Source organism: Capra hircus, chromosome 26, assembly GCF_001704415.2.
Source record: "Capra hircus breed San Clemente chromosome 26, ASM170441v1, whole genome shotgun sequence".
In the NCBI taxonomy this organism is placed as follows: domain Eukaryota; kingdom Metazoa; phylum Chordata; class Mammalia; order Artiodactyla; family Bovidae; genus Capra; species Capra hircus.
In genome coordinates, this window is record NC_030833.1 from 33039164 (window position 1) to 33161264 (window position 122101).

At 42.5% G+C, this 122101-nt stretch overlaps 2 protein-coding genes and 1 pseudogene across 2 annotated transcripts; 1 reads left to right on the forward strand and 2 right to left on the reverse strand.

Annotated features, from left to right (window-relative positions):
• FRAT1 (frequently rearranged in advanced T-cell lymphomas 1) lies at positions 7854-10441 on the reverse strand. The gene has a single exon (XM_018041730.1). The coding sequence runs from the start codon at positions 10259-10261 to the stop codon at positions 9431-9433; it is 831 nt and encodes a 276-aa protein (XP_017897219.1). The 5' UTR covers positions 10262-10441; the 3' UTR covers positions 7854-9430.
• ARHGAP19 (Rho GTPase activating protein 19) lies at positions 26496-93268 on the forward strand. The gene is made up of 12 exons (XM_005698282.3): positions 26496-26563; positions 53413-53678; positions 54593-54673; positions 56565-56774; positions 59841-60067; positions 62050-62136; positions 77800-77865; positions 79171-79362; positions 81858-81956; positions 83932-84042; positions 84571-84649; positions 89452-93268. The coding sequence occupies exons 1-12, from the start codon at positions 26508-26510 to the stop codon at positions 89454-89456; spliced, it is 1479 nt and encodes a 492-aa protein (XP_005698339.1). The 5' UTR covers positions 26496-26507; the 3' UTR covers positions 89457-93268.
• Positions 60802-61225, reverse strand: LOC102170110 (annotated as a pseudogene).

Here is a 122101-nt window from a genome sequence, read left to right on the forward strand (position 1 = left end):
GATGTCCGGACACTTTAGGGCTGAAAAAATAACTGTGGATTCTTACCATCACCACTGCGCCCTCTTTCAGCAGGCCCCTATTTGTCTCGTCAGTGTGCTCCACATGTCCTAACACTTCAGACACCCCTTGATCTCCACCGTGATCACAGTCATTGCCACCTCTTTTGCGTCCGTATTCTATAAGTCCCTTTTCCTGAACGCCTTCCAGAAGGCCACCTCCACACACCTTCCAAATGATCTGTCTCTGCTGTTATCATTACGGGGTTGGCACTTGACACGCGTGCCAGGTACTGTTCATTCCATCATGGCTTTATCATTCGTTATGATGTAGGCACTATTTTCCCCATTTAATAAATGAAGACTCTGAGGTCCAGGAGATTTAAGTGATTCGCTGCTGAAGTCACCACCTTTTAATAAGGAGCTGGGGTTTGAACTTAGGCCCTCTGGCTCTAGGTTCTCCTGCTGTTCTTAATCAGAGCATCCAGGCATGCTGTGTATTACCTCCACAAGGTGTTTTTGACAGCATTTTCTCCCATGTTGGATTTATTAAATTCTTAAGAGCCTTGAGAATTTAAGCCTTAAAAACCTTGACCCAATAAATACCTCAACCCTGTAGCGTCACCATTCTCACAAAGTTTTCTTGCAGGCCAGCCGCATACATGCAAGGCGCTGGGGATCTGGGATGAGACAAGGTTTCAGACATCCTGGAAGAGCCTGCAAACAGGTTTGGGGCTGAGACCTTCACATAAGTTAATAGGAATTGTGTTAAGAGAGGCACAGATAACCGATGGTAAATGGCTGCTCCTTTTAGAACCTTGTGCCTTCTGTAAGATGAGGGCATATGGCCAAGATGGTGAGGTCTCACCCAATGCAAACGTCTTCTACATCTGCAGCATGGCCTGGAATGAAGTTAGAATGGTGACTGGACCAAAGGACCTGAAGATCTACAGGCCTTGACAAAGCAAGGTAGAGAAGGAAACAGCCCCATTCATGCAGAACTCTGCCAGGGACTTTTAACAAGATGGCCCTTCACTGTTGACGCTGGGGAGAGGTAGGAACTGGGCGTGGCAGAACAGAAACTGAGCTCATGGCTTTTGAGGCAAATCTCTTAACCTCCTTTTTGAGCCTACCCACACTTTTCCTCTTGAACCTCAGCCCCAGCTACTGATCAACCATTTGCAAAGGCTGTAGAGAGCCGAGTCCTGGCCCTGGGCCTGGGAAAGGGTCTCTGTGCAAAGGAGTCAATGGCCGTTTCACGTGCTGCAGCTTGGGCTAGCCCATTCCTAGCACTTGACCCAGGGGTGATTGTGGCTGGCATATTCCCAGTCCCTAGGAATAGGTAGAACTAAGGACATGGACACGGGCAGAGCTGAGACAATTCTATCTGCTCAAGGAGCCGAGGCCTAGGTTTCCCTGGTAACATTCTGCAAGTCTTCAGTCCAGAAGGACAAGGGCAATAGGGAAGTTGTAAGAAGCTGGTTGTGTGGTGGTGGGGGGTTGGGGTTGATCAGGCATCTCATGTGGAAAGTTACAGCAACAGCGGCCTGCTGCCTCATCTACAATTAGGAGTTGGAAGAGCGATCGGGGCTGAAGATAAAGACTAGGTGCTTAGTGCTAGGATGGGTGGATGGAGCCTGGGAGACACTGATGGTTCGGAAGGAAGAACACCAACCAGTATACATAGCACTTACCAAGTGCCAGACTCTGTTCTAAGCACTTTACAAAGACGAAGAGTAGAACCCAGAGGCCAAGGGAGGCTAAAGGGTGAACTGTAAGGGATGGTTGGGTGTGTGTTATCTACATACATGCACAGGTGCACACATACAAGCTCATGCAGAGCTATAGGTACGTGATCTCTATATAACCTCCGTGGTCAGGTCCAGGGTATATGGAATCAGATCTTGCTCAGTGACCTTCACTATCTTTCTTTAATCCTGAAGTTATTCCACTTCTCTTTATCAGCACCATTAAGCAGTGTGTTTTGAACATCTACACTGTGAATCCTTGCCCTGCTTAACCCTGCTGAAGAGAAGTCCTATTTATGGTGAATTTGGAGAAAGGTGGTGGTGTCTCTGGTGTCCAGGGAAGATTTTCAGGAAAACCTAGGAAACCGAATCTAATTCAGACAGTAAAACAGAAATGGGCAAAAGGTAGGGCAAAGGTAACAAGGTGATAACCAGCTTGTGATTCTTTTTTAACCCATCCAAATCAATAAGTCAAACAAACTCCCTGAACAGCCTATCAATGGGGGGTGGTGAATTTTACCTCTTGTGAATCAATTGAGGAGGGGGAGTAGTTAATAAGCTCCTTGATTTCAGATTTAGATTTCATTATGCTGTGGAGTATGGTACAGAGAAGAAAGACTCGTTCACACAAAAACATATCCAGCCATCTCAGGCATGAAGGGTTATACAAAGTTGTTTCAACAGCCAACTGGTCCCCAGTCTCTCTGTGGTAGGACAGTGTGTGACTTAGAGTGCTATCACAGGGGACATCCACCTCTAAGGTCCCCCTAGGCACCCATCCCTTCCTATCTCCTTTAGGAGCCTCATCCTTTATAGCATCTTCCCTCTAGTTCCTTCCTTTCCATGTCTTCTATCCACATTTGGATGAGTGCAGGTCTCTCCCGCTTGAGCAAACCTTCCCTTGATTCTCATTTCCCTTTTTGGTTGCTGTCTCTCTTACTTCATCCTCTCCAAACTCCAGACACCACAATTCATCGTCTGTGCCCCAAGTACTCTCTCAGCCTCCACAAGTCTGTTGAAACTGCCCATTTGTTTGCTTTGCAAATATTTACTAAATGCCAATACCCAGGTGTTGTTACTAAATGCAACCTATGTTTCAGGCGGTGGCCTAAACATTTTTACTATCATTAACTCAATGAATCCTCCCAACCCGATGAGGCAGGGACTTTATTATTATCAGACTTGGAGGTGAGAGAGGTGAAGTAATCTGCCCACATTCACAAGAAGAAGCTTTAAAAAAAAAAACAAACAAACTAGGATTGTGACCCAGGCAGAGACATCATTTTAACAACTACCTGCTACTGTGCTGAAGGCTGTGCGTTTTCTTTCCGAAATGTGTCCCTTCTTGTCCTTTCCTTTCTCTCTGAGCCCAGACCCTTATCTCTTGTTGCCTGGATGCTATATAGGCATCCAACCGACTGTAAAGGCTCCCTCTCCACCACAGTCCATCCCCTACACTGTGTCGCCTGATAATCTGCCTGAAACTTGTCACTCCTGCTGTCAAAGAATAAAATAATCTCTTTGGAAAAAGAAGACATTCACATATGAGCCCCTGAGATAACCCTATAATGACAGTAAATAAAATGAAGAGTGAGAACAAGATGAACTTGAAGATCACCTCCTGTGAAGACATTGCAGTTTTCTCAGTACAAATTATAGATGGGGGTGGACAGGGCAGGCATGAAGACCTTCAGCTGAGTGCTGAATTTGAATTAGAAGGGTTTCTGATAGGAATGGTTGGGAAGGGAAGGTTGAGAAGGGAAGGGCTATCCACTCCAGTAGTCTTGCCTGGAAAGTCCCATGGACAGAGGAGCCTGGCAGGCTACAGTCCATGGGGTGGCAGAGATTTGGACATGGCTGAGCAACTAACACTTTCACTAATGGGAATGGAGGATTTAAGAGCTGTGTCCTCCAGTTGCTCTGCCCACAAACCCTTGCTTTTGTTAACATTCCCTACTGCCCCTACTGTACAAGTCTCAGTCCTGAGCTGTTTTCAAGTTTCCATTTGAAGAAGACCTCAACCCTCTTCCTATTAAATCTCTTCTAGGCAATGGCAACCCACTCCAGTACTCTCGCCTGGAAAATCCCATGGATGGAGGAGCCTGGTAGGCTGCAGTCCATGGGGTCGCTAAGAGTCAGACATGACTGAGCAACTGCACTTTCATTTTTCCTTTCATGCATTGGAGAAGGAAATGGCAACCCACTCTAGTGTTCTTGCCTGGAGAATCCCAGGGATGGGGGAGCCTGGTGGGCTGCCATCTATGGGCTCGCACAGTGTCGGACACGACTGAAGTGACTTAGCAGCAGCAGCAAAGTATTCCCTTCCTCTACCCTGCCCCGGTTTCAATCCTTGGATTGGGAAGATCCCTGGAGAAGGAAATGGCAACCCACTCCAGTCTTCTTGCTTGGGAAATCCCATGGACAGAGGAGCTTGGCAAGCTGCTGTCTGCAGGGACGCAGAGTCAGACACAACTGAGTGACTAAACCTACCCACCTACCTACCTACCTATACTTCCCTTAGCACTTTATACAACAGGAGTGCATGTTTAAGAAACGTCTTATCCTTGGAGCAAACAGGTTAATGCCTTTGAAGAAACAGATTGAAGAGGTCACTAAGAGGCAAGATTTTTCCACAAAAGACTTAAAGTAGTAATCTTAATGGAGTAGCTTCTAGGAATGATGTTTTGTTTTGCTATTAGAGTGAAATTAGAGATCTAATTTCACCTTCACTCAGTTTTTCAAGGCAGGGGCTATTTTTTTTTTTTTTAACTTTTTTATTTATTTGGCTGCACTGGGTCTTAGTTGCAGCACCACACAGGATCTTTTAATTGCAGCACGTGGGATCTAGTTCCCTGACCAGGGATCGAACCCAGGCTCCTTGCATTGGGAGTTGCGGACCATCAGGGACATCCCAGGGTAGGTGCTCTTCTTACCCCATTTTGCAGATGAGTTAATGGAGATGATTGAGGTTAAGGATCCTGCCTGCAATCACACACTACCAATGCAGAGCTGCCTGCACAGCCCACGTTCTTATCCATTACACCTCCTGGGAAACACTGTTATGGGCAGGTCATTTGTTCTGTCTTCAGTTATGGTTGGAAAACCAGGAGGAAGCGCTGCATGGGAGAGTTTTGCTGCTTTGCCTGCACCAGCGTCCTCGGTGTTGAAATGGAGTGCACCTCTGAGTGGAAACCTCTCTCTGCTTCCATCTCTAAATGAGGCTTTAGCACTAGCCCACTGAAGGCTGAGCTCTCCCGGGGCTGACATTCTGTGATTACTGAGCATTGTGGAAGGGTGTGTTGGGGGGAGCTAATTGAGTGAGTTAGTAATTTGGTTGCCAGGGTAACTCTTTCCTGATTGGAAGGAAGGGATCACAGGGTTTGACACAGACTTTGCTGGATAGGAAAGTGGTGTCTGATGTACTCTCCATGTTTCTGCTTCTGAGCTGGAAAAGGAAAGAGCAAAAAAATGGTAACATTGAATTCAAATATTGTAGCATTTATGCCTAATTTAGAATGAAATCTTGGGGTGGCAGACTTTGGAGTTATTTGTGAAGTATGGCTTTCTTTTCTCCAAATCACTTGTCAATTTCTGTGTTTTTGTTTATTTAGTTTTTTTTTTTTTCATTGAGTTTATAGCTTTGGTCTTTTATCTTACCCAGACCGTTTTCTGTGGACAGCTGTCTTCATAGGATGCTGAAGGTGAGAAAATGGTTACAGCATACCTAGCTTTCCCTAGCTCAGCCTAGGTATCTGGGGCATGGTTTTCCGTGGTTCCAATGGCAGGATCATCCCTTTGGACAGCTGCAGGGGTGTCAGTCACATTATAGTATATGTAAGTAGTTGTGCAGTGAGCAGTATCGGACTGTGTGTGATGGCATCAGGCTACTGGAAAGAGGACTGAACTGGGAACCCAAAGACCTGGTTTGACTTTGTAAATGACTTTCTAGGCCATTCTGCCTTGCCCCCTTCCAACTATTTTTCCACCTATGCCACTCAGTCATGTCTGACTCTTTGTGACCCCATGGACTGTAACCTGTCAGGCTCCTCTGGCCATGGGATTTCCTAGGCAAGAATACTGGAGTGAGTTGCCAATTTCCTTCTCTAGCGGATCTTCCTGACCCAGAGATTGAACCCCAGTCTCTTGTGTCTCCTGTATTGGCAGGCGGATTCTTTACCACTGTGCCACCTGGGAAGCCCTTTTCTACGTATAAAATGGTCTAATTTAAAAAAATTATGTAAACCCTGACTTATCCCAAAAAAGGTCTTGGGGGTGACTAGTAAGACCTTGCAGCATTTTTCAAAATGGACAGTGACAATTATAAGGTTGTAGTGCAGTTAAGGCTTCCCCAGTAGCTCAGCTGGTAAAGAATCCGCCTACAAAGTAAGAGACCCCAGTTCAATTCCTGGGTTGGGAAGATCCCCTGGAGAAGGGATAGGGCTACCCACTCCTGTATCCTTGGGCTTCTCTGGTGGCTCAGACAGTAAAGAATCTATCTGCAATGCAGGAGACCTGGGTTCAATCCCTGGGTTGGGAATATCCCCTGGAGGAGGGCATGGCAACCCACTCCAGTATTCTTGCCTAGAGAATCCCTATGGACCGAGGAGGCAGGCAGGCTACAGCCCATGGGGTCACAAAGAGACAGACAGGCTGAGCCACTAAGCACAGTGCAGTTAAAGTACCTCATGGTAAGCATTGTGTTCTCCAGTATTCCTTTTTGAAGAAGGGGGTTGTATTACGTGAACCCTATAGTTGAATCTAGCCTTAACCATCTTTACAAGAAGCCAGCATGGTTTGGACAGTAGCATTGAATCACAGCCAACTTGATCCTGGATTGCTCCTAACTCCTTGACCTCCAGGAATACCACCCAGGTTAAGAAGCAAGGACCTTAGGGGTAGAAGCAATACCAGGGGAATTTGACACCTGATCAGGTTCCTCTTGCTCAGTGCCTGGAGGTGATAGCCCACTGCATTATTGGAGCCCGCCCCCCCATCCCTCTTCAGTTTGTATTAGAGCCTCCAGAGTCACGATTCCCTTGCTAGGTAGCACGTGACTGACTCCCCCACAACCCTTTCTGGGGAGGTTGAGGGAGATGGCTGCCTTGGTGTACTCTGCAGTTACCATTAGGGTCTGTGTGTGCATTTGGAGGGAGAGAATGAGGAGGTATAAACAAAAGGCATTGAGTCCAAAAGGGAGTTAGGAAATCAGGGTTCTAAATCAAATAGCATTCTATCTGGAAAGCACTCTTCGGGTCATGGTGTGCCTTTGTTTCACGACAAACCAAGGATCCAGTCGATTGGCTACCAAGGGACAGTCCTGGGAAGGAAGGGGTAGGGACTAGACTATTTTATCTCCAGGATGTGCCAGGCACAAGGAACTTGTTTCCTTATCATCTCATTTCTCATCTTTTATACAAATGGGGCAATTGAAGCCCATAGAGGTTAAGCAACTTGTCCAAGGTTCCCATTTAATAAGGGGACTTGAACTCTGGATGTCCTGTTGTCCAGCATGGCTTCTTCCTGGAGGAAACAGACTGAAGTAACTGAGAACCAGAGGGATAGAGATGGGCTGTTGGGAAGAAACAGGGAGTAAATGTGCCAAGGGCAAAGAGAGGAGTCCCTTCATACCCGCCACCCCACCCCCAAGCAGCTTTCCCACTGCACATTTGCACCCTGAGTACCCCCTAACCAAGAGCTGACCCCAGCTCTTAAAGGGCCACCTTGTGGAACAAGTCCACTTAATAACCACAGTAGAAAGAAAAAAGCCATAAGCTTCCCAATCTGCAGTGACTGACTGATCTGATGTCCTTTGCTAATACAGTCAGGGGCAGCTTCTCCAGCACTGACTAGTAATCCAGAAGCTCTAAGGTTTTAGTGAATGGGACTGGTCCAAATCCTGACCTCACTTTCATTTAATTTCATGCCAGCACCAATACACACCCAGCCGGCGCAGACCCTAACTAGGGAGCTGCTCAGACACAAAGGCGCTCTAATTACCATCCACAAGCCAGGCCTGACAAGGATTTCAAGTGTTTTCATGTTTATGGAGATCAGAGAAATGTGTTCTGTGCATCTTTCCCACCGCCGACAAGTATAAAACAAAACCAAACAAAAAAACCAACACATTTATTAAAAACAGATATTTCAGTTAAGTTAACATCCTATAATCAGGATAGCCACAATTCCAGACACTCCGGTGCGAAGTGTAGGTATGTCAATAGCCACATCTGGATGACGAACATGCCATTGAATCTTATAAAAACTAAAACATCAACAATACCGTCTTAGAGCCTTTAGACTGCGTTAACATTGTTACGAGCACTTCACCAGGTTCACAATGGCAAATTCTGCAGCTTCTCCATTCGGAGGGTCACATTTTTTTACTCGGTTTCCTTCACTTACAAAGGCAAGCTGGCACGGCTGGGGGGAGGGGCAGAAGGAGGAAATCAACTCCATCTATCCAGGGAATTGCAGCTGTTATTGCAAATGGCCCCGGAGAGCCCATTATAAGCTGCTGCGCTAGGCTGTGTGTCCCTGGAGTGCCCCATCACGTGGTGTCTCCCAGCCCCCAGCCTGGGCCCCCAGGAGCGGCAGCGCCACCAGCTAGAGTTGGACAGCAGAGCGGAGGGGAAGAGGAGGGACTCGAGGCCAGTTCTCCGGGCAGTTTCCGTCAAAGTCCAGGGCGCGGCCGCCCGCAGGAGGCACCGGCGCCTAGCACGTCGCCACCTCCCTCAACCCGCGGTGGCAGCGGTGCCCTTGTCCTCAGAAGACTCCAGCACTTGCAAAACACCGCGTACTACTCCGAGTACAGGCAGAACCGGGTGACTCTGCCCTGCTAGAGCCCCGCAATCTCGTTTGCGCCCAGGAAATGGTGACCTTGAACCCGAGGAGGGGCGGACAGACTGTGAAAATACACATTTAAGAGGACCGCGGGTTCGCTCCGCGCCGCGCCCTCACCTTTCCCCAGGACCTCTCACCCCCACGTCCAATTAGCATCCCAGGTGCTCCGCCTTCCCCCGCCGCTCTGAGAAACGCGGACAGTCGCAAAGCGGGTGGGGTGGGGGTGTGCAGAGAAAAGGTTACTTCTATTCAGTTCTCCAAAATGTCCTTTCACGGTGCCGCGTGTTTTATACCAAGAACAAGCACCTCAAAATACACGAGATAGGTGTTTTGTTTTTTTTTAAAGTGTCGTAAAATTTCAAGTCTGGCAGTTTGAGGTACTCCCTTAAATGATCTACAAATGTTCCCCTCTCCTAAAGTGAATCAGGAACCAGCCTTGGAAAGGTAAAGCAAGTAACTGGGGTCATCCTTGTCCTTTGGGCGCTCCGCGATCCTGTGAAGCATGGACTCCGGCCACGTGGTTGCCAGGTTAGAGTACCCCAGAGGCTGCGTGGAACCGCACGCTGCGCCACCAGGGCTGGTCACACCAGTGAGGAGTCCTACTGACTGCGAGCTTGGGGTGCACTCTGTAATCTGCCTTCAGTGGCACCAACGAAGTCAACCACGTCGGGGCCCTAGACCTCAGTTCCCGCGAACACATTCTCAATTTTTCGATTCCTCATCTTCATATAAGGTATTTTCCCGCTTCCGGAAGTGCGACTTCACCAGTTTGAGTAGAGATATAGCCCTCAGGGGAACCCCTTGCTCTTCAGGCAGAGGCTCGCGCAGTGGCCACTCTCGAGGTGTTAGCTGCCAGGGACTAGAACGCTGTCGCCTGTTCTGAGCTGCGCCCTCCTCCCGGACGGGCCGGGGTCGCTGCAGGCCGCGCGAGGGCTGCGGGGCGAAGGGGGCTCATGCACTGGGGCCGACAGAGGGCCCAGGAGCTGGCGCTGGGGGAGCTTTGCGTGCAATTGCAGCCGTCGCGAATGAAGCCTCCGCACCGCCTCCTTGATGAGGTTTCCCGAGAGCACGAGCTGCTGCAGGAGCCGGTGCGGGTCGTCGTCGCCGTTGCGGGCTGTAGGCTGTAGCCCGCGTCGGTGCTGGAGGCGGCGGGAGGCAGCGGCGTCCCGCAGCCAACCTCGCCGGCAAGGGCCCGACAGGGGCTGCGGGGAACCCCGTTTGTCTGCTCCCAAAGGCCCATCAAGGCTGGGCTGAGGGGGCAATGGGGACAGCGCGCTGGGGCCTGCGGCGAGCTCCGCCACAAAGTAGGGCGCAGCCCGGCCCCGCAAGCGGCCGCGGTCCCCGAGGGCGCAGCGCAAGGCCCCCGGGGGCGCCGGGCCCCCAGCCTCGACCGACGCGGGCGGTAGAAGCAGCGGCTGCGCTGGCGCCCGGGCCTTGTCCGCTCTCACCGCCGCCGGGGGCCGCGGGGGCTGCAGTGGCGGCCCCGGGGGCGCGCACGCGGAGGCAGGGCGGTCCTGCGCCGCGTCCAGCTGCAGCGTCTCGCCGATCTGGGCCACCAGCCGGTCCACCTCAACCGAGCCGCCCACAGTCACCGACTGTTCCAGCAGTAGGAAGCTGTCCTCCTCCTCCTCCTCTTCCTCGCCGGCTTCCTCTTCCTCCTCCCTCCGGCACGGCATGGCCCCCCGCGCCGGCACCCGGAGCTGTGCGGGAGTCGCTGGCGGCTCGGCTGTCCCGGGGGCTCGGTGGGCCGCGGCGAAGCCGGGCGCGGTGCCGAGGCCAAAGCCGGAGCCCGGGCGGACGCGGAAGCCGGAGCCCGCCAGGCACTCGCGCCGCGCGCCTGCAGCCGCGGGAGCCGGAATCCTACCGGCTCGGGTTGATTTGTAAACAATGGGTGACGTAGCCGCCGGGCCCTACCACCGCGCCGAGGAGGGGTACTCCGTACATTTGGGGGCCGGGGCAACCTCTGGGCAAGAGTCCTGGGTGAAGCCTTGCTGCCTCTGAGCTTTACAGCCCTGAATGCTGTCTGCGGGGGGAACTGGGGAGCCGATCTTCGCTCTCTGAGCCTGGCATGATTGACATTTCCAGAAGATGGACACCGGCGTGGCCTCTGTTGGTTTCTTCCACACACAAGCACAGACACTTACACCCACACACCCACACACTTCTCTAGGCGCGTCAACGTGTCTGGTTTTGGCATTTACGCTTTTGAGGTTAGGGATGCCGGCATTTGGGAAGTGATGGCAGCGTGAGTGAGGCGAGTGATGGAGAGAAGGCGTCAGGCTAGGGATCTGTCTGGAGATTAGGGAAACGAGGCTGACAGATGAAAAGGAAGGGGACCCTGTGGTGCGATGGGGGTGGCCGATTGGAAATTGGCAAAGAAAAGCCACTGATTCGTGTTTTTTTGATCGGGAGCGTGGGTATGTGGGGACCTGGACAGTTACTGTAGAGGAGGTTGCTCGTCTTGGGAGGAGCGGCGAGCTAGAAAGTTCTTTTAAGAAGAATGACTCAACCCAGTAGGGGAGTATCCTTTCTGAAATGGGTAGCAGGAGAGGAAGACGGTCAGCTATTTGGATGGAAATGGAGACACGGCCATGGTAACCCTCCAAGATATCCTGGTTGGTTTAATGATTAACCAAGACTTCATTTTTTAAAAGAGAGATAGAGAACGATTCTTTATCATCGTATTGTTTGGAGTTTTAAAACCTGTATTAAAACTCCCAAACCCCTCAGGCCTAACTTCTGAACATTAATTACCCTTGTAGGTAGATTTTTGGTGGACCAACCTTTATAGGGGAGGGATAATAGCAGGGTGATTGAAATATTCCAAAATGGGATTATGGTAATGGTGGCACAACTCGGTAAATTTTCTAAAAATCATTTATTGAAAAAAATTTTATTTTTAATTTAATCATTGGCTCAATGGACATGAGTTTGAGCAAATTCCAGGAGACAGTGAAGGACAGGGAAGCCTGGTGTTCTGGAGTTCATGGGGTTGCAATGAGTTGGACATAACTTAGCGACTGAACAATTTCTTATTGAAGAGTAATTGCTTTACAATATTGTGTTGGTTTCTACCATACATCAACATGAGTCATCCATGGAGTGAGTGGAGTGAAGTCGCTCAGTCGTGTCCGACTCTCGACACCATGGACTGTAGCCTACCAGGCTCCTCCATCCATGGGATTTTCCAGGCAAGAGTACTGGAGTGGATTGCCATTGCCTTCTCCGTTTGAACCGGGGTCTCCCGCATTGTAGGCAGACGCTTTACCATCTGAGCCACCCATATGTCCCTTCCCTCTTGAACCTCCCTCCCGCTTCCCACCCCATCTCACTGCTCTGCATTATCACAGAGTGATTTGAGTTCCCTGGGTCCTACAGCAAATTCCCAATGGCTGTTTTATATATGGTAATGTATATGTTTTCATGCTACTCTCTGCATTTGTCCCACTCTCTCCTTACTCCATGGGTCCAAAGTCTGTTCTCTATGTATGCGTTTCCATTGCTGCCCTACAAATAGATTCATCAGTACCATTTTTCTACATTCCATATGTATGTGTTAATATCCAATATTTATTTTTCTCTTTCTGACTTACTTCACTTTTTATAATAGGCTTTAGGTTCGTCCGCCTCATTAGAATGGACTCAAATGCATTCCTTTTTATAGGTGAGTAATATTCCATTGTGTGTGCATTCCACAACTTCTTTATTCATTCGTCTGTCAGTGGACACCTAGATTGCTTCTGTGTTGCTTCTATGTCCTAGCTATTGTAAATAGTGCTGCAGTGAACGTTGGGGTACATGTATGTTTTTCAGTTATGGTTTCCTCGGGATATATGCCCAGTAGTGGGATTGCTGGGTCATATGGTAGTTTTATTCCTAGTCTTTTAAGGAATCTCCGTACTGTTCTATTAGTGGGTGTATCAATTTTCATTCCTACCAACAGTGCAAGAGGTTTCCCTTTTCTCCACACCCTCTTCAGTTTTTATTGTTTGTAAACTTTTAAATGATGGCCATTCTGACCGCTGTGAGGTGATACCTCATGGTAGTTTTGATTTGCTTTTCTCTAATGATGAGTGATGCTGAGTATCTTTTCATGTGTTTTTTAGCCATCTGTGTGTCTTTGGAGAAATGTCTGTTTAGGTCTTCTGCCCACTCTTTGATTGGGTTTCCCTGGTGGTTCAGAAGGTAAAGCATCTGTCTGCAATGCAGGAGACCCAGGTTCAAGCCCTGGGTTGGGAAGATCCCTTGGAGAAAGAAATGGCAGCCCACTCCAGTATTCTTGCCTGGAAGAGTCGGACACAACTGAGCGACTTCACTTCCGCTTTTTCATTAGGTTGTTTGTTTTTCTGGCATTGAGTTGCATGAGCTGCTTGCATATTTTGGAGATTAATCCTTTGTCAATTGTTTCCTTTGCTATTATTTTCTCCCATTCTGAGGGTAAAAGCTCATTTAATTGGCATGTAAATTACATGTCAATAAAGCTGTTTTAACAATTAGCCACAAAGTACACACATACAAACACAGAAGCCAGGCAGTAGAGAGCTACTTTACAGTATGGAGCAGGGGACTAGCATTATTTGGAAAGAAACTGGAGCCTGGGGATCCGGGTAAGTAGAAACAAGGGTCTTGGTGGGCAGTTCCAAGATGCTAATAACAGGAGCAAACCTTTAGGGAGGAGTGGTATGGAGGGAAGAGGTGGGAAGTTTTGTCAAGTTTGGAGGGAAGAATGTGAGAATAAAGGAAGAGGCAGTATGAAGAAAGCGAATGAATTTTTAAATCTTGGAATTCTGGACTTCTACAGGGTGTCTTAAAAATCATCACCTTATTTCAGTGGATTCCTTAGGATTTTCTGTGTACAAGATCATATCTGCAGACAGATGAAGGTTTATTTCTTTCTTTCTAATCTGGATGGGGTTTGTTTTTCCTGCCTAATTCTCTGGCTGAAACCTCTAGAACAAGACTGAAGAGAAGTGGTGAGGGCAGACATCCTTGTCTTGTTCCTGATCTTCAGGGAAAGTATTCAGTCTTTTACTATTAAGTATGATGTTGGCTCTAGGTTTTCATAAATGGCCTTTTCTCAGGTTGGGGATGTTCCCTTCTTTTTCTAGTTTGTTGAGCATTTTTTATTATGAATGGGTCATTTCTCTTTATCTTTACTTGAGTTATAATTGATGTATACCTTATGTAAATTGAAGACATTCCTTCATTTGTAATTATTAGTCATTAGAGAGTGGTCAACGCAGCCAGTTATTAGCTAGAATATGCTGAACTTAATTAAAATTTTTAAATGGAAATAATTAGCAGCAGTTTAGAATTTTTGTTTTGATTTTTTTGGTTCAAAATATTGTAAGTCTCATGCATCGTTCTGTATGTGAAAATGGTACAACTACTTTGGGAAAAGGTCTGGCAGTTTCTTACAAAACTAAACATACACCTGCCCTGTGATATAACTCCAAAGCTAGATATTTACCTAAGAGAAATGAAATCATAGGTCCATGTCAAGGCCTATAGGCAGATGAATATAGCAGCTTTATTCATAAAACCATAAATTGGAAAGTGCATAAGTGATTTATCAACAGGTAAATGGATAAACTATAGCACATTCACATGATGTTGGTGACAACATACTCTTTAGCAGCAAAAAGGGCTGGAGCATCGCCACAGGCAGTAACGTGAATGAACCTCCAAAACAGGATGGTAATTGGACTTCCCTGGTGGTCCAGTGGCTAAGGTGCCATGCTCCCAATGCAGGGGGTCCTGGGTTTGATCTTTGGTTAGGGAACTAGATTCCACATACCACAACTAAAGATTCTGCAAGCCACAATGAAGATTGAAGATCCTGAGTGCTGCAACCAAGCTCCAGTGCAGCCAAATAAATAAATGTTTAAAAAACAAAAAGAGTATGCTAACTGAAAGAAGCCAGACAAAAAAGAGCATATATGGCTTAATCCTCCTTATTTGAAGTTCCAGAACAAGTAAAATCAATTTATGAAAACTGATTGCCTTTGGAGAGGTTGGGGCAGTAGCAGGGACTGACTTGGAAGAGCCCTGAAGGAGATTCAGGACATGGTGGGAATGTTCTGTATCTTGATATCTTGATTCCAGGTTTCCCAGGAAAGTCATTGAATCCTACACTTAGAATTCATTGTATGTACATTTTACGTGAAAAGAAAAAAACTGTTCACAAATATTGATTTCTAGTTAATAGACACCCTGAGTGAGGTATACTGATGTTTGCAGTTTATTCTCAAGTGCCCAAAACCATGAGATGGATTGATACATAGAAGGATGGTTAGGACAGGTAGGTATATGATAAAGCATGTATAGTGACATGCTAATGTCACTGTATAATCGAGCAATTCCACTCCTAGGTATATACGTGGGAAATTTGAGAACATAGTCATTCAAAAAGTTGTACCCAAGTGTTTACACAGCAGCATTATTCATAATAGCCTCAAAGTAGAACAACCTAAATGTTAAGTAGCTAATGAATGGATGAATAAAATTTATCTATTCATATAATGGAAAATAATTTATCATACAAGGTATGAAATATTGTTATATGCTACAGTATGGTGAACCTGTATACAGTATGAGTGAAAGAGTTGGACATGACTGAGCGACTGAACTGACTGATGGGTGACCCCTGAAAGTGAAAGAAACTAGACACAAAAGGCCACCTATTGTATGATTCCGTTTATATGAAATTTCCAGAATAAACAAATCTGTAGAGACAGAAAGTGGATTAGTAGTTGTCAGAGGTTGGGAAGAGAGGGGAATTAAGACCAATTGATAATGGGCGTGAGATTTCTTTTGAGATGACAAAAATGTTCTGGAATTAGTGGTGATGTTTGTACTACATAGTGAATACACTTAAAACCACTAAAGCGCACAATTCAAAAGTTTACACTTGATTTTATTTATTTATTTTGCTGTGCAACTTTGGGATCTTAGTTTCCCGACCAGGGATCGAACCTCAGACCTTGCAGTGGAAGCATGGAGTCCTAACCACTGGACTACCAGAGAGTCCCCCAAAGTGTATACCTCAAAAGCCACTTTAAAGTGAATTTTCTGTTATGTGAAGTATAGCTCAATTTTTTAAATGCTAAGAAATATTAATGGTAGAATCTAGGTGCTGAGTAATAGGGTTGTTCACTATTAAATTCCTTCCAATTTATTGACAGTTTGGAACGTTTTAGAGTAAAATGTTAGAGGGGAAAAAAAACAAGCCACAGAAAGGGAGCAAGTATTTTTGTGACTTCTTTTAGAATTAGCCAGGGCACAGGGGGCGCTGGGCTGACTGTTGGGAAGGAAGGCAGGAGGAAGTGTACACCCTGCCAGCATGTTGCCTAATGCCTGACAGGGCAATGGTGTAGATTCACAACCCAGTGTTAAAAAGATGTAGACAGCCTACTGCGGGTTGACTACATTCTTGCCCACTGTGGAGGATTTCAAACGATATGGCAGGAATAAGACTTGCCGCTGTTTTAGAGGCCAGCAGCACCCTTGAGCAATGGGCCTCCGAAACAGGAAAGCAGGCACAGGCTTGTTCCTATACCCCTCCTTTCATTGCCTCCCAAACCGGCGGCTCTAGAAGCTGGGTTGGTCAGGGAGGAGGAATTGGTACAGAGAAAATTTAAGAGATTTAGGGGACTCACATTGAGATGCGAGAAGGTACTAATGAGTTATTAAACACCTCTCTGTAGAGTAGCAGCTGAGAAAGCTGGAAACACCAGGGAAGGCAAAATTTGAAAATGTCTTAGAGGCTGCTCATAGGGTGCGAAAGATAACTGCCCACAGGTTAAACAGGGTGCTAGGAACAGTTAGATCTGTAACTCGGTAGTTAAAATGGATTAAAGGACTGGGCTAACAGTGATGCAGTAATGTGGAATATTTTGCCATTTATAAAAGTATAAAGGACTCAAGATTGGAAAGGTTTTGAGGGATGTGGCCCCAGAGGTAGAGACTTGAATAGTGTACTGAGTTGAATAGGAGCCCCTCCGAATTCATTGGGCTTCCCAGGTGGTGCAGTGTTAAAGAGTTTGCCTGCCAATGCAAGAGACACGAAAGATGTGGGTTTGACCTGGGTCAGGAAGATCCCCTAGAGTAGCGAATGGCAACCCACTCTAGTATTCTTGCCTGGAAAATTCCATGAACAGAAGTCTAACGGGTACAGTTGATGGGGGTCGAAAAAGGGTAGGACACGACTTAGCGACTAAACAACAGCTACCACCAAATTTGTGTCCATTGACAATCTGTAAATGTGAACTTTCCTTGGAAACAGGGTCCTTGAAGATGTAATCAATTTAAGATGAGGTCAAATTGGATTAGGGTGGGCCCTCATCTAGTGACTGGTATCCTTTGAAAAAAGGGAAGTTTGGGGACTTCCTTGGTGGTACAGTGGCTAGCAATCCGCCTGCCAGTGCAGGGGACATGGGTTCAATCCCTGGTCTGGGAAGATGCCACCTGCTGCGGAGCACCTAAGCCCACACACCATAGCTACTGAGCCCTTGCGCTAGAGCCAGTGAGCTGCAGCTGCTGAAGCCCGAGCGCCTAGAGCCTGTGCTCCGTCCACAGCAAGAGAAGCCGTGGCAATGAGAAACCTGAACACCGCGACTAGAGTAACCCCCACTCACCGCAACGAGAGAAAGCCTCCCTGCAGCAATGAAAATCCAGCACAACCAAAAACAAACACATAAATGTTGTAAAAAGAGGGAAATTTGGACACAGAGACACGCAGGCGGATGCCGTGTATGGACAGAGGCAGAGATTAGAGGGATGCTACCACAAGCCAAGGAACGCCGAGGACTGCCAGCAACTACCAGAAGCCGAGAGAGAGCATGGAGTAGCTTCTCCCCCGAGTCCCCAAGAAGGAACTGACCCTGCCAACCGGCACCTTATTTACATCAGACTTTCGGCCTCCAAACCTGTGAGAAAACAAGTTTCTGTTGTCTTAAGTCATCAAGTTCGTGACAATTTATCACAACAGCCCTTGGAAACTAGCGCAAATACTTTCGAGGAATTGTTTAGAATGTGTAAGCTATGGAGAAATTTACTGAAGATTCCTGGGGGTAGTTCTGAGACTCAGTGGAAAAAACTGAAGGTCTATGAGTGTCTCTGATGGATTTTGGGTTATGCTTGGCCCAGTCAGGTCTGCCATCAGAATAGAAATAAAGAATAGAGAGATGTGATCCTGGCTTATGTTTCTCTGCTTCCCTGTGCTCAGTTTTAACCTGGGAGGCTGTCAGGATACACAGCAGTCTCCCTCTCAGTAGTTTAGGAGGGCTGTCCTAAGAGTAGGGCTTCTGTGAGGGGACAGTTAAAAAAAAAGTCGGTGGCGGGTAGGGGGGACCTTCTCTGGCAGTCCAGTGGTTAAGACTCTGTACTTCCAATGCAGGGTGCATGGGTTTGATCCTTCATCAGGGAGCTAAGATCCTACATGCTATGAGTTGTGCAATCTAAATAAATTTTTAAAAATATATAAAGAATGAAGAGATGACAAGGAGCCATTACACTCTCATTGTATTTTAATCATAGGTAAAAAGTGGCCATGTAGGAACACATCTCTACAGGGACTGTTAGGGTGATCCTACATAGGCTGATGCAGTTAGTACTCCTGTTTCTGGGACTGCAGAAAGGGCAGTACTGCCCTTGCCAAACCATGGTAGTGAGAATAGAAAAGTAGATACTCGAACTCGCAGGATGACTGGCTGCAGGTGTCAGAGGAAGGCAGTCTCAGACCTGCAGAGGCTTTGTGTGTGTATCTGGATGCCTGGGTGTCAACAACATTGAAAATCAGGAGACACAGGGTAGCATAGTTCAGTATTTCAGAAAAAGACCTTAGGACTTCTCTGCTGGTCCAGTGGTTAAGAAACTGCCTGCCAATGAAGGGTTCAATTCCTGGTCTGGGAGGACTGCACATGTGGTGGAGCAACTGAGTCCGTGCACCACAACTGCTGTTTGTGCTCTAGAGCCTGCATACAGCAACTACTGGAGCCCACGTGCCCTGAAGCCCGTGCTCCCCAACAAGAGAAGCCACCACAATGAGAAGCTCGTGCACTGCAACAGAGTAGCCCCGACTCACCACAACTAGACGAAAGCCTGCACAGCAATGAAGATCCAGCGCAGCCAAATGTGAATAAATGAATACAATTTAAATAAAACCTGCAAGGGTGGTTTGGCGGGCAATGCCAGTCAGGCAAGGCCTATGAGATGTACTCAGATCAGGAAATGAGACAGATAATAGTAACTACCACATATTGATTATATTTTTATCAGTTTTATTTAGATATCATAAAATTCACACATTTAAAATGTACAATTCAGTGGTTTTTAGTATTTTTAACAGTTGTGCAACCAGCACCTGGAGAAGGCAATGGCACCGCAGTCCAGTACTCTTGCCTGGAAAATCCCATGGTTGGAGGAGCCTGGTAGGCTGCAGTCCATGGGGTCGCTAAGAGTCGGACACGACTGAGCGACTTCACTTTCATTTTTCACTTTCATGCATTGGAGAAGGAAATGGCAACCCACTCCAGTGTTCTTGCCCAGAGAACCCCAGGGACGGGGGAGCCTGGTGGGCTTCCGTCTCTGGGGTTGCACAGAGTCGGACACGACTGAAGCGACTTAGCAGCAGCAGCCGCAGCAGCAACCAGCACCAAAACCTAATTTTAGAGTATTTGCTGCATTCTAAAAAGAAATTTTGTACCCATTAGCTAAACACTTTATTTTAATTTTTATTAAAAAAATATTTATTTATTTATTTGGTTGAGCTGGGTCTTACTTGTGGCTGCAGCATGTGAGATCAAGTTCCCTGACCAGGGATCGACCCTGGGTGCCCTGCATTGGGAGCTGGGAGTCTTAGCCACTGGGCCACCAGGGAAGTCCCAAGAGCACTTTAAAGAGATTATTTTCTTTAGTCTTCCAATAACTTCTTCATTTAGTATTATCCTCTTTCATGGACAAGAAAACTAAGGCCCAGAGTTAAGAAAAACTTGTGCAAGATAACACAAACTGCCAGTGCCAGAGCCAGGATTCAAACTTGGTTTTGGTTGATGCCAGAGGGTGCCCTTCTTAAACCATTACCCAGGTTCTGTAATCTGTTCTTCTAACTCTGCCTGGTTCTTACTCCCTAAGGCCTGTTTCTTGCCCTCAGGGCTTCTGCCAATTGTCATGTCCTGTTTCTGGTCCCACCAGCCATACCCTTCATGTTTCCTTGCCTGGGTTCCTGCAAGTTGCTTCTGGGCCCTACCCTCTTTCCATTGAATCCACTCTTCTGGCAGATCAACTTCCTAATGCCCAGTCTTGCTCAGATTACCCACCACCCCCACTCTGAATAGGTCCACAGTACCTCCTGAATAAAACCCTTAGCTTCTTAACATCATATCCAGAACTCAGAGGCCTGGTCCTGGTCCACTCTTCCAACCTTCTCTTGACCTCACAGAAGCCCTTTGCTCCTATCACACTGGGTCCTTGCCAGCTTCCACATGTATCTAACATGATCCTGTCTCCCTGTATTTGGTCCTGTTCTTTCTGCAGAGAGTACTATTCCCCCAAATTTCTATCTGTCTAAATCTTACTTGGTCCAGCTATAAACCTCCTCCAACAGGGGGTGGTTCCTCCTGGCCTCTGCCTTCTCACCCCATTCAGCTCACCCAGTGGGGCTCTTACTACATACTTTCTGTACTACATACTTTCTGTATTAACTTGGGTTGGTCCAGACTGTAAAATCCAGAGAGTCCTTTGATTGACCGACCAGAGAAATTTGCCCACTCTCTTTAGACAGAGACAGCATCAGTGCCACCCAAAACACACAGAGAATAGGGGAGCATAGAACCCCTAAAGAGATGCTGGGTGCATTGAAACAAAGACCTATGTCCAAGTATAGGTGGGATGTACCTTTTCCATAAGACCTGTGTAACCTCACTATTTTACTTAATACCTCTTTGATATATTTGGTTCACGTGTTCCTTTATTCATTCAAAAATAGTTACATAAGCGAAAACCAAATATAGTCCTTAACTCATAGAACTTACAGTCTAGTGGGAGAAGCCAAAACTAATCAATAATAAAAGGAAACCTAGAAATGCTGCAAAATGTAACCTGAGACATAGTGATTGAATCTCGAGAAGGTTTTCAGGTTTTCTAGTTCACACGATCCTGTAAATTATTTTAGCTGGGTGACGAGCCTTTTATTTCACAGTTAAACTGGTCCTTTAAATTTATATGTTCCAGAAGAGGTACCTTTGGATTTAATTCACGCTGAAGTGTGAATGAGCAAGGAGCCCTCTCTTCCTAAATCCTTGAAAGAAGATAGATCCTGTGGTTGAGGATGACTGCAGAGGCCTAAGGAGGCTAAAGAACAGTTTCCTTTACTTTCTGATTTTGACTGAGGGACACTTGGAAGCTGGCTCTGAAGGATCCTGTCTAGACGACAGGAGAGGTGTGGAAGTCATAAGGCCTTTGCTGACCTTCACTCTTCTTAGTAGCTATAGAAGCTTCATGTGCAAAATTTATCTGTGTACCAAAACAACCTGCACAAGAATGGGTTATAATGGCAGGAAGAAAGGATCCCTCCCAGCTTCAGCTCACATGACTGTGGAGATAACATCCAGCACGGAGAGTTCATAATGTACTGGCCCATTTCTGAACATCACATACATGTTACTCCTTTGAAATTTACCGTCAGCACCTGGGGCCTCCTCACCTGAGGTCTGGGGTGTTTTTGATTAGAGCACCAGAGAGATTCCAATTCAAAATGATTCATTCGGTTTGCAGGTCTTCCAACTCACCCTGCAAGACTGAGGACCGCTGCCACCTCCCTCAACTCTGCCCCACGCCAAGCCTGGCTGCTTGTAATACTTTCAGGCTTTCAGAGAGTTTGGTCTTTGCCTCTGCTGTGGCCCAGAAGCCTGGCCCTCTTGCCCTCCAGCTACAGTCTGAGTTTTTGGAGAGTAGGATCCATGGCTTATTCAACACTGTAGCCCCAGATGGTGACTTCCAGTGAGTAATGCTCCAGGACTGTGCGAGCTTCCAGTCCTCTTCTCTGCCAGCTTCTTACCTCTGACCTTATAGTCCTGGCTAGGGAAAACGACCCTCAGAACTTTCACTCTGGGTTCCAGCCCCGGACTTGTTTTTAGCTGTATAGAACCGGTTCCTCTCCTTCCCCTCACTGAGTTCCCTCCCTGGATTTCTGGCCCTGTGGCCAGTTTTGAAGAGGATTCCATAGCAAAGCTGGACAGTTTTTTTTTTTTTTTTCCAACATGTGAAATATGTAGATGTTAGTCTTTAGTGTGTCTGAAGGAGACAAGGGTTAAGCTTTGCCCCAGCCCAGAGTAACCATGTGCCCCAGGAAGTAAACTTTTGGGAATGATTTGTAGCACACATTTGTCCTTTAATTTTTCCCCATTTTTGCCGGTGATCCCCCACTGGGTGAGCTTTGTTGGGAGACAGAGCTCTCCCCCAGGAAGAAGGGTAGAGGCAAATGACCTCTTCTTCTGATGACTCTGCCTCTCCAGGGGGTGACTTGGAGACACATGGACAGGTGGGAAATCAGCAGAGGGTTGACTGCTGAGAATCAAGTGACACTAAGTGGACTGACCTTGGCTGGGTTTCCTGTTCCTTAGCCCCCTTCCTTCTTGCCAGCTCTTCAACCTAGTTTCATTCCAATGAATCCAGTTTCTGTTATGTTAGCCAAAGTTAGTTTCCAGAGCTTGCAGTCTGGAAGCTTGACATAAATCTGAATGTACATCTGCAGGGGATGGTTTAAATAAACCAGGGAACGTCTATAAGATGGAATACTACATAGCAGTTAAAAAGATCAATGGCAGGGAATTCCCTGGCGGTCCAGAGGTTAGGACTCCAGGCTTTTACTTTAGAGGATGTGGGTTTGATTCCTGGTCCAGGAACTAGGATCCCACAAGCTTCGAGATGCGACCATAAGAAAAAGTTGAAAAAGTTATGGCAGATCTAGGTGTTCTGACATGGAAAAATCTCTAAGATGCAAGTCTAAGTACCATATGTACAGCATTTCACCATTTATCTAAAACTTAAAAATTATGTATTTCTCTGTGTATGTATGTGTTACCAGTAGAATGAGAAATCATGAGAGTGATGTTGTTTTGTTATCCTGTATGTTCAGGCCTACAGCAGTGGCTGGCACATTGTAGGCACTCAATAAATATTTGTTGAATAAATGTATTGCATAGCAAAAGATCTGAATGAACACACATCAAACAGAAAATAGGGGTTCCTTAAAGGAGGGACAAGAATTATTTGTATTTTTTTAAAACAAGGTCTATGTCTTCACGTATTATTTGTATTGTTAAACAATATAAAAATAAAAGAACTAAATATGAACAGGTGATTTAAAAGCCATTAAAATGTCGATTTCAAAGACTATCATAACAAATACAAGTTAGTTGGCAAGGAAAGGGGGAGAGAATGGGTATTCCAGATGAGTATATGATATTTTGGTAAAGTTGCTGGCCTGTTTGACAAGAGAACTAATCATTACATTTTTTAGGCCTTTTTCCTTTTTTTTCAAATGTTCAATAAGCAGCCTCATCCCGTCCCTAACCAGGCTTAATATTGATGTAAGACTCAGAAAAGCTTATTGTACACATGATATTTTTATATTATGACCTAGGCATCAAAATGTCCCGCTTTAATTCAAGGAGAATGAACAGCAGGAGCAAAAGTGGAAAACAGAAAGTTGCATCTGGGAATTCCAAGTCACTTGCTTGTTGGAGGGTGGGAGTGGAGAGGACGATGTTGGAACTGCTGTCCTGGGCAGATCCTCCTCCTCTTTCTCTTCCACCTTGTTCCTTCTTTTACTTTCCTCCTGTATTTCCTCCTCCTTTTTCTCCCCCTTCCCTTGAGGCGAGGGCCTGGAAACACAAAGATGATTCAAATAACCTCTCTGCCTTCAAACTCCAGATCTGTTGGGATAGGTAGATGGATTTGCAATCATATTTGTGGTGGACTCAAGTCCACGTCTCTGCTCTTCAACCATCCTTTAGATCCCTGGCCTTCTTCCTTTCTCCACATTTCTGAATTCCTGCCAATCTGTTCTCTACTTCGATATTTGAAAGTGAAGTCGCTCACTTGTGTCTGACTCTTTGCGACCCCATGGACTATAGCCTACCAGGCTCCTCCATCCATGGGATTTTCCAGGCAAGAAAACTGGAGAGGGTTGCCATTTCCTTCTCCAACTTCGATATTTAGACCTTCATAATTCTAAACTGTGTTCTGCTGTATATGACTCATGTGTTTATTTGTCTCCCTGAGTTTACTGTAATCTCCTTGAGGCCTGGGGCCACTTTTCTGTGGCCTTTTGTTCAGCCAAGCAGTTGGAAACAAGATGACTTTCTGAACTTTCATGAATGCCTGCTGTACAGCTATGCTTATCATCACGCTGACAATCAATAACTCGACAGGGCAAGGACGATTTCAGGAGAGCCGTGACATCCTTGCAGAAACAGGGTGTGCAGGCTCGTCAACTGTGGGCTACTTTTACAGCACTCAGTCAGCAATGATACTTGCTTTTAATCAGAAGTCACAGAATAACAGTTGGTTTTGAGGAGGAACCCTCCCTTTTTCAGGGTAACCGATTAAACTGTAACTACAAGTGCAATGTATGGTCCTTATCACACAGTAATGGAGATAGAAGGGCTATCTGAGAAGGGAGTTCAGCTTTTTTTTTTTTGGCTGCATGATGCAGCATGCCAGATCTTAGTTCCCTGACCAGGAATTGAACCCACGCCCCCTGAAGTGGAAGGGTAGAGTCTTAACTACTGGATCACCAGGGAATTCCTGTGGAGTTTAGCATTCTTAATACTTACCGTCTCATCGTGAACATTTATCTAGACCTAGTGTGCGCTAGGCACTCTGCTGTGAAGCAGCTCTTCAGAGGTGATCTCATTTAATCTTCACAATACCTCTCTGAGGAGTATTATTGTCCTCACTTTACAGAAAAGGAAACAGAATCAGAAAATCAAGTAACTTGTCTGGGGTCACACAACTCGAAGTGATGGAGCCAAAAATTGAAACTAGGCTCACTAACTTTACAGCCTAACTTTTAACTATAGTGCTGTAGTTCCCCAAATATTAAGGACATTGTGTAAAAAAAAAATCATCAAAACAGATGAACCAGAAATACAGTTGTATGGTATTCTTCTAGTTGTAGTGGTAATAGTTTAGTTTTGAACATTTCATTTGTGTGAAAGCATCAATTTAATTCAGTCAATTAATTGATGTCCTGGGTGTAATGGGACCAGGAATAAAACCTAAAAAACTTGTTCACACGTCAGGGAAATGGCAGGATTTGAGCCTTGGGTTCCCTTCTTCGTATATGCAGAAATTATACAACCCGGATTTTCCAAGGTTGCCTGGGGTTCAGTGAAAATTTTCACTGTTTGTTGAATTTTGCCTTTCTTTTCATGCATTTGCACAATTAAGGACATTTTGTTAAACATAAAACTAAATGCAATTTTATTTAGACACTTTTAGCCAAAATTCATCAATTGAAAATCTATTAGAACACATGATTGATTCAATTTTTGGTTTGGATAACAGAGTCTGAGGATTTGCTTATGCATTTGTCCAAAAAAAATTAATAAAAGGCCACTATGTGCCATATGCCCCAGGGAGCAAAACAGATGTAGCCTCTACTCACGTGTGGTGGGAAATCTAGTTGGGAACCCTCACATGAAATGGTCACATAAACTATATAAGTTGTGGTGAGAGGTATGAAGGAAGAGTTCAAGTGCTATGTGAAAGTTTAGTAGGGGAACTGATTTATTCAGAGGGGGCCATGGAAGGCATCTGAATAAGTGTCTTTTGTTTATTTTGGCTGCACCACTCAGCTTGTGGGGATCTTAGTTCCCTAACCAGAGATCAAACCAGGCCCCCCACAGTGGATATGTGAGTCCTAACTACTAGACTACCTGGGAATTCCCTGAACCAGTGACTTTTAAACTGAGATGTGAAAAACAATACTGCAGGCCACCCAGGAAAAGCAACAGAGCAAAGGCTTTTGAGAAACTGAAATGTATGTGGATAGAACTTAGTGAAAGAAAAGGACAGTGCTGGGTGATCTTCAGGTGAAAGGTTGTCAGAGAGAACAACAGGAAAAATATCCATAGAAAACCCCAGCAGAGGAAACTAACACAGAGAAAGAAATTAATGCTTTAAGTTTACAATGGTCTAGCATCTACTGCCTCAGTTAATCCTCACCAGAAGCCTGTGAGGCAGGGAGGGAAAGCATAATTATGGTTCTTTCTCTCTTTGAGGATTAAAGCTCAGCCAGGGACAAAATTATGCAGGTTTTGGCTCCATGATTCAGATCAGAGAGGCAAACTGTGGCTTCCCTGGGAAGCCAGAAGGGAGCGGGTGGAATGAAGAAGTGACCCACTGGTATGCCGTCTGAAGAAAGCAGGCTGTGAAACAAATTTAGTAAGTACTTCTTGGCTGCCACTCTGTACCTCTGTATCAGGACAGAAAACTCATCTTGCCATTTTAGAGAGTGACTCTTGAAGTCACTTTCACGTTCGACAATTCTGTAATTCTGAGACTTACACATCAGGACAGAATTTGAGCGTAAGCTGTATATTTCTGACTTGAAGCTAAAAGTCGGTGGAATCCGGAGTTAATCAAAATAAGAAACTACAACTCCCCGCAGGCCACGGGGCTGGGTTTCCCAACGCCCCCTCCTTGGCCCCTCACCCATTTCTTTTCCGCCACTACAGGGGGCCACTAATGACGGTTCGTTATTTGAATAGACCAATAATATCATGAAGCTATTCGGGTAGAGGAGGGGCGGGCAAGTTATCCAATCGTATAAAAAAGGGGGTAACAGTTTAGCCAATCCAGAGGCATGAGGGCGGGGCCAGGGTTGGGGGCGGTGAAAGAAGTTTGCTGACTAAGATGGCGACTGAGGCGCAGAGTGAAGGGGAGGTGCCAGCCCGGGAGCCTGGCCGGAGGTGAGCCCAGTTCTTGGTCCAGCTGCCTAGGAAACGAGGCCGTGGGCTGGTCGTACTGACGCCTTTCTCTTGGGTCACGGTGACCCAGGGGGCCAGGCTTTGTTCCTTTTTTTCTGCGGCGTTTCTCATCTTTGCGGCTGCAGGGACTGAGGCTCGGTGGTCTGGCGCCGGCGCTGGCCACAGCCAGGACCCTGCTTGATCCTGCCGATGCTATTGGGAGGTCCACTAGCGGGGTTGGCTGCAAATCGACCTGTTTGTGGTGGCAACGCTGCGTGCCTTTGCGCTGAGACTCATCTTGATGGTGAGGAAACAAGCCCAGAGCTGTTAAGCTAATTCCCCAACGTCGCACAGCGTTGGGAGAGAACGCTGTCAGTACTTTTTAATCTCTTCCGAGGCAGTTTATATGATTAATTCGGAGCACAGATTTGAGTGTCGTTTAGATATGGATATGAGTCCTTGGACCAGTTAAACATTTGAAAAATTTTATAGTAGTGAAAACACTTAGCATGAGATCTGCCCTGTTGGTAAAATTTTAAGAGTATAGTGAGTGCTGTCGACTGTAGGTAGTGTTGTGCAGCAAATCTCAAGAGCTTATTCATTCTGCTTAACTGAAACTTTAAGTAAATAGTAACTTCCCATTGCTCTTCTCCCAGCTGCTAGCAAGCCCCATTCCATTCTGTAATTCTGTGACTTTGGCTATTTTAGACACCTCGTGTAAGTGGATACCTCATATAAGTGAAATCATTTGCCTTTCTGCAACTGGCTTATTTCAGTTAGCATAATGTCCTCAAGTTTCATCCATACTGTCACATACTGCAGAATTTTCTTTTGTAAAGGCGAGTAATATTCCACTCTATGCATATACCATAGTTTGCCTGTATCTATTCATATGTCCATGGACATTTAGGTTGTTGCCACATCTTGGCTATTGTTAATTGTGCCTCAGTGAACATGAGACTGCTAATAATTCTTTGAGATCCTAATTTCATGCTTTTGGATAAATACAAAGAAAAGATTGCTGGGTCCTAGGTAGTTCTATTTTAATTTTTTTTTTTTGAACTTCTAGGCTACCTGCTGCTGTTGTTTAGTCTCTTAAGTTGTGTCTGACTCTTTTGCAACCCTATAGCCCACCAGGCTCCTCTGTCCATGGGATTTCCCAGGCAGGGATACTGGAGTGGGTTGCCAGGAGATCCTCCTGACCTAGGGATCAAACTGGTGTCTCCTGCATTGATAGGTGGATTCTTTACCACTGAGCTATGCACTGCCCTATTTTGTTTTCCTACCAACAGTGTACAAAGGTTCCAGTTTCTCCAGGTCCTCACCAATACTTTTTTTTTTTTTAATCATAGCCATCCTGACAGGTGTGAGATGATACCCACTGTGGTGAGGAACAAGACAAGGCTGCCCACTCTTGCCACTTCTGCTCAACGTAGTATTGGAAGTCCTAGCCAGAGCAATTAGGCAAGAAAAAGAAACAAGGAGGGATTGAAATAAGAAAAGGAAGAATGAAGTTATTCCTCTTGGAAGACATGATTTTGTATGTAGGAAATCCTTAAGATGCTAACAAAAAAAAAACTATTAGAATTTATAAACAGGTTCAAGTTGCAGGATACAAAATTAACATACAAAAATCAGTTATGAGTCTATATACTAAGAATGAACTATCTGAAAAGGAAATTAGGAAAAGAATCATAATTATAGGAGCACTAAAAAGAATAAAATACTTGGGCCAATTTTTAAACTTCTCTCAGCTTCAGTTTCTTCATTTGTAAACGGACATAATGATGTCTAGTCCACAGAATGTCAGTATTAAACCAGACAATCCTTTTAAAGCTGTCAGTGCTGAACCTAGTAGTTAGTAACCACTCCATACTTAATAGTTTTTTGTTCTTCTAGTAGAGGAACTAAAGAACAGATCAGAGGAATCAGTTTAGGAAATCATTGCTTTGTTTCTACAGAGTGTTTTCTCCCAAGTTAGCACACTCCCAAGTTAGCTTTTCCTAGAAAGAATTTCTAGGTGGTTTTACCCCAGCTTTAAGAACTTAGATGTCTTAATTGAGAAAATATATATTGAAATTCAGTGAAAGAAAAAGTGAGGTCGTTCAGTTGCGTTCGACTCTGTGACCCCATGGACTGTAGACTACCACACCCCTCCATCCATGGGATATTCTGAGTACTGGAGTGGGTTGTCATTTCCTTCTCCAGAGGATCTTCCCAGCCCAGGGATCTAACCTGGGTCTCCCACATTGTAGGCAGACGCTTTACCGTCTGAGCCACCAGGGAAGTCTTAATTCATTCTGGAATTCAGTAGAGTGAGCTTATTTACAGTGTTGTTTGTTGAGTCTCTAAGTCAAGTCTGACTCTTTTTTTACAAAAATTAATTTTTTTTAATTGAAGGATAATTGCTGTACAAAATTTTGTTGTTTTCTGTCAAACCTCAACATGAATCTGCCATAGGTATACATATGTCCCCTCCCTTCTGAACCTCCCTCCCATCTCCCTCCCCACCCCACCCCTCTAGGTTGATATAGAGCCCTTGTTTGAGTTTCCTGAGCCATACACAGCAAATTCCTTTTGGCTATCTATTTTATATACGGGAGTCTGACTTTTTTGCAACCCTATGGGCTTTAGCCCGCCAGGCCTGTGTTGTATACATTGCCCCAGTGTAAATGAGTAAGTAAAACTTTTGGTTGGTATCTGTTGGTGCTGTTTGTATTGAATAGGAGAATCCACATCCCAGAAAGCTGGGTTTGTGTGTAGGACCTGGACTCCTTACTTAGCACAGATGGGAGTGGTTGATATTCCATATTTCATATTTTATAGGGAAGAATTTTCCCCTCTTGGAGCTGCCTATAAATGGTTGGGTCCTTTCTTCCCCTAGAAACTGTAGAGGGAATTGATGAGTTTGATTAGATCATCCTTTAGCCTGCTCTAAAATCTTGAATTGTGATGAAAATCTGAAGAAAAAATACCATTCGACAGCAGGAATAGTTTGAATTTCTTTAAAGGATATTGCTATTTGAATTTAAATTTGGGGCAATAGTATTAGTTACATAATCAGTCTATTCACAGACTGTTATCTGAACCTGAAGTAATTCATAGAGAAGTTGAGTTTTCTAAGGTCTTTTTGAGGGCAGGTCATGTATGGATGTGAGAGTTGGACTGTGAAGAAAGCTGTGCACCGAAGAATTGATGCTTTTGAACTGTGGTGTTGGAGAAGACTCTTGAGAGTCCCTTGGACTGCAAGGAGATCCAACCAGTCCATTCTGAAGGAGATCAGCCCTGGGATTTCTTTGGAGGGAATGATGCTGAAGCTGAAACTCCAGTACTTTGGCCACCTCATGTGAAGAGTTGACTCATTGGAAAAGACAATGATGCTGGGAGGGATTGGGGGCAGGAGGAGAAGGGGACGACAGAGGATGCGATGGGTGGATGGCATCACTGACTCAGTGGACGTGAGTTTGAGTGAACTCTGGGAGCTGGTGATGGACAGGGAAGCCCAGCGTGCTGCGATTCATGGGGTCACAAAGAGTCGAACACGACTGAGCAACTGAACTGAGCTGAACGTGTATATTTTTATTATGTATTCCCAACAATTAGGTTTGTGTAGGTAGGCTACAGTTTACTGGCCAATACTTTGGCTGCTTGGTGCAAACAGCTGACTCATTGGAAAAGACCCTGATGATTTTGAAAGATTGAAGACAAAAGGAAAGGAGGGCAGCAGAGGATGAGATGGTTGGACAGCATCACCAACTCAGTGGACATGAACTTGGGCAAACTACAGGAGATAGTGGGGACAGGGAGGCCTGGTGTCCTGCAGTCCATGGGTTCACAAAAAGTCAGACACGACTTACTGACTGAACAACGATAACAAGGTGGTCAGTAGTGAATGAATAATAGTTTTCGGTATTTTTAAGACAAAAATATTACCTTGTGATAAATGCCATGCAAATTACTTTATGCTCTACAGATATTAACCTTTCTAATCTTCTGTTGGTGGTATGGTCCCTTGTAGTCCATAAAGAAGAGGAAAGAATTGTCTGATTTGCACAAATCAATATATATTTGCAAGTTGAATGGAGAATATATGATCATCTGTTTAGAACTGTTTAGCTTTCTAGTTCTATTTCTTCATTATTTTAAGCCTGCATCTAATGAGGGAAATCCACAAATTGAAGCTATCTATTCTACCAGTAGTAGTATAAAAATAATAGGAAAAAAAAGTAGAGACTCTCAAGGGCCAAAGAGAGAAAAAACAAAAGCAGGAAAAGAATTATAGCCACCTACCCACATAATTGGCAGTAGGGAAATATGGCTCAGTATTTTTTTAGTTGAAAAGAGGCATAAAAAGAAAGTCCTAACTATTATTAGATGAAGAGGGGAAATTGATAACAAAGAGTCACAGGCTTTTTAACCTCAATATTCCCTGAAAAAAGAAACCCACTGTGAACCAGAAAAAGCAAACAAGAACATATAGGAGTGGAGGGAGGCAGAGCAAGTCATGGAAGTGATAGCATTTGTGAAAAGTTGGAGACAGTTAATATACCAGCAGTGTCTAAGTTTTGTAGCCCTGCCCATGGGACTTAGAAATAGTAGGAAACTTGGGAACAGACTTTGGGATAGTTACATCCCAGTTTGGAAATGTTTTTGGAGGATAAGGAAGGTGTCTGAAGATGGGGAAAGTGCCCTGGATCCTGCTGAATCACTACAGTGTAGACTTCGTAAAGTCCCTTTTTAAAATTACATTGTTCTTTTCTCTTAGAAGACAGCAGTGTGGCCCTTCAAGAAAAGTGATAGACAGAACCTGTTGATCTTAGGAAGAATTTTCTATTCTCACTTGTAAAAGTAGAAAACATGGTTTAAATGTTGAATCCAGTTTTTTTGGCCGCTGAGCTGTGAGGCGTTCGAGATCTTAGTTTCCCGAACAGGGATTAAACCTGGGCCCATGGCAGCAAGAGCCCCGAGTCCTAACCACTTGACCACCAGAGAACTCCCTGAATCTAATTTTTTATTTGTACTGTCAAATTCTGTGAACCGAAATGAGGAATAGGTTCTTTAGGGATCTTTCTTGAATCAGAATCTTTTTATTTTGTATTTTTATCAGTTTATCTGGCTTAGAGAGTTTATTTACAGGCAAGGGCACTCTTGATGGAAGGAGAGGGGAAGAAGAAAATATAATTTTAAAGTTAATCTTTATAAACTGGTCAATGGCCTACCTTTCTTTGCCTCGAACCTTTAGCTTTAGAGTTTGTAAGGTTAAACAGTGTTGAAGAAGGAGGTTTCTGGGTGGTTGTGTGGAAGGTCCTCAGAGAGCAGCAGTCTTTTTGTTACTGCAAATTCAAAAAACTGTTTTATGTGTTAAACAGATTTAAGGACTGATTCCTTCAGGTTCGTAAGCCGACTGATAAGGCAATTTAGGTAATTTGCATAAAGTATATAAATGAACTTATTTACAAACCAGAAGTAGATTCATAGACATAGAAAACAAGCTTATGTTTACCAAAGGAGAAAGAACACATACTATATGTAAAATAAACAACAAGGACCTGTCCGTCAATAGCACAGGGAGCTATCTCCAACATTTTCTAATAATCTGTAGTGGAAAAGAATCTGAAGAAAGAATACGCGTACACACATATATAACTGAAACACTTTGTCTGAAACATTGTAAATCAACTATGCTTCAGTAAAAAGAAAAAAAAAGAATATACCTGATCTGTATGTCAGGTTGTCCCATTTTATGTTTGAAAGAGACTTATTACAGTTGATTGATTAGATTATTGCTTTCTTTTGTTATTTAATCAGCACTTATCAGTACTTTCTTCCTGAAGATACCTTCTGGCTACCTTGAGTAAACCCTATTAATTACATTTTTTTAACCATGTTTCTAGAAATGCCAGAGTCCATCTATTTTGTGCTGATTTTTTGCTAGTTTTACCTGATATATCAGTCAGGGTTCAGCTAGAACACAGAAACTATACAGTAATTTGAACAAAGAAAGTTTAGTATAAAGAGTTACTGATTCTAACAGGGAATTGGAGTAACAAGGGATTGGCTAATAAATAAAGAGATCTCTAAAGAATTACAGATAGAAACCAGTGTCAACTATGCACTGCATATGTATATCAAATCATAATGGTGTACACTTTATAAATACTATATCTTATCATTTTGTCTGTTAATTATATGTTGATAAAGCTGGATAAAAAGAATCCACTATAATTCTTAGGGCTGAGATAGAATGTGCTAAGAAGGGATAGATACCCTAGGCCAGAGATCCCACGTTGGAGCCACAGAATAGCAAAGAAATAATGTGGTAGAACTTGTTGGAAATTCACCTTCAGGAACCTTCCCGAAACCCACCACTGTAGGATACTCGGGAAAGCTGTTCATAGGGAGATGTCTCAGGGATTGGGGGGGTGTGGGGGTAGAAAGCAGCTGGCTGCTATAACCTGGAGCCTGTCAGTGGAGAAGTTGTGCACGCTACAGGAGCTTGCCTAGAGGAGCAGCCTGAAATCCTAAAGGGAAAGGCCCTGCCTCCTGCTCTGTCTCTGCAGTGTTCTTTGTCAGTAATGCTGAATATTGTACCAGCTAGAAAAGGAAGTATACTTAGAGGCTTTGGCTCCATTTTTGCAGAGTAGGCAGTGATGGATGAGAGGCAGTAAGTTGGTGACTGGCACATGGAAAATCATCTTATCTCCAAGTTCCTGGTTTCCCTTGCTGCAACACTACCTAGGTCTGTTCTATAGAGAAGTATGAGGTGGAAGCTTCCATAAGCCTCTTATCCTTATCCATCAGAGGGCAGGCGGAATGAAAACCACAATCACACAAAACTAATAAAACTGATCACATGGACCACAACCTTGTCTAACTCAGTGAGACTATGAGCCATGCCATGTAGGACCACCCAAGATGGATGGGTCATGCTGGAGAGGTCTGACAAAATGTGGTCCACTAGAGAAGGGAATGGCCAACCACTTCTGTATTCTTGCCTTGAGAACCTCCATGAACAGTATGAAAAGGCAAAAAGATAGGACACTGAAAGATGAATTCCCCAGGTCGGTAGGTACCCAATATGCTACTGGAGAACAGTGGAGAAATAACTCCAGAAAGAATGAAGAGACAGAGCCAAAGCAAAAACAACACCCAGTTGTGGATGTGACTGGTGATGGAAGTAAAGTCCTATGCTATAAAGAGCAATATTGCATAGGAACCTGGAATATTAGGTCCATGAATCAAGGCAAACTGGAAGTGGTCAAACAGGAGATGGCAAGAGTGAACATCGACATTTTAATAATCAGTGAACTAAAATGGACAGGAATGGGTGAATTTAACTCAGATGACCATTATATGTACTACTGTGGGCAGGAATCCCTTAGAAGAAATGGAGTAGCTATCACAGTCAACAAAAGAGTCCGAAATGCAGTACTTGGATGCAATCTCAAAAACGACAGAATGATCTCCGTCTGTTTCCAAGGCAAATCATTCAATATCACGGTAATCCAAGTCTATGCCCCAACCAGTAATGCTGAAGAAGCTGAAGTTGAATGGTTCTATGAAGACCTACAAGACCTTCTAGAACTAACAGTCAAAAAAGATATCCTTTTTATTATAGGGGACTGGAATGCAAAAGGAGGAAGTCAAGAGATACCTGGAGTAACAGGCAAATTTGGCCTTGGAGTACAGCATGAAACAGGGCAAAGGCTAATAGAGTTTTGCCAAGAGAACGCACTGGTCATAGCAAACACCCTCTTCCAACAACACAAGAGAATACCATGCGTGGACATCACCAGATGGTCAGCACTGAAATTAGACTGATCATATTCTTTGCAGCCAAAGATGGAGAAGCTCTATACAGTCAACAAATACAAGACCGGGAGCTGACTGTGGCTCAGATCATGAACTCCTTATTGCCAAATTCAGACTTAAATTGAAGAAAATAGGGAAACCCACCAGACCATTCAGGTATGACCTAAATGAAATCTCTTACGATTATACAGTGGAAGTGACAAACAGATTCAAGGGATTAGATCTGAGAGACAGAGTGCCTGAAAACTGTGGATGGAGGTTCATGACACTGTACAGGAGGCAATGATCCATCCTCAAGAAAAAGAAAGGCAAAATGGCTGTCTGAGGAGGCCTTACAAATAGCTGAGAAAAGAAGAGAAGCAAAAAGCAAAGGAGAAAAGGAAAGATATACCCATTTGAATGCAGAGTTCCAAAGAATAGCAAGGAGAGATAAGAAAGCCTTCCTCAGTGATTAATGCAAAAAAATAGAGGAAAACAATAGAATGGGAAAGACTAGAGATCTCTTCAAGAAAATTAGAGATACCAAGGGAACGTTTCATGCAAAGATGGGCACAATAAAGGACAGAAAGGGTATGGACCTGACAGAGGCAGAAGAAGAGGTGGCAAGAATACACAGAAGAACTGTACAAAATGATTTTCGTGACCCAGATAATCACAACGGTGTGATCACTCACTTAGAGCCAGACATCCTGGAATGTGAAGTCAAGTCAAGATGCTTAGGAAGCATCACTATGAACAAAGCTAGTGGAGGTGATGGAATTCCAGTTGAGCTATTTCAAATCCTGAAAGATGATGCTGTGAAAGTGCTGCACTCAGCATGCCAGCAAGTTTAGAAAACTCAGCAGTGGCCACAGGACTGGAGAAAGTCAGTTTTCATTCCAATCTCAAAGAAAGGCAATGCCAAAGAATGTTGAAACTACCGCACAATTGCACTCATCTCACACTCTAGTAAAGTAATACTCAAAATTCTTTAAGCCAGGCTTCAACAGTATGTGAACCGTGAACTGTGAACTTCCAGATACTCAAGCTGGATTTAGAAAAGGCAGAGGAACCAGGGATCAAATTGCCAATATCTGTTGGATCATTGCAAAAGCAAGAGAGTTCCAGAAAAACTTCTGCTTTATTGACTATGCCAAAGCTTTTGACTATGTGGTTCACAACAAACTGTGGAAAAATCTGAAAGAGATGGGAATACCAGACCACCTTACCTGCCTCCTGAGAAATCTTGGCCTATCTACGCAAGCCAAGAAGCAACAGTTGGAACTGGACATGGAACAACAGAGTGGTTCCAAATCCAGAAAGGAGTACGTCAAGGCTGTATATTGTCACCCTGCTTATTTAGCTTATATGCAGAGTACATCATGCAACATGCTGGGCTGGATGAAGCACAAGCTGCAATGAAGATTGCCAGGAGAAGTATCAATAACCTCAGATATGCAGATGACACCACCCTTAACGGCAGAAAGTGAAGAAGTGCTAAAGAGCCTCTTGATGAAAGTGAAAGAGGAGAGTGAAAAAGTTGGCTTCATACTCAACATTGAGAAAACTAAGATCATGGCATCTGGTCCCATCACTTCATGGCTTGGGAATAGATGGGAAATCTATTTAATAGCAAGTGAAGTCCGTCAGTTGTGTCCGACTCTGCGACCCCATGGATTGTAACCTACCAGGCTCCTCCATCCATGGGATTTTCCAGGCAAGAATACTGGAGTGGGTTGCTATTTCCTTCTTCAGGGGATCTTCCCGACTCGGGGATTGAACCCAGGTCTCCTGCATTGTAGGCATTGTAGGCAGATGCTTTATCATCTGAGCCACCAGGGAAGTCCTTAATCTATATAATCTATATATTTATAATATAAAAGATTATACATTATATGTTATATAATATATAATTTAAAATGTATATTTATATATAATATTATATAATAACTATAATTATAAAATATAATGCTGCTGCTACTGCTGCTAAGTTGCTTCAGTCGTGTCTGACTCTGTGCGACCCCATAGATGGCAGCCCACCAGGCTCCCCCGTCCCTGGGATTCTCCAGGCAAGAACACTGGAGGGGGTTGCCATTTCCTTCTCCAATGCATGAAAGGGAAAAGTGAAAGTGAAGTCGCTCAGTCGTGTCCAACTCTTAGCAACCCCATAGACTGCAGCCCACCAGGCTCCTCCGTCCATGGGATGTTCCAGGCAAGAGTACTGGAGTGAGGTGCCATTGTCTTTTCCAATATAATATAATATAATATTAATATTAATATATAGAATCTATATAAAAATCTATGTAATATTTATAACCTATTCCCAAATATATGAGAAAACAATGGAAAAGGTGAGAGACTATTTTTTTGGGCTCCAAAATCACTGCAGATGGTGACTGCAGCCATGAAATTAAAAGACACTCCTTGGAAGAAAAGCCATGATCAACCTAGACAGCATATTATAAAAGCAGAGACATTACTTTGCCAACAAAGGTCCGTCTAGTCAAAGCTATGGTTTGTCCAGTACTCATGTATGGATGGAAGAGTTCAACTATAAAGAAAGTTGAGCGCTGAAAAATTGATGCTTTTGAACTGTGGTGTTGGAGAAGACTCTTGGGAGTCCCATGGATTGTAAGGAGATCTAACCAGTCAATCCTAAAGGAAAGCAGTCCTAAATATTCATTGGAAGGACTGATGCTGAAGCTCCAATACTTTGGCCACCTGATGTGTAGAGCTGACTCTCTGGAAAAGGCCCTGATGCTGGGAAAGATTGAAGGCGGGAGGAGCAGGGGGTGGCAGAGGATGAGATAGTTAGATAGCATCACTGTTCCATGTACATGAGGTTGAGCAAACTCTGGGAGATAGTGAAGAACAGGGAAGCTTGATGTGCTGCAGTCCATGGGGTCGCAGAGTCAGACACGATATATTGACAGAACAGCAACAACAGCATGGATCTTTGCAGTTTCAAACTTGCGAAGATCCCAGCAGATACGTTGTTTACTGATACCTTTTCCCTCAGTTAAAACAGTATGTGTCTTTGAGCAAGCGACTTTAACATTTCTTGTCTTTTTGTTTGGGGTTACTGGTATATAGTTATATGAGGTTTTAAAAACTGATGTTTATAATGATATGAAATATGTATAATTTAAAAAATAATTTTATTTATTTAAGCCCATGCACAGTGAGCATGCATGCTTGCCAAGTCTCTTCAGTTGTGTCCAACTCTCTGCGACCCTGTGGACCGTAGCCTGTTAGGCTTCTCTGTCTGTGGGATTCTCCAGACAAGAATACTGGAATGGGTTGCTATTTCCTCCTCCAGGGAATCTTCCCGACTCAGGGATCAAACCCACATCTCCTGCGGCGTCTGCACTGCAGGCAGATTCTTTCCTGCTGAGCTTATGGCCGTGCTGAGTCCTTGTTGCTCCGTGGGCTCTCCTTTAGCTGTGGCGAGGGGGGAGCTACTCTCTGGTTGTGGTGCATGGGCATCTCGTTGTGGTGGCTTCTCTTGTTGCAGAGCGTGGACTGTAGGGTGCACAGGCTTCAGCAGTTGCTGCACATGGCTCTAGAGCACAGGCTCAATAGCTGTGGGTTGTGAGAAACTAGGGAGCACTGGAGAAATGGTATGGAAGGGAGCAGAGCAAGAGAGTAGATGAAAACGAAAAAACGAAAATATGGGGACAAGAGGGTGACTTCCTGTAGAGGCTGCCAGCCACAGCCACAGGGGCAGGCTTTGGAGGCAGCGCTGATGAGCCCTGTAGGATGGGGTCTTGGAGGATGGAAACTGTCTGAAGGAGGAGGTTGGGAGTCAGAGTGTTCAAGATGAGTACGGTCAAACTCTGTCAAACCCTTCTCATCTTTAAGACCTCCTGCAAGTCTCAACTCCTTGTGTAAGAGTGAAAGATTCTCTCCTACCTCTGAATGCTTAGAGCTTTCATTATACCGTGCATTCGGCAGTTAATGATCTTGTTATTGTCTTTTGTGTTACAGACTTTAGTGCCTACTGTAGGAAAACTGTTGTTCTTTTCGGTAATTTTAAAATATAGTGATAGATTAAAAAGGAACAGTTTTGTCAGACGTTCACAAGTTTTGTGTTCTACTTCATAAATAATTTTAAAAGTATGGAGTTAGTGACAATACATTTTATAATGGGAAATGTGTTAGTATCAAACTATAAAACTGTATAAAGCCATAGCTTTAAGATAATCAGATGAAAACATAAATAACAATATCAGTTATGAAATTAAATACAGGCGATTTGTCAAGCTGAACTGTGAGACTGAACAATTGCTGTATGTGTCTTAATTACATCAGTACACTTGGGAAGGGGCGAACTTCATTAATTTAGGAACTATAAAGAATGACATTGGGGTTACATAATGTAGAAGTTCTTCGCTTGTTTTATTTTTATGCTGAACACAATTGCAAGGATAAATCCAAGAATGTTAAAAACAATGAAATTTAAAAAAATCTCACCAAATAACAGGAAACTAACAATTAGGAGAAGATGAGAAGCCAAGGAAGTGTACAGCAATTTGTATTTAGTGACATTCTTGACATTATCTCCAAATACTTTCTGCTGTCTACGAAAGTCAAACGTTAATCAGAGAAAGCTACGTGCACTATAATAAGCCCTTTGAAATCTGACTCTTTTTTTTTTTTTTTAAATCTGACTAGCTTTTGTATGGTGAAGTCTATTTATCATTTTAAAGTTTTCTGAATTTTGGAATCCCTACAGTCTCTCATTGGTGGCAATAATAGTTTTTTTTTCACTCAAATAACAAGGTCTGCTTTAATTTTTTTCCTTTGATCAGGTCATTTTGTAGTAGCTATCCTTGTGACCAAGCTCTCCTTATTAGATCTGCTATTCAATCTGCTGCTTTTGTCAGGATGACCCTAAGCAAGAGATCAGTCATTTTTCAATCTGGATTTTTCATCAAATAAATACGGCTTTTAAATATTAAAAATAAATATACCAGTATGAAGCATACACTTATGTCATTGTGTTAAATTTTCATTAAAATTTAAATTGAGAGTGTGTGTATTAAGGTGTGTATGGAGGATAAAGCCTAAATTTTTCAAAGCATAACTATTTTAACTGACACAATAGTTTCTTTTTAGGAGTTAAGAAATAAAAAGTGGTCCAGTAGTTAGGTCTCTGCTTTCACTGCCAAGGTCCCAGGTTCAATCCCTGGTTGGGGAACTAAGATCTCATAAGCCCCGAGATATGGCCAAAAAAAATAAAATAACTTTTTTAAAGTGTTGGGATGTCCCAATTAAAAGAAATTGGGATATTTAAATTTAAAAAAATTCATGCACCATAAAATTTCATATATTAGAATCCATCTTTTCAATATCACATATCTCAACAGTTGGTGTCATTCAGAAAGTGTTGAGTGAGAAAACCCAAAGTGGTGGTTGCTTAAGATTTACCACAGTGGAAAAAGCCTCATAATTACTTCCAATTTCAAAGGAGTTTTAGCAAATACCCAAAGATCTCTTTAAAATAATAACAGTTAAAGGACTAGCATCTATGTGCAAATGCAGTGAAAGAAAAATTATTTGCAACCTAATTTTCAAGACCTCTGACAGGGGCTTCTGGGTGCCTATGTGCTAATTGCACCTATAGCTGACCATTTGTATTTTTGAAAATAGAGATAGTAGAAAACAAAATAGCATCTTATAGTATTCAGTGAAATTTAACCTTTTGGGCGCCACAGACTTAGTTTAGTTTGTTTTAGTTTGTTCCTGTACCTTACAGCTTCTTAAAATTACAAAGCACTAGGTAGATCACTGGAGAAGGCGATGGCGCCCCACTCCAGTGCTCTTGCCTGGAAAATCCCATGGGCGCAGGAGCCTGGTGGGCTGCAGTCCATGGGGTCGCGAAGAGTCGGACACGACTGAGCGACTTCACTTTCACTTTTCACTTTCATGCATTGGAGAAGGAAATGGCAACCCACTCCAGTGTTCTTGCCCAGAGAATCCCAGGGACTGGGGAGCCTGGTGGGCTGCCGTCTCTGGGGTCGCACAGAGTCGGACACGACTGAAGCGACTTAGCAGTAGTGGCAGCAGGTAGATCACAGTTTGAATTTAAATGACACGTGAGTAACTGATTCCTTGTTTGGCTAATATGTGCCTCAGAAAAGCAACTCACTTTCTTATGCTAGCTGATGAAGAGACTTTCTATTAGGTTCATTGGGTACTGACTAAGAGATTTAAACTCTTAAGAATTTTCAATATGTGAAGTTGTATAGATATGAACAGTCATGTGCCAGAGCAAAAACATTAGCAGTCTCTTGGATAGTATCATTCTGGACTTTGAAAGAAGTGGATTTATAAGTAGTCTTTTGAAAGGTAATCTGATCATAGGTAGAAATCCTTTGGTTTTAATTGCCTGAGACTCATGGCATTTAAAGTCTATAGGAAAAGAGTCTCCCGAAGCTTTGACTGTACTTTTTTGAGGGGTAAACAGCTTTTATGTAATGATAAGAGAGATACTCTTTTGTCAGTGAGCATCCTATAGAACTTTCTCCAAATAAATAGGGAATTTTTATGTTACTTTTCCAGTACAAGTAAACTTTCTTCCAATTGTTCGCCAGTCTTGATGACAAAAAGTAAGTGAAGTGGCAGCAACAGAATTAATACCAATTCTGTGACACCCAAAGGGATAAAAACTGACAAATTAAATATATGTTAATTAACTTGCATTATTGGTACTCAGAGGAAGACAAATTAGTCTTTTAGACTGAGAACTTTCCATTGTCATTTCATAGGGTTAAAATCTTGACCACATTTGCAGAATGTTTAGGTTAAGAGGGTGAACGATCAGGAATTCCTTCATGTGCCACTTTAATTCAGATAAAGTTGCTCTAATAGTCTGAAATGAGTTCACGTTGGGATCAAATAAAGGGGCCAAATATATTTTTGTAGACTACTGAAGTCTAAATTAGTGATAAGAGGTCCATATTACTAAACCCTGGACAGCTACTCTTAAGGGCAGATCTTGGGATGTAAGTGTTTCAAAATTTTTGTTTAAGGAATTGAATATTATTTCCTGAAAAACTGTGGTACTACTTATCAACCTAAACCTGTGTTATAAAAAACCTGCTGGCTTGAACACTTGGAGCCTGCTTTATCCTTTTTGTTTATGTACAACTTTCGTACCAGTTTAACTTTGGCAGGTAGAAAAAGGGAGAAATAATAGCCTCTTGTTTAATACTTGTATGTATTCATATCTAACAGCTCTTCAATAAAGTGACACATTTAAAGCCATGTTTCACAGCTAAGGTTGAAAACATAGTAAGAGAGTGCATACTTCTCTCAGGGTGGTAAGTCAGGTTTAAACAACTTTAAATATAGCTCATATTTTGAAAGATGTTGCCAAGATTGTGGTTCTTGGAGAACAAATCAAGTTAAGCAATTCACTAGGGAGGAAACATTTAGTTTTGTGGGTATGCATTTTTGGTAGTAGTCAGCCAAAAGATACATCTGTAGGATACAGGTTTTTTTTTTTCCCCCACTGCCTTGAATTTTACAGATTCATGGGTTCAAAATGCCTCAAAAGCACTTGCATTTCATTTTTATGTAATTGATTTTTCAGCTGTGGATTTTGTTTCCAGTCCTTCACTAAGCATATCACCTTACATGTAGAGTTCCATCTAGTGGTAAAAGTAATCACTGCAGACTATTGGTATTAAAAAATACCCTTTTTAAGGGATAAGTCTTGCCTCTGTTACTCTTTGGGATGGTTGCTTAGTATATGCCTTTTTTTTTCTTCTATTCTTATAGTCCTTTATTTTAATTAAAAAAATTTATTTATTTTAATTGGAGGCTAATTACCTTACAATATTGTGGTGGTTTTTGCCATACATCGACATGGATTAGCCACAGGTGTACATGTGTACCCCCATGCTGAACCCCCCTCCCACCTTCTTCCCCATCCCATCCCTCTGGGTTGTCCCAGAGCACTGGCTTTGAATGCCCTGGTATATGCTCTTAAATACTGAAGTCTTTGCTATCTCTGTTTGCCTTTATACTTAACTACTAATTCTCCTGGTACTAGCCATCTATGCAAAAACTTTTATGATGAGAAAATTAACCTTTATTATAAACTGTATTTTGATTTTCTATGATATTTACATCAAATTGTAGCAAGATTTAGGTCAAATCTATACTTGGTATTTTAAAAAAATTGTCATGAAAGATATTGGTTATACGTACAATATAATCAATACTCTTTCTAATACCCAGGTTCAACAAATCTCAGCATTTTCCATATTTACTTCAAATGAATCACTCCTGTTTCCCCACAGCCTAATACTTTTTCCCGAAACAGTGCTAGCACCCCAGAAACTCTCCTTATGCCCTCTTGTCTTCTCATAATCACTAACCCCCAAAGGTAACCATTATCCTGAATGGTAAATACATCTTTGCTTCTCTCTACAATTTGCTACTTAAGCAAGTATAATTCTTCCTTGCTTTACAATAGAGTTGAAAATTCATTTAATACACCCAACCTATTGAACATGATAGCTTAGCCTAGCCTAACTTAAACATGCTCAGACCACTCATATTAGCCTATAGCCAGAATCATTTAACACAAAGACTATTTTATAATAAAGTATTAATCTCATGTACTATATTGAATACTGTATTGAAAGTCAAAAACCAGAATGGTTGTAAATGTTTTGGTTTACTCTCATGACCTCGTGGCTACCTGGGAGCTGTGGCTCGTTGTTGCTGTCCAGCATCACGAAACAGTATTGTACTACATATCGCTAGCCCAGGAAAAGATCAGAATTCAAAAATTTGAAGTAGAGTTTCTAGTGAATGCATATTGCTTTCACACCATCATAGAGTTAACAATTGTAAGTTGAACCATTGTAGATTGGAGACTTATCTCTACAAACTATATTTTTTGTCTGGTTTTAAAATTTGATATGAATAGCACTATATAGTAAGTAGTTTGTGTGTCTGTGTGTGTGTATGAGAGAGAGAGAGAGAGAAGGACATCTTTTGCTCAGTTGTCTGTGAGATTCATTCATGACTGTGTATGTAACTGGACTGTGTCCTTTTTCATTGCTATGAAAGCTGCCATTATTGAAGAATCCGCCTGCCAGTGCAGGAGACACGAGTTTGATCCCTGATCCAGGAAGATCTCACATGCTGCGGAGTAACTAAGCTCATGGGCCGCAACTATTGAACCTGTGCTCTAGAGTCCGGGAGCGGCAACTACTGAGCCCTTGCTCTGCAGCTACTGAAGCCGGGGAGCCTGTGCTCCGGAACAAGAGGAGAAACTGCAGTGAGAAACCTATGCACTGCAATGAAGAGTAGCTCTTGCTCGCTACAACTAGAGAAAAGTGCAGTACACGGAAGACCCAGTACAGCCAAAAATAAATCAATACGTAAATAAAAATTTTTTAAAATTGCTATTATGTATGCCACATTTTAAAAACCATTCTGCTGGACATTTTGCTTCCAGTTTTGGCTGCTTAGAAATTAATGTATCAGTGAACATTCTTGCTTGGGATTTTTGGTGCCCATGTTGCTGCATGCACATGCTAGGCATGTTTTTAGAATTGTTGCTCATAGGGTATACATGTTCATTAATACTGTAGATAAGATGAAATAGTTATAGCCCCACTATCTGTATAAAAGAGTTACTTTATGGTTAGAGTTCTTTATAGTTAGAATTATTTTCTCTAATCCTTGGTATTGTCCATTTTAGCCATTCTGTTGGATGATAGTATGTCATTGATTTTTAATTTGCAGTTCTTTGATGTCTAGTGGTATTGAGTAGTTTTTAAAATGAGAGTTTCTTGAAATCTCATGCTTGTTTTTCTGTTGGTTATTTATTTATTTTTTCATTTTGATTGTACGAAGTCTGTATATATTCAGGTTATGAGCCTTTTTTGACCATATATATTGTAGATATATTTTCCCACCATATATTTTGTAGATATATTTTTCACTTTCTTAATGGTGTCTTTTGATAACATAGTTCTTATTTTAATGAACTCAAATGTATTGAGCTTTTTCTTTGTGGTTGCTTATTCAGCAATGCTGAAGAAGCTGAAGTTGAACGGTTCTAGGAAGACCTACAAGACCTTTTAGAACTAACACCTCAAAAAGATGTCCTTTTCATTATAGGGGAGTGGAATGCAAAAGTAGGAAGTTAAGAAACACCTGGAGTAACAGGCAAATTTGGCCTTGGAATACGGAATGAAGCAGGGCAAAGGCTAATAGAGTTTTGCCAGAAAATGCACTGGTCATAGCAAACACCCTCTTCCAACAACACAAGAGAAGACTCTACACATGGACATCACCAGATGGTCAACACCGAAAGCAGATTGATTATGTTCTTTGCAGCCAAAGATAGAGAAGCTCTATACAGTCAACAAAAACAAGACCAGGAGCTGACTGTGGCTCAGATCATGAACTCCTTATTGTCAAATTCAGACTGAAATTGAAGAAAGTAGAGAAAACCACTAAACCATTCAGGTATGACCTAAATCAAATCCCTTATGATTATACAGTGGAAGTGAGAAATAGATTTAAGGGACTAGATCTGATGGATAGAGTGCTTGATGAACTATGGACTGAGGTTCGTGACATTGTACAGGAGACATGGATCAAGACCATCCCCATGGAAAAGAAATGCAAAAAAGTAAAATGGCTGTCTGGGGAGGCCTTACAAATAGCTGTGAAAAGAAGAGAAGTGAAAAGCAAAGGAGAAAAGGAAAGATAAAAGCATCTGAATGCAGAGTTCCAAAGAATAGCAAGAAGAGATAGGAAAGCCTTCCTCAGTGATCAATGCAAAGAAATAGAGAAAAACAACAGAATGGGAAAGACTAGAGATCTCTTTGAGAAAATTAGAGATACCAAGGGAACATTTCATGCAAAGATGGGCTTTATAAAGGACAGAAATGGTCTGGACCTAACAGAAGCAGAAGATATTAAGAAGAGGTGGCAAGAATACACAGAAGAACTATACAAAAAAGATCTTCATGACCCAGATAATCACGATGGTGTGATCACTCACCTAGAGCCAGACATCCTGGAATGTGAAGTCAAGTGGGCCTTAGAAAGCATCACTACGAACAAAGCTAGTGGAGGTGATGGAATTCCAGTTGAGCTATTTCAAATCCTGGAAGATGATGCTGTGAAAGTGCTGCATTCAATATGTCAGCAAATTTGGGAAACTCAGCAGTGGCCACAGGACTGGAAAAGGTCAGTTTTCATTCTAATCCCAAAGAAAGACAATGCCAAAGAATGCTCAAACTACCGCACAATTGCACTCATCTCACACACTAATAAAGTAATGCTCAAAATTCTCCAGGCCAGGCTTCAGCAATACATGAACCGTGAACTTCCAGATGTTCAAGCTGGTTTTAGAAAAGGCAGAGGAACCAGAGATCAAATTGCCAACATCCACTGGATCATGGAAAAAGCAAGAGAGTTCCAGAAAAACATTATTTCTGCTTTATTGACTATGCCAAAGCCTTTGACTGTGTGGATCACAATAAACTGTGGAAAATTCTGAAAGAGATGGGAATACCAGACCACCTGACCTGCCTCTTGAGAAATCTGTATGCAGGTCAGGAAGCAACAGTTAGAACTGGACATGGAACAACAGACTGGTTCCAAATAGGAAAAGGAGTACATCAAGGCTGTATATTGTCAGCCTGCTTATTTAACTTCTATGCAGAGTACATCATGAGAAACGCTGGGCTGGATGAAGCACAGGCTGGAATCAAGATTGCCGGGAGAAATCTCAATAACCTCAGATATGCAGATGACACCACCCTTATGGCAGAAAGTGAAGAGGAGCTAAAAAGCCTCTTGATGAAAGTGAAAGAGGAGAGTGAAAGAGTTGGTTTAAAGATCAACATTCAGAAAACTATGATCATGGCATCTGGTCCCATCACTTCATGGGAAGTAGATGGGAAAACAGTGGAAACAGTGTCAGACTTTATTTTTTGGGGCTCCAAAATCACTGCAGATGGTGACTGCAGCCATGAAATTAAAAGACACTTACTCCTTGGAAGAAAAGTTATGACCAACCTAGATAGCATATTCAAAAGCAGAGACATTACTTTACCGACTAAGGTCCGTCTAGTCAAGGCTATGGTTTTTCCTGTGGTCATGTATGGATGTGACAGTTGGACTGTGAAGAAAGCTGAGCACTGAAGAATTGATGCTTTTGAATTGTGGTGTTGGAGAAGACTCTTGAGAGTCCCTTGGACTGCAAGGAGATCCAACCGGTCCATTCTGAAGGAGATCAGCCCTGGGATTTCTTTGGAAGGAATGATGCTGAAGCTGAAACTCCAGTACTTTGGCCACCTAATGCGAAGACTTGACTCATTGGAAAAGACTCTGATGCTGGGAGGGATTGGGCGCAGGAGGAGAAGGGGACGACAGAGGATGAGATGGCTGGATGGCATCACTGACTCAATGGACGTGAGTCTGAGTGAACTCTGGGAGTTGATGATGAACAGGGAGGCCCGGCGTGCTGTGATTCATGGGGTCGCAATGAGTCGGACACGACTGAGCGACTGAACTGAACTGAAGAAAGATAGCTATAATTCATTAGGTGGACATATGGAACTGTTTTGGAGAAGGCAATGGCACCCCACTCCAGACTCTTGCCTGGAAAATCCCATGGACGGAGGAGCCTGGTGGGCTGCAGTCCATGGGGTTGCTAACAATCAGAAACGACTGAGCGACTTCACTTTCACTTTTCACTTTCATGCATTGGAGAAGGAAATGGCAATCCTCTCCAGTTCTTGCCTGGAGAATCCCAGGGACGGGGGAGCCTGGTGGGCTGCTGTCTGTGGGGTCGCACAGAGTCGGACACGACTGAAGCGACTTAGCAGCAGCAGCATAGTGACATAGGTGTCAATTTTCGCTTTTTCCCCCTATAGTTGTCCAGATGTCTCAGCACCATTCAATGAAAAGGTCATTCATTCCCCACTGATTTGTAGCACCTTATCCTGAGTCCAGTAAAGAAGAAAGGAAGTAATAAAGATAAGAACAGAAGTTAGTGAAATAAATACCAAGCATGTAATAGAGGAATTCAGCAAACCCCCAAACTGGAACCTTGACAATGGTAATAAAAATTGATAAATCTCTAATAAGATCCATAAATTTAAAAAAAATTACCAGTATCAGGAACAAGGATGAGCAGATCACTATGGAACCTGGACATGTTAATAAGTTCCTCAGAGGCTATTACAAACAAGTTTATGCCAGTAAAGAAATATACAACTTATCAAAATTAATACAAAAAGAAATAGAAAATTTGAATAGTTCTGTAACACAAAATAAATTGAATATATATAATATAATTAAAAACCTTACAAAGAAAACTCTAGGTCCAGATGACTTCATCAGCCAATTCCATCACTTAAGGGAGAAATGACAATAGCACTTAAACTTTTTCAGAGAATAGAAAAATAGGACACAGTCTCCAACGCACTTTGATAGGCCAGCACAAACTTGGTATAAAACCCAATGGAGAAAAATATAAGAAAGGACAATTCCATGATAATCTCACTTGGGACATATGTGGAGAAACCTAAACAAACAATCAGCAAACCAAACTCAGCAGTATATAAAAATGATAAAATATCATTACAATATTGGGTTTATTCTAGAAATACCCAGTTGGTTTAACATTAATTAGTGCCATTCACTACATAAACAAAGGAGAAAAATTATATGATTCTCAACAAATTTTCATAACACTAAGCACATATTCATGCGAAGTGCTGGGCTGGATGAAGCACAAGCTGGAATCAAGATTGCAGGGAGAAATATCAATCACCTCAGATATGCAGATGACACCACCCTTACAGCAGAAAGTGAAGAAGAGCTAAAGAGCCTCTTGATCAAAGCAAAAGATGAGAGTGAAAAAGTTGGCTTAAAACTCAACATTGAGAAAACTAAGATCATGGCATCTGGTCCCATCACTTCATGGCAAATAGATGGGACAGACAATGGAAACAGTGACAGATTTAATTTTTTGGGCTCCAAAATCACTGCAGATGGTGACTATAGCTATGAAATTAAAAGACACTTACTCATTGGCAGGAAAGCTATGACCAACCTAGACAGCATATTAAAAAGCAGAAATATTATTTTGCCAACAAAGGTCTGTCTAGTCAAAGCTATGGTTTTTCCGGTAGTCATGTATGGATGTGAGAGTTGGACTGTGAAGAAAGCTGAGCACCGAAGAATTGATGCTTTTGAACTGTGGTGTTAGAGAAGACTCTTGGAGTCCCTTGGACTGCAAGGAGATCCAGCCAGTCCATTCTAAAGGAAATCAGTCCTGAATATTCATTGGAAGGACTGATGCTGAATCTACAACTCCTAATCTTTGGCCACCTGATGCGAAGAACAGACTCACTAGAAAAGACCGTGATGCTGGGAAAGATTGAAGGCAGGAGGAGAAGGGGACGACAGAGGATGAGATGGCTGGATGGCATCACTGACTCAATGGACATGAGTTTGAGTAAGCTCTGGGAGTTGGTGATGGATAGGAAAGCCTGATGTGCTGCAGTCCATGGGGTCGCAAAGAGTTGGACATCACTGAGTGACTGAACTGAAGCACAGAGTTAGGATAATAAATAAATAACCCTAAGCAAACTAATAAGAAGATACTACCCTAATCTGGTATCACCTGAATCTGATAGGCTTCCCTGGTGGCTCAGCTGGTAAAGAATCTGCCTGTAAAGTGGGAGACCTGGGTTCGATCCCTGGGTTGGGAACATCAGGAGAGGGGAACGGCTACCTACTCCAGTATCCTGGCCTGGAGAATTCCAAGGACTGTTCAGTCCTGGGGGTTGCAAAGAGTCGGACATGAGTGAGCGACTTTCACTTTCACTGAATCTGATAGTTTATGCCAAAATGGTAGATGGGGGAAGATACCGTTTTTCAATTTGCTTTACCTTTTTAACTTGTAAAGTTAAGATTATTTTCATATTTATCAGTTATTTAGACCCTATTGGTCATATCTTTTGACTAATTTTCTTTGAGTGTTTTTCTTATAAATTTTAGTCATATTGGTAAGTTCTGAATACTAATCCTTTTTATGAATAAAAGTTTTTTTTCAGCTTATGGCTTATCTTTTATTAATACTTAAAAATTTTAAATTTATTTATTTATTATGAGTGAGTAGTGTTAATATGTTCACTTGAATAAAAAATCCAGAAAATGCAAAACGACATACAGTGGAAAGGTTCTCTCCCACTCCTGTCCTTTCATCCACTTCCCCTCTCTAGAGGTACTGTGCCTTCATTTTTCAAGGACTTTGTTTATAATATCATTTGTTGAACAGACATTTAAAATTTTGACTTAGTTAAATGTTTCAGTCTTTTGTTTGTGGATTGTACATTTTATGTTGTGTTTAAGAATGCTTTCCTCTGCCTCATTAATTTATTTTTTTCCAAGTTTGACTCTTTATATTTAGATCTTTATTCTGTCTGGAATTTATTTTTTGTGTAGGGACCTCTCTTGCCTTTATGTGCTTGTCCTTATACTCTTACATTGTGTGATTGTTTTGTCTAAGACAGTGTTCAATGTGATGGGAGACTGTTGTTGAGCTTCATCTACGTGTTGGCAAATATAATTAACTGGTCCAGTTTTTAATTTCTATTTTGTTCCTACTTGCAGATGAATGCTTAAGAGTCCTAAGAAATGCTGCCTTTCAGGCCACATAATGTGCCTTGTGTCCTCTAACTTATCTGGAATTTGTGTAGGCTGTGATAGGGCAAGGAAAGGAGGGTTTCTTTGTTACAGCAAACAAGGAGAAAGTTTTTTTCCTGTCTCTTCGATTTACCAATGCCTCATCAGAAGCTTTCAGCACTTATGTAAGAAATTAATTTTTTTCTTAAACTTGAACAAACTTTACAGTTCATTTTAAAATTAGTTACTGTAGAGGGAGGAAGTGGTTTTTGCTTAATAATAGTATTTATTTAATTATTTATTTTCTTTAGCCCTTCTCTTAAGTTCTTGACCATGTTCCTTGATATTCTTAGCTTTACATTGTGGTACTATGTATTCCATGGAAAGAGACTTTGTGATATGGGGATAATTTAAAACCATAACCTACTATATCTGTCTTTTCCTTCTCTTATCTTCCATTTTACTTCTTTTTTAACCATTTCTCTCCAGTTTTGTCTTACCACATACTCCACTCAGAAAAAGTGAGGAAGAGGACGAAAAAGAATTAGGTTAAAGAAATTAAAGTGAGACAAAACAAAAGTGATTTCATTTCACTTCCCAAATGATTATGGGAAGGAAAGGGAGAAAAAGCGGAAGGGGAAAAGAAACTGAGCTTGCTTACTGGTTACTTCTGGGTTAGGACTCCTTAGCTATCTTTTTCTTGTATTCCTTGTAAATAGGTAGGGGCAGCCTTGAACTTACTCATTCTCCCACCTCTTCTAACTGTGAGGGAACAGACTGCAAGTCAGAAAGGATTCTGTTGAGAAGCACTGTATGTAGGGTTTTGTGCTTCTGGCTCCTTTCTACTAGTGTATTTGATCCAATTTAGTGCCTGAAGGTCAACTCTGATGTAAGTTTTGGAATCTCAACTGAGTCTTACTCTGGATATTAATAAACTGAAGGTCTGGAGGTTATATGTATGTATGTATGTCTACTTTAGGAATATAATAGATGCTGTTAATGTTCATTTATATGTAGAATTAATTTGATCTAAATTTCTTTTCAGAATTAAGAGAGATGTGACGGCCGTAAAAGCTTAGATTTGATAAATTGTAAGACTCTTGGTGCTGATCCATTTCATGGTTTTCTGGCACTCTCAGTACAGCAGTAACTTCTCATTGGCAGTGATTATAAATAATAATCTATTGACTCATATCGTGACTGAAATAAGCCAACAGTTAAAATAAAAAGAGGCTTTGTCAATGACTTAGGATGAATATTCTTTTTAATTTTAATTGGCTCATATCATAATCATTGGCATCTTTAAATCACTGGCATCTTTAGCCTTAGTATGTAAAAAGGTTGAGGAAAGAGCATTTTTAGTTCTCTTTCTTAAGACTTTGGCTTGAGAACACATATTTATAATTTTTAAGTTTTATGTGAATTCTTATATTATCATTTTAGAGAAAAGAAAGAGATTTAGTAGTCACCAACTGAAGACTTGGGCTGTTGATTAAAACTAGGTAATAACTTTTCAAGGACATAGAGATGAACTCTGAAGTTTAACCACACCTTGTTTTCATTATACAAATTAAAAATGATCTTTGTAAAATTTCCCTAGCTGTCCAGCGGTTAAGACTGTGTGCTTCCACTGCAGGGAAACTAGGATCCAAACATGCTGTGGGGGAAAAAAAAAAAAGAGAGATCCAGGTAGTATTGGTAAAGTGTCTTAGAGATTAGTTGTATTTAATATGTAGAGGTATCATTTTTCCTGGAACAGAGGTTTGGTAGCTAGGGTGTTGTGGAAACTTGTAAGTTGTGATTGTTTTATTATGGGACTATTTGATCGAGTCAGGTAAATTTCAGCTTTGCCTGACAGATGTTATCAGTTGTTCTTTCTAGCTTGTGTTACATGTGCTCATTGGTTGTATAATAGATGACTGTTTATACAATAAGAATTAGAACAAGCCATTAGAGATAATTGATAATAGATACAAACAGACGGTGATATCTCTGCTACAAGAGATGGAATAATACAGTTCTTATATGTACATGTTAAAAGTAAAAAGAATTTAGTAATTACGTATTAGAAAACAATAAGGAAGAAAGTATTTCTGAGAGTCAAAGGAGCTTTTCCAGAAGTATAGCCAAGATAATGTAGGAGTGGAAAACCAGGTAAGATCAGGGGCCAACAGAACATATCTGCTGAGTATTACTCAGTGATAGAAGAGATAGAAGAAACAAAATATGAATTTTTTTCCAAGTGCCTTAGAGTGGAAGGACCTTGAGCAAACTTTGGACTTAGATGATGGGCCAGAGACATCCAGAACGAAGGATTTTAAAATAAAACCTATTTCTGAACCTGGGCAAGGCTGAATGAATATCTGTTTTGTATACCTGTAAGTGCCTTCCATTCTAGTGAAGGCTTTTGGTTATGAGGAACAGAATCCAGGGATACTTGGCTCAACTGAAAGGGACTGATTATAAGGAAACACCTGTCTGTGTAGGGACCTAGGAACCAAAAAACCCTAAGGGTAGAGTAAATGTCTTCAAAATGTCTGTTATACTAGATACAGTTTTATCTCTTCAGTAGCCTCATCCTTACTGTCATGTGGTTTCTGAGGCATTTGCCAGTAGCCCGACTGTGGTACTATCAGCAATTGATCACTGGATGGGAAATACCATATAGTGCTGGGTGTACTCCCAAGAGGGGGCTTCCCCGGTGGCTCAGTGGTAAAGAATCTGCCTGCAATGCAGGAGACCCAGGAGACACAGTTTCAATACCTGGGTTGAGAAGATCTGGAAGAGGGCTTGGCAACGCACTCCAGTACTCTTGCCTGGAGAATCCCATGGAGAGAGGAGCCTGGCAGGCTACAGTCCATAGGGTCACACAGAGTCAGATGTGACTGAAGCGACTGAGCATGTACATCCAAGAAGGCCTTAATTTAATAATTGCCCATTGCCATGTTAGGGGGAACAGCTGCAGGTCTGATGTTTTAAAAGTATTTATCAATGATGATGGTTTAGGGTTTAACTTTTAATAAGGAAATGTGGTCTACGTGGCTGCCAATTCTAAAATACTATTAGACTCAGGAGGCTGTACGGGTTTTATCTTCTTGTAAACTGAATGTGTAAAATTAAGAGGCAAATTCAGGTCATAACATAGAGGTTATCTGATGTCTTTTCTTTAAATTTCTGAGTATCTGTGTGGGTATAACCTAAACAGCAGCAAGTCCCACTTGTCTCCTTTGTGCAGTCAACAGATTAAGTATTAGGTTTTCAAAAGACTGGTATATGCAGATGAGCCCACAGAAAGAATGAATGATTGTGTTGTTGAGGGGGAATGAAAAACGCATATAAAAATGATCCTCTCAAAGATTCTTCTGTTTCATTGTTTTCAGTGAAGCTATCTGCAATTTTGTTATCTGCAATGACTCTTCCCTTCAAAGTCAGCCCATTATCTTCAATCCTGACTTTTTTGTGGAGAAGCTCCGGCATGAGAAACCCGAGGTGTTCACTGAGCTGGTGGTCAGCAATATTACAAGACTTATCGATCTGCCTGGAACCGAGCTGGCTCAGCTGATGGGAGAAGTGGACCTTAAGTTGCCTGGCGGGGCGGGCCCAGCATCAGGATTCTTCCGGTCTCTAATGTCTCTCAAGCGAAAGGGTAGGAATTGTGTTTGTGAAGGGGGCAGGTCTCAGTTGCTTCCTGGGCTCTACTCTGAACATTTGCACATTCGTGGAGGAGTTACTATTATTGTAAAGCATTTTTTTTAGTCATTTTTTTTCATTACATGAATAGTAAAAGTTTAAGTAATATTGATAAAAATTATAAAAATTACCTAGATTAATTAAAGCATATATGATTAGTTTACATAGTTATCAGGAGCACCTTGATTTTCATGCTCTATTAATACTATACTAAAACAATATTAAAAGAACAAAGTTACACAGCTGGTGAATGCAGTAAAGAAAGTTAGACCGCTTTCTAATTGCGGTAGTTCTCTAATGTTTCCATTCCATAGAATGCTTTGGTAAGGCAAGTATTAATACTTATGAATCACTCAAAAAACCTTCTCAGAAATAAGTTACTAGTTTTATATACATAAATTATGATTATTTATACTGTTTTTGATAAGATGTGAAAGAGATTCTATTTTGTTTTATTAAATATAAGGAAATCCCGAGGGCAGCAAAAAAGTTTAAACATAACAGATTAGACCCTATACCAACTCTAGTGGATAATCCATCATGTTCTGATACTCATGGGTCTAAGTTCTATTTTTTGTTTGTTTTTAAATTAAATATCAATATTCCAAGTATTGTTAATTAAAGAAGAAGATGGTCTTTGCCTTCAGGGAACCTACTATCTAAGATTAAACTTGCAGAGAGTTGATTGAAAGGTGTTCTGATTGCATTTTCTGATGCACTTCCAACCGTAAAGTTTTTTTGTGCTGACCATGTGAACATACTTGCTCAACTGTAACATAGGATGCTTGAGGGGTATAATGATTTTAAGTATGCTGATTTTGTACTGTTTGTGGAAAATATATCCTTGTTCTATTGTATGGCTTTTTTCAGAAAAAGGAGTAGTATTTGGATCCCCACTGACAGAGGAAGGCATTGCCCAGATATACCAACTAATTGAATATCTACACAAGAGTAAGACTACTTGAAATGTTTTCATTCTTTGTTAATGAACAGTTGTCAGTTTTCTGTTGGGAGCTTAATATCCTTGAGTTAGTAGGTGTCAGTTAACCGTTAACAGAGACACTAATCAATGATAATTTCAGGTGGCATGTTTCTCGATAAATTTCCTTATAAATTTCATCTCATGTATTGATTTGCTTTATACTCTCAAACACACACACACACACATATACACACACATTAGATAGTGTCTGTGAAATCACATTTCACCCTCGATTAAGAGAGGCATTTCTTCTGGCAGAAATACATTGCTTCTAAAGAGTCTCAACATTTATTCCAGGGATGATAATTTATCACCAAAGAGACCTTTCAACTCTAAAATTCTCTGATTAAAATACACTCAACTTAATTCCCTTTTCCCTTTTTTAGTAGTCATACTGGTTATGTCATTGCTTTAAGTACTTGGCACAGCTGAGTGTATATGCAGTGTGTGGCTTTATGTGATGCCATGATGAATTCAACACTAATGGTTATTTTTGGCTTGCTCTCCCTGGGACATTGTGCTGGGAGCTAGAGCAGAGGTTACCAACTGACAGCCTAAGGGCTTAAGTTATCTACTTTCATGTTTTGTTTGGCAAAGGATTAAGTTAAAAATAAAACTAGTTTCCAGTCTTTTAAAATGGGAAAAGTCCAGGTTTCCCGCTTTCTTTGGATAACAGGAAGATCTAGCATACTTGAGCCCTGTGGCCTCTGGGGTGCAGTCATCTGGAGCACAGGTAGGTGCTTCCCAGTTTGTTAGGGTTCCTGTTCATTCATTTACTGTTGCCAGAGTGGCTGGTGGGCATTTCAACTTGGAAACCTGAATTAAGGAGCTATTCAAAGAAATACATACCTAAGCTGAAAACAGGAACTTTCATACTTCTACCAGATCAAACTGAAACGTGTCTCATCTTTTTTAACCCTTAGATTAGGGTTTAGAATCTTTTTTAACCCTAGAGTAGGGTTTAGAATCTAGGTTGAAGGGAAGAATGGTTTAGTTGGAATGACTGAGCTTCTGGCAGTCTCTTAGATGGAAAGGTGATCTGACTGATTAGAGTTCTAATTCCTGGGATAGTGCAGAGACCCTCGATTCATTTTAGGCTGGGAAACTGTTTATAGAAGCAATGAACCTCTACAGATGAACTCAGCCCCTCCAACAAAGTCTGGGATGGCTCATGGGAAGGGGACTTCAGGAAGACGTGGCTTTCCTTCCAGCTTATTTTTCAAGCTCTATTGTATATAAAATAGATAACCAACAAGGACCTACTGCATAGCACAGGGAACTATGCTTAATATTTTGTAATAACCTATAATGCAAAATAATCTAATATATACATATGAGTTTCCCTTGTGGTCAGCTAGTAAAGAATCCGCCTGCAATGTGGGAGACCTGAGTTCAATCCCTGGGTTGGGAAGATCCCCTGGAGAAGGGAAAGGCTACTCACTCCAGTATCCTGACCTGGAGAATTCCATGGACTGTGTAGAGGGTCGCGAAGAGTCTGACATGACTGAGCAACGTTCACATATATATATATCTCACTTTGCTGTATACTTGAAGCTAACACAACATTTTAAATCAACTATATTTCAATAAGAGTTTAAAAAAAGACCGGATAAAATTCAGTCTGCAGATGTGCCTCAGGAGGTTCCGTGACTCCTGGGTGGACCATCTCTCAGCCTGGAAGATCTCCGGGTGCTCAGGGATGTTCAGATAAGTTTCCCCAGGGGCCAGTAGGTCTTAACTCCTCCTTCAGGGTCTTTGGAAGGGTCTTTCAAGTATAAAGTGGTCTTATAGATGACTTATTTTAATCATAATTCTCTATTTCTTTATTCCTGTCCTCTGTTCTTCTTCCATGCCAAACAGACTTACGAGTAGAGGGTTTGTTTAGAGTACCAGGGAATAGTGTCCGGCAGCAGATTTTAAGAGATGCTCTCAATAATGGAACTGATATTGACTTGGAATCAGGGGAGTTTCACTCAAATGATGTTGCTACCTTGCTGAAGATGTTTCTAGGAGAGTTACCTGAGCCCCTGCTGACACATAAACATTTTCACGCACACCTCAAAATTGCTGGTGAGTATCGGAGGTGAGAAGGGGCTGTAGGTACATTTATTTCAATTTAGTAAAGTCATCTGGAATATTCTGTTGTTTGTAAACAACAATATTGTATTGTTTGTAACTTCTGCTAATATTGGTTAACACTTCATGATATTTCTGGGCTCTCTGAATCCTCATAAGCATTGGCTAGTTACATTTGATTTAGTCAAATTTTTTTGTTGAATAAACCTCTTTGAAGATACAGTCTGGGTTTTGTTTATTTTTGTGTTCCTAATGGATCCTAGCATTGTGCTTTGAACATTTTAGTTGTTTAATTAATGTCTGCTTTTCACTGGATTGATTGACACACCCAAATCAATGGTCACAGTTCTGATGTATTTGCCTTGGTTTGGAACTTTTGCTAAGTATTAATATGCCTCAGTTGAGATCATCTCTACTGTTGGAAATTTGCTGTTTAAAAAATAATTTTGTTTGTTTTCTAAATAGGCAATACATTCTCACAAATTAAAATTCAAAAGTTTCCAAGAGTATGCAGTGAAAAGCCTCTTTTCCATCTCTGTTCCCTGGCACTCAGTTTTTCTTCCAAGAGAGAACCAGTACTATTGATTTCTAATGTGTCCTTACAGAGATGTTTTGGACACTTACAAACACCTGCATATATTTCTTTTCTCTCTTTTTATATAATGGTAGGGTGTTATACACATGGTTCTGTGGTTTGCTTTTTTTATTTAATGTGTCTTGGAGAATGTTCCATTTTCAGCTCATAAGTAGTTTCCTCTTTTCCTTTCATGCCTGTGTGGTAAGGAATTCATTCTTAAACTGCACAGCAGTTGCGCCGCTATAGGCTCTAAGTGCACACAGCATCAACATCCATACTGTATTTACTTAGTTTTCTACCCTTGAGCCTTTCTCTCTTGCTTCTAACCTTAAGGAAAATAAATAGAAGATTTTTTTCTTTTGAATAATTTTTACCGCTTAGAAAAAAATAGGTTTTGAATTTCTAAAGTAAGATTAGATTTTGTTAGCACTTCCAGGAACAATTTAGATGATTCAAATGAGAAAATATTACCAGAATATCATACAGCTTTATAGTTTCTTTTGGCTTCCCTCGCAGCTCAGGCGGTAAAGAGTCTGCCTGCAGTGCAGGAGATCCGGGTTCGATCCCTGGGTCGGGAAGATCCCCCGGAGAAGGAAATGGCAACCCACTCCAGTGTTCTTGCCTGGAAAATCCTATGGACAGAGGAGCCTGGTGGGCTGCGGTCCATGGGGTTGCAAAGATTTGGGCACGACGGAACGACTAACACTCGATATCATTATAGTTTTTTTTGGGGAGAAATAAAAGTTTTTAGATCTTTGAAAAAGATATGGAAAATATTGATAAGTTCTTTTTATAAGAGTTAACATGAATAATGCCTGCTCTGTTTGCTTTCCTGTTGAGTTAATTTAGTACAGTTATCTGAAACTTCCCCTCCACCACCCCATGATTCACTGGTCTTTGAGATCACACTAAGGTGTGGCACAGGTGTAGCATTTGATATGCCTTACTGATAACAGGGAGGGATTTTTGTTTTCAATTTCGTATTAACAGGAGACAGTTTCTAGAGATATTATTTGCCTTTCCTAAACCTGGAATTATAATTGAAGTTAAACAGCTTCAGTAACACACTGTAATCATTTTCAGGTCTATATGAATTATACCCAAATGTTTCTCAGTGTCTTTTGAAATTCTGATGATCTAGGGGAGAAGGCAATGGCACCCCACTCCAGTACTCTTGCCTGGAAAATCCCATGGACGGGGGAGCCTGGTAGGCTGCAGTCCATGGGGTCGCGAACAGTCGGAGACGACTGAGCGATTTCACTTTCACTTTTCACTTTCATGCATTGGAGAAGGAAATGTCAACCCACTCCAGTGTTCTTGCCTGGAGAATCCCAGGGATGGGGGAGCCTGGTGGGCAGCTGCCATCTACGGAGTCGCACAGAGTCGGACATGACTGAAGCGACTTAGCAGCAGCAGCAACAGGGACGGTTTTTAATTGATAGCCTGTATAGCCTGTGAGAGAAGCAGCCATGATTCTAACTCTGTAAGGAGCTGCCTGGATCATCCTGGTATCAGGTCATGATTCACTCTCATAGTATTTTAGCAGTAAAATATCTTGTTGAGAACGTGTGAAGGGGGTCGCATTATCAGAGATGTGTGTGGACTATTTTAATTTCTCTTGAGTATATAACTGGGAATGGAATTACTAAGTCATGTGATAACTCTATGTTTAACTTTTTGAGGAACTGCCAAGCTGTTTTCCACAGTGGTCACACCATTTTTTACATTCCCACCAGCAGTGTAGGAGAGTGGTGGGGTTTTTTTCGGCTCCACTGTATGGCATGTGGAATCTTAATTCCCCAACCAGTGATCAAACTTGTACCCCCTACAGTGAAAGCTCAGAGTCTTAACCACTGGACTGCCAGAGAAGTCCTTGTAGAAGAGTTTGATTTTCTCAGCATTCTTGCCAGCACTTGTTATTATCAGTCTTTTTGACTATAGCCACACCTTTGTCCTGGTGGCTCAGAGGTTAAGGCGTCTGCCTGCAATGTGGGAGACCTGGGTTCAATCCCTGGGTGTGGAAGATCCCCTGGAGAAGGAAATGGCAACCTGCTCCAGTATTCTTGCCTGGAGAATCCTATGGACGGAGGAGCCTGGTGGGCTACAGTCCATGGGGTTGCAAAGAGTTGGACACAACTGAGCTACTTCACTCACACCACTGATTATGAAGTAGTATCTCATTGGGGTTTTGATTTACATTTCCTTGATAGCAAATGATACCGAGTATACAAATGCTTATTGGCTGCTTGTATATCTTATTTGAAGGAATGTTTAAGTCTTTTGCCTATTTTTGACTGGGTTTTTGTCTTTTTATTATTAAATTATATTGATAAGATTTTGTTATTTATTTTGCTATAATCTGTGTTTATACTTGATTCTTTTTTTCCTTTCTCTTATTGGAGGATGAAACATAGTAGGAACATTGATTTTTTTTCTTTCTTGTATATTTTCCATCCCTTACGATCATCTCTTTTATCCTCAAGATTTGATGCAGTTTGATGATAAAGGAAACAAGACCAATGTACCAGATAAGGAACGGCAAATCGAGGCTCTTCAGTTGCTCTTCCTCATTCTCCCTCCACCCAATCGTAACTTGCTGAAGTTACTGCTTGATCTCCTGTACCAGACAGCAAAGAAACAAGACAAGAATAAGATGTCCGCCCATAACCTTGCCCTTATGTTTGCACCTCATGTCTTATGGCCAAAAAACGTAAGTGTTGGGGGGAACAGAAAGACTGCTTGGTTTTCTTGAGCTGGGTCTCATCTTATAGCTGTACTTTGTGTGGTTATCAAGGGTCCAAGTTCTGGTCTTCAGCTTTATAAGGTTAGGAACTTACTTTGTTAGATCATTTAAGAGTTATCAAACCGCCAATTCCTGTTAATCTCGCTTATAAATAAATCTGATAAACCTAAATTATAATTTTAGTGGAAACTCTTAGTGGAAGATAATAGCTACTAAATATACCAGAATACTCATGTTGGGTGGTCAATGTAAACTCCTTCTTAACATGAAAGCCTTGGGAAATCAAATTGATTTCTGAAGATCAGATGGTATGAATTTAAACCAGAGCTGTATGACCTTACAGGATAGTGTCACTGAGCTTTTAGATAAGAGCTTTCAGATAGAGCGATGCTGCCTTGTCCTAACTTTTCTATATCCTGTAGATGTACTCTCCTTAGATAAAGCTGAATGTCCTTCTTTTTTTTTCTTTTTTTTCAACTTTCAACTTTTTATTTTGTATTGAGGTATAGCCGATTAACAATGCTGTGGTAGTTTCAGGTGAACAGTGAAGGGACTCAGCCATAGATATATATATATATATATATATATATATATATATATATCCTGAATGTGCTTTAACTGAGACCACGGCCTTCCTAGTGACTTACGTGAGAAGTAAATTATATAGTCTTTTGAACTAATTCTTTTTTTTTCCCCGCTGAGGCATTTTATTTGTATGTATTACATCCCTAGAAAAAGAATCCAAGGATTTTCCCTCCTGTATGTTTTCGTCTTGCTTCTTCAGGGTCCATGATGCCCCCTGAGGTTGTCAGTACAATGAAACCAAACTGACGGGATGGGAGCAGGTTATTCTGCCATTTTTCTAGATCTTTGAGTTGCATAAAGATCAAATCTGGGGCTGATCACTCCACACTTATTTAGCCTGCCTGTGAGGTTCACAATTTTCCCAGGCCTGTGATCATCAGTGATTTCAAATTCACCAGTGTAACCATGCTTCATCATCACTGTTAGAAGCCTGACGATGACTTTGGAGCACGGCCTAATAAGAATCTGGCGTTTGCCTCTCTTTTCAGCATTATTGATACTCTTGAGAGTGTCAGCCAGGACATTCATGCACACCATTCTGGCGGCATGGAAAGATGGCGGAAAGATTAAACTAATTCTTGACCTGGAAGCCCGTAGTTTCATATTCCTGTCCATTCATAAAACAGAGCTTCTGCCCAGAGGAAGGTTGATGTGGGGAGGGATATGAGAGGAAAAAGACTACATACCAAGATTTGTCCATGTTAAGGGGATAAAACCTCATAACTGAAAGAGTTTTAGAACCAGCTCAATGAGACTGAAAATAAACAAGTGATCTATGACTATAAAGTTAAGAGGTCTTAGAACAAGCAGACATTAAGTAACAAAGATACATGTTGAGAATGCGGGCTTTGGGATAGTAGAGACGCTGAAGTGCTTAAAAAAGAGGCAGGGGAAACAGAAGGGAGTCAGTGACCATTTGACTATTTTTAAGAAACGGATGTCACCTTTAACATCAATTCATAGTGACAGTTCTCTTTTGTCTTTGGAGAAACTAGTTTCTCTGGAGAGCAATGTTCTTGGTAACTGGTATGGATTCTGTTCTTCTTGTGCCTTTTCCCAGGAAGGATGATCTTCAGCATACATGTCTAATTCTCAGGCAGAATTAGAAAAGGAAAATTGGTTCTCTTGGATTTCCTGGTCACTTCAGGGACACATGGTTCTTCCTAGGTTATATCATTTCAAGTGGAAACCTGCTGAACCAAAAAGTCTTTCCAGAATTAAACACTGTATTAGAGTCAACTTTCTTGGCGATAGATGCTATCATACATTTGAAAGAATTAGCTTATTAATAAGTAAATGGGAGTATCTGCCTTCCACTTCCCAGTTCTTCATCTCTCTTTTTTGCTTTCTTTTGCTCTGAATAGGCCACTGCAAATGACCTTCAAGAGAATATCTCAAAATTAAATGATGGGATGGCTTTTATGATTAAACACTCTCAGAAACTTTTTAAGGTAGGTAATAAATGGGATTTGGATAGTGAGAAGATAAAGAGATGGAGCAAGGTGGGATCCTGAGAGGGCTGTAAAGATGACTAAGTAAGAAAGGCCCTGACTGGAACTGGAAACCAAATTAGACAGTGGTAAAACTGAGAGGGAATGACCTAGGTAGGGAAGAATATGAAGGTACCTGGGAGCTGAGCAGGGCTCCACCTCCTGGACTGTTGGCTCTGCCCTTTGAGTCATCCTTCCTTTTTCATGAAAAACAGCAGATGTTGGAAGCAGAGTAGTGGTTTTATCCTGCCTGCTTCCTGCCAGTTGAAATTTGACAGCCTCCTTTTATCTTGTATTCATAGTCATTTTTAGTACAAACTAGCAGTGTTTCTGCCAACGTAATTTTCTTAATAACTTTGTGGGTCTTTGTGGATTTTAGTGAGATTCACTCAGAAGATAAATTTGAAGATAAACCCTTCTCTTCCATGGACTCCTGCTGAGAAGGCTGAGGGACAGTACCTTTCAGCTTCCTGGAGGCCCTCTGGTTGTATTGAGAGGCTCTGGGAGGCACGCCTTTACCCTTTTGAAAGGGCTCTTTGTGTAACTGAATGTTTTTGACCTTTTGATGTTTCCAGTATTTTAGCAAAAGGTTTTGCAGTCACATCCTTGGTCTTTTCTTTAGAGTGTACTTTCCTGATGGTGAATTTCTTAATTTTAGTGTCTTTTGCCGTCTGGAAAAGCTGAGAATTTTTAAGACCCCTCTGTTCTGGTTCCTTGTTTTGCATTTGTTAAAAAAAAAAGTGGTAAAATACATATGACAACATTTACTATATGTGTACAGGCCAGTGGTATTAATTACATTCATACTGTTGTACAAACCATCACCACCATCCATCTTTTGAACTCCTTTCATCTTCCTAAACTAGAATGCCATTAAACAATAAAGTTAGTTTAGTTGAAAAACTAAAACTCATTAAACCATAACTCCCCCATTCACCCCTTCCCCTTGGCCCTGGCAACCACCATTCTGCTTTCTGTCTGTGATTCTGACCACTTTAAGTGCGTCATGAAAGTGGGATCAGCCATGCAATATTTGTCTTTTAGTGACTGGCTTGCTTCCTTTGCATGCCTTCAGGGTTCACCTATGTTGTAACATTTGTCAGAATCTCCTTCCTGTTTAAGGCTGACATTTCACTCATTGCATAGGCCACATTCTGCTTATCTGTTGAGGGCACTTGGGTTGCCTTCATGTTTAACTCTTGTGAATAATGCTTTTCTGAACCTGGGCATATCATTTACATTGTATTTACAACTACATAGCATTTATATTGTATTAGGTATTATAAGTAATCTATAGATGATTTAAAGTATGCAGGAAGATTATGTAGCTTACACCATTTTATATAAGGAACTTGAGTATCTGTGGATTTTGGTATCTATGGGGAAATCCTAGAACCAATACTCTGGATTCCGAGGCGCGACTCCGTACCAGAGATGGAATTGTTGGGTCATATGGCCTAACAGAACTGCCGTACTGTTTTCCATAGTTGATGCACCGTTTTACCTTCTCACCAGCAGTACACGAGAATTCCCACTTCTTTGCTTCCTCAGCAACACTTGTTATTTTGTTTTGGGGATTTTTTTGATTGTAACTGTGTTATTGGGTGTGAGGTGGCAACTCATTGTAGTTTTGATTTGCATTTTCCTAATGATTAGTGATGTTGAACATCTTATCATGTCTTTATTGCTGATTTGCATATCTTCTTTGGGGAAATGTCTATTCAAGTCCTTTGCCCATTTCTTTTTTTCTTTTTTGGCCATGCTGCGTGGCTTGTGGGATCTTATCATCATGACTAGGAATTGAACCCATGCCACAGGAGTGAAAGTCCTAACCATTGGACTACCAGAGAATTCCTGCCCATTTTTGAATTGGTTGTTATTTTTTGTTACTGAGTTGTAGGTATTCTTTATATGTTCTAGATATTAATCACTTATCAGACATATGATGTGAAAATATTTCTTTCCACTGAGTGGATTGCTTTTACTTTGTTAATAGTGTCTTGCTGCACAAAATTGAAAAAATTTTTATGAAGTCCCATTTGTCCATTTTTTCTCTTGTTGCCTATGCCTTTAGTGGCATATGCAAGAAATCATTGCCAGATCCAATGCTCTGAAGCTTTTGCCCTATGCTTGAACAGTTTTATTGTTTTATGTCTTATGTTTATTTATTTTCGGTAATTTTTGTATATGGTATTAGGTAATGGTTCAGTTTCATCCTTTTGCATGTGGATATCCAGTTTTCCCATCATCATTTGTTAAAAAAACTGCCCTTCCCCATTGAATAGTCTTGTTTGTCACTCTTATTGAAAATCCATACATATGAGGGTTTATTTCTGGAGCCTCTTCTGTTCAGTTGGTTTGTATGTTTGTCTTTATGCCAATATCATACTGTTTTGATTACTGTAGCTTTGTAGTAAGTTTTGAAATAAGGAAATGTGAGTCCTCTAGCATTGTTCTTCTTTTTCAATATTGTTTTAGCTATTTGGGGTCCCTTTGACTCTGTATGAATTTTAGGATGGATTTTTCTATTTCTACAAAAACTATCATTGGAATCTTGATAGAAAGTGCTATAGATTATTTTGGGTAGTATTGACATTTTAACAGTAATAAATCTTCCATGAATCTGGGATGTCTTTCCATTTATTTATGTTGACTTTAATTTTTTTCAGTGAATTTTTATAGTTTTTATTGTACCAATCTTTTACCTCCTTGGTTAATTTCCAAGTACTTCATTCTTTTTGATGGTATATGTAGATGAAGTTGTCTTCTTAATTTCCTTTGTGGATTGTTCATTGTTGGTATATGGAAGTACAACTGATTTTTGTGTGTTGACTTTGTATCCTGTTACTTTGCTGAATTTACCAGTTCTAACAATTTTTCTATCAAATATTTAGGGTTTTCTACATATGAGATCATATCATCCGAACAGAGATAATTTTACTCCTTTCAAATTTGGTTGTCTTACTTCTCTTGCTTGCCTAGTTGCTCTGGCTAGTTTTAGTTCCTTTTTATTTAACAGTTTTTCCTTCAGTTTGTCTCTCTTCTTACTTTATAGTCTGCAAGGCCAACAGGAGAGTCTCTCTAGTGTGTGCTAATAAGATGGAGATTGAGATGTATTTTATACATATATAAAAAATATATTACATATATCATGTATTATAAATATAATCTCATAATTTAATCACAGTTGTTTAGCTCTATCATGTAACCCAGTCATCACGGGAGTAACACTCCGTCACCAGTATTCTATTGGTTAGCAACAAGTCACAAGTCCGTTCACACTTAGGAAGAGGGAGTTATGCAGAATGAAAACATGGAGGCCACCCTAGAATTTACCCATTCAGGATGGTGTGATCCAAAGTTCAGAGTATAGAAAACACAGGTCAGAATCTTTGGCTTAGTAGCCTGGAAAACAAAGGGTCAGGGCTGTATGGGAGGCTTAGGTGCCCAAGTCAAAGATTATGATCAATTAGAAGTCAAGATCTAGATACGTGAATTAGAGCAGTAGTCAGAGGACAACTGGAGAAAGCATAGTTTTTAATGGTGAGCAAAGGTCTCTCAAATTAGTTCTTATACGCCTCATTTAGAGGAAGAACTAGTTCCAAAGCATGATTTTATAGGAATAAGTTGAGAGGAACTGTGAATATGAAGAGTAAGGCCCTAGTTGTGAATCAGAATGGGGAATTTCTAGGTGCACTTCCTAATAGAACTCTCATTCTTTTGAGTTCTCTTGCTACCATTGTCATGGGGTTAACTTTTTGTGGCCCACCACTCATAAGTTGAAAGAGAGATAGGATCACAGAGATCTCATTGCATCTCACAGTTTAGCTTTCCCACCTTCTGATCTGTTATCTGTGGAGTCCATTCTCTTGCCCTTGGTCCAGCGTACACAATTCAAGTATACAGTGAAGTTGTACTTCACTGTGAAGGATTTTTTTTAAGTGACTTGAAACAGCACAGATTTATTATCTCACGTTTCTATAGGTCAGAAGTCTGGCAGCAATCTCACTGGGCTAAAACTAAGGTGCTGGCAGGGATGCATTCCTTTCTGGATGTTCTCGCAGAGAATCTGTTTCCTTGTCTTTTCCAGCTCCTGGAGATCGCCCATATTCCTTGGCTTGTAGTCCCCCTTCTCCATCTTCAAGGCTAGCAATGTTGTGTCTCTCTGATCCTTCCACTATAGTCATTTTTCCTTCTAACCACAGCTGGGAAAAGCTCTCTGATTCTAAGAACCCATGTGATCATGATTATAAGTGACCCTGCTTGGATAACCTGGGATGCTCTCCCACTGCAAGGTCTCTAACTTCATCACACCAGCAAAGTCTCTGTTACTTTACTGTGTCAGGTAACACGTCACTGTGGAGGATCATAGAATACGGATTATACAAGTCCTAGAGACAAAACGTGAGTACAGTATTCGGCTTGGTTCAGTTTGGTTTGGTTCAGTTGCTCAGTCGTGTCCGACTCTTTGCTACCCTATGGACTGCAGCACACCAGGCCTCCCTGTCCATCACCAGCTCCCAAAGTTTACCCAAACTCATGTACATTGAGTCAGTGATGCCATCCAACCATCTCATCCTCTGTTGTCCCCTTCTCCTACCTTCAATCTTTACTGGTATCAGGGTCTTTTCCAGTGACTCAGTTCTTCGCATCAGGTGGCCAAAGGATTGGAGTTTCAGCTTTAGCATCAGTCCTTCCAGTGAATATTCAGGACTGAATATTTCCTTTAGGATTGACTGCTTGGATATTCTTGCTGTCCAAGGGACCCTCAAGAGTCTTCTCTAACACTACAGTTCAAAAACATTAATTCCTTGGTGCTTAGCTTTCTTTATAGTCCTACTCTCATATCCATACATGACTACTGGAAAAACCATAGCTTTGACTAGACAGACCTTTGTTGGCAAACTAATGTCTCTGCTTTTGATTATGCTGTCTAGGTTGGTCATAACTTTCCTGCCAAGGTGTCACCATCTGCAGCGATTTTGGAGCCCCCCAAAATAAAGTCTGTCACTGTTTCCACTGTTGCCTCATCTATTTGCTATGAAGTGATGGGGCCGGATGCCCATGATCTTAGTTTTCTGAATGTTGAGCTTTAAGCCAACTTTTTCACTCTCCTCTTTCACTTTCATCAAGAGGCTCTTTCTGCTGTAAGGGTGGTGTCATCTGCATATCTGAGGTTATTGATATTTCTCCCAGCAATCTTGATTCCAGCTTGTGCTTCTTCCAGCCCAGCATTTCTCATGATGTTCTCTGCATAGAAGTTAAATAAGCAGGCTGACAATATACAGCCTTGACATACTCCTTTTCCTGTTTGGAACCAGTCTGTTGTTTCATGTCCAGTTCTAACTGTTGCTTCCTGACCTGGATATAGGTTTCTCAAGAGGCAGGTCAGGTGGTCTGGTGTTCCCATCTCTTTCAGAATTTTCCACAGTTTATTGTGATCCACACAGTCAAAGGCTTTGGCATAGTCAATAAAGCAGAAAGAGATGTTTTTCTGGAACTCTCTTGCTTTTTTGATGATCCAGTGGATGTTGGCAATTTGATCTCTGGTTCCTCTGCCTTTTCTAAAACCAGCTTGAACATCTGGAAGTTCACGGTTCACGTATTGCTGAAGCCTGGCTTGGAGAATTTTGAGTATTACTTTACTAGCGTGTGAGATGAGTGCAATTGTGTGTTAGTTTCAACATTCTTTGGCATTGCCTTTCTTTGGGATTAGAATGAAAACTGACCTTTTCCAGTCCTGTGGCCACTGCTGAGTTTCCCAAATTTGCTGACGTATTGAGTGTAGCACTTTCACAGCATCATCTTTCAGGATTTGAAATAGCTCAGTTGGAATTCCATCACTTCGATTAGCTTTGTTTGTAGTGATGCTTTCTAAGGCCCACTTGACTTCACATTCCAGGATGTCTGGCTCTAGGTGAGTGATCACACCATCTGGGTCATGAAGATCTTTTTTGTACAGTTCTTCTGTGTATTCTTGCCGCCTCTTCTTAATAGCTTCTGCTTCTGTTAGGTTCATACCATTTCTGTCTTTTATTGAGCTCATCTTTGCATGACATGTTCCCTTAATATCTCTAATTTTCTTGAAGAGATCTCTAGTCTTTCCCATTCTGTTGTTTTCCTCTATTTCTTTGCACTGATCACTGAGAAAGGCTTTCTTATCTCTCCTTGCTATTCTTTGGAACTCTGCATTCAGATGCTTTTATCTTTCCTTTTCTCCTTTGCTTTTTGCTTGTCTTCTTTTCACAGCTATTTGTAAGGCCTCCTCAGACAGCCGTTTTGTGTTTTTGCATTTCTTTTTCTTGGGGATGGTCTTGATCCCTGTCTCCTGTACAATGTCACAAACCTCTGTCCATAGTTCATTAGGTACTCTGTCTATCAGATCTAGGCCCTTAAATCTATTTCTCACTTCTACTGTATAATCATAAGGGATTTGATTAGGTCATACCTGAATGGTCTAGTGGTTTTTCCTACTTTCTTCAATTTAAGTCTGAATTTGGCAATAAGGAGTTCATGATCTGAGCCACAGTCAGCTCCCGGTCTTGTTTTTGCTGACTGTATAGAGCTTCTCCATCTTTGGGTGCAAAAAATGTGATCTGTTTAATTTCAGTGTTGACCATCTGGTGATGTCCATGTGTAGAATCTTCTCCTGTGTTGTCGGAAGAGGGTGTTTGCTATGACCAGTGCGTTCTCTTGGCAAAACTCTGTTAGACTTTGCCATGCTTCATTCTGTACTCCAAGGCCATATTTGCCTGTTACTTCAGGTGTTTCTTGACTTCCTGCTTTTGCATTCCAGTCCCCTATAATGAAAAGGACATCTTTTTTGGATGTTAGTTCTAAAAGGTCTTGTAGGTCTCATAGAACTGTTCAACATCAGCTTCTTCAGCATTACTGGTCAGTGCATAGACTTGGATTACTGTGACATTGAATGGTTTGCCTTAGAAACGAACAGAGATCATTCTGTCGTTTTTGAGGTTGCATCCCAGTACTGCATTTTGGACTCTTTGGCTTGGTACAAGTTCTAATTATTGCATTCTTTCAAACAGTGTCTAGTTTTGCTTTTCCTTTCTGTAGATCTCTCGTTTAGCGTCTCATCCTTGGGATTTTGATTCTTATTCACTATTTATCTTTGTTTCTAGGCTAGTGTGAGCACTCTTTGAGCCTCTGTTGATCTCTAAAGGAGACAAAGACTGTCTTTTCTTTCTGTCTTTCTTTTTGTGTGTGTGATTTGTTTTGGTTTTAGAACTTTTATCTTTGGATTTGAGTCAGAACTGTTGTCCTTGTGGGCACCTGCTTCACCGCTTCGGCTCAGTAGGTTCTTCCTTGAGCTTTTCCCTGGATGAAAAATGGTTGATTATTCTGTGCGCTCTATATTCTGAGAGGTCTTGCTTTACCCCAGATTGTTCGTCTTCTGTTTTTCTGTCTTTTTGTTCTCAGGTTCCTTGGGTGGACTGTTTATCTCTTAATCCTCAGATTCTTTGTTATTTCATTCTGTGTACTTTGTATTTTTTCACCTAAAATTATTCCTAACTACTTGAAGTTCTGTCTTCTACTATTATAAGTCCATCTGACCCAGTCTGATTTTCTCTCTTCTCAGTAGGAGTCACCACATCTTTTCTCAGGAATTATGATATATACACACGCACACGCACACGCACACGCACACGCACACACACACAGTTAAGGCCAATCCCCATTTTATATGAACTGGCCTTTTGTTGTTTTCCTGTGAACTGTAAAATACCTCAGACCCTCGGATTTTCATTTAAACCCATCTACTTTTGATTACTTTTGATTCGCTTTCTGAGTATCCCTTCAGCTCATAGTATCCTTTTGGGGCAATGGTTTTTATGTTTCTTAAGATTTTTAAATTATCTGTTTATTTTTGGCTCTGCCATATCTTTGCTGCTCTGTGTGGGTTTTTCTCTAGTTGTGGTGAGCAGGGACTGCTTTTCGTTGGGGTGCCCTGGCTTCTCGTTGTGACGGCTTCTCTCTTTGCAGCGCACAGGACCACGGGCGCTTGGGCCTCAGCAGTGGCGGCGCACAGGCTCAGTGGCTGCAGCTGCCAGGCCCGAGAGCCCAGGTGCAATAGTTGTGGCACTCAGGCTTAGCTGTTCCATGGCACGTAGACTCTTCCTGGGGCAGGGTTCAAACCCCTGTCCCCTGCATTGGCAGTTGGATTCTTAACCACCAGGCCATCAGGGAAGTCCTGTGGTTTTTTTTTTTAATGAAGTTTTAAAATAGGTGATGTGGGCTATCATAGTCTTGTTTGGAGGAAATTTCCTTTGGCCCTCTTCTGTAGTTTACCAAGGGAAAAATTAAACTAGATTACATAATGTCTTTGTCGTGAGACTCTTTTTTTTGAAAACTTCATTATGAAGTTTTTCAAATATAGAGAAAAGTTGAAAGATTGAAATAAAACTCTCAGATTCAATGAATGTCACCATTTGGCATGTTTGCTTTATCTCTTTATTTCATGCTTTTTATTTTTTTATTTTTTGGCTGAATCACTGACATGGTGTTTTGTCCTTTAAAACTTAAGCATGACTATATCCCTCCACTCTTCTGTCTATTCATTGTATTAAATTTTGAGCGTTTGCTATTGAAACTCCAACTGAGAATCTTAATTTATCTAACACACCCAAATAATTGTAATATATAGTAGAACTATATGTAACTTGGCTCTGTTTTCTAAGTATATAAATATATTATCATTTTTTCATAATTCAAAAAATAAAAAGCAAAGAAAAAAGTCAAATAGTAATACAGAAGTACCAATTAAGAAAAGGCATATATCTCCTAAGAATGCGAATATTCTCCTAATATTCACAGTGTCATTATCACACCTAAGAGAATTTATAACAATTTCATATCAGCTAATATTCACTTCATATTCAAATTTCACCAGCTGTCCTAAAAATGTATTTCATAGTTCCTTTTTTTAAAAACATAAACTAATCAAGGCTTATGTTTTGCTTTATTATGTCACTTTAAATCTAGAATAATCACTGCCCTTTTTCTTTATGTCATTGATTTGTTGAAGTATTCAGGCCTATTGTGTTACAGAATATTCACTATTCTAAATTTGTCTTATTGTTTTCTCAGGGTTGTTTAGCTTGTTCCTTTATCCTTTATCCCTTTCTCCGTGGCTCCTATAAACCACAAGTTGGGTCTAGAGGCTTGATTTGATTCAGATTAAGCATTTTTGGCAAAGATTCATAGGTGATATTTGTGTACAACATACTGCATCACATTGTATCACATTAGGAGGCGCAGAATGTCAGATTGTCTTAGTGGTGCTAGTTCTGCTAATTGCTGCCACATCTCAATTAGCAAGGTGCATTTTCCCCTTGGCAGTTAGTAAGTCACCTGCAGGGTGATCACCGAGTATAATGGTTTTAGCATCCACTGATAATCCTGCTGGCATCTGTAACTATATTGGATATTACGAAATAGTGATTTTCTAAATCTATTATTTAATCTTTATTAGCTGACTTTCATCTTTGGACAAGAGCTTTTCTTCTCTCTTATTTAAAAAAATTAATTTTATTTTTTGGCCACAGCATGTGGCATGTGGGGTCTTAGTTCCCCAACTAGGGATTGAACCTGTGTCCCTGTCACTGGACCTCCAGGGAAGTCCCCTCTTATTTTCTGTTTTTATGAGTCTCTGTAGACTCATGGATTTTTAGTTATTCAAAGTGTTAGTCAATTTCTATTGTTAATTTTGATATTCAAATTGTACTGAATTTGGCCCATAATAGCCCTTGCAAGCTGCTTCCTGCTGTGTCTTTTTGACAGGACTCCATTAGTCTTTGAGTGTTTCCATTCTGGCATAAATGTCCCCAGCTTACTTTGTACTTGCTCTGCCCTGGGCCTGGAATCAATTATTTTCTTCAGGGAGTCTTAGATTATTCCACTGACACTGGGGGTACCTATTTATTGTTTCTTGGGTGACATTGCTTCTAGGCTCTTTGAAGGCAAGGAAGTAGATCAAAAATTTGTTTTAAAGGAAATCATTATTTCATAGTGAAAGTGAAGTAGCTCAGTTGTGTCCGACTCTTTGCGACCCTGTGGATTGTAGCCTGCCAGGCTCCTCCCTCCATGGGATTCTCCAGGCAAGAATATTGGAGTGGGTTGCCATTTCCTTCTCCTGGGGATCTCCCCGACCCAGGGATTGAACTTGGGTCTCCCACATTGCAGGCAGATGCTTTAACCTCTGAGCCACCAGGGAAGCCCTAGTTCACAGTAGTATTTCCAATTCAGATTTAATACTACAGAGCTTTTTTTTTTTCCTTGACTTCTTTTACTTTATACTTATATAAATTTTTACATTGCAAATTCTAGCATTTATATATGTTATTTGTTTTATCCTGCAATATAACAAATTAGTTTCAAAATAATGCAACTATTACTACTAATAATAAACTTCTGTATATCTGCTGATTGAAGTTAAAGATTTCCTTACAGTTCCATTTCCCTTGACTATATCTTACTAGGCTGTATACTGTATAGTCAGAATACAGTTTTTTTTTTTTTTTTTTTTGAATACTGAAGAAAGATATCTTTATTTGTGGGTCAAATATTAAACATCAATACATATACATATACACACACAAATATATTAAATCGGCTTTAACTGTACCAACAGTCCTCACTGTATAGTACATGACCTACTGGGGGAGCTGACTCTCTCTCAAGGGGTCCACAAAGTCAAAACTATTTTTATAATAGTATGATAATATTACTGATTAGTTTTCATGTTGATATTCAGGCTGATGTTATAACAACCACAGAAGATGAAATGTCTGGTTTCCTGACATGAAAGAAAATGGTGGCCCGCAGTTGCACTCATATTCATATAATCTTTACCACACATCTTCACAGTTAAAAAAAATGATTTTGCTTAAGAATGTCTTCTTGAAGCAGTAAACATTACTAATTCCATTAATTCTTTTCCTTTGAATGGTCATATTTTTAAAATATTTTAAATAGATAGGAGTACTTACTGAAATATTTATGTTTATTTTTTTTTTTTTTAATTTTTTTTTTAAATTTTAAAATCTTTAATTCTTACATGCATTCCCAAACTTGAACCCCCCTCCCACCTTCCTCCCCACAACATCTCTCTGGGTCATCCCCATGCACCAGCCCCAAGCAAGCTGCACCCTATGTCAGACATGGACTGGCGATTCAATTCTTACATGACAGTATACATGTTATAATTCCCATTCTCCCAAATCATCCCACCCTCTCCCTCTCCCTCTGAGTCCAAAAGTCCGTTATACACATCTGTGTCTTTTTTCCTGTCTTGCATACAGGGTCGTCATTGCCATCTTCCTAAATTCCATATATATGTGTTAGTATACTGTATTGGTGTTTTTCTTTCTGGCTTACTTCACTCTGTATAATTGGCTCCAGTTTCACCCATCTCATCAGAACTGATTCAAATGAATTCTTTTTAATGGCTGAGTAATACTCCATTGTGTATATGTACCACAGCTTTCTTATCCATTCATCTGCTGATGGACATCTAGGTTGTTTCCATGTCCTGGCTATTGTAAACAGTGCTGCGATGAACATTGGGGTACATGTGTCTCTTTCAATTCTGGTTTCCTCGGTGTGTATGCCCAGAAGTGGGATTGCTGGGTCATAAGGTAGTTCTATTTGCGATTTTTTAAGGAATCTCCACACTGTTCTCCATAGTGGCTGTACTAGTTTGCATTCCCACCAACAGTGTAGGAGGGTTCCCTTTTCTCCACACCCTCTCCAGCATTTACGTCACAAAAAAGGAAAACTACAGGCCAATATCACTGATGAACATAGATGCAAAAATCCTCAACAAAATTCTAGCAATCAGAATCCAACAACACATTAAAAAGATCATACACCATGACCAAGTGGGCTTTATCCCAGGGATGCAAGGATTCTTCAATATCCGCAAATCAATCAATGTAATTCACCACATTAACAAATTGAAAAATAAAAACCATATGATTATCTCAATAGATGCAGAGAAGGCCTTTGACAAAATTCAACATCCATTTATGATAAAAACTCTCCAGAAAGCAGGAATAGAAGGAACATACCTCAACATAATAAAAGCTATATATGACAGACCCACAGCAAACATTATCCTCAATGGTGAAAAATTGAAAGCATTTCCCCTAAAGTCAGGAACAAGACAAGGGTGTCCACTTTCACCGCTACTATTCAACATAGTTCTGGAAGTTTTGGCCACAGCAATCAGAGCAGAAAAAGAAATCAAAGGAATCCAAATTGGAAAAGAAGAAGTAAAACTCTCACTGTTTGCTGATGACATGATCCTCTACATGGAAAACCCTAAAGACTCCACCAGAAAATTACTAGAGCTAATCAATGAATATAGTAAAGTTGCAGGATATAAAATCAACACACAGAAATCCCTTGCATTCCTATACACGAATAATGAGAAAGTAGAAAAAGAAATTAAGGAAACAATTCCATTCACCATTGCAACGAAAAGAATAAAATACTTAGGAATATATCTACCTAAAGAAACTAAAGACCTATATATAGAAAACTATAAAACACTGATGAAAGAAATCAAAGAGGACACTAATAGATGGAGAAATATACCATGTTCATGGATTGGAAGAATCAATATAGTGAAAATGAGTATACTACCCAAAGCAATTTACAAATTCAATGCAATCCCTATCAAGCTACCAGCCACATTTTTCACAGAACTAGAACAAATAATTTCAAGATTTGTATGGAAATACAAAAAACCTCGAATAGCCAAAGCAATCTTGAGAAAGAAGAATGGAACTGGAGGAATCAACTTGCCTGACTTCAGGCTCTACTACAAAGCCACAGTCATCAAGACAGTATGGTACTGGCACAAAGACAGACATATAGATCAATGGAACAGAATACAGTTTTTGAAAGTTGGTGGAATAGTTCCTTTCTCTATGCTTCAGTTCAGTTCAGTTCAGTCGCTCAGTTGTGTCCAACTCTTTGTGACCCCATGAATTGCAGCATGCCAGGCCTCTCTGTCCATCACCAATTCCCGGAGTTCACTCAAACTCACATCCATCGAGTTGGTGATGCCATCCAGCCATCTCATCCTCTGTCGTCCCCTTTTCCTCTTGCCCCCAATCCCTCCCAGCATCAGAGTCTTTTCCAATGAGTCAAGTTTTTGCATGAGGTGGCCAAAGTACTGGAGTTTCAGCTTTAGCATCATTCCTTCCAAAGAACACCCAGGACTGATCTCCTTCAGAATGGACTGGTTGGATCTCCTTGCAGTCCAAGGGACTCTCAAAAGCCTTTTCCAACACCACAGTTCAAAAGCATCAATTCTTTGGCACTCAGCTTTCTTCACAGTCCAACTCTCACATCCATACATGACTACTGGAAAAACCATAGCCTTGACTAGATGGACCTTTGTTGGCCAAGTAATGTCTCTTGCTTTTCAATATGCTATCTAGGTTGGTCATAACTTTTCTTCCAAGGAGTAAGCGTCTTTTAATTTCATGGCTGCAGTCACAAGTCAGCCACTGTTTCCACTGTTTCCCCATCTATTCCCATGAAGTGATGGGACCAGATGCCATGATCTTCATTTTCTGAATGTTGAGCTTTAAGCCAACTTTTTCATTCCCCTCTTTCACTTTCAACAAGAGGCTTTTTAGTTCCTCTTCACTTTCTTCCATAAGGGTGGTGTCGTCTGCATATCTGAGGTTATTGATATTTCTTCCGGCAATCTTGATTCCAGCTTGTGCTTCTTCCAGCCCAGCATTTCTTATGATGTACTCTGCATAGAAGTTAAATAAGCAGGGTAACAATATATAGCCTTGACATACTCCTTTTCCTATTTGGAACCAGTCTGTTGTTCCATGTCCAGTTCTAACTGTTGCTTCCTGACCTGGATATAGGTTTCTCAAGAGGTAGGTCAGGTGGTCTGGTATTCCCATCTCTTTCAGAATTTTCCACAGTTTATTGTGATCCACACAGTCAAAGGCTTTGGCATAGTCGATAAAGCAGAAATAGATGTTTTCCTGGAACTCTTTTGCTTTTTCCATGATCCAGCAGATGTTGGCAATTTGATCTCTGGTTCCTCTGCCTTTTCTAAAACCAGCTTGAACATCTGGAAGTTCACGGTTCACATATTGCCGAAGCCTGGCTTGGAGAATTTTGAGTATTACTTTACGAGCATGTGAGATGAGTGCAATTGTGCGGTAGTTTGAGTGTTCTTTGACATTGCCTTTCTTTGAGATTGGAATGAAAACTGACCTTTTCCAGTCCTGAGTCCTGGCCACTGCTGAGTTTCCCAAATATGCTGACATATTGAGTGCAGCACTTTCACAGCATCATCTTTCAGGATTTGAAATGGCTCAACTGGAATTCCATCACCTCCACTAGCTTTGTTTGTAGTGATGCTTTCTAAGGCCCATTAACTTCACATTCCAGGATGTCTGGCTATGCTTACATTGTCAATTTGATGTACAGATATGCTTGTTTTGTTGTTACTCAAAACAGGGTTGAGTAGGGTTGTTTTTAGGGCTTGCTTTTTTTTCTTTTGGATTTATTTTTTTGAAACTGTGGTATGTTTACATGGTTCAAAATTCAAAACTTCTTAGAAAAGTATACTTAGAGAAATTTGAGTTCTTTTCCTAACCATTTTCATTATTTTCTGGTTTACTTTCTTAGTGTTTCGTTTTGTAAAAACGTATTACTATATCAGTTCAGTTTAGTCGCTCAGTGGTGTCTGACTCTACTGTATATATATGTGTATACTCTTGTTTCCTCTTCTTTCTCACTCAAGTACTTTATATGTGTAACTTTTCCACTCAACAGCACGTCCTGGAAAGACTCATATGAGTTCATAAAGTGTTTCTTCCCTCCCTCCCTTCTCTCCTTTTTAACTACTGCATAGCACTTCATTGTATGGATTATATTAATAAAAGCTTATTCAACCAACTTCCTATTAATAGACATCTGGTTGTGTCTATTAATTTTATGCAAGTATGTTTTGTATTTTTGGAGTTATATCTTCAGGATAGGTTTTCAGAAGTGAAATTTTTGGTTTTAAAGGATAAATGAAAACGCAATTTTTTTTAGATGCTGCCAGATTCTCTTCTGTCCTGGTTGTATTATTTAATTCTTCTACTAGCACCGTTTCAGGGTACTGACCAGAGGATTCTGAGTAGTATATCAGTAAGCTAAATTATTCCTTTTCTGTTGTACGCCACAGTAATTCAAAATGGTATTTTCTATACAGTGTTTCTGAAATGTGATTTAGGGACCACTTGAAATTTGTAAGGATTTGGGGGAAGTTTTTGTAAGTATATACATTACTACAGATGTCTGTTTTGGTTCATTTGAAAAGAATTATACACACACATAGGTGCCGTATATGATTTTTAAAACTATGGCCGTGTCTTCTCACAATGTTCCTGTTAGATTTCTTGAGCTATCTTTTTGGTCGCAAGAGAAGTGAAACTATGAAATAGGGCATTTTGAGGATCTTTCGTTTTTCTAGAGTAATCTGTCAGTCAGATCATTTTAAGAACCACTGTCCTCATGATCTGCAAGAATTTTAGATACTGCTAACCGTTTGTTCCTGATTTTCTTTTATGTCCTGCCCAGGCTCCTACTTATATTCGGGAATGTGCCAGATCGCACTATTTGGGTTCCAGAACTCAAGCATCAAAGGTAAGAATAGAAAATTGCTCTTGGCCCAAACAAGGAGAGAGCCAATTAAGATAAGTGGAGATTTAAAACAAAGCACAGAATCAACGTGAAGACATAGGAAAATAAAATGTATAAGAAAAGTTTGTAAATAGCAAATGTCTTAAATATTTTTAGCTACAAAAGTGCATTTTTATTTAAGACATTCTTTCAAGTTCCTTGGTAAGGTAACACTGAAATGTCTAAAAGACCTAAGACTGTATGAGGTTAGAAAGCAAATGTGTGATGCTTATTAACAATATTGCTGTTGGTGCTGCTAAGTTGCTTTAGTCGTGTCCGACTCTGTGTGACCCCAGAGACAGCAGCCCACCAGGCTCCGCAGTCCCTGAGATTCTCCAGGCAAGAACACTGGAGTGGGCTACCATTTCCTTCTCCAATGCATGAAAGTGAAAAGTGAAAGTGAATTCGCTCAGTCGTTTCCGACTCTTTGCAACCCCATGGACTGCAGCCCACCAGGCTCCTCCGTCCATGGGATTTTCCAGGCAAGAGTACTGGAGTGGGGTGCCATTGCCTTCTCCTATTAACAAGATTACATATGATTATTGAGCTTTAAAAGTGAGAAGTTAAAAAAATGTCACAAGCACTTTTTGATAATTTCTGTTTAGTCTGTCTTGATTAGAAACTTTAAGCTGTCATCTTATGTTTTTTTTCCTGCTCCTGTTGGTTTCTACCTCTCATTCAGCAAATATTTGGTGTGACCAGGAAAACAGTATTTTATTTTAACTAGTTTAACTGGAGTGTGGTTTTTCTTAGAAAGTTGTTTTTACTTCTCTGCTATTGCTGTGTAGTTATCACATATTGTCGTGTGTGGGAAAGAGCGCCAGCCAAGACCCAGTGAATCTGGTCTCCAGGATGGGTCTGCCACTTTAGTATCTAGATGACTTTAAGCCTACAACTTAACTTCAGTTTTTACTTCAGTGAAATGGTAATAATGACACTTTCCCTGCTTAACCCATAGGATAACAGTGAGAAATATGAGATTAAAAGATGCTCTGAATAGTGGACTATTATATAAATATATTTTTTGATGGCAATATTCTAAATGGATTTAGGTTTTCTGGGCAGGTCATGGGAGTAGGCTATTGATACAGTCTTTAATTGTAGGTTTCTCTTTATCTGATGATAGTATTTAGGTTTTTCTTGTTCCTACATCTGAGATGTACCCCACATCTCACCCTCCCTTTTTTTTTCTTCCAGGGTTGTGGGAATCTGGAAACAAATATGTCTGGCAAGATATGTTAATTCCCTTTTCTTTTAAATTTTCCATAGGATGATCTTGATCTGATAGCTTCATGTCATACCAGGTCTTTCCAACTGGCAAGATCTCAAAAATGGAACCGGGTAGATTTCTGCTCTCATCAGGAGGAGACCCAGCAGCGTACGGAAGAGGCACTAAGAGAACTGTTCCAACACGTCCACAATATGCCAGAGTCGGCAAAGAAGAAACAGCTCATCAGACAGGTGCCAAAGGCAGGGAGATAATGGCTTTAGCGATGTGATTTTTGCCTGTAGAATCACTAGGGAATAGTACGAACAATTTCATTTAATTTTTGTCTTTTACTGGTCCAAGCTTTGGTTTAGTCAAGAAAACAGACTTGTCTATGGAACCTCCATGGTGATCTCTGTCTGCTGCCCCACTAGGGAAAGAGGTGCAGGCTCTTGGATTTCTTGAGTAAACAGAAGGATCCAGTGTGGTTGGTTTTTCTAACTTGGTCATATACGACATTTAAGTCTGGCAAATAACCCAGTCTTTCTGAATTTCATCTTCTTATTGGTATTGTAATGCCCCTGTTCCGTGGTTGTACAGATTAGAGAGAATCTATGTAAAGTGGCTGACGTAGCAGGACAGAAGTGGTAGCTCTCGCCAGTAAGTTGTTTGCAGTTAGAAAACATGAAATCAAGAGCCTAGTCTGATACTAAAAATAGAAGTTCAAGTGGCTAAGTTTGTTTATTTTAGAGCCTTGGGAGCAAAATTAGGTCTCTTATTTGCCATCTTGAGTCTCACAGTGTAAATACTGATGACATGGTTAGTTTCTTTCTCAGGAAATTTGTTTTGTCTCAACCCTTCCTGAATTTTAGCTAAACAGGCAAGGTCAGCCTCTTGAATTCTTATTCAACTGGGACCGTCTTGAGGGATGAGTCTGTGTTTTTATTTTTATTTTTTTTAGTTTATCTCAAGCATGGGGCCAGACAAAAACAAGTGCTCCAAAAATGTTGAACTGAGCTGTTCTTAACAGTTGACAAAGTCCTTTAAGAGAAATTTTTCTGTCAGTCTCTTTGAAGTCACTTTGAGATCTAGCAAATTGTGCTGTGACTGGAATTTTATTGCTGAGTAATACTACAGATTTGAAGCAGTTTTGTGGTTTAATTCTTGGTAGAAACTAAGCCAGTAATTCAGGTAGGACAAGTGTAAATGACTTCTCTCATCAAGAAGACTGAGGTCAAAGATAATACAAAGGGAAAAGCTAGCATTAGTTTTGCTCTTCTTAGAAAACTGGAAGATTATAGTGAAGGATTAAAAGAAAATAAATCACTCATCCTACCAGTGTTTACATATTGGATATTCTTTCAGTCTGTTTCCTATGGATATATTTTGACATAGTTATGATCATGTCATATACTTTCATTTCTCCCTTTTTCATTAACCATTATAGCATAAGTGTTTTCTCATGCATGCTTGTACACTCCTTGCCTGCATTTAAAATATTGCCATTTATTTTTGGAAAAAAACTATAATTTTACTATTCTCCATCATTATAAAAATAATGAATACTCACTTGCAGAAATATTGCAGTCTCCAGAAGAGTGTCAAGAAGAAGTTAAAAATCATCTATAATCTACTGGTGACATTTTGGAGTATTTCCTTCTTGTATTTCTTTCCATGAATATATATTTCATATTTTTTTTTGCTTAGTTGAGGTAAAAACATATATTCCATTTTTAAAATACCCTACCCTTTTCATGTAACATTATATCAGAACATTTCCCATGTCATTAAAAGTCTATGAGCATTTTTAATGCTTGTATGTTTCATTGTCTGTAACCTGATACATATATAGTTTGTCCTCTGCTGCACATATTGGGGAAGTTAGGCATTTTTTAACTTTATACATTTTTGTTCATAAGTATTCTCTTTACAGATTATTTCCTAGAAGTGGCATGACCAAAGGGTATGCATTCTCTGGGGGAAGCTGATACAGCTACTAGGTTTCTTTTAATACATAGGTCCCTTCTCTCCCCTTCCTGTTTTTTTTCCTCCCTAAAAATTGCTGAAGCTTGTTTGTTTGACTAAACTTTTAAATTTGAAATAATTTAGATTTGGAGAAAAATTGCAAAGATAGTACAGAATTCCCACATACCTTTCACCTAGTTCCTTCTAATGTTAACTAATGTTCCGCCTTAGTTGTCAAAACTAAGCAGTTAACATTAGTACATTACTATTAACATTGCAGACTTTATTTGGATGTTACCAGTTTTAACACTAACATCGTTTTTCTGTTCTAGAGGCCAGTCCAGATAGCACATTGCATTTAAACACACAGACACACATCCTCCCGCTCTCTTTGCACTTTATTTGTGGAAGAAAGCAGATTGTTTGTCTCCCACAGTCAGGATTTTGCTGATTGCATTCCTGTGGTATTTAAGATGTTCCTTAGTCCTCTGTATTTGCTGTAAACTGGTGGTTAGATCTAATTCTAGAAGCTTGATCTGATTCCAATTTGATTGCTTTGGGGTATGTAGTATTTAAGTTACCCTCAGGCTAATTTAATAAAATATGACTTCTTGGTGGCATAATTTCTGCCTTTGTGATTTGCTTGCCAGCCTACTAATCCATGTATGTACACATTCACTTATTCCTGGACGTCTCTGGGTATTTACATTTAGTTATTAATTGTCACAGAATGCTGTCTCTTGATGGGAGACTGTAACAAAATGTTCTCGATGTTTGCTTCTAGTTTAATAAGCATTCTGGGACCCAGACACCGGGACGCGAGCCTTCTACTCCCCCGGCGCGGAAAAGGGCTCGCTCTCGGTCCTTCAGTGGCCTCATTAAGGTAGGCATGCTGTGCTGTCATTTTCAACGTTGATCGTGAGAAAATTTAACAGTCTGGCTCTTCTTAGGCATAAACAGTTTTACTCCATTCTTTGGGGTTCTATAAAGGGTTCACTTATAAAGAGAAAAGGATAGAATTTGGAAATGCTTTCAATTTTCAAAGCGTTCTGCTGTGTTTCAAATCAGAGAAGGGACTCTGTGATTTGAGAAGTAAGGGGTAAGAGAAATAAAGGTCCTTTGCTGTCTTCTGGGGCTAAGGACAGACATTTCCTGATTTACTGTGCTGGTTGCTGAAGTTAAGGAGAAGTGAAAAAGTTGACAGACACTAGAAATAGATTTTCTGATAGCCTAGTGGCTTTTAGGTAAACCCCAAATTTTGATCAGTTGTTTTCTTTTCTTCATCTAAAACTTCATTAAAAATCTTGTTTTTAAAACAAATGCAACATATACTTCTGTGCTGTTGCTGCCATGATTGTATATTCAGTTTACTCCGGTCTTCGCGTGGATGATCTGAACTTGTAACTAAGGGATATTACCAGCAGGTGGGAGTAGATAGCTGGTTATGGGGGTTCAGATCTCCAGGCGTAAAGAAGCCAAGGAAGGTCTGTCATTCTTCTTGGCTGTAGAGATGGTTGTAATTAGAAAAGTAATAGTTAAATAAATGTTTCTCTGTGTTAGTCTAACAAATGTTCCTTTAACTGAAGTTAGATGGGTATAGTTTTTTCTTCATAGCGAGCTCTTCTGCTGTTGGTTCTAGAAGTATTGCTAATTGTTGCTTGAAAGGTAAGAATATAATATTCTCTTGGCATCTGCCCTCTTCTTTACTGAGAGAGAATTTAAAACTTTAGAATTATAAAAGAGCTTATAATTCTATCAGGAGAAAACATTTCAGAACAATAATTTAGACACAGTGTTAACAAGTTTTGTAGGACAGAAGGATTAAGTGTTTTCATTGTAAATGAGGAGACTTTCAAGCTAATAATAGATGTAGGTTTCTGCTTGACAGCAAAGGAATAGTGAAAGGTCTGTTAAAAATTCAGTGGAAGCTTTATAGCTAGTCCTATGACTCCTGGCCTCCCCTATTCAGCTTATCTGACTTCTGAAAGGAAGATGGACTGGCCTTATTTATCCAGCAATTCTGTGTTTTAGCTATTTGATTTCTTTCCTGCTTTGATATCTTTTTTTGACTAGACTTTTTTCCTCCAAAATTCCTCTTATGTAAATGATTTATTGCATCAGAATATTCCTACTGATGTTTATATTGTAAAGTTTAATGTTCTAGTTTTGATATGTTCCTTTTTTGGAATTCAAATTTATTCTCTAAGGAGAAGAAAGAGAGGATTTCTTCAAAGATGGTAGAATTGTCACTGTCGGCTGTTACAGTAGGTTACATCAGCTTCTAAGCTGTTCAGAGATCAAAGGGTTTTTAGTCTTGCGTTGAATGTCAGTATAGTCACAGGACCTTTTTAAGAAGGCCCGTATCCTCTGTGGTTATAATAGGAGCTCTTAGAGAATTTTTCCGAATTTTCCAATCCTGTGTGAGGAAGACATGACAGGGAAGCAAAATCTTAGAGTGGGCCCTGTGTTAAGTGTCTCTTAGTAGGGAGGGGAGGAGGGACTCTTAAAAGCTGCCAGAGACATGTCTTTAGGGAAAAAATTATACTGGTAGGTAACTGGCATTTCTTTTATGGCCTCAGAAATATTGTAATGGGCCCATATTGATTGGTTTAAATCAACTATAAAGTTTCTTTTAACATTTCGGTCCTTTAGATAGAGGACTAAAGGAATAGTGATCACCTAAAGAAAGGCAATTTTAGTAACATGCTTTGACCTCTCGTGTAAGATGCCTGTGGGACTTTATCAGAGAGCTGAGATTTTTTAACTTAAGAAACTGTAGTTTTGAAGGCCAGCATAGGTATATATAATACAGATATAGTAGCTGTTTATAAATCAAATATTTTCTTTTCCTAAATCAGCGGAAGGTCCTGGGAAATCAGATGATGTCAGAAAAGAAAAACAAGTACCCTCCTCCGGATTCTGTAGCCATGGGTGAATCGAACAGAGCCAGCAAGGAAAATATGAACTTAGTAAGATACAGCTTTTTGTACTTTTTCTTTGTATGTGTTCATCTGTGGAACAGGAGAAAATTGACACGCCGTCATTTGTTTTACTGTGTTTCTTTGGGCCTTTCAGCCTTTTTTCTTGCTCTTTTCATTTATGCTGATTGTCTTCTTTCTGTAGGCTTTCGTTGATTCAGTCAACAAACACATTTCAAGTTCGGGGAGGACATAGCCAGCTATAGGCAGCAATGACCAGTGCAGTGAAATAGCTCCGCACACACAGTCCTGGAGGGAGCAGTGCTTACTGGGAGGCTCCACAGGGTGGGCAACATTTGAGTCAGGCCTGCTTGGCACTGCATTAGCCATGGAGCCATCCCTCCAGGAATGGCTTCTTCATTAAGCCAGCAATAAAACAGTTAGATTAATGAGATATGAATATGTTGGTAAAACTCTTCATATTGAAATTGAACAAGTAAATAATTCCTCTGTCAGCAAAATCTGTTTATAGGAATGACATTAGGACATTTAAGCCACTCTAAAATTTTCTCGTTCCAGTTATTTTCTGGCTCTCCAGCTGTCCTGATGACACCAACAAGACTGAAATGGCCTGAGGGGAAGAAAGAGGGGAAAAAAGGTACTGGTTGAACTTACTCTGCATGTCCCAGTGAATGTAGTTCCTTTCCGCATCTAGTCAGTCAGTAGCAGGTTTTGAATTCCTAGTGTGGTATGGTGGTAGTTAGAAGTAATGTAAAAATTACAAGGCTGGGTCCTTACCCTGGAGTTCATGTAGCAGATGGTTACTGAACATCTACTCAGAACTGTCCCAGGTGCTGAGGGCAGAGCTGTGAACACAGACCCGCAGGGTTCCTGAATCCTCAGACAGACAGGACACATGGGAAGGATATTTTAAGAGTACTTGTTAAGCAAATTAAAAGCAAGTGTAAACTAACTTGTGAAACCAAGTACAGGAGTGCTGAGAAGGTGCTCAGCAAACATGGAACAATTGTGTTGTTTTTCTGTGTAGACTTTAGCTTTGTTTATTCAATTAGGCTTTCCAAATAAAGAGCTCGTGCTAAAGGACTCGGAAATCAGATCATACAACATGTTTTTAAGGATATTTAGGGTAAAAAGGATAATTTAGTGCTGAGACTGCTGATGGCCCAAGGCTCAGCCGATGGAGGGCACTGACTGCTGCGCTTTTCTCTGAGGAAGCCACATGGCTCACTGGAAAGGCCAGGGGATCTGTGGTTAGGACCAGCCACTCCCTCTCAACCCACTTTCTCCTCCAAAAATGGAGATAATATTAACAGCTGTATCTGCTTCTTAGATTTCTAATGAGTCTCAATTAAAAGAATGTTTTGAAAGCACATTGTGATTGTTAAAGCATTAACAGACAGTAGTAATTGTTACTAAGGAAAACTGGGCAAGACGTGGTCTGGTTCTATAAGGCTTGCATGGCAGATGAAGTAATTTCTGGTTTGATATGCTCATTTTACCATTGAAATACGAGCATACTTACTGTTTGAGATATAAGCAATAGAAGGAGAACAAGAGCCCAGTCCTTACAGATGAATCTTTATTCTTTTCTACGAAATTAGATTTCAGTATGGTCTTCTTACTTATCCTTGAATGAATGATCTGAACTCTCTCTTCTTTCCTTGTTGCCTCTGACTTGTAGGCTCAATTGACTGACTGAGGCAAGTTCAGGGTTTGGAGTATATGTGTCTAAAGATTTCTACTTGTATCATCTAAGTCCAAACCAAGCATAAGTTATTTTTGAAGGATACATTTGTTTGTAGTAGTTACACCTTTTATTGCTTTCATTTTTGAAGATAATCAAGAAATACTGTCTATGTCGACAGCTCTACTTTTGGAAGAAAGAAATGCATTAAAAAATAAGCTAGTTTGATATTTTACCAAGAAGTTTTAGAGCAAAGATTCTTCCTGTTTACTGTGGACTTTCTAAGGGCTCTAATAAAGTTCCTGGTATTATTGATGGAGTTTTATTGATGAAGTTTTAAGAGAGAATATATAGTTTTTATAAGATTCTCAAAAATGTTAGTGGTTCAGAAAAGTGGAGGCCCACAGGTAATGAATGACCTCCTACGGGCTTCAGTTCAGTTCAGTCGCTCAGTCGTGTCTGACTCTTTGCGACCCCATGAATCGCAGCACGCCAGTCCTCCCTGTCCATCACCAACTCCCAGAGTTCACTCAGACTGGCGTCCATGGAGTCAGTGATGCCATCCAGCCATCTCATCCTCTGTCGCCCCCTTCTTCTCCTGCCCCCAATCCTTCCCAGCATCAGAGTCTTTTCCAATGAGTCAACTCTTCGCATGAGGTGGCCAAAGTACTGGAGTTTCAGCTTCAGCATCATTCCCTCCAAAGAAATCCCAGGGCTGATCTCCTTCAGAATGGACTCGTTGGATCTCCTTGCAGTCCAAGGGACTCTCAAGAGTCTTCTCCAACACCACAGTTCAAAAGCATCAATTCTTCCGCGCTCAGCCTTCTTCACAGTCCAACTCTCACATCCATACATGACCACAGGAAAAACCATAGCCTTGACTAGACGGACCTTAGTCGGCAAAGTAATGTCTCTGCTTTTGAATATGCTATCTAGGTTGGTCATAACTTTCCTTCCAAGGAGTGAGCGTCTTTTAATTTCATGGCTTCAGGCACTGTCTGCGGCCTAGGCAGTGGCATTTTCGCTTCACCTTCTCCTTGCTCGCTTGCTCTGTCTGGGAACACCTGTGGGTGTCATGACTTCACGCTGTTCTCCTCCTCCTCCTTCCTCTTTAATTTTTTTCCATCTCTGCAGTGCCTTTCTGTCGTCTGCCTCCCCTTCCCTCTCTTCATGTCTTTTCAGTGCTCTGTCTTAAGGCTCTGCCTGTCCCTGTCCTCCCCTCCGTGCCTGTCCCCTTAGCAGTTTGGTCTACTTCTGCAGCTCAGTTCTGTTCTCTGTTTGATACCCTTTCCCCAGCCTGCAGCTCCAGATCTGAACTCTGTCTAGTCTCCAGGTCCACAGATCCAAGTACCTGCCATCTCTTTCTTTTACACAATGAATACAGTACTAGATTTTTTTTTGATGTTGATTTTATTAAAGGAACACATTTTTTTTGAAGAAGATAATGCAATTTTATTATCATAATCAATAGTGTATTCCCAAAGACATGTATTTAGCCTGAAGTTTCTCAGGTGGCACTATTGACATTTTAAGCCAGATAATTCTTTGCTGTGGGGAGCTGTCCTGTGCATTGTGTGAGTTCATAGCATTCCTGGTCTCTACCCACTGGATGCCAGTACCCTTCTTGCTGTTGTAACAACCAGTGTCTGCTCCCTGACATTGCCAAATATCCCCTTCAGGGAAGGGGGCAGAATCACTCCCGGATGAGAACTGCTGATTTAGCACCCATGTATTAATGGGCATTCTTTTCCGCAGTCAGAATTCTAGCCAGCCTAAACCCTACCTCCTCTGCAAAATCTTCTTTGGCTATCTCAGACAAATGTACTTTTTCCTTTGAACTCTTATTGACATTGCTAAAATGTTGACATTTAATGTGATTTATCTTAGTTATTTACTTCATATGTTTTGTCTTACTTCTTTAACTAGTTTCTCTTCTGGAAGACAAAGGCCAAACTTGATATGTTTGTGACCCCCTGCCCTTCTCTTCTGCACTGTAATGACTGCCTGGCATCCAATAGGCATTTAGTAAACATTTGCTGGTGAGAGACATAGTGGTGGTAAGAATATGAGCTTTGAGTTCAGTTAGACTTGGTTTTAGTCCTCAGCCTTAGTAGCTATATATCTTAGGGCAGGTTCATTGGTATAGGCTTCAGATTCTTTACCTATAAAATGGCAAGAACATTACTTCATGCAGTTTTTTGTGAGAGTGAATGAGACAGTATACATAAAGAATTCAGCAATGCCTGGCACAAAATACGCACTCAGTAAAGGTAGTGTTATTGCCATTAACATGATTTAATAAAGTGAGATTAGGGCAAGAGAACAAAATGATGCTTACTTGGTAGAGAGTAAACACTTCTCAATTAGACTCTCTAACGCGCAGTTCAGTTCAGTTCAGTCGCTCAGTCATGTCCGACTCTTCACACTGTTCTCCTGCTCCTTCCTCTTTAGTTTTTTTCCATCTCTGCAGTGCTTTACTGTCGTCTGCCTCCCCTTCCCTCTGTCCATGAACCGCAGCACGCCAGGCCTCCCTGTCCATCACTAACTCCCGGAGTCCACCCAAACTCACATCCATTGAGTCAGTGATGCCATCCAGCCATCTCACCTGTCATGCCCTTTTCCTCCTGCCTTCAATCTTTCCCAGCATCAGGGTCTTTTCAAGTGAGTCAGCTCTTCCCATCGGGTGGCCAAAATATTGGAGTTTCAACTTCAGCATCAGTCCTTCCAATGAACACCCAGGGCTGATCTCCTTTAGGATGGACTGGCTGGATCTCCGTGAAGTCCAAGGGACTCTCAAGAGTCTTCTCCAACACCACAGTTCAAAAGCATCAATTTTTTGGCATTCAGCTTTCTTTATAGTCCATCTTTCACATCCATACATGACCACTGGAAAAACCATAGCCATGACTAGACGGACCTTTGTTGGCAAAGTAATGTCTCTGCTTTTTAATATGCTGTGTAGGTTGGTCATAACTTTTCTTCCAAGGAGTAAGCGTCTTTTAATTTCATGGATGCAGTCATCATTTGCAGTGATTTTGGAGCCCCGAAAAATAAAGTCTGTCACTGTTTCCACTGTTTCCCCTTCTGTTCCCCAAGCGTAAGTTATTTTTGAAGGATACATTGGTATCCCATCACATGAAGTGATGGGACCAGATGCCATGATCTTAATTTTCTGAATGCTGAGTTTTAAGCCAACTTTTTCACTCTTCTCTTTCACTTTCATCTAGAAGCTCTTTAGTTCTTCTTTGCTTTCTGCTATAAGGGTGGTGTCATCTACATATCTGAGGTTATTGATATTTCTCCCAGCAGTCTTGATTCCAGCTTGTGCTTCATCCAGCTCAGCATTTCTCATGATGTGCTCTGCAGATAAGTTAAATAAGCAGGGTGACAATGTACAGCCTTGACGTACTCCTTTTCCTATTTGGAAGCAGTCTGTTGTTCCATGTCCAGTTCTAACTGTTGCTTCCTGACCTGCATACAGGTTTCTCAAGAGGCAGGTCAGGTGGTCTTGTATTCCCATCTCTTTAATTTTCCACAGTTTGTTGTGATCCACACAGTCAAAGGCTTTGGCATAGTCAATAAAACAGAAGGAGATGTTTTTCTCTGTTTCTCTTGCTTTTTCAGTGATCCAACGGATTGATCTCTAACCCTCAGGTTGTAGAAAATACTAAGTATAGATTTCTATAGCTTTTAGGTGGGATATTTGCAGAAAGAAATATTTACAAATGTGTTTAATGTTCCTTTTTCTCTTTCAGCCTAGGATTCTTCTGAAGGATCCAGAGTTTTCCTGTTGTTCACCCAGAATTCTTTCTTCTGTGGGCCATGGGCCGTGACCACCCACAGAAAAGCTGGGACTTGCAGCTCGCTTACTGCGTGTTGAATTGTGAAAGCCAACTAATCCTGTGACTCAACTGATACCTCTAACCTCACTCAGCAGAGATGTCTGCAGATTCTGCCTACTAAACTGGTGCTAGCGACTCTCTCTCTCTTTAAAAAAAATGTTCTGGGGAAACCACTAAACAGCCAAACCAGCTTACACACAGCACAATCAATGAGCAGAACTAGGCAGACTCCTCTGCCTATTCCATGTGTTTGTTTAGGCAGGTTCTGTTTTCTGAAAATTTGAAGTTTGTGCTCAGCTGCAGTGATTTTTTTAAAAAAAGTGCAGTCAATCCTAGTGGATTGATGTTATTTTTAACTGATAGTTTGGACTTTTCTCTGTTTTGATAGTATTGGGGGATATGTTGGGTGTTGTTTTTGTTTATTTGTTTTTTCTTATTTTTAAAAAAGCCATATTTTGGATAGGTAATTAAAATGGGCCCTAAGCCAGATGTCTTGTCTCTTTTTCACCTTAAGCTCTTTGTCTTATGAGGCTGTACTCCTCAGTACCTATTTGTGTCCAAAGAATTTATCGCTTTCCTGGGAATTTTTTTTTTTTTTTTTAATGATTTCTTGGGCCTGAGATTATAGGTGTTTGGCCTGCAGTATTGAATAATTCAGAATGATGCAATATCTTAACAAACGATGTTAAACTGTGTCCTTTCTTTCCTCCTTCCTTTCTGTCTCCCTCCCTGTCTTCCTCTTTTCTCAGTGATGTCAGAATAGTCGTATGGTTGCCGAACTCCTTCCTTCATTCAGATTCTTCTCACCTAAAACATCTCTGGTGCCAATGTGGTGCCTTCTGTGCCCAGTCACCAACAGTTTACGTGAGGCTTGCTGAAATACCTGTATGTAGTGGAAGCTCTGGAGTAGGATTAGGCTGGAGCTGGCTTTATGGCCAGGATGACTCCTGATGGATGAGATTACACTGCATCCTTCTAAGGGATCAGGTGTGCAGGCTGGTCCGTCTCCTGAGAGCAAGCTAGAATCAGAGGAAGGAAGCGAGCATCTTTCTCTGCAGGACTGAGAGATTTAAAGGAAAGAATGTTCTTGTTTGGAAGCAGTTGTGGTTTATCACCTGTGTTCAAGAGTGGCTGCTGGCCCGCCCCTTTCCTTGTCACAGTGGGCACCAGGAGTAGTTTGGAGATGGGCTGGAGCTTTGACTGCGTTGGGGATGTTCACATGTGTTTGAGGAGAGTGGCAAGGCTCTGATCCAGTGTGAGGCGTCACTGTCCAGAGAGCAGCAGGAGCAGGAGGGAGCTTATGCTTGCTCTGTTAGACGTGTAACCATTCTCACCCCACGTGCCGGAGCTGAGTCAGGCCTCAGGGCAAAGGCAGTTGCCCAGCAGATGACTTCTGCCCTGTCTATAAACTGTCGGTGTGTTATTGCGGAAACAGAATGTGATTCTGGGGAGGACAGTTTGCTTGTATCTGGAAGTCAGTCTTGTCTGCTGCATTTTCTGTTTCTTCTGCCACTCTAACAACAGTAGTGGAGAAAAATGGAAAATTTGGCCATCCAACTTGATAGATTGTGAATAATATATGGTTAGGAGTATAACGCTGCTCAGAAGTCCCTTTCTCTACAGTAGTTTTATGTCATTCTTAAAAAATACTTACTAGCAAGTTCATACATGTCGGGTTCTATTTGACTTTTTTCCTTATAAAATTTCTTGCACCAGCTATTAGTGAGTTCAAACAGACCCCTTTTGGTACGACCAGGTGAAAGTGGTGTCCTCCCGTAACTCAGCACTTGCTCTCTTAGTTTGTCTGAGCGTCCCATTCTGGAGTGGTGTGGTCTGCCAAACGTGGTCTGGCACAGGTGGAGGGAGCCGAGCCGTGGCCTCATACCTCCTTGTCCTTGAGGTGCTTCTGTGGTTCTGTCTGAGGGAGGTTCTATTTGAGATTTAGTTGGTTGAGTGCACTTAGTAATCCAGGCTAGTGCTCTGGGGCTGGGGTGGTGAGAGATTCTGTCATGTGCTTCTATATAGCTTGCCCCTTTGGGCAGTTTATGTAGGTATTTGGGTATGTGTGTTTCATTAAAGTATTTATTAAATATGATTTCCCTTGCTGTAAGGGTATGATAGGTCTTTTCTTGTTTGTTTTTTAACAGAAGCTGTGATCTAGTTGGAATCCAGATTGAGAAATAAACAGTATAACCTTCTGCCTTATAATATGTAACTGTTCTAATCCTGTGGAAACTTAGGGAGAATAAAAAGACCCTTTAAGCATTTGCTACAGGAGGATACTGTTGCCCTTCTGACTTGGTGGGCAGGCATTTTTGAGCCAGTATTCAACAATTTTAAAAATATGTAATATTTTAAAAAATCTGTTTTTTGTTTGTTTTTCATGTTGAAACAATTTCTTTGGAAATGCCTCTTGTTTTTAAATTTTCCTTTCTTTCTGGGGTCAGTTGCAGTGGATTTTGATGTAATATTAATGGGGGCCGTATATCTTATGTGGGGTCAAGCATAAAAAATGCAGACCACTTCCTTAATTCAGATCAGTTGGCACTGGGTGAGCCATCCTGGTTGAGTCAATGAAAACCTTGGGCACTGGACTTTCTAACTTTCTAACTTGGTACAGTGGTGCAGCGCACCTGCTTGGAAAGACTCCACTGCAGCAATGAAAGAGGATTAGATGATACTGATTGTACCTGAGTGCCAAACACAGTCAAGGAGGTGGTACCTCATGAATCAACTGAAACTGTAGTTGACCCTCCACCAGCTCATTACCCCTAACGATTCTTCCGTAGTCAGGAATGAGAGTGGGCTACCTTGGGAAACAGAGCAATTTGGGGTTAACTGCGGTGATCACTGGATGTTCCAGCGGTGGCTGTTTTGTTGGCTTTTAAGAAAGCCAGTGGTTGCAGAGTGTCAGAGCAGAGCCATTCTCTCCTTTGGAACAGCAGTGTTTCTGTTCAGCTTTCCTCATAGAAACCTCTGTTAGGATACGGTTTAAAACACTGCCTTCCAGGACATCCTGTGGTCGCAGAGTGGTCTCTCGACTTCATCTGCTTCCTTACTTCCTACAGAGCCTCACACAGATGCTTGAGGCTGGCTCTCATTCTGAAGTCTTTTCTGAGTAGAATTCCTTTCCCCAGGAGAGACCTGCATCCATCTGGAAGCCTTGGTACTGAAGACAGGACCTGGATCCAAAGCTGGATGCCAGCAGTTGGCAGGATTGCTGTAGAAATTGGGGAAGATTCAGGTTTATAAGATACACAAGCTTTCCAGACCAGTGGTAATTAATCTGATCTAAAACTCACTGTGGGGAAGCTGGCTTTCCTCCGCAGGTCATGCTGAGCTGTTTCTACAGGTGGAGAGTGGATGGGAGGCCTGGCAAGGAGGTGGAGTTAAGACTTGATAGCCTGAGTGCTCGGGTTACCATGGAAACTGGAGTGTGCGCGGCCACAGCAGATGCTAAAGAGCCATTGAACACTCCCCCAGACACGTTTGGGGACCAGCAGAACTGGTTGGGAAAAACAGGGTCCTTTCTTCATAGCAAGGCTTGCCTTTTCACTACCCCCAAGCTCGTTCAACAAGAGAAGCAAGGTTTCTTAACTGTCTAACCATTTTTAATTTTTTCATTCTTATTCAGCTATATCCTATATATATATGTAACTGTAAAGAAACATGTATTGTTTTTCTTTTATATTCATGTAATATTCTGAAATTAAATTTCTTTTGTTTCATATCTGTAGGCTTTGATCAGTCTCTTCATTTACATTTGACTGATGGATTATTTTAAAGAGAGGTTGCCTCTTAAAAAAAATGGTTTGTTTCAAGTTTGACTGAGCTGTTATGACAGAGGTGGCCTCTTGTTCTGAGGACTGTGACACCTAAGAACAGTGTGTCTTTGGCTTGCTCTCCAGCTGGGTGGGTGGGTTCAGGGGGAGTGGGGCTTTTTGGCTGATTGGAAATGGGATTGGAACCTCTGGGAATTTTGAGTTTCCTGATTTCCCTTGGCTGAGTCTAGAATGCTTTGCCCAGATTTCAGTTTCTCACATAATCTTTATTTCCTCATTTAAAAATAAGGAGTGATGGTTATAGTAACAGTAAAAACCAAGTGACATTTTCATCTAGGCCAGCAAGCTATAGTGTTTAGACAACTCTGGTTGAGATGTTGTTTCTGTCACTTACGTATGTGGGCTTGGGCATGTTCCCCACTCTGTAAGGGAGTGGGTAGCGATGCCATGCTCAAGAGGCACATGTAAGGGCTTAGCACAAAGGTTTTCATCTGGAATTTGTGATTTCAGGAATCTTTTGCTCCTGTAATTCTATGTAAAATTTTGTGTGTGTTTGAATTTTTCTAAGGGAGAGATTTTAGAGCCTCTATAAGAATCCCAGAGGAGTCCTTGACCGCTGAATACTGAGCTCCACTAGCCTTACTTAGTGCCTGGCAGATGGCAGGTAGTCATTAAATGTTAACTTTCTCTGTCTCTGCCAAGGACACATTTTATAATCAGCGGCTTACTGATGCTGACATGGTTATTTTTGATAACAAAAGAGTTCCATCCAGAATAGAAATAAAAAACTCTTGTTTTTGCTCCATTACCTGCCTCTGTGTTCCCTCTTGAGCTGTGTTAGCTCCCTAAGGGGCTGCTCAGACCATCTGTCACTCTCTCCTCATCCCCCAAGGACCAGTTCACATTATTTGCAATAGAAAAAGGAGCTAGTTCTGTCCCGTTACAGTGTGGAGGGACCCTTAACAGCACATGGGAAACTCAGTAATGCGAAAGGAAAAGGGGTGGAGGGACAGGAGTGACTGAAAAACAGGAAGAGGCTCAAGATGTCTAGTCCAGTGATGAGCACGTGAGCATCAGTCACTAACAGAACGGAGAGAAGGAGGAGACGTGCATCACACGGCGGGAAGAGAGGGAACTGGGAAGAGTCTGCCGGCTCTCTCCCCTGCCAGGGCCTTTGTGCCCCATGGCAGGTGGCCCATGTTTGCCCCCACTAGATTCCTGAATTAGAAGCACGAGAGTGGAAATGGTGAAGAGGCCTGAGACCTAGGCTAGAGGGTTGGGGTGGGACCATCAGGTTTGATAGGTGCTGCTTTTATGTCCTAGCCTCTTCAGTTCCCTATAAAAAGCAAAACCAAAAACTGGGGTTGAGCAGTGGCTAGGTCTTGATCCTAGTTGATCATGAATATCTTATCCTTTATTGGAAGCATCCAGTGCCCGGATCCCCAGTCTTCGGCCTTGGAACCAGTATGCAGATTAGTAGGAGGGGCCCTTGGTGTCATTGTTAGCTTTCTCCTTTTATTACTGGAAGTCAGTCTTTTAAAATTTTCGATGCTTTGGCCCCAAGGAATGTTTAATTCAGTAGAGCCATATCCGTGGGCAACAAAGAACGGAAAGAGACTGTTTCAAAATTATAAGTGCGGAAGCCATTCCTCTGCACCAAAGTCGGGGATGCTTTTAAGAGCTCCTCCTGCCCGTGTACTTGCCAGTTTTCCAATACTGGAAGAGGAATATAATAGGGGCTCTAAGGCATTCACGTCTGAATGAAAAATTAATACCAGAATTTTTTGAGTGCTTATGTACTAAGCTTTGTGCTGGCCAATTAATTCCTTTTCTCGTTAAAGTCATACATCTCTGTGAAGTATTCTTAACCCCGATTTTATAGTGAAAGCACATATGAAGAGTTTAATGTATCCATTGTCAAATAAAAAGTGGTGGAGTCAAGGTTAACATCCAGGGCTTTAAGAACTGTGGTCTTAAGCAGGGTCACACACCCCAGTGTCTATAGGAGCCAGGAAGGAAGTGTAAAGTCATGAAAACAACAATGGCTTTGAGAGATTTAAAAACACCATGGGGGGGACTTCCCTGGTGGTTTAGTGGCAAAGACTCTGAGCTCCCGATGCAGGGGGCCTGGATTTAATCCCTGGTCAGGAAACTAGATCCGACGTGCTGCAACTAAAGATCCAGCGTGTTGCAACGAATATTGAAGACCCTGTATGCTTCAACTAAGACCTGTAACCAAATAAATAAATAAATATTAAAAACAAATCGTAATACAAGTTCCTCCCACTGGCTATCTTCAAAAGAACAGCCAAACAGATGAGAATAAAGGGGAGCTATCACATGAGGGAAAAACTCCTAATAGGTCCACGAAACTGGGGGAGGGGTGAATTGGGAAGAACAGGGCCAAGTATAAAGGAAAATAAAAATACAAAACTCATGGGAGCCAAACACAAGTCCTCCACAGTCTGGCTTTGGCCCTCAAGCCCCATGTGGCATCTTTTGCACGATGCTGTGCTGCTCCTAGCTGGGACCCAGGTCTGCACAGGTCTTTCTCCAGTGATGCCCAGTGCTGGCTCTGGGATGATAGCGTGGTGTGCCCTCCAGGAACGGTGTTCAGACCCAGGAGGGTTGGTGCCCACTGAAACACACCATACCCCCACCCGAAAGTCTGTCCTCGTTTGTTGCTCTCCCACATGCATTGCCCAATATGGTAGCCTCTGGCCACATGTGGATACTGAGCACTCGAAATGTGTCCAGTCTAAATTAAGATGTTCTCTAAGTGTGAAATACACCCCAGAATTCAAAGACTTATAAGAAAAAGAATATAAAAATGTCTCTAATTTTATATTGATTCCTTGATATTTTGGTATATTGGATTAATTATATCATTAAAGTTAATCTTACCTGTTTCTTTATATCTTTTTAACGTGATTGCTAGAAAATATTAAATTATATATGTGACTTACGTTGCTTTTTTCCCCACAGCTCCTGGGGCTCTAATCCGAGGCTCTTCTTTCTTCCCCAGAACCTATTCCTCAACTCCATCAGTTCCTGTGGTCACATCACCTCTTTTCTTTTAGTCCTGAGACCACCATGGGGAGTGGAGGGGAGGGCAGAAAAAGGCAGTGACAGGTTTATCGTTTGGCTTCTCTGGGCTTGGCTCCTGCCATTCATGGCTGGCTCTGGGAATCCTCAGCGTGGTCCAGCTCACCAGTACCTATGGGCTGCAGCCCTGGGGCGGTGAGGTTCCTACCAGGGGACTTTGCTCAGGGTGTGTGTCAAGCGCTGCCTGCCTCTCCCAGAGGGGGCGCTGCCCTTTGGGGTTTGTCCATGCTGTGATCCATCAAGATATTTTAAGTGAATGAATTCACAGTAGGGAGCGTGTGTCCTGAATTTCCCATGTGGATGAAAATGTTGCTATAAACTGTGGAGACTGGAATGTGTGTGTATTAAGAAGGTTCTTCCTAGATGCAGGCGACTACTGAAAGCAGAGATGGAAGCTGGCCTGGTCAGAGGAGAGGAAACATTAAAAATGTAACCTCCCTCCCCCATTCCCCATCGTCCTGGGCATAAGGACCCATTAGGCATACTGTACAGCTTGGAAGTCTGGGGCCAGGGCCTTCTGCCTCTTGCTAGTGAAAAGCCCTTGGGACTTAGTGGAAACCTCATGCCTCATCCAGGCTTTATTAAGCACTTGAATGAGGGGTCTTGTATGGCAGCCTTGAACGCTCACTGTGTGTGCTGCATTGAATGAACTAGGGCGAAGAGGAGAGACATGGTCCTCCTCCTGGTCTCTGCTTCGCTTTCCCCAGCCTCCTCTTTCCAGACGAGTCTAGAAACCATCTGGTTTGGAGGAAAGGGAGGATATATTTAGTCTCAAGCAGAGATAGATGTAGACAGAGCCAGTCAGAGCTGTCTGGGACTCAGCAGTAGTGGTGGCACCTTGGGGTCCTTGTGAACAGGGGAGGGGCTCTGAGGACACCAGCTTTCCCACGCCTGCTTCAGCCAGGGAGCTCCCCTGTCTCTGGCTTAGAGTAAGAGTTTTACTCTTACTGGCAGAAACAGAGATTTGGAAAGATGGTGACTTGGGGCTGAGACGAGCCAGCAAGTGAGTGAGTGGCAGTGAGAGACAGTGGGGACCCTTGAGTTTGTGTCTCTCTTCATATCAACTCTACCAAGTGTACTGTTTGATAGGCTTTGACAGATTTCTACATCCCTGAAGCTCACACCCCAATTAAGATGTGTGACATCCCTATCACTCCAGAAAGTTCTCTCCTGCCACTCAACAGTCAGTCCCCCACATGCCTGCCCCAGGCTGCCATCTCATTTCTGTCACTGGAGATTATTTATGTCACAAATCCCATCTCCTAATTTGTAGTGAGTGTGTTGACAATATCTCCTTTCACTCCCTGGCTGACTGTACCTGTTTCGAGGTGGAGGAGGGAGGACCCTTGTTTCTGTATTTCTAGGACCCATGGCAGGAAAGGAGAGGACTGATTCTGGGCTTTTGGAGACCTGAGTGCCTTGAAGGCAGGAGCTGTTCTTCATATTCTGTTCCCACGATGCTTCATATAGTGCCTGGCACAGAGAAGGCTCTTAGTAAATGTACTGAACTGGATCAGACCTGTCCAATAATAGAAGGATCATCTGTCAGGGAAGCTGTTCCTTCCCGGATGGAAATGTGCGGAGGGTGCTGGTGCCTGTCACTGAGGAACACAGGAGGACCTGGGCTTGGCTGGAGCTATATCCAGTCTTCCTGGTTCTGCCCCTGTGATGCAGTGCAGTGGGAGAGACAGTGGATTCTAAGATGACCCAGGAAGTGGCAAGGTAGAGCTGAGTGCTGTCAAAGCGGAGACGGGGGCGCAGGGTCTAACTGAGAGATCTGGGGAAACTTCTGGAGGGCACATGCTAGACCAACTGTGGTGCCTGTGACTTAATGGCTCTGAGTGGGAGGAGGGAGTTTATGTGGCCCCTGAAATTGCTGTTATCATAAGATTCTGTAAGTAATAGGTTTGTTGATATGCAGATGACACCACCCTTATGGCAGAAAGCAAAGAAGAATTAAAGAGCCTCTTGATGAAAGTGAAAGAGGAGAGTGAAAAAGTTGGCTTAAAACTCAACATTCAGAAAATTAAGATCATGGCATCTGGTCCCATCACTTCATGGCAAATAGATGGGGAAACAGTGGAAACAGTGACAGACTTTATCTTTTTGGGCTCCAAAATCACTGCAAATGGTTACTGCAGCCATGAAATTAAAAGACGCTTGCTTCTTGGAAGAAAAGTTATGGTCAACCTAGACAGCATATTAAAAAGCAGAGACATTACTTTACAAACAAAAGTCTGTCTAGTCAAGGCTATGGTTTTTCCAGTAGTCATGTATGGATATGAGAGTTGGAGTATAAAGAAAGCTGAGTGCTAAAGAATTGATGCTTTTGAACTGTGGTGTTGGAGAAGACTCTTGAGAGTCCCTTGGACTGCAAGGAGATCCAGCCAGTCCATCCTAAAGGAAATCAGTCCTGAATATTCATTGGAAGGACTGATGCTGAAGCTGAAACTCCAATCCTTTGGCCACTTGATGCAAAGAACTGAGTCATTGGAAAAGACCCTGATGCTGGGAAAGATTGAAGGCAGGAGGAGAAGGGGTCAACAGAGGATGAGATGGTTGGATGGCATCACTGACTCAATGGACATGAGTTTGGGTAAACTCTGGGAGTTGGTGATGGACAGGGAGGCTTGGCATGCTGTGGTCCATGGGGTCGCAAAGAGTCGGACACGACTGAGCAAGAGAACTGAACTGAACTGAACTGAAAGTGCCCTTGGATAGCCACACAAATTCGTGATTTGGGTCAGAAAATGGCCTGATTTTGTCCAACTGTGTTTTGCTTTTGGGGAACCGCAATGGAAATGAGTGGATGGCTGGGTGAAACATTTTGGGCCCTGCAGACATGAAGAGAGGCATAGGTGCAAGGAAGCATCTGGTGTCCGTGAGAGCCACGGGAAATCCAAGTGTTGCAGCATAGAGCACAAGGGGAGCTTATATGTGCTGGAGTGGTGGGTTAGCACGGCCGTGTCTGACTTATGACACCACAGAGTGTAGCCCACCAGGCTCCTCTGTCCATGAGATTTCCTAGGCAAGAATAGTGGAGTGAGTTGCCATTTCCTTCTCCAGGGCATCTTCCCGACCCAGGGATCGAACCCAGGTCTTCGGCATTGCAGGTCATCTCTTGCATTGCAGATGGGTTCTTTACCAACAGCCGTCATGTGGCTGTGGGAGTGTTTTATTTGCTCAGCCACTTTAGGGAGAATCAGCAGAGTTTGCTAAAGCTGGCCACCTAGCCTGTAGGTCGGTTATATTGTTAAGTTTCTAGACTGTCTCGTAGTCGCTCAGTCGTGCTTGACTCTGCCACCCTATGGACTGCAGTCCACCAGGCTCCTTAGTCCACGGGATTTTCCAGGCAAGGATACTGGAGTGGGTCGCCAAGTTGCGTCTAAATCTTTTGCAACCCCATGGACTGTAGCCTGCCAGCCTCCTGTCCATGGGACTTCCCAGGCAAGAACAATGGAGTGGGTTGCCATTTCCTTCTCCAGAGGCTCTTCCCAACCCAAGGATCGAACCTACATCTCCCGCACTGGCAGGTGGATTCTTTACCACGAGCCACCTGAGGAGCCCCTGATGTGTCTATACCCACCTGAGGAGTCCCCTGATGTGTCTATACCCACCTGAGGAGCCCCTGATGTGTCTATTCCCACCTGAGGAGTCCCCTGATGTGTCTATACCCACCTGAGGAGCCCCTGATGTGTCTATACCCACCTGAGGAGCCCCTGATGTGTCTATACCCACCTGAGGAGCCCCTGATGTGTCTATACCCACCTGAGGAGCCCCTGATGTGTCTATTCCCACCTGAGGAGCCCCTGATGTGTCTATTCCCACCTGAGGAGCCCCTGATGTGTCTATACCCACCTGAGGAGCCCCTGATGTGTCTATACCCACCTGAGGAGCCCCTGATGTGTCTATACCCACCTGAGGAGCCCCCTGATGTGTCTATACCCACCTGAGGAGCCCCTGATGTGTCTATACCCACCTGAGGAGTCCCCTGATGTGTCTATACCCACCTGAGGAGCCCCTGATGTGTCTATTCCCACCTGAGGAGTCCCCTGATGTGTCTATACCCACCTGAGGAGCCCCTGATGTGTCTATTCCCACCTGAGGAGTCCCCTGATGTGTCTATACCCACCTGAGGAGCCCCTGATGTGTCTATACCCACCTGAGGAGCCCCTGATGTGTCTATACCCACCTGAGGAGCCCCTGATGTGTCTATACCCACCTGAGGAGCCCCTGATGTGTCTATACCCACCTGAGGAGCCCCTGATGTGTCTATGCTCAACAGAAATATGCTCACCAACACTCTTGTACTGGAACAACCTAAGGGCTCATCAGCAGTACAGTAGCCGGATATGTGGTGGGTGTGGTAGGCAGAATAAGGCAAACACTCAGGTATCCACATCGTGTGAGTGTGTTATCTTACATAGCAAGGTGGAATAAGGTTGCAGATGGATTAAGAGTTTCATCACCTTAAAGAGATTGTATTGGGTTACCAGGGTGGGCAAATGTCATAAGGTCTTGTAAGTGCGGAAGAGGGAGGCAGGAGGGTCAGAGTTGGAGTATGTGACATGAAAGTCAACCAGCCGTTGCTGGCTTTGAGGATGGAGGGGGCCATAAGCCAAGCAGTATGGGGGGCCTCTAGAAACGGGAGAAGGCAAGGAAGTAGATTCCTCCCTCGAGCCTTCAGAAAAAAATGTAGCCTTGACAACACCTTGATTTTAGCCCAAGGAGATCTAATTCTCACCTCTGACCACCAGAACCGTAAGATAATGAAGCTGTTGTTTTAAGCCACTAAATTTGTGGTACTTTGTCACAGCAGGAATAGGAAAGTAATACAGTGGAGTTTTGAATAGTACACAGCCGTGAGAACACGTGATCTATAATTGCATGTAAGAATATGGCTGAAAATCAGACATAAAACTGCATACCGTTTGATCTCATTCAAGTACAAAAATGGGCAAAATGAATCTTTGCTATTAGAAAATAGACTGCTTACTCTTGGATAGGGGTGGACAGTGGGCAGTGATTAATGGCAAGTAAGTGAGCAAGAAGTTCTGAGGTGCTGCTTAAAGAGGTGTGTTCAGTTTTTGAAAATTAATTGAACTGAGAACTTATATGTGTACTTTTCTCAATATACACTATACCCCAACAGAAAGTCTGTCTGTATGTGTGTGTCTAGTCTAGATCAGCCTGGACTAGATTTTGAGGGGCATGAAGGAGGCTATTTTTGACTGGGTACTAATGATTTAAGGGTTTAGCTCTTGGAGAGAAGGTGCAAAGACGGGTGGGGAGGCCCAGGGACACTTTCTGGAGATAATGCAGAGAGCAGAGGGTGTAAGGAGAGGGTCTGGGGTGCTCTGGCCACATCTTGGTGGCCCAGAGTTCAGTCATCCCATATGTACTTATTGGGCTGGTGACATTTCATGGGGAGTCCTCAGGGATATCGGAGTCACGGACGGGTGAATGAGAGGGTAGCTAACTCAGTGGTCCAGGAAGGGGGCATTGATAGAAGCGTGAAGTGAAATGAGAGACGAAGGAGAAATTGAGGCTTTGGGGGATGGGCAGGGGGTGGAGTGTGTTCTGGGGGAGCCAGGCCACACTTCAGGCTCTGTTTCCCCCAAATAACTTTTAGGCGGTGCTTTGGATGAACTCCACATTTTAACAGGGTTTATTTTAATGTGCAAAGGAAAAATATAACTTGTATATCATCTGAATTTATAGGTTCTTTAGGGCCAGGCTAACATGCATATTTGAACTAGTGTAAGACTTAAAACTGTTGAGTAAGAAATAGAAAAGTGGCCGGCTCGTGTGACAGAAAACACAGAGGTTTGCTATGACTGAGGTGTGGTCAGCATCACTGTGGGCAATGTGGGCAAGGCGGAGAGAACAGGATGGTGTCAGGTACGGGGGGTCACAGGACAGAGGAGGTGGCGGGGAGAAGGCGAGACCTGGCTATAGGAGCTGAGAAGAACTGGCCTGGTGGCTGAGCTCTGCCCCGCCGGGGTTTCTGATTGTGGTGGTCAGGGTCCTAGAATCTGCACTTCTAACAAGTTCCCCGGCGATACTGCTGTTGCTGGACCAGGGGCAACACTGAGAACTGCTGATGTAGAGGTGGCAGTGGGTGAGCAGTGTGTGCCCAGTCGTGGGTGTGGATGCAGGGGCTGCGGGGGGAGGCGTGGCTCACTGCGGAAGGGGAGGAGCAAGTGTGTGGACTGGGAGACACCCAGGCAGAAAGGCAGACTCAGCCTTGCCTGGCAGGATACAGAGCGAGCTGGTGCCTGCTGCTGGGTGCACAGTTGGTGCTGATGGTTGGGGGCGGGGTGGGGGGGGGAAATCCAGGAGGCCCACAGCTGGAGCTGATCCTCCATAATGAGGGAACCCGATGACTCAGCTAAGGCATCTGCAACTTAGCAATAATGTGGGAGAAGAGAAGCTCTTCGAGTGCCTCTGACGGTGCCTGGGGTAGGCCACCTCCTCTATAGTTTTCCTGCATGTTTATCAGCTCTGAGAGGAAGGAAACCAATTCCACTGAACACCCACTCTGTCTGAGGAGTTTTTAATAAGCCCTATCACATTTAATCATCAAAATCCCATGATAGTGGTATCATTAATCCATTTTAAGGAGGAGGAAACCAAGGCCCTGAGAAGTGCAGGAACGCCTGTGCGCACTGCTGTCTAGACAGACAGGGGAGGCAACCAGCCCTGGAGCGGGCTTTGTCTGATTCAGCTCCTTTGCTGCCCCACCCCTGCTCCAGGACTACCATTTTAACATGCAATAACTATAAAACCAATATTTAACCATTATGCACAATTGTGAAATATTTTACCTTTTTTTTTACCTTGCTGCAGGTCGTCTGGGATCTTAGTTCCGGGACCAGGGGTGGAGCCTATGCCCCCTGCAGTGGAAGTGCAGTCTTAACGGACCCCTAGCGAAGTTCTTTTACTTTCTTTTTTTTTTTTTTTTGCATTAAGTCTTCAAGACCCAATATGTAATTTACACCTACAGCACATCTCAACTTAGATAAACCACATTTCAAGAACTCAATAGCCTCCACATCTCACTACCCTATTCCATTGAGCGGCCTTCTGGGATGAGAATGTCCAAGTACAGGTGCTGATAATCACCATCTCGGCCACTAGATGGCGCAGGCGACCTACCCCCCATCCCCCTGCTTAAAGCATTAGGAGTTAGCGATTGGGTGGATGGGGACCTCTCTTCAATCTCTCTTTAAATTTATCCAGAAGTAAGCTTAGAAGATGGATAAGGAAATGGCAACCCACTCCAGTACTCTTGCCTGGAGAATTCCATGGACAGAGGAGCCTGGTGGGCTCCAGTCCATGGGGTCTCAGAGACGGACATGACTGAGCTACTATCACTTACTCACTCAAGCTTAGAAGAGGGCTTTCCTGGTGGCTCAGCGGTAAAGAATCTGCCTGCAATGCAGAAGCTGCAGGAGACCAATCCTTGGGTCTGGAAGGTCCCCTGGAGGAGGGCGTGGCAACCCACTCCAGTATTCTTGCCTGGAGAATCCCACGGACAGAGGAGCATGGAAGGCTACCGTTCATGGGGCCACAAAGAGTTGGACACGGCTGAAGTGACTTAGCATGCATGCAAGCTTAAAAGATTCCATGATAAACCTACACTAGAAGTACACAAATGTAGCTGGGTTCATGTGTGTCTGGGCCAATTGAATAACTGGGAGTTCTTCAAGTTAATATCCATATAAAATTTAATGTTTATTTAAGGATAAGTAGTAAAAGCATGTCAATTTAAAGTTTACTTATGTTAGTAAAACAATAGGAACAGTAGCAATTGTTTAGAACTGAAAAGACTTTTTTGGTGAGGCATACTCTCACTGACATTCTTTAGAACTGAAGGTATCTGGTAATAATAAAAAGCAGATCAACTATTAGTTGATTATTTATAAAAATCCTCCATGGACAACTGACTCCCTTGTGCATCCACCTGGGGTCCACCAGTGGTACTTGCTATCCTGGGGCTTCCATTCTGTTTCAAGCATGGGGCCTGGTTAGGCAACTTGCTTCCATTTGCATCCCATGGGTATTGACGGGCAGCCTAGAACTAGCAATCAGACGCTCTGGACCCCCAGTTCACTGCTCTTCTCAGCATGCCTCTCTGTTTGAGACATGGTGGCAGTTGCAGCCATACTGTTTCTCATGCCCCTGGGTATGAAAGCCCCGAGCTAGACACAGTGGCTGAGAGCCCAGCCCCTGCAATGTTGCATAAAGCCTGGGCCCAGGGGGCCTCAGAAAATTATTTAGCAAATGAAGAACAGAAGAAACAAAGTGCCCTCCAGACCAGTTTAGAAGCTTACACTGCTGGAGGTGGGGGGACCAGTCAGTTGGCCATCTGGGGGCAGATTGATTACACTGGACCTCTTCCATCCTGGTGGGGCATTGATTTAGTCCTCATTGGAATAGATACTTGTTCTGGATATGAATTTGCTATCCCTTCCAGAAATTCTTCTGCCAGCCCAACCATCTGTGTGCTCACAGAAAACCTCATTACTGTCCCGGGATTCTTTCTATATGATATTGCTTCTGGCCAGGGAACTCATTTCAGAGCAATGTGAGGGCAGCAACAGATTTGTTCTCTTAGGAATTCGCGAGTCCCAGCACTTGTCATATAACCTGGAAGCAGTTGGCCTGTTAGAACTGTGGGATGGTCTCTTGAAGTTTTGGTTATGTTACCAGTTGGCCTGAAGGTTTCTTTGGGGCTGATGAAAATATTCTAAAATTGACTGTGCTTATGGTTGCACAGTTCTGCAAATACGCTAAAAGCCATGGAATTGTACTCTTTGAATGGGTGTCATGTACGGTATGTAAATTATATCTCAATAAAGCTGTTTCTTGGTCCCCCACTTCCACATTCCCTTCACATATTATTATCAGTTTATTGTGTGTGCTTCTGGAGAGGACACACAAACACACACACACATATAGCATAATTTTTACAGAGGTTGGTAGCACAAGATACAAACTTTCTTTATTTGCTTTTCTTTTTCCCATTCTGTGAGCTGCTCACAAGCCTTTGAATTCATTGCTTTTCTCACTAAATTTAAAAAATTATTTAAATTTTATATAATTTAAATTATATAAATGTTAAAGCTTTTAATATACCTTGGGGTCCATTTCATATCAGTATAGATACCTCATTCTTTTTAATGTCTGTACAATATTCCCCCGTGTGGATGCATCCTGTGGTTGGCTGAATAATAGCTTCTGAAAAGATAGCCACATCTAATCCCTGGAGGAGAAGGCAATGGAAACCCACTCCAGTACTCTTGCCTGGAAAATCCCATGGACGGAGGAGCCTGGTAGGCTGCAGTCCATGGGGTCGCTAAGAGTCGGACACGGCTGAGCGACTTCACTTTCACTTTTCACTTTCATGCATTGGAGAAGGAAATGGCAACCCACTCCAGTGTTCTTGCCTGGAGAATCCCAGGGACGGGGGAGCCTGGTGGGCTGCCATCTATGGGGTTGCACAGAGTTGGACACGACTGAAGCGACTTAGCAGCAGCAGCAGCAATCCCTGGAACCTGTGAATGTTACCTTTATGGGAAAAAAAGGGCTTTGCAGATATGATTAAATTAAGGCTCCGAGAGGGGGGATTGTCCTGGATTATCTGTGCGGGCCCTAAATATAATCAGGTGTCCTTGTTAATGGAGAGGTCGAAGACTTGACACAGAAAAGAGGAGAAGGCAGTGGGATCACTGAGGCAAAGATCGGAGCGATATGGCCACTAGCCAAGGAATACCAGCAGCCACCCCACCAAAAACTGGAACAGGGAGGAAAGACTTCTTAGAGCCTCTGGAGGGATCGCAACCCTGCCATTACGTTGACCTCAGCCCAGCAATGCTAGATTCAGACCTCTGGCCACCAGAACTACGGGAGAATCCATTTCTGTGGAGGTAAGCCTCCAAGTTTTCAGTTTTTGTTACAGCAGCTACAGGAAGCAAATCTTCACGCTGATGGATATTCAGAGTATTTCTAATCTTTTGCTTTGCAAATCCTGCTGTAGTACGTTTCCTTGAACATATGTCATTTCACGTGTGAGTGAGTAAATCTATCAGATAAATTGTAGAGGTGGAATTGCAGGACCAAAGAAACACAATGTTCTTTGTGTAATTCAGTTCTGTTGCTCATGTCCAAGGAGCATGGATTCACTTTGGATCCGTGGGGCAAGTCCCCCTCCCCAACTTTCCCCAGTGTCATTCAAGACCCAGCTCAGGGACTTCCCTGGTGGTCCAGTGGTCAAGACTTCACCTTCCAATGCAGGGGGTATGGGTTCGATCCCTGGTAGGGGAACTAAGGTCCCACATGCTGTGAGGTGTGGACCCCCCGACCCAAAAAACCCAGCTTAAAAGATACGTCCCCCAAGACGCCTTGCTCTCACAAGCAGAGCTCTTTGTTCCACGGGCTGAATTCCTGCAGCTTCTTGACTGCATTCTCTCTCTCATCCAGTTGCACCGTGTTCATGTGCCTGTCTCTCTCGGAGATGGTGAGCTCCTTCCACGAAGGGCCCGAGTCTAATTCACCTTTGTGTCTCCCAGGCTTGGCCTAACACACGGAGCACAGTAGGCTCTGTAAATGATGGAGGGCGTGGAAGAAGGGAAGCTGCCTCTTTCGAGGGCTGAGAATAGACGACTGAATTAGGAGGTCCATCCTAACTGGGTAATGCCAGGGCTCACGCTGCTCTGGGAACTAGAGGGTTCTGGAACTGCGGACGCTGTCCTCTCACTGCAGAAGATGGGAACCGCTCTCTGAACCTGGAATCCTGTGTGTGCAGGCCGTATATTTGTGTGACCGTGGGGCCAATGATACCCTGTGAGGCAGGAGAGCACACCTGAGGACTGGCAAGACAGGGAGTCCCCAGGTTTTAGTTCAAACAGGAGACACTTGCAGGCCTAAGTGGGGAGGGGTGTTGGCACCTAGGCCTGACCGCGGAGGAAGCGCCTGACCATCCTTCCCTCTCGGTTTCCCCTGGGTTGTTTCTGGAGCCTCTCACTGCTATGGAAGCCCTTTCTCCATCTGCCCCATTGACCCAGGGCCTGCCTGGGAAGCCAGCGGGGAGTGTAGGGGCCCACCTCCTCCTGTCCTGAGCACCCTGCTTGCTGGGCACATGGTATCACCTGGGGGTGTCCATTAGATTTCCACAGACTTAGTAATGTAGCTGCTTCCTTTCATGAAAGGGACCTGGATTTCAGGTTTAGCTCTCTTTAATGTTTTAGGATGAGGCACTTGGGGAAATCTCTTCTAAGAAAGTACTGGCATCAGTGCAAGGAAATAGTGAGAGGGATGACTTTTTCTGAGTGGTAGTTTGACTATAAGTAGGGCATCCCTTGCAGTTCAGTTAGTAAAGAATTTGCCTGCAAAGCAGAGACCCAAGTTCGATCCCTGGGTTGGGAAGATCCCCTGGAGAAGGAAAGGCAACCCACTCCAGTATTCTTGCCTGAAGAATCCCATGGACAGAAGAGCCTGGCAGGCTACAGTTCGTAAGAGTTGGATATGACTGAACAACTAAACCATCACCACATCAAGCCTTAAAAATTTCCCTTTGTATTTTCATTAATTGTTTTTAGATGGAACTTCACTAGTGGTCTGGTGGGTAAGACTCTGAGCTCCCGGTGCTGGGAGCCCAGCTTTGATCCTGGTGAGGGAACTAGATCCCATAAGCCGAAGCTAAGAGTATGCATGCTGCAACTGAAGATACCTCAGTGCAGTCAGTTCAGTTCAGGCGCTCAGTCGTGTCCGACTCTTTGCAACCCCATGGACTGCAGCACGCCAGGCTTCCCTCTCATCACCAGCTCCCGGAGCCTGCTCAAACTCATGTCCATCGAGCTGGTGATGCCATCCGACCATCTCATCCTCTCATCCCCTTCTCTCGCCTTCAATCTTTCCCAGCATCAGGGTCTTTTCCAGTGACTCAGTTCTTCACGTCAGGTGGCCAAAGGATTGGAGTTTCAGCTTCAGCATCAGTCCTTCCAATAAATATTCAGGACTGATTTTCCTTAGGATAGACTGGTTGGATTTCCTTGCAGTCCAAGGGACTCTCAAGAGTCTTCTCCAACACCACAGTTCAAAAGCATCAATTCTTCAGTGCTCAGCTTTCTTTATAGTCCAACTCTCACATCCATACATGACTACTGGAAAAACCATAGTTTTGACTACATGGACCTTTGTTGGCAAAGTAATGTCTCTGCTTTTTAATATGTTGTCTAGGTTGCTCATAGCTTTTCTTCCAAGGGGCAAGCGTCTTTTAATATCATGGCTGCAATCACCATCTGCAGTGATTTTGGAGCCCAAGAAAATAAAGTCTCTCACTGTTTCCACTGTTTTCCCATCTATTTGCCATGAAGTGATGGGACTGGATGCCATGATCTTTGTCTTTTGAATGTTGAGTTTCAAGCCAGCTTTTTCAATCTGCTCTCTCACTTTCATCAAAAGGCTCTTTAATTCCTCTTTGCTGTCTGCCATAAGGGTGGTGTCGTCTGCCTATCTGAGGTTATTGATATTTCTCCCGGCAATCTTGATTCCAGCTCGTGCTTCGTTATTTTGCACAATGTACTCTGCATATAAGTTAAATAAGCAGGGTGACGATAAAGATTCCTCATGCCTCAACTGAAAAAAAGATCTCCCCAACAAAAATGTCTTTTGTTTTACAGGTACATACTGAAATATTAATGGTGAAATATACAGCTGGGATTTGCTTCAATACAATCCAGTGGGGATGAGGGATGTGTGAGGGGTGTAGCTGAAGCAAGCTTGGGTTGATTATTGCTGAAGCGGCTGGATGAGGGCTTCAGGGCAGTTCATTATACTGTTATATCTACAATGATATATTTAAATTTTTTTCCATAATACAAAGGTAAAAAATAAAGTCCTCTTGAACCAGATTTGTGTTGTGGCGATATCAGTCCAGCCTGTGTCATATCTCACCACATTTTCTGTTTTCATTCTTACCCCTCCTGCTCAAGCGGGCTCAAGCCTTGTTTGAGCTCCTCTGAGCCCTCAGGGCCCCCGGGCCCTCTGGGTCAAGAGCAATCTCCTGACTCACCTATCTGGCTGTAACCATTTCCTTCTCCAGCCTACCGCTGCGCTTTCTGCCCACCTGCCACCCAGGTCCTCAGACCCCAGAGGCTGCAGGTGGCCTCTGGCCTCAGGGCTTTTGTCCAGAAGCTCTCCCCTTCCCCCTAGTCTTCTCCCACATGGTGCCTACCCTTTATCCCATGTCAGGGTGAGCTTCATTTCTGACTCCCAGCAGAGTCACGCTTTTCTGTTAATCTCTCAGCATCCACATGGTTCCTTCAGCTCTCACTACGCTGGGTGATTCCTATAAACTGGTGATTCTCGATTTTTCAGTGATGTCTGCCTCCCTCGCTGGACCATGAACTCCTGGGGAGTGGCTGTGTGGCTTACCATCACATCCCTGGGCCCAGCAAAGGAGCTTGCATATAGAAGGCTGTCATTATTTAATGGATAAATTACTGCACGATGGATAAGTTAATGCATGAGGAGGGCACATTTTGGGGAAATCTTGGATGAAAAGAGTGTATGATGTTCCAGGCAAACCCTGCATGATACACTTGACTTGCTGAGAACTCCCTGCTGGCTCCATCAAGGGGACTGGGTCAGATTATTCGGATCCAGGCACCATCAAAGGGTGGCAAATGGAGTGACGTGTGCTCCAGGCAGCCCCTTTGGCCATCTGTGGTGGACAAGGGGAGGAGGCCGGACTGGATGGGCTGCCCCTCGGGTCCTGATTAGGGTCCTGGGGCCTTGAGCCGAGATCAGGGCGGTGGTGACAGTGATCAGAGGAAGAGGAACAGAGTCCGAGTCCGAGTCTGAGACAATTAATCCAACCCAGCGAATCTTGGCCCTTCTTCCCTGAAGAAACAGCATGTCTGCACAAGAGGGATGGGAAGACAGCCCCAGAGGAGCCCGGTCGGGGCACAGCATGTGCGCAGACACATCCTGGATCATGAAGAGTTTTGCAAATGGTCCCTCCAGAGGCAGTCACCGGGAAACACTGAGACAGCCCCATGGCTTGGGGCCAGGCAGGGCCCTCGTCCCTCTGGCCAGGAGCTGCAGCGACAGCAGAGCTTGGCACTGCTGAGTGGAGAGCTGGCTGGTTATGCAGAAAATCTCTCTCCAGCACGCCTTCATTTAGGGCTTGACTCGGGGCCCGGGGAAGGAGCTGGGGAGACCCTGCAGCCTGAGAAGCCACCAGGGCCTCTGCAGGCCTCTCGGTTGGGGCCTCCATTGGAGCCGGAAGGGGCTGCTGCTGCGGATGAAGTGGGTGAGTGCCACCCACCAGGAAAAGCCGCCTGGGACCCGCCGCACTTCTGCTGTCCCAGCACAAGCGTTGCGCTTTCTCTCCACTCCCTAGGAGACTCAAAATTGGTCGCAGAGATGGAGAGCAGGGCAGCCAAATCACCAGCTCTTCTCCTTGAGGGACGTCGCTGTGGGGAGGCCAGATGGTTGAGAAGATGCTGAACAAGAACCTGTGTTACAGCTACCATAGACTGTTTATTCCACACCACACCCAGAGTCAGGCTTGTTTAATCGGAGCTAGGTCCCCTTTCTTTCTCTCCCACAGAGCTCTATTCTTGTCCTGTACAAGACTTGTAATAGAGATATTTGTTCATGCATTTGTCTATTTCATGTCTGTCTTTACTGTTAGACTATACACCCCATGGGGCTTCCCTGGTGGCTCAGCTGGTAAAGAATATGGGTTTGATCCCTGGGTTGGGAAGGTCCCCTGGAGAAGGGAAAGGCCACCTACTCCAGTATTCTGGCCTGGAGAATTCCATGGACTGTACAGTCCCGTGGGGTCGCAAAGAGTCGGACACGACTGAGCGACTTTCGCTCTCACGCACTCATACACCCCATGAGGGCAGAGAGGGGTCTCTTTGTCCTCTACCGTGGCTCCAGTACCTAAGCATTGCCTAACATGTAGTTGGAATGTGTTTTTGTTTTTTGTTTTTTAATGGAAGAATCAGTCTCATAGCAGCCCAGAGAAGCAAATACAGTTATTTTCTTCATTTCAAAATGGGCAAACTGAGGCATAGAGAGATTGGGTTACTCAAGCCACAGAACCAGGATTCAGACTCATACAAGGAGCAACCCAAGGGTGAATGGTGGCCCAAGTTTTATTTGGCCAATAAAACTCAGGCTGGGAAAAATGAGACCTTTGTCCTTTTTGGCCTTTGGCTACTGGGATGTGAGACTAAGGCTGCTGGTGAGTCTAGCCTAGAGGAGCAGCTGGTCTGAGGGCAAGATGTCACAGAGAAGCAAAGAAGAGAGAGAGGGGAACCAATACATGCCATCTGAAGTTGAGGCTGGCCCTGCTTACGTCTCTTGTTCTTGTGATGGAGAGCTCCCCTGAACATTATGGCCAAACTCTTCCACACTGTAGGTGTAGAAGAAAGAGGGCTAAAGACTTGGGTTTCAGTTCTAAGTCTACCAGGCTCTTAGCGGGTGACAGAGCGAGTTCCTTTCCATCTCTGGCTCTCAGTTCCCTTCACTGTAAAATGAGCAAAATCATTCCCAAATCTTAGGGTGAAAGTGGTGGTACTGAAAGAGATTTAAGGTTTGGGATTTGGTGCCTGGTATCAGCATTTGCTCGCAAGTGTCAGCTGCCTGCCTAGTCTTTGTAGGTGGCTTCTAATGTAACAGAAGACTCGTTCAGGGTCAGCTTAAGCAGTGTAAAACAGTATGGAGTTTCCTCAAAAAAATTAAAATAGAATTACTGTATGATTCTGAAAATTTATCTGGAGGAAATGAAAGCACTAACTTAAAAAGATAAATACACCCCATGTACCTTGCAGCATTATTATTATTTTTAAAAATTTTATTAATGTATAGTTCAACTGTGGTATTGGAGAAGACTCTTGAGAGTCCCTTGGACTGTAAGGAGATCAAACCAATCAATCCTAAAGGAAATAAGTTCTGAATATTCATTGGATATTCATGAATATTCATTGACTGATGCTGAAGCTGAAACTCCAATACTTTGGCCACCTGATGCGAAAAACTGACTCATTTGAAAAGACCCCGATGCTGGGGAAGATTGAAGGCTGCAGGAGAAGGGGACGACAGAGAATCAGATGGTTGGATGGCATCACCGACTTGATGGGCATGAATTTGAGCAAGCTCCGGGAGTTGGTGATGGACAGGGAAGCCTGGAGTGCTGCAGTCCATGGGGTCGCAAAGAGTCGGACACGACTGAGCGACTGAACTGCACTGAAGTTGATTTATAATGTTGTTAATTTCCACTCTTCAGCAAAGTGACTCAGTGATATATATAAACATTCTTTTTCACATTCTTTTCCATTATAGTTTATCACACAGTATTGAATGTAGTTTCTCTCGAGTTGTGACACGTGGGCTCAGTGGTTGTGGTGTGTGGGCTTAGCTGCCCCGTTGCATGTGGGATCTTAGTTCCCCGACCAGGGACTGAACTTGTGTTCCCTGCGTTGCAAGGCAGACTCTTAACTACTGGACCACCAGGGAAGTCCCTTATTATAGTTTTGATTTGTATTTCTCTAATAATTAGCCATGAGGAGATCTTTCCATGTGCCTATTGCCCATTTGTGTCTTCTTTGGAGAAATGTCTATTTAGGCCTTCTGTAGGGTTACATCCTTTAAATGGAACAATAACCACTACCTCTACTACTAAGCACCGTTTCCTTACCCTGAGCCAGGCTCTCTTTTTGAAGACTTGATGTATTTTAGCTTATTGAGGCCCCATAACAACCTTATGAAATACTTACAAGCCCCACTTAATGTGCGGGGAGACAGAGGCCCTGAGACCATAAGCAGCTGTCACCTAAGCCCGATTTAAAGCTGGGCAGCTTGAGCCAGAGCTGTCCTCTCAGCTACAACCCCCAGCAGCCTCCCATGCATGCTGCAGGCTGTGTAAGCATCAAGGACTCCGTGTTGGGACCCTCATGGTGCAGACTGACAGAAAGCTGGTGCAGTCGTGACCCTGTGATGGCACATTACGGTGGTACAAGGATTTCAGCAGAATTCACATCAGAGAATTTGGGAACCAGAAAATGAAATTTGACAGCTGACAACAAAAGCGTCTGAGTCTTATTTTCTGCATTCATGTGGGCGAAACCCTGGCTTGTCACGCTGCACAGTTCTGTTTCCCTCTGTGACCCCAGGCAGAGCTCAGCTGTTGTAGCTTCGTGAGAATGTCCCTTGTGGGTGGATGGGGGCTGTGTGTGTGCAGGACTGGGGCTTTGAAGGCAGTGGGGAGACACAGGGCTTTGCAAAAGTACTCAGCGATGGGGAGGTGAGGTAGACTCAGTTTCCAGTCACCTCGCTCCCAAACTCTCCTCTTTCAGATGAAAGAGTTATTTGGCCAGAATATGCTGACAGGATGGCAGCAACTTTCTTTCTTTTCTTTAGTATTTTTGTCTTACTTTTAAAATGCATTCAAAACAGATACAGAAACCTGCAGGAAACGCACGTTATACATAACATGATGGTGATTATTGGGTGACCACTTTAGTCAGTTAGCACCTAGGTCAGGAGCTCCAGGAGCCTCTTCATGGCCTGTCCCAACATGCCACTCCTTTCCCCTCTCCCAGTGGCTCCATCCCAGCCTTCATGATGATCACCTCCCTCCATTTCTATACAATGTGATCAACCGCGGGCACCTTCTTCAATCTGCCATTTAGTCTTACCCACTTTTGAAAGTTAAATTTACAAATTTAACTATAGTAAAACGCATAACATAAAATTTGCTCTCTTAACTGTCTTCAGGTGTACAGTTCACTTGTGTTAAGGGTAGGCACGTTGTTCAGCAACAAGTCTCTAGAGTTTTTCATCTTGCAAAACTGAAACTCTCTAGACAACAAGCTCCTATTTCACTTTCCCTTGGTAACCTCCATTCTCTGAGTTCTCTGAATCTGACTATTCTGGATATCTCATATAAGAGGAACCATCCAGTGTCTGTCCTTTTGTGACTGTCCTATTTCACGTAGTGTAAAGTCCTCAGGGCTCATCCGTGTTGTAGCATGTATTAGAATTTCCTTCCTTTTGAAGGCTGAATAACATTCTATTGCACTTCTACACCACATTTTATTTACCCATTCATCCCTCGAAGGACATCTGAGCAGTCGCCGCCTCTCGGCTTTGGTGAATAGTGCTGCTGTGAACACGGGTGTGCATTTGCCCTCTTTCTGATTCGATGTATCTTTTAAATCTCTTTTAATTGAGGATTCTCCCTCTATTCCTCTTTCCCCCTCTTTTGATTTATATGTGGAGGAACAGTTGGCCTTGCCCAGTCTGGGTTTTGCAGACTGTGCACTGATGATGCAGTTCAGCACGTCCTTCTGTCCTGCTGTCATTCCAGTAAATTGAGAGCTGGATCCAGACTTTTCAGGTTTTGATTCTTTGGCAACTCTAGGTGGTAGCATGTTCTCTCATCACAAAGTACATATAATGTCCCATTCTCATTTTGTGTGAGTGCTGTAGGGGGTGTTAACAGCAGCTGATACTCAGTGCCTAGATCCAGTAATTAATTTATGGGCACAAAATGGTGTTGTTCTAATTTGATCATTTCTTTCCCATTAAATAGCTGCAGCAACTTTCTTAGCTGTTAGCCAATGGGGAGAAACCGTGCTTCAAGCAGTGCAATACGCACGACCTTCGTGTGTCTTTGATGTTTGTCTTTCGCATAAGATTTTGGAGAAGGAAATGGCAGCCCACTCCAGTACTCTTGCCCGGAGAATCCCATGGACGGAGGAGCTTGGTGGGCTACCGTCCACGGGTCGCAAAGAGTCGGACACGACTGAGTGACTTCACTTTCTTTTGTTTGAGGAAAGTGTCCATGGCTTATGAAAATGAATAAAAGCAGATAACTTCTGGGTAATGATAACTGATGGAGTTGGTCTGCTTTTTCTCCCTGGCTGCTGCTGCTGCTAAGTCGCTTCAGTTGTGTCTGACTCTGTGCAACCCCCTAGACGGCAGCTCACCAGGCTCCCCCGTCCCTGGGATTCTCCAGGCAAGAATACGGGAGTGGGTCACCATTTCCTTCTCCAGTGCATGAAAGTGAAAAGTCAAAGTGAAGTCGCTCAGTCATGTCAGACTCTTAGAGACCTCATGGACTGCAGCCTACCAGGCTCCTCCGTCCATGGGATTTTCCAGGCAAGAGTACTGGAGTGGGGTGCCATTGCCTTCTCTGTTTTTCTCCCTTAGAGTTCTATTAAACTAACAGAAAAAGGATTTTTTTTAAAGGTGTAAGATCTACAAGAATAGGGATAACAGAAAAGGGCTGATGGTAACAAAATGTTGGGTGAGTTGGGAAGGATTGAGCATCCTCTATGAATTTCTTGGGAAAAGGGATGGGAGAAGTCAATATTTTGAGACCTTGAATATCTGAAAATATCTTTATTTTACCCTCACAGTTGATTGATAGTTTGGCTGTGTATAGAATTCTAAGTTGAGGATCATTTTCACTGAGAATTTTGAAGGTATTATTTCACTGCTTTCTGTATTCCAGTGTTGCTGTTGAGAGGATCAAGGCCATTAGAATTTCCAACTCTTTGCAGGTGACATGATTTCTACTCTTTCTGGAAGCTTGTAGCATCTTTTTTGTGCTCTTAGTATGCTGAAACCCCACAGTGATTCAACTTGGTGTGGGTCTATTTTCTATATATGGTGGAGATCAATTATAAACTAATCAGTTTAAAGAGGTCAAAGTTGTTGACTCTGAGGAAAGCAAAAGGGCTGGGGGTTGGGGGCCCTGTTATTTTTATTTTTATTTATTTATTTATTTATTTTTGCTGTTGTTATTCTTTTTTTTTTTTTTTACTTTATTTTACTTTACAATACTGTATTGGTTTTGCCATACATTGACGTGAATCCACCACGGGTGTACATGAGTTCCCAAACATGAACCCCCCTCCCACCTCCCTCCCCACAACATCCCTCTGGGTCATCCCCGTGCACCAGCCCCAAGCCTGCTGTATCCTGCATCGGACATAGACTGGCGATTCGATTCTTACATGATATCTTATAGAATGATTTGGCCATTTTTCTGCATGTATAGCTTTGATGTAAAAATAAAAACTCAAACTAAAGGAAAAGACAAAGAAGGAGCCTTTTTGGGAGTAAAGCAGGCTTGGGTTTGAATCTTGAATTGTTAACTTCGTTAACAAAGTGTCTATGAATTACATGATATCTGTAAGTTTCAGGGTTTTTTGTCTTTATCATTTTTCTTTTAGTTAATTAATTTTTAAAAATGGAAGCATTGTTGATTTACAACGTTGTGTTAGCTTCTGGTGTACAGCAAAGTGATTTGGATATATGTGTATATATATAGTATTTTCTTTTCTTTTCTGTTATGATTTATTACAGGGTATTGAATATAGTTCCCTGTGTTGTACTGTAAGATTTTGTTGTTTATCTATTTTATATATAGCAGTTCATATCTGCTAATCCCAAACTCCTCATTTATCTCTCTCTTACCCTTCCTCTTTGGTAACTATATGTTTGTTTTCTATGTCTGTGAGTCTGTTTCTGTTACATAAATATTAGAATTTTCATAAATAGTTCATTCCACACATGAGGAATATCATATGACATCTACCTTTCTCTTTCTGACTTACTTCACTTCATTTGATAATGTCTAGGTATATCCATATTGCAGCAAATGGCTTTATTCCATTCTTTTTTATGGCTGAGTCATATTCCTCTGCACACGTGTACCACATCTTCTTCCTCCATTTATCTGTTGATGGACATTTAAGTTATTTCCATGTCTTGGCTATTGTGAACAGTGCTGCTACGAACATTGGGGTGCCTCTGTCTTTTTGAGTTACAGTTTTTCTATTAATTTATGTACAAAAGTGAGGTTGCTGGATCCTAACTCTATTTTTTAGTAAAAAAAATCCCCCTCCCTCTTTTTAAAAAATTTTACCAACCCTTGAGTCAAGGGCTGACTTTCAATAGATCACAGTGAGGCAACTGCTCTGCTAGGTATAAAACCTGGACCCAGAAGCAGGTCGTCTAAGAATCCAGGTGCCCCACACATGTGCTGCGCATGACAGCATTGTTTATTTTATTTTAAGAACTTCCACACCGATCATCATAGTGGCTGGACGAATTTACATTCCCACCAACAGTGTAAGAGGCTTCTCTTTTCTCCACACCTTTCCCAGCATTTTAAACCTCAGTTTTAAAATTTCAAATGGAGGAAAGGTATTTCCACTTTGTTCAGATCAAGTGGTTGTACGGCAGAGAAGGTATTCGTTAGAAGGTTTTGTAAGTTGTGAAGAATGAACAGGAAGAGTTAGCACCCCTGATAATACACCAGGAGCTGGGGTGACTGCTCGCAGTGTGGCTGTGTTTCCAGCTGCCAGAGGACCTTGGTCAAATCGAGAGGTGTCATCTCCTGCAGCCCAGCCTTTCCCTCCCTCCTCTTGCTTCCCCATTCTCTGCTAGTAGAGAAAGATCAGTTTGTTTTACGTGGTACTGTCAGTTCTTGCCTATGCTGGGCCTTACTGTTATCTGTGGGGCTTCCTAGGTGGATCAGTCGTAAAGAATCTGCCTGCCAGGGCAGGAGACGCGGGTTTAGTCCCTGGGTGGGGAAGATACTCTGGAGGAGGGAATGGAAACCCACTCCAGTATTCGTACCTGTGAAATCCCATGGATGGAGGAGCCTGGCAGGCTCCAGTCCATGGGGTCACAAGGGTTAGACACAACTGAACGACTGAGCACACTCTGTTATCTGTGATACTGAGTTGCTTCCCCAGCCCTTGGTCAGGGGGCTCCCTCCCAGTGTGTGCCCCTCATGCCTTCATCCTCCAGCTTCCAAGTACACTCTTCCCAAGCCACCTTCTCCTGGGAAATGAACATAATATTCAGGGAGCCTGCCACCAGGCTTTCTCAAAGCATAGAGAAACAAATTGAAGATGATAGCATCATAGTTTCTCTCTTAATTAAGATACTTGTGTATACATGAAGGAACATCAATTGTTTTATTCTCAAAGCAGACTGGCTGGAGTGCTGAATTGAGAATGGTTCTGATGCTGAACTCAACAAAAAGCAGTGGTGGTTAATTAATAGTAATGGGCAATTAACGGGCAAGGGAGGGGACCTTGGTAGCAAGCCCACCACATACATGTCATCCCTGATAAAAATTATTTTTTTCATTAGGATATAGCCTTCATAAAGAGCACAATTTTAAGTGTACAACTTGGTATATTTTACAAACACACACACACACACACGCAACTATCACCTAGATAAAAATACAGAATATTTCTGGAAGCCCAGGCTCTCCATTATGCTCCTTTTCATCACTGTTCTCTCAAATGCAACCATTATTTTGATTTCTATCACTTTAGATTACTTTTGCTTATGTTTTACTTCATATAAATTGAATTAAACCTTCTGTATTTTCATATCTAGCTTCATTCACTCAGCATAATGCCTGTGTGATTCATTCATGTTGCTTGCGGTTTGTTCTTGCTCATTATTCCGTTATAATGATCCACCACAATGTATTTATCCATTTCTGTTGCTGAACGTTTGAGTCATTTCCAAACTTGGGCTTTTATGAATGAGGCTGCTATAAATATTCTTGTACATGTGGTTTGGGGAGCTAAACCCCTCAGTTCTGCTAGGTACTGTTATGGACTGAATGTTTGCATGTGTGCATGCTCAGCTGTGTCTGACTCTGTGACCCTATGGACTGTAGCTCTCCAGGCTCCTCTGTCCATGGGATTTCCCAGGCAAGAACACTGGAGTGGGTTGCCAACTCCTTCTCCAGGGGATCAGCAGAACCGACTTTGACTGCAGAAAGGAGTAGAGCTGCCTGGGTGCCCCTCCCCAGATGGCTGGGTTGGCTCTGTTTATCCACACTCTAGCCACTCTGGTGGGGAACAGCTTACTATTCCTGGATTTCTAAATTTTGTCTTTCCTCAAAGATTGAGGACCTGAGCTTCCTATCCCAGTTCATCTCTGTTTCACAAACATTCATTGACTATTTACTAAGTTCCAGGTACTGGAGCAAGTGTTAGCCTGTACACGTGAATGGTGTGGAAGCTGATGTGATAGGCAGGCAGGCAGATACATAGTCTCAACGTACACATCATGGTGATGAGGTAAACAGAGGGCACTCTGCTCTGTCCCCATCAGCTCCTGACCCTGGGAGTCTTCTCCTCTAGGGGTTCTATCTCCTTATCTGTAAAACCTGGGCATTGCAGTACTTGTTTCCGGAGAAGCAAAAGGCTTATACTGTGCTTTGCTGGGGCACTGTGTATCTGTCCCCACCAAGGGAAGCTGAGGACAGAGTGGCTGGGCTTCTAGACTTATTCCCAGAGCTGGACCTGCTCGCCTGGGTGCAAATCTGCCCTCAGTCCCATGCAGATGGCGCCTGAATCCTCCCAGAGGGGCTCTGTCCCGCTGGTCCCCACCCCTAATTGTCCACAGACGTTGTTCTGAGGATCCAACAAAAACTCCGAGCCCCTCTTAGCAGACGCAGACAGCGGGTCCAGATGGCTCCATCCTGCCCTCCGGGCACCCTTGCCCTGCTCTCTCTCCTGGGAACCCCCTAGGTGCCCCATCTGCGACCAGCCAAGGGGAAGTCAGAAGGGGGCAAGTGTCTGTGAACAGACACTATCCCAGAACGCTAGGTTCCAGGCTGTTGCCCCAGCTAGCCCAGGCCAGTTGATGAATGTTCACTGAAGATGCTGAGAGACCCTCCAAGGAACCAAACTGGCTTGGCAGAAGCCCAAAGCAGCCTATCAATTGCTTTAAAAAAATTCTTCCTGCCCTCCCTGAAAACTCCTCCCCGGTCCTTCGACTCAATTTCAATACTGTGCAAATTGTTTCCAATCGCTATCACTGACTGGGCTTTGCAGACACCAGCCCACCTTTCAGCCTGGTCTGAGAATAAAGCTTTCCCGGGTTCCCCACCTGGCTGCATACACCGGCAGCCAGCTCATTCTGATTCTGTCTGTGCCTAGAGATAACAGCACCTCCCCGCAGGTCACCTGCAGATGATTCATGTCTTGGAGAAAATCTATAGCGACAGCGCTGTCACGCTGGCGTGCAGTGAAGCGGTTACAGCTGTGACATCTGGAGTCAGACCGCGTGCATTCACGTCCAAGTCCCCTGTCCCTGCTGGTGGTCCATGGTGAGCAAGTTTCTCCAGGCAGTGGTCCTCGTTTGTGATCACTATTGTTTTCATCATTGATCGAGCCCTTCCTGGGCAGCAGGAGACAAGGAACCTTTGGGAGGAGAAGGTTTTTTTAAGCCATATCTACTCCCTTAACTGAGCCATCACTTATTTTTTGTTGTGGTAATTACACATATGGGCTTCCCTTGTGGCTCAGCTGGTAAAGAATCTGCCTGCGATGCAGGAGACCTGGGTTCAATTCCCGGGTTGGGAGGATCCCCTGGAGAAAGAAAAGGCTACCCACTCCAATATTTTGGCCTGGAGAATTCCATGGGGTCACAAAGAGTCGGATACAGCTGAGCGAATTTCACTTTCAATTATACATCTATTTAAAAATGCCATTCAAACCATTTAAAATTTTATTTTATAATTTTTTTTCTTTTTTTTCTTTTTGCCATACCATGTGGGATCTTAGTTCTCTGACCAGGGATAGAACCTATGCCCCTTGCAGTGGAAGTGTGGTGTCTTAATCACTGGACTACCAGGGGAGTCCCTTAACCTTTGTTTAAAACATATGATTCAGTGGCATTAAATACATTTACAGTGTTACACAACTGTCACCACTATTTCCAAAACTTCTATCACTCCAAATGGAAACTTTACTCAGTAGGTAGTAACTTCCCCTCCCCTCTCCCTCTGGCCCCTAATAACCTCTAGTCTGCTCTCTGTTTCTATGAATTTGTATGTTCTAGATTTTTCATACAAGTCATCACTTTTTTAAGCCCCCTCTGCAGATCTATAGCAGCTCTGAAAGTGCAGGAATGTAAAATGTATTATTTTGCACATTTATTTGCTCATAAAATCATTAGATTTGGTATATTAAATTTAATGGTAATTGTATTCAGGCAATAATCACAGATTTAGTAACTACATTTTTATTTCTATAATAATGTTTAAATTTTTGATTATAGCCTGTTTATTATAGAAAATATGGGAAATAGAGAAGAGTATAAAATAAGAGGCTAAAAATCACCTACAGTTTCAATGATGTTATTATTTTGATGCTTTATAAAAAATAAATTAGATTTACAATGAAATACATTCAATGTGTTTAGGCTATGAGCAGCTGAACTTAGGTTTTTGTTCAGTTTGAGAATGATTACTACCTTTGAGGTTGGAAGACCCAGTGCATGGTCCATGAAGACAAAGAAAACTTGAAGAATATCCGGACTCTGTGTCAGTTACGTTGCTAGGCAGACACAGAAAGCGTCATTTGCAGAAGGAGCTGAAGAAAAAGGAGAGAAGAAAGCGCTGCAAAATTAATAATACAGTGTTTGTCAGAAGAAATTATCTCTAGACAGACCTTTCCCCTAACGTAAAACTCTTACCAGTTTTGGGTGTTTTTGAAATGAACACGTTTTCCACATGCCAGGACAGCATAAGGCACTTTCATATGTACTTTCCATTCAATCTCACACCCTCTTTAGGAGGTTGCTCTTATCCCTATTTTACACCA

Excerpts from the sequence above, each read along its gene's own strand:
- FRAT1 (XM_018041730.1), bottom strand. The coding sequence starts at position 10,261 with ATGCCGTGCCGGAGGGAGGAGGAAGAGGAAGCCGGCGAGGAAGAGGAG.
- ARHGAP19 (XM_005698282.3), top strand. The coding sequence starts at position 26,508 with ATGGCGACTGAGGCGCAGAGTGAAGGGGAGGTGCCAGCCCGGGAGCCT. Across the intron at positions 56,775-59,840 it reads CGCACACCTCAAAATTGCTG|ATTTGATGCAGTTTGATGAT; the intron begins GTGAGTATCGGA and ends TTTATCCTCAAG. Across the intron at positions 62,137-77,799 it reads ACTCTCAGAAACTTTTTAAG|GCTCCTACTTATATTCGGGA; the intron begins GTAGGTAATAAA and ends TGTCCTGCCCAG.